Source organism: Nelumbo lutea, chromosome 1 (assembly GCF_056320005.1).
Source record: "Nelumbo lutea isolate HS-2025 chromosome 1, American lotus-T2T, whole genome shotgun sequence".
Lineage (NCBI taxonomy): Eukaryota > Viridiplantae > Streptophyta > Magnoliopsida > Proteales > Nelumbonaceae > Nelumbo > Nelumbo lutea.
In genome coordinates this window covers 41,465,229-41,597,782 of record NC_142684.1, presented here as the reverse complement: position 1 = coordinate 41,597,782, position 132,554 = coordinate 41,465,229, and the positions used below count along the sequence as shown (strand labels likewise).

Sequence of the window (132,554 nt, the reverse complement as noted above, 5' to 3'; positions counted from 1 at the left end):
GAACCAAAGTAGCACTAGGCCCAAAGTATAGGGTACTAATCGAGAATTTTCCATTAGGCACATCTATAATAAATAAAAATATTTTAATTAATGATGGAAATGGAATATAAAATTTAAAACCAACTAGAAAAGAAATCATTTTTTAATTCTCTCTCATTAAGTGCCATATATAAGTATTAACTCATTCCCTCACTAAATTCTACATTTAAAGTATACTTGTTTCTATTCATTAAATTCTATATATTAATTAAATTTACAACATTATTTTAATAGTACAAAATTTAATATTTTGAAAAATAACCTAAAAAGCCCTTTTTTCCTTTTTGTGGTGGATAAGTAATTCAATCAATTGGGTCAAATGGGTTACCGATGGTACCATAATTAAATAATAAAAATTTTAAAATATATGTAGATGAAATATAAAAATGCAAAAAAAAATTGGCATATCTCTAAAATTACATATTCATCATTCCAAACAAAAATAAGTATGATATGTTAAAAAGTATATTTACTAATAATAGAAATAGAATACAAAATTTAAAATTAACCTAGAAATGAAATGATGTCATAGTAAAATAAGAAAATTTTTGAAAATAAAAAATACAAAGAATCATAGAGATATAGAAAAATTATATAAAATTTTGGACACATATCTGATGTTATATATTTATAAAAAATAAAAAATTGGTTATGTTTCCAAAACTATATATTCATTATGTTAAAAAAATAAGTATTATACATAAAAAAAAATATTAATGAGGGAAATGAAATACAAAATTTAAAAATAACATAGAAATAAAACAATATTCCTATTTGGGTGATGAGTTTGTGGTTTTGGGCTAAATGGATCATTGTGATAATTAAATAATAAAATTTTTACTAATAAAAAAATATAAAGAATCGTAAAATATACAAAAAATTATATAAATTTTTGGATATATCTCTAATGTGATATATTAATTATATCAAACAAAATTGTGTGATAAGCAAGAATCATCTTTATTAATGATGTAAATGAAATATATAATTTAAATTTAAAACAATTTAAAAATGGTATTTCCATTAGGTGGTAGCTGAGCAATTTAGTCAAATCAAATGGGTGAGCCTATAATGTCAAAATTCAGTAATAAAATTTTAAAAGAATAAATAGAAGAAATAAATTATAAAAATAGAAAATTTGCAGAAAATGTGGTTGCATTTCTGTTGATGTATAATTTTCATATTAAAATGTAATTATAATAAATAATTATTATTTCTATCAATAAAATAAATTGAATAAAAAAATAGGAGAAAAGAGAATTAATGTCTAACCCTTGAACCCTTTTTTTAGAAAATGCGTGTAGGCATCATTTCATGAAATTTGCATAACAAAATTGTCAAACACAATAATAGATAAAAGAAATTCATGCACCTAAGACCAATAAACCCATTGACCAAGTTAAATTGTTAAATGGATAAATTTACTTTAATAACATAGTGATTAAGTATGAGTATTTTTGTTAGCAAGTAGCTTGGTGGTAAGTAGACACCAAATTTTGTTCAAGTGAAAAATTGACTAGTCTAACTAATTGATTTAAGCATAGAATAAAAAAATAGTAATTAAAAACTAATGTTCTAAAAATCAATTGGGATTATATTTTAATCTTATAGATTTATAAATTAAATAATAACAATAAAATATAATATTTTTATAATTTTTATTAAATTGGGCATATCTTTAATAATATATATTTATCATATTAAACAAAAATGTGTGAAAGATGAGATAGGTTGTTATTAAAGACGAAAATGGCTAAAAGTACAAAAAATAAATAACTAATGTCTTACCCATGTCCTATTGACTCAGTAAAATATGCCAATAGTTTAATCAATATGGCCATCTAATTCTTAACAAAAAGCAATGGTTTTTTTTTTTTAATTGATTAGATTGAAACAAACTCTTGATTAAATTTGTATCGGTGATAGGTTAATCGATTCGACTATTTATTTTAATCACAAGTTAAAAAATTGACATAAAATACAAACAAGAGTATTTAAAGCTAAGTTTTTAAGTTGAAAAACAACAAATCCATTAGTACACCATGTGTCAATTATTTGCTTTATTGCCATAGGATCTACTATAAACGCAAATGTGCATACTTGGTTATGTGCCAATTACAAGTCAATATGTTGGTAATCCATACAACTGGCCCACATCCTACATGGATCCAATGCATAAGGAACACCGGTGTCTTCACTCATTATTTGTTATACAACCATGTTTGCACACTGTATCACACCAAATCCAAACATGTCTTTGTTATGCAGGTTCTAATAAGAATACTCAAACAATCATCATTATTTTTAATTCATTCAATACCCTTTCATTAAGACTTATAATTTCCTAACCATGTTTGCACACTGTATCACACCAAATCCAAACACGTCTTTGTCATGCAGGTTCTAATAAGAATACTGAAACAATCATCATCATTTTTAATTCATTCAATACCCTTTCATTAAGACTTATAATTTCCTATTTTCTCTCATTAAATCACATATTTAAGGCATTTTTGTTTTTCGTCATTTGGATTCCACCAACTTTGTATAAAATATTTGCTAATTAAATCTATTTGACTATATATACCACATAATTTTAATAGTACAAAAAACTATATTTTTTAAACCCATCCAAAAAATGAAACCATTCTTTCATTTTGGTAGTAGAATGGGGGTTCAACCATCTGAATCAAATCACAAATGAGTCAATCCATAAGGTCATAAATAACTAAAAATATAAAGAAATTAAAGAAATGAAATAACTAATATTATATATTCATCATATTAAACAAAAAGTAAAGATATAATGAATATGAAGTACATTTATTAATGATGGAAATGGAAAATTTTAAAATTGACCTAGTAGCAAAACTGTTTTCCCATTCAAGAGGTGGGTTAGTGGTTCAATATATTGTTTAGGTTAAATGGATTAGACAATCCATGATGGCATAATAAAGTAATAATGTTTTTAAAATAAATAGAAATATAAAAATTATAAAAATTTGGCCATGTCTCTAATTTTATATTCATCGTAATAAACAAAATTTATTTTTATTAATGTTGAAAATGGAATAAAAAAATTAAAATTAACTAGAAACGAAACAAGTTTTATGTTGGGGTGGTGGGTAATTGGTTTAACATCCAAGCCAAATGAATCAACCAAGGTTCAAAATATCAATACAGGCGATGCACCAATAGGGGCATATCGACTTGTATTGAAGCTCATTTCTCTTTTCTTTTTTAGTTTTTTAAACCTAGTTCAGAGGGTTCAATTTAAGGTCCGTCTACCCCTTGAACCGAGTTAAACCTCGAAACCCCCTATAGGGCGTATCAAGAAGCCCCCGATACAGTCTGATATGTATTGAAATTTCCAACCTTGGAGTCAACCCATGAAATTATAATTAAATAATAAAAAAATTAGAATACATAAAATACAAAATAAAAAAAAAAACATGTATAGAAAATTTTGGAAAAATCTCCATTTTCTCATGTTTCTACGTGCAACACGTAGGCCCATTTATTAATGACCCTTAAAAGTGCGAATAACAATGTGGAGCTTTTTGAATTTGGTCTCTCTATAATTGTAAGGGTAAAAAATGTAACATGAACTACTACTTCTCACCTTATTTAATTCCCTCTCATTAACTCTTATATTTAAGGTATGAACTCCAATCATCTTTTATTGAATCCTATTCTTAACTAAAATGCCCTTAACTTTTGATTTGGCCCTTCTTTAATTGTAAGGCTAGAAAATGTAATTTGAACTACTTATTTTGACCTCATTCAGTTCCGTCTCTTTAAGTCTTAAGATATTAATTCTATTAATTCTCATTCTCTCTTATTAAATCCTATATTTAAGCATTTTTCCCACTAATAAATTCTACCTTTTTGCTTCAAATAAATTCTATTAGTTAGATCTATTTCCCAAAACTTTTCAGCATATAAAACCCTTGTTTAAAATCAACCCCAAAATGACCCATTGGGAATATCTCCCTTATCATTCATGGGGAGATGTTCCCAATACATGCAATATTGTCTTGTGGGTACGGATGTGGGAAAGTTTGTAGGTAGGAGATTGGGACTGTCCAAAATATTGTATTTGTTCATTCATGGGAGATGTTCCAAATACATAGACTAGTGTCTTGTGGGTAGGGATGTGAGAGAAGTTTGTGGATAGGAGGTCTAGAGTGCCCCAAATATTGCTTATGCTAGGATTTCTTAAGACCTAGATTTGCTAGAACATTTGTACATATATTGCCTTATTTGTAGCAATTTTATAGTTGGAGTTATCGTTTGGTCCACAAGCTTGAAGGATTGGTAGAAAATATGGGTGCATTTCTAGTTGGGACAAGATCAACTTTGAATAGCCTAGATGGTAGATAATGAATCAAATTGTAAAATATTTTGTTGGCATCCAAGTTGCCAAGTGAAGTGGAGTCTCTAGTAGAGTGCATAGAATTCTACCAATTCATTTATAGCATATCCCACTTTATAAGCAAATCCTCCTCATCAGTTACTAAAAAAGAGGTTACAATGATGTCCTAGATTGGATGTTTCCAAATAGGCAAGAATAAGAGGAGATAGAAGAAACTTAATGATTTTTTATACAAAAGGGCTATTTTGGAAGAGCATTGGCACAATCTATAGTACTTAAACTGAGTCATGGTAAATTAAATTCTATAATTTATATTTCTAATATTATTCAAGATTATATGATTTCTTGTATTAGTTGTTTAGTGTGGTTTTATATTTGGTCTTTGTAATAGTAGAATGGTGGCTAATGTATGGTGAAGATATTCCATACTTGATGAAATTTGTAGTAAGAATATTAAGTCTTACTTGTAGTGTTTTTACTTGTGAACAAAATTGGAGTTCATTCAATCAAGTAAAATTCTTCAAAAAATGTAATGTTCAAACTTCAAAGTTTAAGATAATAATAAATTTCTAAATTTGAACAATTGTGATAATTTTTAAATTCATACCAAGAGGAGGAATCTTTTAGTGCAAAAACTATTGAGTTAATTGGTGTATGTCATGTACAATTTGAAGCTATCAGAGAAACAAGTAAGGAACAAACTACAAAGGATCCAATTAATAAAGAGCTTGATGATATAGGAATTGATGATGAATGAATTGCACATAAACGCTCAAATGATCTAACCCTAGAAGAATTTCCTCCATTTTAATTAAGGTTTGAAATATCAACATGGATAATACATCAGTATGGGCATATCGACTAGTTATGAAGCTCATTTTTCTTTTTTTTTTAACATGGTCTAGAGGGGTTAGTTTACAGCCTATCTACTCACTGAACTGGGTTAAACCTTGAAACACCCCTTGTAGGGGCGTATCGGGAAGCCCCAAATACAATACATATCAGCCAATATAGCCTGATACATATCAAAATTTAGAACCTTGATTTGAATCATTACTTGTCGATGCTAGTGTTAATGATGAGATGATGTTGGAGATAATGGAAAATAGTCAAGAAAGAACAATTCAACCAAAAGGAAAAAAGATTTCAAAAAAAAAATCAAAAGGTGAGTTTCTTATTTTGTTTTCTAAAGCCTAAACTTTAAAAGTAAGACTTATTTAAAATATTCTAATTTTTATTTACTTGCATTTGAACAGATGTGGATATTTCATATCACGCAAGTCATAAATTATGTTGGAGATTCTCTAGGAGACTGAAAGAAAAAAATGACAAGATGGGTGGTGTAAGTACATGTAGATCAATACTGCGGGGATTGCAATGAGGATCACGATGATACAAAGATGATCACCATAATGCCTGCGATGAGCATTGTACTTGTCAACAAAGTTTCCAAGCAAAAACAATCGTAGACATTTGCAATGCTGACAAATGTGATCATTTACGCATGCGATGTCCTATATACCTCGCTCATGGCCACTTGAAGATTTAGCAAGTAGAGTTCATCTCATGCTTAGCTGCTCAACTGTGATGTTATGATTGGCCATGTCACCAAGACATGTCATCACTCCAAGAGCCTTATTCCTGATACTTAACCGTGAGTTAGCGTGAAAGGGCTATAGTGGGATACAAACCATATGAGAGTTCTAACGAAAGGGGGATCCTAATCCCAAAAGATCATCATTGGACACATGGAGAAACCATGATAAAGCTTACCTGATACGTAACCGTGAGTTAGCATGAAAGGGCTATAGTGGGATACAAACCATATGAGAGTTCTAACGAAAGGGGAATCCTAATCCCAAAAGATCATCATTGGACATGTGGAGAAACCATGATAAAGCTTACCTGCTAGGTACCCAAAGAATTCTGATCTGCTTCACAAATAAGAAAAATCCTTATTTGTACATTTCCCATTATAGCCTTAGCGATCTCTCTATAAAAGGAGGAGACTCAAAGACCTCTACATGAGATCCGTCTTGAAAGCATTAAGGGTGCCCTTGCCATCTAGTTGTCTTGCTCCCTTCCTATGCCATATCCTATCGCCCTCTTTACTAAGACTCTCCTCTCTCACATAGACCTCTGATCATGTTTTGTCTTGTTGAAAGGGTTAGAAATCAGGTTTGACATGGCCGAACCAGGCTTGGCAGATAGTGAATTTACAAAAATTTTTTAACCGAACCGGGAACTGATTTCCTAGTAATTTTCAAATTTGAAATTTTTTTTATTTATCTTGCATTGAACAAGACCAAATTTGAAACTCAAATTAAAACTGATCACACCTGATAAGGATACGACAAAATGTAGCTCTTAGTGTGGTAGTTCATGCTCAATATCAATCACAAGATCAGCCTTGAACTAAAGATGGCATTGTGTGTATGTGAAGTCGATTCAACAACACAACTTCAGCAATCTCCAAGTTGCTTGGATCAAATTGGTTTTGTGAACCTAATATGCCCTAATGTTTTTATTGCAAAAACGTAGTGGAGGACAGATTTTATTAGTCCCTAACAATAATAAGTCGAATTAGGATTTCTAGGAGGCAAGGGAGAAGAGGAGAGGAAAAGAGAGTGGAGAGAATGAGCTAAATTGGACTCTCCCTTCTTTATCCTTTATATAAAACACTCTCCAAACCTAATTAGGATTTGATACAAATCAAATTTGGATCAAGACTATCTTTAATTGATAAGCATTTTATCCTCTTAAAAGAATAGGTTCACCATACCCAGATCTACGCCCATTTTTAACCGAAGTTATAAGACAAATTAAATTGTCATGTGATCACTTAACTAATCATATTAGTAATGGACCTTGTGCCCATTTCTCTAATGGTTCACGTCCTACGGTGTTGCAAGAGGACATTGCACCATTATATTATAAGGCCTGAGGCCCACAAAGGATTAGCACAAGTCCAAAAGGGTTTGTCCCTACCTTTGGAAAAGGTTAAGACGAATTCACTACTCAGGGCAGTGAACCCCTAAACTAATCAACTTGGGCTCAATTGACACCCAACATTTACACATAAATGGTCATTGGATTCAACCACACTATGAAGACCCAAGGATAATGGACTTATGTAAGATAAAGTCCATCAGTAATCATCCCTATAATAGTCTCTTACACCTAACCACTTAGTCCATAATCATCGGAACATAGTCCACAATGAAGGATTTCTTCCCAAACTACAACATATAGTGTCACACTCTTTGCTCGAATGGATCTTGGGATTAAAATCCTTTGCAAACCATTTTTATAAAATAGTAATATAACATATAGTTACATTTTGCAAATTAGATTTCAAATATAGTTGAAATCCAGTGTCGTTAGTTTATGTTTCCATCAGAGTGAGTGTAAACTTGATGTTCACTTTATCTAACAAAGGGATCGATTTTATCAGTTTAATCATGTACTCAAAAAATTTCCCAAACTGCCCCAACATACCTAGGCATTTGACCCTTGATGGATTTCACTGGTTTGCACATCACAAGCAGCTTAGTCCAATACCTAGTGCAGTATCATAATGAAGTCTAGGGTCAAATGCAACTTTTCAGTTTTGCCCATCTATCTTCAAGCTCTAGGGCATAACTAGAAATTGGTTTGGGTTTAGTATTTATTCTAAACACTCATTGGATGTGTTTGTGGATTAACCCTACCAGTTGAAAAAAGATACAACACCAATTCAGCAATACACTAGTGTTATCCTTGTCAAGTTAAACTCCCCAAGTTTATCCAATGACTGGGAACATTCTAAACTAACATAAATCTCATAAGTGTCTAGTTTAAGGAGTAATTCACAGAAAACATACATATTACAACATGAAATAATAATGTACTTTATTCATTCACTACTAAGGTTTTATGTACATCAATTTGATTGGAGGTAAGGGCATAGACTGTCTAATATATCATTTAGGGAAACCATCTTCTACTTCCTTACCACCTTACTTACATTAGAATCTTTAGTTACTTCCTTGATCACAGAGATGGCCGCTAGAAAAATCTACCTCTCTGAAATCCATGAAGAGCCTGTCGAAAATGAAGAGTTCACCTAGAATGAAGAGGTTGGGATTCTTGTTCCCCCAGAGCTGAGAGATCATGCAAACATAGAGTTTCCATCTTACAAAGTTTATGACATTCAGGGATGATTTGGCCACATAGATCTGACACAAACCAAGATGAGATTGATGTTGCAACTACTCCTAAAACATATAACCATGCCTAAAAACCCTCTCCCCTCATCCCAACCGGCCCATCTGTCTAGCCCTTTGTTCATCCAAGGACAACCATACTGTAGCCTCACAATCTTCAACAGAAAGACACCCATGGTTCAGCCCTTCTAATGGGATATACCACCCAAACACCTCATCTTTTTTGTTCCTCCATTCCTGCCCCACTAGTCATAACTAAAGAACAGAGCATCGCTCCCCCTAAGGCACCAATAAGTCAAGTAGAGCTCGAGAATGTGTCCAAAGTCTTATCCAATTAGATTAAAACCTAAGCCTATACCCAACCACCAACAGGAAGGAAACATCAATGTAGTTAGGGTGGTGAACTATGGAAGTGCAATAACAGACACACTCCTCACACGATTTGAACAAAGTGAGGAGTTGCAACAATTCTTTAGAAAACAAGGGGCCAACAATTTAAAGCAAAGAGACACCATTAGGGCCCTTGTAAACACATTTAGACATCGTCAATATTGGTGAGGACAAAGCTGCTTCAATATTGAGTTATGTGAGGATGACATGCTTTCCACAAATCCCTATTACAACAAGCCATTGTACATTGTAGTGAAAATTTGTGGCCATGAGCTGTAACATGCACTAATATACCAGGGGAGCTCTGTTAACATAATCTCAGTGCACAATCTCTACCTCAAGAAAATTGCAGAAGATGACGTCCACGGATTGCCAATGGAGGTCATAGACTTCAACGTTAATATCTTAGCGAATCAAGGCTCTATTACGCTCTTGGTGGTTATAGGACCTTTCTTCACATTGCAAGAGTTCTAGGTGACATCTAGTCACACAACATATCATGTCCTCCTCGACCAGCCATTGATTCACTTCCTGACCCTTGTGCCTTCCATTTATCATCAATGCATCAAGGCGAGGCACATGGGTTAGGTAGTCAGGATACTGGCTACTAGAGTACCACTTAATTGATTGGAGGCACACTTACAAGATGCAATTTACCATTCAAAGTTGGCAAATGATGGTGAAGCACAAGTCGCAAAAGTCAAAGGGATCGAGCTACAAAAAGAGGATATGGCTGAGACTACCACAACAATCTAGGAGTAAAAGAAGTAGCACAATTGTGTAAAGGTAAAAGACTCAGATGGCCATACCTACTACACAATTATGAAAAAAGACAAGGATGAAAGCAGCCCTGTTACAAAGAAAGCAACCAATGAGGTATAATATTTCTATTATATGTGGTCGATTGTATGACATAATATATTACATTAATAATATCACACTTTTCTTCATGGCACATAGTTCTCTGTAGAAATTTCATCATCTCTCGAATTATTACTCTCAAAACAACAAACAGAACACTGTGATATAGACATTATATCGAGACACTACGGTACAAACACCGTAACAAATTCAATTTATAGAAAAATAGTACAAATGAAAACGAGAAAATTATAATCTGACAAACATAACAAAAGGAACTATAACAATAAAACCTTTCTCATAGGTTGAGAACAATGATGTCGTAGAGTACTATGATGAAATCCAATCCCCTCCCAAGAACATGCAAGATTCCAACAATGCAGTTGAGGAACCACTGGAGGAAATCAACATCTCAGAATGACAATGTAATAAACGTCCCTTGTTCATATCCACTAGGCTACAAGGAGACGATAGGATGGTCTCCCTATTCATATCCACTATAGGTTGTGTGTGAAGGCAATGGAGGATGGTCTCCTAAAAAGACAGAGGATAATTGGGAGTGTGTAGGAACGAGAAAGATCTTGGCTAGAGGGATGCAAGGATGATGATAAAGGAGGTAGAGAGCAAGAACTCTCTTAGTACTGTTGAGGTGATTTCGTATGAAGGCCTTCAGGCCACCCCTTTTTATAGATAGAGGCGCATGACTATAAAGGGAGATAGAAAAACAACAAGAAGGAAATTTTCCTATCTCATAGAGGTGGTTCTAATTCACTAAATACATAATGGGTAGGTTCTTTAGGGTTTAGCCATGTGTCTAGTGAGAATCTCTTGGGATTAGGATTTTTTGTTTCTTAAGACACTCATATGGACACACTTATAGCTACAATGCCTTTTAACTTACATGTAGCCACGTGTTAAAGGTAATGTTCTATTGATGATCGTACTACCCAGAGGTAACAGAATGCCATCATAGTTTCCCGTATGGCATGCTCTACTATTAGGGACTGGTAATTAACATTAAAGTTGGAAATAAAAGTGACTGGTAATTTAATTTATTTACTATTAATCTATACTATAATTAACATTATTTTTATTTTTTATAATTAAATTCACTAAATTGAAATTAAAATTATTATTAAATTGCAATAGTTACGATTACATTAAAATCATTATTCCTGATAGTAAAAAAACATTAATTCAGTAAATTTATGTTGAACTAACATTAGTTAAATTAATGATGACCAGAATCAAATAATCAAATATTGGGGATATGAACCCCATAACCCAACCCGTCGACCCAACATTATCAATGCAATTGAAAATCAACCAGCACACATTAGTTAACATTAATTGCATTTACTAATAGAGTCACGACCCAACCTACTGACCTGCCCCACAAACCAAAAAGTTGTCATCTTCTTGACCCGATGTGTTGCTATAGTTCGCTTGCCAATAGGAGAGGGTTGTAATTGATATCCAAATGATTCATTCAACTAATAGAATCTGATGATACGCGATCTGGTTGCTCCCTGCTAAAGGAGAGCTCAGACGTCGAGCTAGTGATGTCACCTGGTCAAGCTACAAAAAAGACAGTCAGAGTGTTTCTAGGTGCTTTACCCGGTGTGGGCACTCTGATCCTTAAGTCAGTGATGTTGAGATTTGAGAGATGAGAGCTTGAATATAAGAGAATACAAGAGCAAAATTGTGTGAACCTTGTGAGGCTAGAGGCAAAGCCTTTATATAGGCAAACTACCATGGCCTCACGATATATGTCTGAGATCTTCGGCCCATCTAGTCTAGAGTCGGTTTCGCACTTGAAAATTGACTCCGAGTAAGGTAATAAGGCTTATCCAGGTCCGTCCGATTTAGGCGGCAAGAAGATAAAATCTGTTGGCATATGTTGGGAGACTGAAGAGATCAGAGACAGTTGACTTGCTTCTAGGAGGCTACGTGGCACCTCGGCAGGTTAGTGGACGAGATGACCAAGATCATTGAGATGTTTGAGGTTATTGAGGTGTCACCATTTTATTCCATCATTCCACATGTTGTCACATCATTAGACGAGCCAAATTATCCCTTATCAATTGCCCCCACTCCCAAGCCCAACGTGGTCAACTCAGGGCGGGAGTATCATCGAGCTGAATGGGTTTGGCCCATTCTTCTGTTCAATCATGGTTCAACCAATGGTTCAGACCTAATTATCTCAATTTGCTCGACCTTAGGGGTGAGGCCACGTTTTGCGCACGCATGGACGTCATGTGAACATTAAGCACCACAGACGTCAAAAATGCGTTCAACTAACTTTGCCTCAGAATACGAATAATCGCACCCCTAGGAGCCAAAAACGTGCTAGGCTAAGGCGTTTATTAATAGGGCCCTTGGGGACCCATTTCCTTCATCCCTTTTTGAGCTTTGGTGCATATTGAGGTCGTGGAGTGTGGTGTCATCGGTGTTTTCAATTAAGTCAGTAAGCTCAGTCATTTTCTTCCCTTAGGTGACCGTCTTCCTTTGCTTTATTTCCTAGTTATTTTCCATTATGTCGAGTGGTGAGTCAGGTGAGGAAAGAGTCTAGCCCGGTTAGGTCGAGGAAGGGTCCTTGGTCCAATACTGTCGAGGTTACCGTAATGGGGCTTCATTTTTCTGTTCGCCACCTAGGGCCAGAGTGCCAGACCACTTCAATCCTACTGAACTATCTATCGAGGTGATTTATGGTCTTGCAGCTCGGTATAGGTTCCCTAACCACTTAGGTTTCTCCCTTCCTAATGGGTCTTTCCCTTGGGAGAATGATGATGATGAGGTCACCATCTTTGAGGAGGCTCTAAAAGCGGTGCTAGACAGTGTATTCCCTTAGCTCCAATCATAATGATGTACATATACATTTATTGTAAAGGAATGAAAGTACATTATTGTTTCATACTGATTTTGGTATGTTTCTGTGAAATTAAGCATTAAACTGGATAGTAATAAGACTCATGTTAGTTTAGAATGTTCTCAGCCATTGGATAGACTTGGGGAGTTTACCTTGCCAAGGCTTACATTAATGTGTAGCCAAAGAAGTTGGGGCAGCTTGTCTCAGCTTCAAAGGTTAGACCCAAACCACATGTGGTGTTTGTTTGGTTGAAACACTGAAACTGGACCATTTTTATGCCCTGGACCTTGGAGATTGATGGGCAAAATTGGAAAATTACACATAACTCTTAAGCTTGATTATGGTACTGCACTAGGTATTGGATTGGGTTGTCTTTAATATGTCAATCAGTGAGATCCATTGAGGGTCAAAACCTAGGTATGTTGGGGAAGTCTGAGAATTCATTTGAGTGGATAATCATAGTGATAGGATCAGCCCCTTTGTCGAACAAATAAATGAGAAGGCTTACACTCTCTCTGATGGAAATCTAAACTGTCGGCAGTGGATTTCAACTATGTTTGAGATTTGGTTTTGCAAAATATATTTATATGATATATAAATATTAATGTTTTATAAAAATGTTTGAAAAAGGTTTTAATTCCCAGGATCCATCCAAAGAGTGTGACACTGTACCTAGCAGCCAAGGGAGAGGTCCTTCTTTGTCGGGCAGTGTTGTCATCATTATGGGCCAAAAAGTTAAGTGTAAGAGACCATTAAGGGCTGATAGCCTTATGGGATTTATTTTACTTAAGTTCAATATCCTCGGGTTAAGTGTAAATGTTGGGCCCATATTGATTCCATAGTGATGTGCTCAGGGGTTTACTGTGTTTACCAGTGAATTCGGCGAAGCCTTTTCATAGAGGTTGGGCCAAACCCATGTGGACTTATGTGAGGTCATTGCAGGGTCCCACGCCAAACAAATCAGGCCTAAATTGGCCATGCAACACCCTTGGATCTTGAGCCTTATAGCTAATGGGCCTAAGTCCCATAATTAATATGATTAATTAAACTATCACATGACAGCTTAATTTGTTATGTGACATGGGGCAAATCAGGGTATGAAGCACTTAATCTTATAAAAAGATAAGGTATATCTCTAATTAGAATCCAGATCTGATTTAGGTCTAGATTATCTCATAATTTGATTAGAAGATAGCTCAATAAGAGATAATAAAAGAGGGGGCGGATCAATTCAAGATAGCTTCATATTTTTGCAATTTCTTGTTCTTTCTGCACCATTTTGTATCCCAATTTTTTTCCAGTCTGACATCCACTTTCTAGGACTAATTTAGATCAGTTTTCTTCTTATTTTTACAAGTAAATTCAGAGAAATTTCAAGCTCATCTTCCCAAATTTGATCCAAGCAGTTGGTTGCAGTTTTGCTAAAAACTGTGTTGTTGAATCAACTTCACCTATACACTACATGATCTTCAATGGAGGCTGGTTCTAGGATTGATATGGGTGTGAACTTCCACCTTGGGATATGCATTTATGGTATCCATATCAGGTATAAATCTCCCTCTTTAATTGGCTTCAAATCTGGTCCAATTCAGTATAAGACTGATCCTAAAAATTATAATTTTTCAAAACATAGTTAATTCGATTCCCATAAGGATTAGAAAATTTTTGAAAATTTTCCCAGCCAGCTAGCACAGTTTTTCCATCCATATGATGGATCCTAACCTCCTCCAATGGTAGTATCAGAGCACCAGGTTCAGCCCTTGGACTGAACCAAAACTCAAATCGACAAGAACTAGTCTAGCCAATTTGAGCAGTTAGTAGAAATCTCTGAGAATTCGGTTCTCGGAGTTGGCAAATGGTTTGAATTTTATATCTACCTATCTATCTACCTACCTATCTATCTATCTATCTATCTATCTATCTATCTATCTATATATATATATTATAGAATTGTTCTATTATGGATTTGGAAATCTTGGGCTGAATGTGTGATGGAGGTCGAATCCTTGATGGTGGCAAGATTGATGCCTACCAAATTTATTAATTTGATTATTTGGTTTGTAATTAATTAATTTTCTTTTCTAGATAGAATGTATTAGGTTTTTCTAATGTAAGTGATAGAAATTAGGGTTTTTTAATCTTTTTTTACATCGGAAAAATCATTGGAGCTTGCAAAAGAAGATAGATTGCAGATGGAGATCGATTTGTAGATTGTAGTTTTGTAGGGATGCAGTTTTTGTCTGTCTTGGATTTGGACCATTACACTATCTACCCTATCCGTTTATTTTTTATTATTTACTATTTCTTTGCTGATATAATTGTGAACCGTAATTGAGAATTTCAAATCATTACCTATATGAATTGATGCATGTTGGATCATTGTTTAAGTGACACAAAATTATATTAAGGCCAGGGATTTGATGGCCCATTGCATGGACTAATTCGGCTCATACTTGAAAAACCCTTTTATGTTAAATTAAAGCAAGACTTGCCCATTCCCCCACCCCTCCAAATGAAACTTTTATCTTGGAAGTTTGAACTACCAAGGGGGGGTATCACATGGCATGGCAGTTCATCAATTGAAATTGCTAATCAAAAGTGTTTCTCCAGGTATTTTATACTTCTTGGAGACAAAATGTTCTGAAAATAAATTTTCAAGCATCCTATCTAATTTCTCTGAGTATGATATTCATATTCTGAGCTCAAATGGGTTCTCAGGCGGTCGCTGGTATGGATGGTTAAAATCATTATCTCTTTCTATTCATTTCTCATCTTCTAACTTAAGTGGAAATGTGTTGTGACAAACCTCCTATTGGTGAATGGTGGCTCTACAACCGATATACCAAGACAAAATTATTAGATAATTTGGCCCATTGATGGGATGATCATGTGTTAATCTAAATGGATATGGGTTTTTCAAGTTTTAAAATTGATATGGATCAATTATGCATGTGTATGTGATATGCTAAATGGATGTGATTCGTTCATGGGCCATAATTGCTTGGCCCATATTGACTTATGTGGCTCTCTACGAACATCATGGCTGAATGTACATCATTGCTATGATGCCCATGGATCATTAAATGATCTCATTTACTAATGCCCCCCACTATAGCTTCTTTTCCAAGAGGAACCTCGCGAGAACCCTAGCCCATTAAGTGCCCATCTAAATTTGACTTTATATGAAAGTTAGTGGGAGCCACTATGGTATGACCTAAATATGACCTAGAGACTGATATACATGTTCCCTCATGATTAATATAAGTGCAATGAGATTGGGAATATCATAAGATGATTTCTCTAAAGGCATTTTGTCACTATTATGAAAACAGGCTGAATTGGTGGGTGGAAATGCATCATAAAATTGGGATATCCATTTCATTGAGGCAGCTAGCGAGATTGCTTCATGATATGATCCTGTCGATGAACTAGGAGTCATTGTCAGTGATGAGGACCCGAGGAATACTGAAATGGATGATAGTGCTCAGCCATAAGAAGTTTCAAGCATTCTACGTGGTGATGCGTGTCGAGGGCTCGAACTGATAATGGGTGTTAGGGGAAGGCCCCAAGGATGTCCATCCCCCATTAGGCGAAGGGCCATGGACTGGTGATGGGTGTTAGGGGAGTTGCTGGCTATTGTGACATCGGTCGCACTTCCTGATGAGTTAAGCTGCATCTTGCTTCATGGTGGACTAGAAGCACCCCTACCAAAGTGCTTTATGATCCAAGGTTTGAGTGTCGGGGTGATCATTGTAGATACCCTCATTTATCTCCTTGAGGACAAAGTCGGCCCCGGTTGGGGGGAGACACCTCAAGTAGGGGAGAGTGTGTGACCGGCAGTAGAGTTGTCCTTCGATAAGGCAGTACCAAGCTGACCTATATGCGAGCCTCTTTGCTTCAGTCCACTTAGTTGGTAGAGTGTTGTCCAATAGGTACTATATTACGGGGTCCACCCACGATGGCTCCCATTGAACAGGGAGGATCACCAAGGCTATCTCAGAGAAGTTGGGTTGTACTAGGTTGTCCCTCCCGACAATCGTGCTGAGGTTTGTGTGTGGTGAGCAGTCGACCTTTGAGAGTGCATTGGCTCATATGTTTTGTAGGTAGTTCGCCATAGTTAGCACCCTTGCTTCGAATTGGCCAAGGACCTGGTTGACCATAAGCTAAGAATCATGAAAGGCTTCAACTCGCCTAGCTACGAGGATCAGGGCAAGCCAAAGCTAGAAATAAGAGCTTCATACTCAGCCTCGTTGCTGGATGCTTTGAACTCAAATCTCAGTGCATGCTTTAAGATGGTGTTTTCCAGTATGAGGAGGATGAATTTGGCCCCGCTGCGTTGTTGGTTGGACAAGCCGTCCACATGAAGAGTTCCTATGTTGAGAATGTGCACTCACCTAGGGCTTGGGCATTGATGGCAGGTCATGGCGCATAGTCGATGTCGAACTCACTTAGCTCCACACTCCATTTGACTAGGCAATCAGATGCCTATGGCCTCTATGAGACTTGCTTGTGAGGCTATCAATGAGCACTTGGACATTATAGGCTTGGAAGTATGGTCTGAGCTTTCTTGCCAAGGTGACCAGGGCTAAGGCGACCTTTTCTTGACTAGAGTACTGAGTCTCTGCACATGTGAGGACCTTGTTGGTGTAGTAGATCGGCCTGTACATCTAATCTTCCACCTTTACTAATATCGAGCTGACCACTTCATTTCCAACCAATATGTAGAGCAGGAGTTAATCTCTTGGGCTCGACTTTGTGAGAAGAGGTGGCGAACTTAGGTGTTTTTTCAGCTCCTAAATCTTTTATGGGTTAGCCTCGATCCTTCTCTACGTGACCATGAACCTCAAGAATTTGTTAGAGCCAACACCGAAAGCACACTTTGTCGGGTTCAGCTTCATCTGATACTTCCTGAATGTGCTAAAAACTTCCTTGAGGTCGCCAGGTGCTACTCGACTTTCTTAGTCTTCACAAACATGTCATCCACATAGGCTTCCACATTTCGTTTGATTTGATCATTGAATACTTGGTTCACCAATCACTGATAGGTAGCATTGGCGTTCTTTAGATCAAAGGGAATTACTTTGTAGTAGTACAATCCTTGGTCGGTTATGAATTTTTTTCTCTTGGCCGTCTGGGTGCATCTAAATTTGGTTATGGCCCGAGAATGCATCCATGAAGCCCAAGAGTTAGTGCCCTATCGCTGCATCGACGAGATGATCAATCCTTGGTAACGCAAGCTATCATTGGGATAGGCCATGTTCAAGTCGGCGAAGTCAATACAAATCTTCCACCTTTTGCTGGTGATCTTCACCATCACTATGTTCGCTAACCAATTCATTTAGATCACTTCTCGGATAAACCCAGTGTCGAGTAGTTTTTGGACTTCTTCATTGATCACCCGTCACCGTTTTGACGCGAAGCTCCTCTTCTTCTGTCTAATAGGTCGATAGCGCGGGTCAGCATTTAGGTGTCAGACTTCAAAGTAAGCGACTTCGGTGGTTATCACGAGGATGTCATCATGTGGGGTTTGGACCCCACTGAGGTCGTCTTCGGTGAAGGTGATTGGATCGTCTTTCCATCGACTTCGGTGGTTATCATGGTGTAGCCATGCATATGCTTTGTAGGCCGAGCTGCTCTCCCCTCGAGGTCATTCCCCTTGAGATTACCACAATAACTCCTGTTGGGGAAGCTCGAGCTGGAGGTGCGTTAGGACGACATGCTTCCTCCTTTGGCTTATGCTCTTTAATGTCCGCAAACCCACTAAGGTATCCGCAACTAACGAGGTCTTCGAGATGATGGCACAAATCGTAGTACCACTCCGTCACGTGGCCGTGGTCTTGATGGAAGTCATAGTATTTGTCTTAACATCTTTTGTTACTCTGTGACTTCTTCTTCTTGGGACATGTAACAAAGCTGCAATTATGGATTTGCATTAGTATCTTGAACCAAGGTGCATAAACAGCAATGAAGTTCTTGTACATTGGGAACGGGGTCCTCTGTCTTCGGTTAGATCGTCGTTCTTGTCTTTTGCTCTGTCGGTCTGACCTGCGCTCATTGTGGTCTCTCCTCTTCCGATCTTTCTACTCTTCCTCGCTCCTCTGCAATTCATGGGCTTCTTCGGTGTTTGTGTACTTTTGTTCATGCTTTATGAGTGTCATTAGGTTGGGAGGAGGGTTCTTCTATAAGGAGAAGCTGAAGGTGGAAGATTGCAAGCTGCTCATAATGGTTCTCACTACTATATACTAGTCTAGAGCTTGGGCTTATAGAGCATCGACTTTGAACCTCGCTAAGTACTCTCTTAGGGTTTTCCCTTCCTTTACTGCACCTGCATGAGACTAGTCGAGGTCTTCCAATGTCTTTGGCTCATCATGAACTACGCCAAGAATTTGGTGTCTAGTTGTTCCCAAGAAGATATGGACTACAGAGGATGGGAGGAATACCATGTCCTGGCGACTCCGTAGATGGTAGGTTTGGCAACGAACTGAGCTTTTCATGAGCAACTCGAGCTTGGCTCGACTTAGTTTCAACCGAGCTCAAGCCCAATTCAGTGGCTCGATTATTAAATAAGCCAAGCCCGAGCCTACTAGAGCTCCTAATGAGGCTCACGAGCCAGCTCGAATATATATATATATATATATATATATATATATATATATATAAATTATAGAAAATAACATATATAACAAAAAAATATTATAATCATTAATTATTATAATTCTTAATTTTTTTATAAAATATTTTTTCTAAGTATTTTTATAATAAAATATTTTATAAAATATAAAATGAGTCGATCTGAGCTCGAGCTTATGAACTCTTGACTCGAGCCGAGCTTGTGCTCAAGGATCTAGCTCGAACTGAGTTCGAGCCTAGTACTATTCAGCTCGGCTCGGCTCGAATCCACCCCTAGTGGAGGGTGACAATGAAGGCCTTGCACATCAATCCTTCGGACGAGTTGTGCAGCATCATCACGACTTTGAACCCTTCAACGTTGTCATCGGGGTCTAAGGTTCCATCATACTTCTCAAACTATGGAGGTCGCCAACCAGTCAGTGGGAGTTCATCTACGACCTCTTGGATGATGACCGATTCCTTCACAAGTTGGTTATGGTTTCTTGTGGGCTAGGCTGTTGGAGGAGTTGCTTCTCTTTCTGCTTGGCTACATTCCAGTTTGGTCAGGTGTTCTCTAAATTCCTTGATTTCGGTGTCCATATCGACTGGGACAGCGCTTACGTACCTTTCTTCCTTTGGTAGTGCAGGCTGGTCTTGAATTGAGCTAGATTCAATGATTGAGATCGGCAGCTATGGTGGACATTGATTGAACCATTCTTTTGACGGAACCCGGGTAGAACGATGTGACTTGCTGTGAACATCATGTGCGAGGAACTGGGCTGGAGAGTCTAGTCTTTCTTGGTCGGGCTGAACCCTATACCTATTGATGTGACTCTTTTTGGAGTCCTCAGTTCAAGGATCAGTCGTAGTAAGCGTCTATGCTGCAGGAGGAACAGTTTGGGGGGCATGGGTTGGTTGTCCCAATGTCTCCATCATTGCAAGAATCTAGTTGATCTTCTGTTGCATCACCTAGAATGGTGCAAGATCGACCATGGTGTGCTGTTAAGTCTCCCGAGGTGGAGGGTTGTGGTGAGAACAAGATCCCCGAGATGGGGATCAAGCTCCATAGCGTTTGGATGCATTTCTTGGCATCATTTTCTTGATTATGCGCAAAGAGATTTGGGAAATGGCTTTTTGTGTGTATCCCACAGACAACACCAATATGATGTTGTCTGATCCAAGGTATCTCGAATCAAGATTGCAGTGAGATAGTCCTCCCAACTAGTGAAGGCGAGGTGAATGGATGAAGTCGCGCACCAAGATCTGAAATCAAGAAAAAGGTTAAAGGCCAAAGGGGTAGTTTCCCAAGTAGACACTCTGATGCTCAAGTCAGTGGAAAGTAAGGTAAATGGTCAGGCCAAGCAAATGAGAAGGATGCCGGTCCAAGCAGAGGAGGCAAAGTAATTGTCTGAGGAGTCAAAAGTCCCTTACCCTAAGTGATGGTTACCTATTTATTGCTGAAAACCTGTGTCCGATTCGGATGAGGCTTTCGGGGTTGTTAGGATGAGGTTACCCACTGAGGTCTTCAGGATAAGTCCTCTTCCCTGATAGAATTGTCTTTTGTATTCATACAGGGTTCTCCTTCTTGGTCACGCTTATCCGTCCTGCGTGGTGCTGGCGTGGCTGGAGAGGTAAGAGAGCCATGTGGCGCCCGTAGGCAACCCAACCATAACCCAAACAATCACTTTGTACCATTCCTATTTGAATGCTTGCCTTGGGTCCAAAGTGATGGTGCTGGTTGACTCCATTGTAGTAGGGAATGGGAGGTAGAGAAAAATGAGAGAAGAGAGGGCTTGTCTAACTTTGAGTTCACAACCCTCATAGTCAATCCTAACTTTAAGCTCCACCGTCCATAATTGCTTATTTTTCTTTGGTTTATGAGCACTACTCAATAAACCAGAGAAATATTCTAATGTACCTCCAACTTCCATGTTTGCTCTTTATTTTCTTATTCTTTTTTTAAGAGGAGGATGAGAACATTTTCTGAAAGCAGGTCAAAATTAAGAACTAATACCAACTTAAATAAAGAAATAGAAGCTCTGGGATAAGCTTAAGAAGTTAAGATTCTATGGGTTTTGATTAACAAAAGCAAAAACCAACCAAGTTGCTCAAACTGCAAGGTAGGACCACAACCAACTCTTTTTGTTTCAAACGATTGTGAAGGAAATGCAAAAGAATAAGTACATAATTAATCAGAACAGAAGAGATAGTACATATTGATAGCCTAGTTTAACTAGGCAATATGTGAAGGAGAAAATGAGAAGGGATAACAATACCACTACAACAATAACAGATGGGGTTCTGCCGTTGTAGATCGATACAATGAAGTGGTTTTCAGCTGAATCTGAAGCATTGTAGCAACGGAGTGGTTGTTGGATGAAATGGGAGGTTGGCATCGAGAAAATTCTAATGGATATTAATAGAAGCCAGTGCCCTTCCACTCCTAAAGCAGTAGTCCAATTTTTCTTCCTCTTTACAATCTAATAGTCCCAAATCCCCATGATGAGAGAGTCCTCTTTACAATCTAATGTCTCAATGTCGACATCGAATTCTGTAGGGTCCATATCAGACAAAAGAAATGCAGGTTATGAGGGGTAATTTGGTCCTTTGAATGACATCATGACACGTGGCTTTCAAGTAACACCTCGGAGCTGAGTAAGCATATCACCTCAACAGGTCAGTTGGTAGCTCCTCACAGGGCCGACCTAAAGTACTTCGGCTTGGCCGACTTGAAGGACCTCCGAAAGAGAGGCAACCTACCTTAAAGACCAGTCGAGCTAAGAAAAGTACTATTGGCAATCTACAAGGCATGCTCACTAACTTGTCACATAGATTCGTTGTTAGACTGAATTCTAGGGAATATTAATGAGTCAATCGTTAGGTCAGCCTACCTGCATCACATGCATCAAAGTCAATTAGATGGACCTTAGCCCTCTATACAGATTACGTGACTGACTTCATTACTCTCCCAACTTAACGGAAAGAGCTCTACGAGAGCCTGGGACCTGTTACAAGAGGTCTCGTATCACTCACATCTATATAAATGTTTAATTTCTACCTGAAGAGGTACGCACAATTAATCTCTTGCATTCTCTAATCTCTTAAAAACTTCTAAGAACTCTTCGTTGACTTAAGCATAGGATTTTGCACACCGGGTAAAAGCAACCTGAGCACTCTAACTCTCTCTCTTTCTCTCTCTTGTAGAAGTCACTGACAGTGAACATCCGATTCGGTGTCCGAGTCATTTGCCATGTGAGAGCCTTCAGATTGTGCTACATCAATTGGTGTTATCTATGGGAACACACTACAAAAAGCTAAGTTCTCATCTTTAAGCATCTTATACTAATATGCATGGCCTCATCAAGCAACTAACCCTCCAACAACAATAATAATCAAGTCACTAGGGGACATGAAAAGCTCGGGATGATCCCAAAAGTACCTTTAGTGACTACTGGACAAATCAATGTACCGTTTACTCCACCAGGCATCCCACCCACTGTGAATCCAACATTGGCACCATCTCATGTGAATGCACCTCGTCCTGCGGTCGAGCCCTCCTGTTGCTCCCGCTAGAGTTGATGCGCTCTAGTTCTATGACTTGGTGCAATGCATCCGTGGAATGAACAATTAGATGAGAGAGGCTAGGATGATAAGTTTGCCACCCTAATTAGGGGGCAACAACAGCCACAAAAGCAGTAGACTCAGCCGCAACAACACTAGAATCTACGAGCATAGCAGCCTTGACCATAATAGCGATAGAATGCTGGGTTGAATCATAACTCAACCCTTGCTCGGGTTTCTAGTTGGATTCCCAATCAAGTCTCCAACTAGGTTCCCAACCAAAACCTTAACCATCTCCCGGTCGAAAAGGAGGTGCCACAGATGTACTCACCATGCCTCAAAGAAAAGCCAGCTCGCTCCGTCTGTGAGTGTGATGGACAAGAAAGACGAAAGCAAAGCAACCGGCTAGGCAGGCACCTCCTCTCAGCAGCCTATATCTCACACCTTGCCACAGGCCCCTGAGATACTTACGACCCTATGGCCAAAGAACTTCAAGGCACCCAACCTTGAATCTTACAATGGGCAACAGACCTCGTAAACCATGCCAATAGCTTCCAAGCCCTAATCCAACTACACGGGGCCAATGATGCAAGCTTAAGCATCACTTTCCCAACAACTCTTAGAGACAAGGCTCGAATATGATATTTAGAATTGGCCCCCGGCTCCATAAAAAGTTGGGATCAGCTTACCAATATATTTATCACTCACTTTGCCACCAGTAAAAGGCACCCCAAGTCTATAACCTGCCTACTAAATATCATTTAGCGACCCAATGAGGCACTTTGCGAATACATCAGAAGGTTCAACTTGGAGCGTCTCCAAATCCCCAACCTTGACTCAATCGTACAACTCACCACAGCAACAAACGGTTTCCGCACCCCGACCTGCATTGGGAAATCAAGTTGAACACTCCAACTTCTATGGAAAAGTTCCTTGTCAAAACTGACAAGTTCATAAAGGCGGAAGAGGCACTTGGGTCTCAGTCAGAGTTGTTCGGGAAAAGGAAGCAAGTAGAAGAGGAAGCAGCAAGCAGCAAGTCACAGGGAAGGAGTAAGTCACCCAAAAGGAGCCTTTCACCCGTAGTCGGCGAAGCAAGTCGCCAAGAAGGAAGAGCAAATCCCCTACTGGAGTTCAGGATAAGGCCGACGGACCAAAACACCACATGTGTATAATAAAACCTCTATCGCCTTAAATGCAAAAAGGGGTGAGATTTTAATGCAAGTAAAAAAAATAGAATATGTAAGATGGCCACCCAGGATGAAGGGTGACCCAACAAATAGAAACCCAAATAAATATTGTCATTTCCACCGTGACATTGGCCATGACAAAGAAAAATGCTAGAACCTCAAGGATGAGATCGAAGAACTAATTCACCGCGGGTACCTAGGGAAGTTCATCATAGAAATAGGCCAACCTACTGAGCAACACAGGGAGGCACCACAGTCCAATAGGAAGCAACAAAGAGACCAGCCTCCTCGAGAGCAATAGCTAGCAGAGCAGCTCGTCCGTGGAGTCATTAACATGATCACAGGAGGGTCAACCGAAGTAGGGTGTACGACTTCAGCAAGAATAACTTATGTCCAAGACCTAGTAGTGAAGCGCCCCCGTAGAGAAAAGATAATCTATTTCGCTGAAGATGACACATGCGTCATACAGTATTCGTACAATGATGCTCTAGTAGTGAAATTGACAATGATTTTAAAATCAAAAGAATTATGGTCGACTTAGGGAGCTTGGTCAACATAATCTTTTAGGAGGCATTCGAGAGGATAGAGCTCGGTAAGAAAGATCTACAGCGAGCCAACGTACCCTTGGTTGGCTTCAACGGAAAGGTGGTCTGGCCCCTTGGCCAAGTGAGGGTACCGGTTGTAGCAGGCTCGACCCCGAACTTAGTTTGGTTTGATTATGACTCCATTGTGGTCGCCATGCCCTCCCCTTATAATTCCATCCTGGGACGACCCATTTTACATGCCCTCCAATCAGTAGTGTCAACCTACCACCTAGTGGTAAAGTTCCCTACGACTAGAGGCATTGGAGTTCTGTGAGGCAACCAACTTAAGTCTCACAATTGCTACATAGTAGTGTTGAAGGCCAAAGACAAAATACCCATCGACATTGACTTGGAGCCACCCCAAGAGAGCATCGATGAGTGAGCTTGTCCAATGGAAGATATTGTCTCGGTGCCGGTCTCAGAGGCCAGGCCAAAGAAGACAGTACAAATAGGAGCTCGCCTAACCGAACCAATGAACGCTAATCTAGTAAATTTTGTACTCAATAATTTAGATGTTTTCGCTTGGTCAGCAGTCTAAATGCCTAGCATAGACCCTAAAATAATAAGTCATAAGTTAAATCTTGACCCTTCAATTAGACCAGTCTAGTAGAGGACAAGGAACCTCACCTCGAAAAGATGGAAGATAGTAGACGAAAAAGTAGGGAAGCTACTTATATCAGATTTCATTAGAGAGGTCCAATATCCAAACTGGATCGCAAACCCAGTACTCGTGAAGAATGCCAATGGCAAGTGGTGCATGTGCATCGACTACACAAACCTTAACAAAGCCTGCCAAAAGGATAGCTTCCCACTTCCGAGAATCGACCGCGTAGTAGATGCAACCTCAGGTTTCAAGCTGTTGAGTTTCATGGATGCATACTCTGACTATTACTAGATTTTGATAGACCCAACTAATGAAGAAAAAAACCACTTTTGCAACCGAAATGGGCTTGTACTATTACAAAGTCATGCCCTTTGACCTAAAAAACACTGGATCGACATTTTGGTGCCCTGTAAACAATGTTTTCTCAAATTTAATTAGAAATAAAGTGGAATATTGTGTAGATGATATGATTATAAAAACTAACTTTTCAAACTCTCTAATTGCCGACGTAGATTATGTTTTTAATGACTTGAGAAAATACTACATGAAACTCAACCTAAACAAATGTGTCTTTAGTGTCATGCCAAACAAGTTCCTTGGATATATACTTAACCGACATGGCATTGAGGTCAACCCAAAATAAAATCCAGGCAATCTTAGACATGCGACCTCCTAAGTTAGTTAAAGAAGTGCAAAAATTAACTAGTCGAATAGCCACCGTGAACCAATTTATGTGTAACTCAACTGGGTAGTGTCTACCATTTTTTAAGGTTGTTAAAAAGCACCAAGACTTTGAATGGATCGAAGAGTGCCAGCTCGCCTTTGACGAGCTAAAGAAGTATTTAAGTTCGCCACCTTTGTTGACCAAAGTCGAGCTCAGGGATGAGCTTAAACTTTACCTCTCTACGAGTGATGTGGTGGTCAGCTCAATGTTAGACAACGTATGCCCTTATCTCCAATTAGATTGATGTACTTGTTGTCATTTATTGTAAACAAATAAAGTGCATAATTAATTCATGTTATTATGGTGTATTTCTGTGTAATACCCTTAAACTATACACTTATGAGACTCGTGTTAGTTTAGAATCTTCACAGTCGTTGGATAGATTTAGGGAGATTTATCCTGCCAAGGCTGACATTGATGTGCCGCCAAGTTAGTTGGGTGGTTTGTCTCAGCTGCCAGGGTGAGACCTGAGGTACATGCAGTGTGGGTTATCTTAAAACCCTGAACAAGACCAAATTCAATTGTTGCCCTAGACCTTGGAGATAGACAAAATTGGAATGTTACACCTGACCCCTAGACTCGATTATGGTACTGCACTAGGTGTTGGATTGGACTATCTTTGATATGCCAATCAGTGAGATCCTTGACCAGGTCAAAACCTGCGTATGTTGGGACAGTCCGAGAATTCACCTGAGTGGGTGATCATAGTTAAAGAATCAACCCCTTTGTCGGACAAAGTGAATGATTGGGGAATGCACTCTTTGATGGAAACATAAACTGCTGGCAGTTGATTTCAAACTTGTTGAAATTTGTTTTGCAAAAACTGCCGGTAGTTGATGGAAACATAAACAACATTTAGTGTAAATGTTCAGCCCATTAAGAGCCCATGGTGATGGATTCAGGGGTTTACTGTGACCTAAAGTGAATTCGGGTAGGCTTGTAACAAAGGTTGGGTTGAACCCATGTAGATGATGTGTGGATCAATACTAGGGTCCCATGCCATACAAAAAAAACCAAACTACCCAGCATATAATGGGTTAAGTGAGCAATATGGCTTAATGAGCCTAAAGCCCATTTCGAATTGGACTTAAGTGATTTAATTAAAATAGGCCATTTTGGGTTTATAATGTGACTGGGATTAGCAGTTGGATAAGATAGGCCTTATCAACTTGAGAATCTAGATCTAAATACAAGATTTAGATTAGGAAATCTCGTTCCTAATCAGATTATGAAGTTGGAGCCACCCAATTCGATCTCCACCTCATGGAGTAATCAAAAACCATTCTTGACATTCCTTCTTGGTGAAGTAACAATCAGAAACCATGCTCATACCACCCTACTCGATTCTTGGTGAAAAATCCCAGGTTCTTGCTGAAGAACCATTCTTGTTGATCCTGCCTCAACATACGCTGTGTCATCTTCAGTGGAGGTGGATTTGGTATTATCTTTGGGTGTGAACACCTATGTTGGGTGTTCCTTTTGATTTTATATCAGGTATAGCCCTCTCCCTCCTTTTGTTTTTAAATCCGGTCCGATTTTGTTTCAAGAGCGAATCTTGAAAATGTAGTTTTCTAAATCAGGGAATACAATTCCCAGATGGGAGAGAAAGAAAATTTTTGAAATTTCTCCCAACCTCCCTACAAGGTTTGGCCATCCATATGATGGATCTCTCATCCCTTCACTTGATCCTTATTAGGGAAATAGAAAAAGTATGACAACTAGTATACTATGTAAGTATAGTGTTGCATACTGCTGAGACTAAATACCCGGACATTGAAAAACTAGCCTTCGCTTTAGTGTTAACAGCCCGAAAGATAGGACCTTACTTTCAGGACCACACTATCATGGTCTTGACTGAACAACCTTTGAGGCAAATCCTCCAAAAGCCCGAGGTCTCAGGGAGACTCAAAAAATGGACAATCAAACTCAATGAATACAACATCTGATTTGAGCTGTGACCAGCAATCAAGGCGCATGTCCTAGTTGATTTCATTGTTGAGTGTACCTTAAGCTCACCGACCCCTGAAGTTGTTGAGCTAGTGACCACTTCGGATGCATCAACTAGTACGGCACCTACCCCATCCTGGGAAACCCTAGCCTAGGATGAAGAGCCATGAATCCTGCATGTGGATGACTCATTCAACCAATGCGGAAGTAGAGCTGGACTAATTCTCTATGGACCAAGCGAGGTAAAGTTGGAAAATGCCCTCCAGTATGCATTCCAAGCTTTGGACAATGAAGTCGAATATGAGGCACTTATAGTCGGGTTATCACTAGAAAAGGAAGTCGGGGCTAAGCATCTCGTGGTGTGCAACAACTCACAGTTAGTAGTTAACCAAGTGAATAGATAGTATGAGGCTCAGTAGCCAGCCATGCCGACCTATTTGACCAAGGTAAGGGAGATCCTACCCAACTTCCACTATTGGCATATCCAGTAGATCCCAACATCAAAGAACACAGAAGCCGATGTACTTTCAAAGTTGGTTAGCGCAATCGACTAGACTAAAAGGATGGTTTACATAGAAGACCTGCCATGTCCAACAATGGAAAGTGTGGTAGAGGAGGTTGTCCCTGTGTTAACAACGAAGCTGAGCTGGATTGATCCACTCGTTGACTATCTATGCCATGGGACCCTGCCAAAAGAGTGTAACACGACCTGGAGGGTAGAGCGGCAGGCAGCTCGCTATGTGATCATAGGCGAGCAGCTATGCAAGAGATTGTTCACGCCATGGGACCCTACCTATGTTGCTTACATTGAGATGAAGTGGATCAAGTACTACGGGAAATTCACGAAGGTCTCTATGGATGACATTTGGGGGTTAAAGCACTTACCCAAAAAGCATTACGACAAGGCAACTATAGGCCTACACTAAAAGTAAACTCAATTGAATTAGTGCAGAAATGTGGCAAATGCGAGTGACACACCAATATCCTACATCAACCTGTAGCCGACCTGAAGTATCTCGCTAGCCCATGGCCTTTCGCATAATAGAGAATCCACATACTTGGCCACTTTCCACTAGCGATCGGGCAAAGGAAGTTCCTGGTTGTGGCAGTTGATTGTTTCACAAAATGGGTAGAGGTCGAGCCACTGGTAACCAGTACAACTCGGAACATGCATAATTTTTTTCAGAGAAACATCATATGCAGATTTGGGTTACTAAAAGTACTAATCTCAGACAACGATGAACAATTTGAAGACATCAAATTTCAAAACTGGTACATGGAGATGGACATACATCAAAACTTCACCTCAGTCGCTCATCCTCAAGCTAACGGCCAGGCCGAGGTAACAAACAAGGTGATACTCCATTGGCTTAAAGCTCGACTTTCCCGAGCTAAAGGTTTGTGGGTGGACAAACTGCCTAGCGTGTTATGGGCCTATAGAACAACTATCAAGATGGCAACTGGTGAAATGCATTTCAACCTAACATACAGAACTGAAGATGTGATCCCAACGGAAATCAAAGTGCCGATCTTACGATCAGAGACTTACGATGAAGAAACCAATGAGGATGATCTATATGAAGGGGTAGGAAATCCATCATATGGATGCCCAAAAATTGCGGAATAAGGGGGGAATTTCAAAAATTTTTCTCTCCCTTCAACTGGGAATCGAATTCCCTATTTATAAAATCATATTTTCAAAGATCATTCTTGAACCATAAACTGAACCAGATCTGAACCAAAAAGGAGTAGGGAGATATAATACCTGATACAGAGAAATAGTATCTCTCAATGGAGGTGTTCACGCCCAAGGTAGGATCCAAAATCTGCTCCCACTGAAGATGACGCAGTACAAGGTGGAGCAGAATCAGCAGTGTTCTTCCAAAAGAACCTGATCCTTCTCAAGAATCACCTGGACGACTTGTGAATACAACTCCCACCAATCTTTTCTCCAAAAGATTGGAATCAAGATCCAATCTTGATTTCTCCCAAGCAATGTAGATCGAACTGCTATAGGCGGCGGCTGCAGGAAGGATCTTGGGAATTAAAACCTGAACAGTGTTGCACTCTCTCAAGTATGGATCTCGGGAAATAAAACCTATTTGCAAACATTTCGAAACCATAATACATATACTTTTATATCTCATATAAAATATATTTTGCAAAACAAATCTCAACAATTGAAATCGGCTGCCGACAGTCTTGGTTTCCATTAGTGAGAGTGCATCCCCGATCATTACCTTTGTTCGGCAAAGAGGTTGATCCTGTTATTATGATCACCCACTCAGATGAATTCTCAGACTGTCCCAACATACCCAGGTTTTGACCCCTGCTAAGGATCTCACTAATTGGTACATCAAAGACAGTCCAATCCGACACCTAGTGCAGTATCATAATCGAGTGTAGGGGTTGGGTGTAACTTTACAGTTTTGCCCATCAAACTCCAAGGTCCAAGGCAATACTAAAAATCTGGTCTAGTTCAAAAACTCAAATAATCATACACTGTATGTGCCTAGGGTCTCACCCCGGTAGCTGAGAGAAGCCACAGTGTCAGCCTTGTTAGGATAGGTATCCCCAGACCGACCCAATGGCTGTGAACATTCTAAACTAACATGAGTCTCATTAAGTGTCCAGTTTAAGGGTATTACATAGAAACATACCAAGGGAACATGAATCAAATATGCACTTTTATTCATTTACAATAAACTCATAAAGTACATCATTTTGATTGAAGCTAAGGGCATACAAAACTATTTAACACAATAGACCAGCCTTGACTTGATAAAACAATTTTGTGATCTTGCCTATATTCGGACCACAGCATACCAACAGCGAGTGGCTCTATATTATAATGCCTGAGTCAAGAGACACCAATTTAAAGTTGGTGACCTAGTACTCAGGAAGGTTATGGTGCCAAAGCCCAGTGTAGGAAAGCTAGGCCTGAATTGGGAAGGCCCTTATAGAGTCTTCAGAGTAATTGGTGAAAATGCATACGAGCTTGAAACATTGGAGGGGAAGCTAGTACCCCGTGCATGGAATATAGATAACTTAAGGAGATATTATCTGTGAAAAGAAGTGTTCTGAGCAATGTCCCGAATTTGTGAAATTTCATTGAGTATGAAAAAGAAGCCTAAGGGATGCCAAGATGCTTTTCTAGACTACGGCACCTTGGCCAACTTCCCAGCAACTCGGCCAAAAGAAGCTTAAGGGATGCCAAATCACTTTTTAGCACTAAGGCACCCTGGCCAATCTCCCAACAGCTTGGCCACAAGAAGCCTAAGGGATGCCACATCACTTTTTAGCACTAAGGGACCCATGCCGACCTCCTAGCAACTCAACCAAAAGAAGCATAAGGGAAGTCACATTGATTTTAAACACTAAGGCACCTAGGCGGCTGGGCCGACCTCCCAACAACTCAACCAAAAGAATCCTAAGGGATGCCAAATCGCTTTTCAGCAATAAGGCACCTAGGCTGACCTCCCAGTAGCTCAGCCAAATAATATTTGAGGGGAATCCCTAATCGCCTTTCTAGCCCAAGGACCCCTGAGCCGAACCACTCCTACAGACAAGTTGGTCAAAGATAGCTTGTGCGGCATAATACCTTAGCAAGACGGAAATTTCAAGGCATCGTGTATTAAAGCAAATTTCATTAAGACTGCAAAATAGGTACATCAAAAAAAGAGAACCCTCAAATAGTAAAGTCTGTAAATGGAGCACACAAGCCCCAAGAAACAACTTACAGTAGTATGCAGGCTCCTGGAAGCATCATAAAAGAAAGAGACACCAAACATCATGACTGACTGAGTTGTCACATCGCCCTACAACTTGTCATCGACATCATCATCCCCCTCCACCCTCTTCTCCGTTGACTTCCTCCTCATCTTCATTAGGAGTTAAAGGGTTGTGGTCAACCTACATAGCCAGCTCATCCGACACATCATTGACAGCCAAAGTGCCGAAGTCGAAGTCGGGGTGCAAAGTCTTCAAGTAGCAACGACAAAGCTCAAATCCATTTCTCATTGTGGGAATTGCTTTATCGACCTTCTCCTGGGCATACTCAGGGGAATGGCGAAAACGTTTGACAATTGCAATCTCAGCCCAATGGATATCTTCAGCATCCACCTCTCTTCCAAGTGGCATTCTTGGGTAGCAATGGTCTCCTTGGACTTGTTCAGCTCGCACTACATCTCACCACTCAGCTTGATGAATCGTTGGCGATCTTCTTCATCGACAAGTTGAATCCACTGCATCTGAGACTGTAGAGCATCAATGTTCGCCTGCAGCTCATGCCTCTCTCTCCAGACTGAGGTGACCTAATTCAACAGAAACTGGCGCATAGCATTCGCCTACCAAAAGAAGAAAAAATATAGTTAGTACAAGGGCCATAGAACAAGAGAATAGAAGCTTCAAAAAGAAAGAGACGAACCTGGAGGATGCACCGATTCTTCTTGGCGCCAACCTTAGCTAGGCCTAAGCCGCGATAGTACTGCACATCCTCGGGTAGGAGCATACCTCTCCCCATCCAAATAGCCACCTGGGGATCATTAAGGTGGTCGAGCATAGAAACATTGATGTTCAGGACGAAGCGGGGTATGTCAGAAGGGTAAGGACCAGCAAGACGTTCCTCTTGGCTGACTTGAAATTAAGAGGCGGTAGGATCCAAGGGACCTGATTAGTGCTCATAGAGTCACTGTCTCCCTCAAGGTCGACAACATTAAGTGCAAATGCCGTTGACCTCACCTCGGCACTAGCCGAGATACCCTCCATTGACGAGTGTTCAACCCTCCTCCTTTTTCCTAGGCACCTTCTTTGATGCCACCAGAAGTGATTCCATGCTTGCCATATCTGAAAAAAGACAATGGAGACGTTAGCCTAGTTAAAATTAAATTCCAAAGCAAAATATAGAGGACGTGCTTGCCAACCTACCTACATGGCTCGGGTCGACCCCAATAAGCATATACTCAGACAAAAAGTTTTCTACTTGAAACTTTTAGTGTGCGAGGAGTTGAACCTCAAGTCATAACTCTTCGTCGAACTCTACGCTGAATTTCCAACAATCCCTTCGCCATATAGTGTCCATGTTCCAGCCGGTACTATGAGAAAGGAAGAAGTATTTGTTCTTCCTATATTTAACCTTTAAGGGAAAGCCATCTAACAGCTTGTAACCACAGAGGAAAGGAAGGTAAAAATAGTAGGGTACACGGGGGACTTTCTTCATGACACAACCCGATAAAAACATCTAAGTCTAAAGGAAAATTGTGAAGATGGCATAAGGAAATCAACCCTACCAGTGTTTGGACTACACTAGGGTGGAGCTGACCTAAAGAAACACCATAATACGAAAGAACAGTAGGGATTAAAATGATGCAAGGTAAAGTGGAGGTCGGCGACCAAAGCCTCCTCAAAGAAACAAACCTCATTTCGGTTGTGACTCCACGGGAAGTGATCAAGGTCATGTTGGATGTAGTCGAACTCACTAGGTGTCTGATTTACGGTGTACAATTTAACTATACGCTCGCTGATTAACTCGGAATGACCGAACGGGGATTCCTCCTCATAGGCCTCCACCTCCGCCTCTGGTTGAGATTTGAGGTCTTGGCCTGAGAACCCTCTTGGTCTCGTGACAACTTCTCCCCTCTCACCCACCTAAAGTTCAGTGATCTACCCTCAGAAGGATCAAAAGACATAACTATAAAGGAAGTGACTCACCAGTTGATGGGAAACAGAAAACCAACACCAGCGACGAATAGACTCCGACAGCACGAACGAGCAGCAACACCTTGATTGAGCTCTCCTCCGATCGGTCACTCTCTCCTTCAGTGAAAGCTCCAAAAATAGTGCGAGTGGGACCTTGGTGGGGACCCCCTATTTATAGCTTATTGGGAAGAAAAATCAACAACCGAGGCATGCTGCCAGCAAATTGGCGATTGAGAAGGCATCGCCACATGCGGGCTATTTGAATTTTGAACTTTGAACTTTGCGCGCCCCTTTCAAAATTTTAAAAATTGAATTTGCCACAGTCCTGCCTATTCTTGAACTGATCAGGTGAGCGAGCCGAGCAACCTATGAACCAGCCGGACCAATTACCATATTGAGAGCTACTCCCTCCACCGAGCTAAAACTAACTCGGGAGTGGGGGAATTGATGAGGGGTAATTTGATCCTCTGAATGACATCATCACACGTGGTTTTCAAGTGACACTTTGGCGTTGAGTAAGTAGATCACCTCGACAGGTTGACTGGTAGCTCCTCATAGGGTCGACCTAAAGTACTTCGGCTTGGCCAATCTGAAGGACCTCCGAATAAGGGGTGACCTACCTTAAAGACCGACTGAGCTAAGAAAAGTACTATTGGCAACCTACAAGGTATGCTCACTGACTTGTTACATAGATCTCTTGATAGATCGAATTCTCTGGAATATTAATGAGTCGACTGTTAGGTTGGCCTTCCTGTATCATGCGCATTAGATCAATCGGATGGACCTCAACCCTTTGCCTAGATTACATAATCAACATCATTACTCTCCTGACTTAATGGAAATGGCTCTGCGAGGGCCTAGGACCCATTACAAGAGGTCTCTAATCACTCACAACTATATAAAGGTCTCATTTCCACCTGAAGAGGTACGCGCGATTAATCTTCCGCATTCTCTAATCTCTTAAGAACTTGTAAAAACTCTTTGCTAAGTTAAGCATCGGAGTGCCCAGCCCAGGTAAAAGCAACTCGGGTACTCTATTTCTCTCTCTTGCAAAATTACATAGCTCAACCAGCCTTAGTTTGGCCGTCGACAGTGAACATCCGATTCAACATCTAAGTCATTTGCCACATGAGAGCTGCCAAATCACGCTACATCACCAGGTAAGTTATCCATATCCCCTGTTACATCACAATCATCATGAAGGAGTGCCTTTGTTTCAGTACCCACAACTGTAGTATGCGAATCATTATTTGTAGTCATCAATGCTTCGTTTGACGTGGTGGGTGTGCACAATTCAGTGATAAAGGGATGAATGGGTTCTTATGGTGAGGCCTCTTCACTGCCCACTTCATAGGAAGCCTATAAGAAGGGGACCCACTATTTTAGGGTTAGTTATGCTTTGTTTGGATCCGGTGTAAAGTACACTAATGACATTTTACATTGAAATATAATAGGTGACTGTTACATTTTGAAAATTGTGATAAAAAGTGTAAAGTTTTACCTTGATATAATCAATGTAGTGTTTACATCGATAATTGATATAAAACCTTATCTTGATGAGTAAAACTCCACTAACGCTAATAAATCTAAATCGGAATGGAGTTTACACCGATCTTCATTTACACTTTTCTAAACGTCAACAAAACCGAACCAGTGTAAACTTCTACATTGGTCTTGATTTACGCTAATTCCAAACAAAACTTTAGGTTTCAAGAGAGAATGACAAGAAAAATAAAAGTTGAAAAGTTTAGTGGAATACTTTGATAATTTAGTATCTTTAGTTAACTGATTTAACGGCCAGGAGTCATTTGTCACAACATAAAAGTTGAGGGGGCCTTTATCACAAAAAAAGGGGTCTGACCATTAATACAGGGGTCATTGTAATTTACACTTTTTTTCATACAAATTTTCTCGTCAAATAAACCTATTATAAGTAGCTGAGAAAATATTTTTTCCTTATAATCCAACCCTTCTCAGCCCACTAAAACAAATTCTTCCGGTAATATACTCCTCTCATCGATCATCATAGGTATTGCTGTGTTTTTAACAAAAAATTTCCAACCTTTTTGACGAAAAAAAGGGTTTCGGCGTTTTGTGGCGTGGCTGGGAACTGACTGTCACACAAAACAGCAAAAGAGCAAACAACCAGTCGAACGCGCCCCAAAATGTTGGGAGTCTTAGGACTGGTCCGATCTGAACGTTTGATCGTTCGACGGATCGTTTTTTGAAACATCGACGGCATAAACACAGCTAGACAGATCATTTTATTGAAGCAGTGGGTAACCTTTTGGATCCTTCCGTATAGGCGAGGTGAAGGAAAGAATCAGAAGAGGAAAATCTTCCTGATCGATGCCGGATTCGGTTATGGAGGAGCTGCAGATATCTCCTGCTAATCCGGCCGGGAGTCATGGGAAGGAGCAGCAGGCGGCAGGAGTGGGCATCTTACTCCAGATCATGATGCTCGTTCTCTCCTTTGTCCTCGGTCATGTCCTGAGGCGCCACAAGTTCTATTATCTACCCGAAGCCAGTGCTTCTCTCTTGATCGGTAGTATTCCTTCCCATCCCCTTCTTAAATGTTTCCGTTTTCTATCATCGTTCAGCTTCTCCTCTTCAGCAGTCAGTTGATTGCTACTTTAGGACTTTCCTGTTATCCTACCTTTCTTTCTCCCTTTGTTGTTTTTCTTTTTTCTAATTGACAGTTTCTGCCGAAAATCCATTGGGTCTACTGTCTCATTGATAAATTGGTCCTAAAGTACTAAATTCCATGCTCAAAATCCGTTCGGATAACTACCAAAATCGGCTGACGATTGCTAAATGCGTTTGTTTGCAGGTTTGACTGTTGGTGGGCTTGCTAACATTTCAAATACAGAAACAAGCATCAGGTTCTGCTTTATTTGTTGGCTATTTCACCAATTTTTTCCCTATGTGGTTATTTTATTATATTATAAAGTTAATTGACTATTGAGACTGGCGGGTGGTATTTCGTATTTGTTTTGCAGGGCATGGTTCAATTTCCACGAGGAATTCTTCTTCCTATTTTTGTTACCTCCAATCATTTTATATCCATACCAAAAAGTTTTTAACTATTCCTTTTTTTTTTTAACAAAACTGATATTCCTTTATCAAAGAAATTTAGGTTTAAAGTTGCTTCGAATGCTTTTTACTTTTGGTAGGGCAGAATTTTTTGTTTCTCTTGACCTTTTCTGCTTACTCAATCGGGTTTCAGTTTATCACCTGTAAGTTCCTAATTTCTTCCTGAAGTTGATATTCTATAATCCTTATTGAGATTCTGAAATATGAATACAATACAGACTTTGCTTTCTCAAAAGAAACCTGGTACTTTAATTCCAAGTTTGCATCTGATATGTTATCAACCTGTGTTTGTACTTGCAGAAACCGTTCTTTTCAAACTTTGGAGCAATTGTGACATTTGCTATTCTGGGGACATTTATTGCTTCAATTGTTACAGGGGTTTTAGTGTTAGTATTATCTTTCTCACAGTAACCTTTATCTTTGTCATCGAACATGTGACACTTTGTGTTTCACCAAGTTTCTACATGTTTCAGTTATCTTGGTGGAGTGATGTTCCTCATGTACGGACTGCCCTTCGTTGAATGTCTAATGTTTGGAGCTCTCATTTCAGCAACTGATCCTGTCACAGTGTTATCCATATTTCAAGTAGGTTATTCTTTGTTTTTTTTTTAATTATTGTTTTGTTTGGTAACATTTAATATTTTATTAATGTTAAAAGGAATGGATTACAATCAGTTGTGCAAAGCACCTCACCACATATAGGCTAGTTCTGCTACATAACTCTGCATTTACACTGTTTCGCCTACAGTTGCTGATTATGTTCCTGGAAAGTCATCCCCCCAAACAGTTCAGTTCTAGACTTCTATTAACTCCATGTTTGGCCAATGAGTCAGCCAAACTAATTTGTTGGTCCAAATAAATGTAGTTTTGATCTCCCCACCAAACATCTTTCCTTCTCTCATATGTGCCTGCATTTCCAAGAGTCCATTCTGCTGTCTCTCAGCCATCCCACTACAACCTTGGTCACCTTGTACCACCACTTTTCTGCAGTTTGAATTTTTGCCCAACTTTGATCCCTATGTAGTACTAATAAATTGACCCTAGTCGAGTCTCCAAACCTAATTGAACGGGAGTAAATAGCCAGGATAACATCACTACCCTGAACATTTCCCCCATTTATGAACTTCTTGGGTTGCTGAGGCTAGGGAAGGCTGAAGCTCAACCTTGATGGGTGCAGTTTAGGAAATCTGGGAGTATCAGGAATTGGAGGAGCATTTAGGGACTGAAGTAGCAACATGCTTTTGAGGAGGGTGGGTTGGGACTGGGGAATTTAGTTTTGAAGAATAAAGCACTCTTAGGAAAATGGTTGTGGAGATGGCCCTTAGAACAGGAGAGACTATGGCATGAGGTGATAGGTAGTATACATGGCAGTTCAGGAAATGGATGGGATGCTGGTGTATCGCATCGAGCCACGTTGGCAACTCCTTGGAAAGCAATTCATAGTATTCTCCCTTTTTTCCTCAACTGTATCAGGTATGATGTCAATTCTGGTACTTCTGTTTTGTTCTGGGAAGACATTTGGGTGGTCCATTCTGCCCTTAAGGACAATTTCCCTTCTCTCTATTCCCTTTCTCGTTACAAGGGTAAAGCAATCTCTCACTTTTTTCCAACATTTGTTTCTCCATCTTCTTTGAATTGGGACTTTGGGTTTCGTAGGGGCTTGAGGGGTCATGAGCACTCTTGTGTTTTAGACCTTTTGTCACTACTCGAAAGTGTTTTTTTGGACCCTTTAAGATCTGATGTGAGACTTTGGTCCCCTAATCCAAAAGGTTACTTCACGTGTGCCTCGTGATTTAAAAGGCATGCCTCAGGCGTGCCTAGGCGCTCAGGCGAGGCGCATTTTAGGGTAGGCGCCTCGTCCAAGTCCTAGGCACAGGCCATTCAAAAGGCGCACGCCTGGTGCGCCTTGCGCCTTTTGAAAATTTGCTGCCTTTTCCCTTTTTTTGAGTTTGGCCACTGAAATCTGAGAGTTTAAGACCCTAACATGGACTTGTTTGGGCTTGCTTCGAGGGGTGTGGCACAAAGGCGGCTTGTAGAATTAGGAATGTAATATATCACATTAGCTACTTGATGCAATTGAGAAATAAAAGAGATTGTGGGTTTTATATGCTCGAAAATGTTTTATATGTTTGATTTCATTTTTAAATTCTCATTTGAATATGCTTTACATATTATATTTATGTATTTTAATTTTAGATAATAGGTTTTTTGAAACATTTATTTTAAAACTTAAGTTAATATTTTTATTAATATTATGTTTTATAATTTTTTGATTTCTTTTGAATTTTTTGCATTTTTTTTTAAATTGTGCGCCTTGCCTCAAAAAGGCACGCGCCTTGTGCCTTGCGCTTTTAAAACATTGCGTGTGCCTCCTTCTTTAAGTCCCTTTGCTCTCCCTCGGGACAAGTGGGTTTCCCAGCTAAGGAGATTTGGTCTAAACCTATACCTCCTAAAATTATTATCTTCTGCTGGGAGGTGTTCTATAGGAAAATCAACACTTTAGACTTATTGCAGAAGAGAAGGCCTTCTATGTGTCTGTCTCCTAATTGGTGTGTACTTTGCAGGGCTAATGGCGAGGATTGCTCTCACTTACTTTTAACCTATTCTTTTTTTGATGCTATTTGGGGTTGGATCTTTCTTTGTTTGGCTGCAGATGGAATTTGATCACAGCCATAGATCAGATTTTTGACCCTTCTTTGTGTGGCCCACAAAAATTGGTAAAACAATGTGGAGGTGCATTAGAGCTGTTGCTTTGTGAACAATTTGGGAAGAAAGAAATGCAAGGATTTTCCAAGAGGAGAGAAATATTCAGAACGTAAAGGATTGCATTTTGAGTAGGGCAATCCATTGGCTGAGATCATTGGATTCCTTTAAAATATATTCCTTTGATGACTTTTGGAGGAACTGGATTGTTGTGGCTAGTAGCAGTAACAGGAAGAACAGGGTACCAACTGTGTGGGTGCTTCCTTCAGGAGGCTGGACAAAGCTGAATTTTGATGGTAGCAGCCAAGGAAATCCAGGTCCATCAGGGATAGGTGGGGTGTTGAGAGATAAAGATAGTAATATATTAACTTTATTCTCAGGCTCCGTGGGTATGGGAGACTCTATTAGAGCTGAGCTTCTAGCGGCAGTACAAGGTATTCAGATTGTAGACTGATTAGGAGTTCAGAATTTGCTTATTGAAGGAGACTCCAAAGTCGTTGTGGGTTGGTTAAAAAATCCAGCTTCAGTTATTTGGTGCTATAGGGATATTATGAGCAAAACTAATTGGTTTTCAAGGAACATGACTGTTAATTATCAGTGGGTGGGTAGAACAGCTAATACCATAGCAGATGGGTTAGCTAAGCAAGGGGTATCAAGGTAACATTTATTCTGGGCAGCTCTGTAAACCTTCATTTCCTAGTCTGATGTAGTACTTTGATGTTGTTGTGGAGAGGTACCAGCTCGTGCCTCTCCTTTGGGCAGGCTGTATTGTAATTTCATTCTGATTACCATGAATAAATTATCAATCATTTATCAAAAAAAAAAGTTCCTCCTCTCCTTGGAAATCAACTTTTGAGGTGGGGAGAAGCCTCTCTTAAAATGTAGTTCCCTTTGCTTTATACCCTCTCTAACTTGAAAGGTGAAACTGTGTCCAGATTGGGAATTCCATCTCCCCAAGGAATAAATTTGGACCTTGGCTTCAGGAAAGTCCTAAGGGAGAATGAATGTGTTTTTCTTATTCAGCTACATGGCATGCTGGAGTTAGTTTTTTTTGGATCAAAATGTAGAGGGTTCTAGGATTTGGTCAGTCTCTCCTAATGGTTTTCACTCTACCTAACTACCTAGGGGTAGACTTCCTTGTGAAAGAAATTTGAGGTAAGCCTGTTCCACCTAAGATTCAAGCTTTCTACTAGGAAGTTTTTCTTTGTAAGATAAATACTTGTGATATGCTGAGGAGAAGAAGGCCTAATGTTTGTCTTTATGTGCTTGATGTGTAGGGCTAGTAGTGAATCCTTATCCCATTTATTAATATCCTGCCCTTTTGTGCATTGCATTTCGGAGTTTTTTGTTCTCTCTTTGGTTGTAGGCGGGATCCCTTTCAAGATGTAGTTACATCTTTAATCCTAACTCCTGGCTCGGCCTGCATGGCTGCATCCCAAGCCTAAATTACAAGCCTAGGCTTGACCCTACATGGTCCCAGCCTAGGCTTATTGGCTATCTGGGCTTAAAAAAATTAATTATTTGAAAAAATTTTAAATTAAACAATATGTAATACATGAAGAAAACATTGCACAAGCCTAAACTAGGCTTGTATTAGCTAGATCTTGGGCCTATTGCATAAAAAATAAATGAATGGGCCTCATTTAATTCTAAAACTTGGTTTAGATTGGATTACCTATCCTTTTATAGATGAAGGCAAGGCCTTCATTTCCATTCTTGAGCAATGTGGGACATGGAACAACTAGTGATTTAAAAGGTGCACTTAAGCGCACAGGCGAGGCGCATTTTAAGGTAGGCGCCTCGCCTAGGTCTTAGGCGCAGCACTTTCAAAAGGTGCACACCTAGGACCCAGGCATGTGCCTTTTGAAAATTGTACGTTTTTTTTTGCTTTTTTTGAAACTAGTGGCTGGGCCAAGACGCTATTTGCCAATGTTATTCATTCATTCATCTTAGTAAAATATCTTCTTAAAAGACAATTGAAATTATAAAATCATTATTTTTTGTGTGAGAATTAAGAATTTAAGCCCCTAACATGGACTTATTTGGGCTTGCCTCGAGGGGCTTGGCACAAAGGCGACTTGTAGAATTAGGAATATAATATGTTTTACATCACATTAACTACTTTAATTTTTGCAATTGAGGAAAAAAAAATAGATTGTGGGCTTTACATGCTTGGAAATGTTTTATATGTTTGATTTTATTTTTAAATTTTCATTTGAATATGCTTTACATGTTAAGTTTATTTACTTTAATTTTAGATAATAGGTTTTTTAAACCATTAACTTTAAAATTTAAGTTTATATTTCTTATTAATATTATGTTTAATATTTTTGATTTTTTTTTTAAATTTTTTGGCACATTTTTGAAAATTTCTGAATTTTTAGCAATTTTTTTTTTGTATTTTTGCGCCTTGCTTAAAAAAGGTGCGCACCTTGCCTTGCGCCTCTCACCTTGGGCGCAAATTGGCCCTTGTGCTTTTAAAACATTGGGAACACTTAATGATGAGTCTTACCGTTTAGTTTTGTCCCAAGTCCCACATTGCTCAAGAATGGGAATGAAGGTCTTGCCCAGGAGGACAACTCTGATATGTCCCGGGGATCTCACACACAATTCTCAGACACTACAAAATTACACAGCTCAAATGAAAAGAAACTTGTATTCATTCAATGGAAAGTAATAATAGTTGGTCGGTTCTTCGAGAGACCGCCGGCTCTCCCAAACACTCAAAATATTCCTCACACATAGAATGATCTCTCCCTATCCCGAAACTACCTTCTTATTCCCTCCTGACATCATAACTAACTCCCTCTAGAAATGCCCAGCTGGCATAGCTACAATAAGCCCCAGCTAGCATAGCTACAATAAGCACACCAATATCTAAACATTTCCCTCTTTAACCGATTGCTGACCTGGCTTGCGCTGCCCTTTCCCTCTCCTAGCATATGTAAGGATAATTGGGGGCCTATCATTACCCGCCGCCCAAAGTCTAACCTTGTCCTTAAGGTTAAAATGAGGAAATTGGTCTCGAAGCAAGTCAAAAGGCTCCTAAGAATCTTTAAAATCAGGCAGGTTCTGCCAATGAATAAGCACTTCCAAACCAGTAACTCTAGGCATAGTGGATGGACGTACACCGCGCACGGCAGCTGGTTCCACAAGCATCTCCATATCAGCAGATAGAGTGGAAGGAATCACAGGAGAAGAGATATGGTTACCAACCGCCTTTTTGAGTTGCGAGACTTGAAAAACTGGGTGAATCCGTACCTCTGGAGGAGGTTGAAGTTTATAAGCGACAATACCAATTCTTTCCACAATAGCAAATAGTCCATAAAAACGAGGGGCAAGCTTTTCATGGACTCGACGAGCTAAAGACTGTTGGCGATAAGGTCGCACTCTCACATACACCAAATCCCCAACATCAAAATTCACATCACGCCGGCTCGCATCAGCCGAGTCCATCTTTTGTTGTGCACGGTGTAGATGAGCACACAACTCAGTAAGTATAGCGTCACGTTGAAGAAGAACAGCTTCAACATCAGCATTAGTCGTAGAACCAAGCTCATAGCGGATTAATGGAGGAGGATCGTGCCCATAAACCACCTTAAAAGGTGTAATACCAACAGCAGTGTGAAAGGAGGTATTATAGCTGTATTCCGCCCAAGATAACCAAGAAGACCAGCAAGAGGGAGAATCAGCCACAAAACAACGCAAATAAGTCTCTAAACAGCGATTAACCACCTCTGATTGGCCATCCGTCTGAGGATGGTAAGCTGAACTACGACGCAATTCTGAACCTTGCAAAGTGAAAAGCTTGCGCCAAAAGAAACTCATAAAGACTTTATCACGATTAGACAATTGATGGGGGAATGCAATGTAAACGAACTATGTTGTGTAAGAAAGCCTGAGCAACCGTGAGAGCTGAGAAAGGATGACTGAGAGGGATGAAATGGGCGTACTTGGAGAAATGATGGACCGCCACCATAATTGTATCAAATCCCTTAGACTTAGGAAGAGCCTCAATAAAGTCCATAGCAATATCCTCCCAGATCTGATCAGGAATGGGTAAAGGTTGTAAAAGGCCAGTAGGAAACATGGCTTCATATTTACTGCGTTGACACACATCACAAGCCTGCACAAACTCCTGAATAGAACGTTTTATCCCCCGCCAATAAAATTCAGCTGCTATACGTTGATATGTCCGGCGGATACCAGCGTGACCCCCCACAACACCAGAATGAAACTCTTTAAGTAAGAGGGGAATAAATGGAGAAGCAGGCAGAACCAATTTACCATGATAACGAAGGTGATCCCCAACTAAAGAGTAGGCAGGATAGGCAGCAGGATCCTGTTGTATAACATTTTTAATGTTGGCCAAAAAAGAATCAGCATCAACTTGCTCCTTATAATGTTGGCCAAAAAAGAATCAGCATCAACTTGCTCCTTAAGGTCATCAAAATCAAGAAAAATAGGGACTGTAAGAGAATTTAAGTGCATTTCAACAAGAACTCTGGAAAGAGCGTCAACCACGACATGTTCAGTACCAGGTTTGTACTAAATCTCAAAATCATACTTCATAATCTTAAGGAGCCACTTATGATGCTCTCCTTCGACAACCTGTTGCTCCAACGGATACTTAAGACTATGCTGGTCTGTACGTACGATAAAGCGCCTACCAAGAAGATAGGTGCGCCACTTTTTAATAGCAAAGACAATGGCCATTAACTCACGCTCGTAAACAGATTTAGACTGTGCAGACGGACGAAGCTTGTGGTTGTAAAAAGCTATAGGGCGATTATTCTGCATCAATACCGCACCGAGACCCACACCGGATGCATTTGTCTCAATCAAGAAGGGCTGGGAAAAATCCGGAAGGGCCAACAGAGGTACTGTCGTTATAGCCCGTTTCAACTCCTGAAAAGCATTCTCAGCTTCTGCATTCCATGAGAAGGCATCCTTTTTAAGCTGTTGTGTCAATGGCCATGCTATTTTACTGTAGTTATGCACAAAACGACGATAGTAGCCCGTAAGTCCCAGAAAACCGCGAAGAGCTTTAAGTGAAGATGGTTGGGGCCAATCAACCATGGCCTTGATTTTAGAAGGATCGACAGAAACACCAGTTGCACTGATATAATGATCCAGGTATTCAATGCTAAATTGAGCAAAGATACATTTCTTTGAGTTAGCAAAAAGACAGTGGGCACGCAACACAGAAAAGACCTGTTGAAGGTGATCCAAATGGGCAGCTTTGGAAGCACTATAAACCAGAATATCATCGAAAAACACCATAACAAAGCGACAGAGGAAATCATGGAAAACAGTATTCATTAACGACTGAAAAGTCGATGGCGCATTAGTAAGACCGAAGGGCATGACAAGGAACTCATAATGGCCCTCGTGTGTGCGAAGTGCGTTCTTGGGATTATCCTCACTGCGGACACGAATCTGATGGTAGCCCGATTTAAGATCAATTTTCCTGAAAATAGAAGCACCATGAAGCTCATCGAGAAGTTCTTCGATAACCGGAATGGGAAACTTATCCGGAACCGTGGCACGGTTAAGGGTTCGGTAATCCACACAGAAACGCCAGCTTCCGTCCTTTTTCTTGACTAAAAGGACCAGGCTCGAGTAGGGGCTTGTACTTGGCTGAATAATATCCGCAACCAACATCTCAGAGACAAGGCGTTCAATTTCATCTTTCTGGAACCGAGGGTATCTGTAAGGACGAACAAAGATAGGGGAAGTGCCTTCACGTAGGAAAATAGCACGCTTCGTAGCCCGAGTAGGGTGTAAACCCGTAGGCATATCAAAAACATCTTTGGACTCATCCAGTAAAGAAGAAATTGGCAGAGACAAGGGTGTAGACAAAGCAGAGTCCAAAGAAGAATCCACCACCTGCAATTGTCTTAGTTCCAACAAAACCCCTTGTCCCTCATGTTGCAAGTTACGCATCATAGCGTGCAAAGACACCTGATAAGAACAGAGAGAAGGGTCGCCTTGTAGTTTCACACGGATACCACCCAAATTGAGTTTCATAGACATGTTACTCCAATTCATCACTGAATCACCGAGAGATGCTAACCAATGAAAACCAAGAATGACATCCGTAGAGCCCAGTTTCAAAGGGAAGAGATCTGCAATGACATCCAATTCAGGTAAGTTGAGGCAAACTTGACGACAGACTCCAAAAGTTCTCACCTCATCGCCATTACCCATCTGAACTCCAAACTCGTGTGTAGGAGTACGGGGCAATTTCAACTCCTCAATTAAATCTTCAGAGATAAAATTGTGGGATGCACCCGAGTCTATCAATACGACTACCTCACGTGACAAAATGCGTCCATGCACTTTAAGGGAATTAACAGCACACAAGCCCACAAGAAATGAAACACAAAGCACGACCGAATTTGGAGTCAGAGCAATTTTAGTGTCAGCGGAAGTGCTGTCCAAATTAGACACATCATAAGCAATTTCCTCCACATCATCCTGAACCCATAAAACCTGAAGTGATTTTTGAGCACAACGATGACTAGGATTGTATTTCTCGTCGCAACGGAAACATAAACCCTTTGCACGCTTATGCTGCATCTCTTTATCGGTCATTTTTTTGAAGGCAGGTGGCAAGGACTTAATAATAGGGACCGATGAAGAAGAAGAAGGAATCGCAACACGTGTAGGTCGAGTGACAGCAGAAGTAGTCACATGCGATACGCGTGAATTAAAATGAGCTCCAGAGGGACATCATAACTAACTCCCTCTAGAAATACCTAGCTGGCATAGCTACAATAAGCCCCAGCTGGCATAGCTACAATAAGCACACCAATATCTAAACATTTCCCTCCTTAACCGACTGCTGACCTGGCTTACACTGCCCTTTCCCTCTCCTAGCATATGTAAGGATAATTGGGGGCCTATCAAACTCTCATACTTGAGTTGACTCATATGTTGGCATATGTGTTGACACGTGTCAACTCATGAATATTTATTTGCTAAAAGGTTTTGTATTTTATAAAAATTCTAAATATTTAATATAAAATAAAACTAGTGTTTTAAAAGGTGTAGGAGGCGTACACTTGGAGGCGCTCCCAAAACACCTTGAGGCGTATGCCAGAGGCGCTGACAGCTCTAAGGCGTACGCCTCAGGTGCAAGAGACGTATGCCTCTTGTGCTTTTTTTATGAGGTGTGCTAGAGGCGTATCCCTCATGTGCCTCATGCACATCTGATATAAAAAGACAAAAAAAAAGAAAAAAGAAAAAAAAGGAAAGGAAAAGAAAGGAAAGGGAAAGAAAAAGAAGGAGAAGAAAAAAAGAGAAAAGAAAAGGAAAGGAAAGGGAAGGGAAGAAAAGATAAGGGGAAAGAAAGTGGTTTGCCCCCTGCCCCATCGGCTGGGGGCTTCGCCCCCCAGACCCCCCCTCGCTTGCCTCCGCTTCGACAAGACCCCCCCTTTCAACTAATGTTATGCATCTTTATTCTTCTTAATATAAAGATTTATATTAAAAATAAAGAAAAAAATGAGATCCCCCCTTCCTCTTCATCCTCCTCCTAACTCCCCTCCTCTTAAGGAGGCTTATGCTTCCTTGTGTTCAGAAGGCTTACGCCTCTTGCATTCTGAACTATGCTTCACGCCTCTAGGTAGTAGAATGCCTTGCGTCACGCCTCCGCGTTTTAAAACATTGAATAAAACATATGTGCATATATAACATATAAGATATATAATATTAAGCATATATATACTTTATTATATGATGCATAATATTATATTATATAAAACTTTAAGTGTAAGGCCCAAGCTTGGCCTAGAATTTTTTGGGTTTAATGCGGGCCTGGCCCAGGCTGGGCTTGCACACAAAAACCTGGGCCTAGGCTCAGAAATTTGGGGTGAGGGCCGAGTCGGGCTAAGAATGATCACCCCTACCAACACCCATGGTCATGTTCAGATTAATGATAAAAAAGAGAAAGAGATGGAGAAAATTGAAGAAATCTAGGTGCAAGATGCAAATGTGTTGTAAAATATCTTGGTAAAGAGGTAAGTTATGACTTTACCTTACAAGTTTAATTGGAATTAATTCAAGAATTACAAAGCTCACACAATACAAATTCCACCAATATCATAGAGATGGAGATTTCTCAACTAGATATTGAAGGAAAAGTTCCAAATGCTGCAATTGAGATATTGCATATGATAATTCGTAGTGTTTTAAAAGTGCAAGGGGCAATTTGCACCTGAGGCACAAGGCGCAAGAATACAAAAATACAAAAAATGCCAAAAAAAGTCACAAAATTGAAAAAATGCCAAAAAAATTCAAAAAAAAAGCAAAAAATAAACATAATATTAATAAAAAATATAAACTTAAATTTTAAAATAAATGTTTTAAAACCTATTATTTTAAATTAAACTACATAAACATGAAATGTAAAATGTATTCAAATGAAAATTTAAAAATAAAATCAAACATATAAAACATTCTCAAGCATGTAAGACCCACAATCTCTTTTTTTTTTTCCTCAATTACATTACTTCAAGTAGCTAATGTATCCACATTTGCAAATAGGCACAAGGCACATCAGGTGCACCAGGCGCATGCCTTTTGAAAGTGCTGCGCCTAGGACTTAGGCGAGGTGCATACCCTAAAATGCGCCTCGCCTGTGCGCTTCAGGTGCGCCTTTTAAATCACTAAGCTAGGGAAAGATTCACCACAAGATAGGCTGATTGATGATGTAAGTGTTTAAGAACCTAATCTTATTGATGATTTAACAAAGAAGGTTATGGAAGGCAGTATTTTGGACATACATTGCTCTCAACTTTTTACCCTCACGTTCTTTAAAACTCGAGGATGAGTTTTTGTTTTTGAACTAGGGGAGAATAATGCAAGAGATGAAGAATCAAATTTGGAATTTTCTGAAATTTTATGTATTTCTGTATGTTTGGACAGTGTGGGTATTTTTGTCATTTTGACCAGTCTAATGTGGGCCTGGGCTATAGTGTTGCATCTTGTTCCTCTAGTTCAGTAGGGCTTCTCTTTCAATTTTTATTTTATTTGGATTATCGGTAAAATGTCATTGTATTTCTTGATGCACAAGACAAGAAGTGGCATTTTTGTGAATAGTATTCCAGGCCATACAAGTCACTCTTTAAATAGATGTGTTCTCTTCCTTTTGAAGCTAATGAATGAGTGAGGATTTTTCCAGAGTTCTCATGCAGGTTTTCTGTATGGAGTGACTCCTACAAACCCTAGAGTGATTCTAGGGCCCTTGGAGTGATTCCTTAGGATTTCTCTCCGTTTTCTCTTTCTCTACCCTTTCTCTTCTCTCCTCCTTCTCTCTCTCTCTCTCTATCTCTCTATCTCTCTCTATTTTACTCTTTCCAATTTGTGTCAACTTATTCTAGCCCTGCTACATCACCCATATCCGAATTCGACCAGTTAAAGAAATGAATCATGTAGTACATTTGAATTGAATTTGTTTATAACTGGTGAATATTCTAAACTGTTCTAATCGAATTGGATTAGATCAAAATACAATTCATTTACATTCCTAGTCTGTGGCTTATAGTGAGATTGTTTAGGTATGGGGTTTTCTTCCAAGAATTGATATCCCCATCTCCCAATCTATGCCTTCTTATGCAAACAACCCAAGTGTCATACATATTGCTCCTAATCCAATTTTTGCAAGTACATCAAACAATTGAGGTTTATTGCCACTATTATTAGGGACCAAGTTCTTGCAGGCATCATATCACTTCCTCATGTATCATCTCTGCATCAACTTGTTGACATCTTCACAAAGCCACCACTAGAGCTTCTCGCAATTAGTTTCTTGTTGGAAAATTGATGTTATCCCTACTCCAATTTGAGGGGTAGTATAGAAATGTATGCATCTTATTATTCCCTCTTGCATCTCCTTGTATCTTATTATAGTAAAATAGTGCCTATTGTATCATATCACTAGTATGTATCCCAGGTGCATTTTTGTATTTTATAAGTTGCCCTCATATTAATTTGAATTCATTTCTTAAGCTTTCTTGTTTACTCATGATGGACATGGGAAAACATTTGGAGTCTTGATCTCCTATGATGACAATTGGCACCCAATTTTTTCCAGGACCGAAGCAGTAAACACCTGGCTGGTCTCATAAATTTGACTAAAACACATGTAGAAATCAAGAAAATGGTTTTTGCCAAAGAATTTTGCAAAATTACTTTATTTCCTCACTTTCTTTGACCATCTTGCACTACTTTCAACATAACTTTAGATGGAAAATGGTTTTTTTTTTTAAATCATGTGTATTTTAAAAAGCTGCTTTTGAGACCATCAAAATTAGTATGCCCATATCTGATTCCAAATGATAAACTAAAATGGGGTTTTCAGATTTTTTTTCTCATGTTTTTCTTCAACTTCAAGCACCTTTTTGTCCCCTTTTCATAATATGGCACATTGTCATTTAAAAGTTCTTCAAATGAACTTTTAGATGAACCCAAGATCATCCAAATCTGATATTTTTATTTAATCCCTGCAACGGTCTAAACCCAACAGTTTGGAAACTAGATTAGGAAGAGAGGATTGAGTATTATTACTCCGATACACATCTTTTAATTAAGAAAAAAAATTAACATAGAAGAACTGATAACCAGGATCCTTTTCAGCTACTTCGGTTATGACCCTATGTTTGAACTGTAGGGATTGCATTGTTTAAGTAAAACCGTGTTAACTTTGTTTCTATTTGCAGGAACTGGGAACAGATATGAACCTTTATGCATTGGTCTTTGGAGAGTCTGTATTAAACGATGCAGTATGTATTTTTGGTTTGCCTCTATGCATTTATTTTTTTCTGCTAATGTTGTTCACCAACTAACATTAATGCATTATGGAATATTTCTTTCTTGTATGTTGGAAAATTCGAAGATGGCAATTTCCTTGTACAGGTTTGTCATGAATTGCATTGGTGTTAGCAATTGGGATATGAGTGGATTCTTCTGAAGTTCCTGATATAATTTAAGCACTACGTATCCATGCAGGACAATGTCATCAGTCAAAAGTCACGTGTCATCTAGGCAAAACTTTTTTCTGGTTATACTGAGGTTTCTCGAGACCTTTGTTGGCTCTATGTCTTCAGGTTAATAATCCTTTTTCTTGTCTCAACTGTCCTTCTCATTGTGTACATATAAATATATTTGATTGCCTGTTATGTGCATTACTGAGCACCATAGAATAGGGTTGAATTTGTAATGATACAAACTTCAAATGCTACTAAAAATTCTTATATTTGTTTGAACTGGAATTAGATTCTCATGTAAGAAAGCCATACTTTTTATGATAAATTCAGGAAAACAGTGTTTCCTATCGTGCTCACAAAAATTTAATTGGGTAGAGGACTGGGAGTGGAGGGTAGAGGTAAGTTCGTGAGTGCAGCCAAGTGGAGACAAGAGTTCAGGGTAGAAGCAAAAACCTTTCTCTTTGAAGAATACAGAAATGAGGGTCAAGCTTTGTTGAAGATCAGGGAGGACAGGAGGGTGACTATTTTCTTGGTCAGTGAAGCTATACAGTGGGTGAAAGGCTTTATAGATGGGGCAACTTATTCTGTGGGAATGCAAGGGTGGAGACGTTCATTGTGTAGTTCAAATAGGAAATACGAGGTGGAGCTTTGGTGGAACAAAAAAGGGTGGTTTATTACAGTGGCAGCATATTTTAGTGGTGGTAAAAAACAACTGGTTTGCATACTGAAAGGGAAGGATTGCAGTGGGTGGAAAATGGTCTTAGAAAGTATGCAACACTACCTGATTGAGAAAGGAATGTTGGAGGAGAAGCCCAACGAAGTGGTAGCTGCTGGTTTTTGCTCTCAGGGATTGGAGAAGATTCCAGTCTCTGTTGATGATGTGTCCGGCTTCAGCAAAGGAGAGAGGGAGGAGCAGGAAGCGCTAACCATTGTTAGCTCCTAAAAAATTATAAAATTCTCGATGGAGGTGGAAAAAGATTTTTGGGAGAGAAGGCACATGGTGACTGCAAAACAAAAAGTGAAGGACTGGAATGGTCTGTTGGAATCAGTAAGGGGTGAGCTTTGGATCCAAAACACAGTTGTTTCATTACCATTCAGTGAAAATATAGCAATTGTTGACATCGCTGAAGAGGTGATTGGGGTCTCATTGGTTAAAACAGGGGAAGAAATGGTGTTGATTGAGAAATGGACGATGTTCTGCAATGAAACTGAGTTAAATGAGCCGTGCACTGTTGTGAAAATGGTGGGTTTGCCATTTAACCTTTGGAAAGATGAAATATTAATTCAAAACGTAACAGCTCTGGGCGGAACCTTAGATGATTACAGCTTTGAAAACTTGTTCACAGTGAGGGTTAAGGTGCTAGGTTTGAAGCCAGAAAGTGTACCTCGCTCCTGTGACATGTTTTAGAGGGCCAATGGAGGAAGATATGGTTAGTGATGGGAACCGAAGCGTCGCTCTGGAGAGGGTGTTGAAAGCTTGAAGAAGAAGCTGAGGTGGAAAGGTGGTTCCCAAGTAGTGGCAAAAGAATGGGTGTGGAGGAGAAAGGGAAGAAAAAAATTTCAATGGAAGATGAACAGTCTAATGTGGTTGACCAAAATGCGGAATTAACAAAAAAGGACAATTTTTCAAATGATTTTAAAAGAAAAGAAAAAAGGCAGTCCTTAACTCCTACATGGAGGTAGTGGAACCTGGTGCACAATCTGAATTGGGGGGGGGGGATTAAAGGGCCCATCGAAAATCCACCGGATGGCTCTATTTGAACGGGGCCGAGATCAGGCTGCGAAGGGGGCAGTGTTTGTATGTCAATTTGTGGCCCATGTGACTATCTAAAAAGTCAGGTGAGCTGCTGGGGTAAAGGTGAGTTTAGGGATAGTTTATGTCTATCATTGTCCTCCTTGCAAGCTGTTTAGCCATTTGAAGGAAAATCTGGTTCAAGTGAGCCGCTGCAGTGGTCTGCAAGGGAATTAGAAGAAGTAAAGGGTCTCGGTAGAACTCTAGAGGATCGCCCTAATTCAAGATACACTAGGACAAAGTTGGAGGAGAACGAGCTAGAGGATGGAGGGTGAGAAGACTATATCAGATGATGAAAATTCTAGGTCAGTCAGATTCTTCAATTGGCAGTCTAGAAACAAAGAAGGGAAGAGGATTTGGAAGAAACCTACAATCTTGCTGACTTGTTTGGTGGTGGAATAATCGAAAAGATAACAATCATTGCTCGAAGTTCAGTGATAGGTGGGAATGGGTTGATGGAGGTGGAGGATGGCATGGTTCAGGGGGGGGGGAAGAACATCTTATGCCAGATTGAGAAGAATCCTTACCTGATAGGTGGAAGTAGAAGGTCATTTGAGGCTTGATGAAAGTCGCCAGAAAGGGCAGAGCTACAACACATTTGAAGGAGCTCGAAAGGTGTATTCTCTAATGGGAACTGCTTACAACAAACCCACCCTAGGAAAGACCTAAACCCATTGATGCAGGACCTTTGTGGTTGAGCACTATTTTGAGTGTATGGAAGAACTGATAGGAAACTTTTCAGTCTCAATCAAACTAAAAAGAAAGACAGATGGCTTTGCTTGGGTTCTAACCAATGTCTATGGGCCGAATTCTTACAGGGAGAGAGAAGAGTTTTGGGAGGAATTGGCAGCAATAAGGGGTCTATGGGAGGGCCCTTGGTGTTTGGGGGGTGATTTCAATGTGATTAGGTTCCTTGAGGAATCAAATAACCCTAGCCATAGGATTACTTCCAGTATGAGAAAATTCAACCTTTTTGTAGATACAAATGATTTGAGAGAGCTGCCCCTTCTTCAGGCAAAGTTCACCTGGTCCAATTTTCAAGAGACACCTATTTGTTGCAAGCTAGACATATTTCTCTTTACTTTAGACTGGGAGGAAGGGTGGTGGAGCCTAGCGGTTAGGGCCTTGCCTAGAACTACATTGGATCATTGTCCTATCAGTATCTCTGAAGAAAGAGTGGGAGGAGGGCCTTGCCCTTTTATGTTTGAGAACATGTGGCTACTACATCTGGATTTCAAATCAAAAGTGAAAGAATGGTGGGAAGAAGACCAAGTGGAGTTTAGATGGAAGGGCTTCAGATTTTACAAAAAACTGCCAAGGCTGAAAGGCATGATTAAAGAGTGGAATAAGGAAGTATTTGGGTCACTGGAGGAAAGAAAAGCGCACATCTCACGTAGAATGGAGGAAATAGATGAGTTGGAAGGGGAAAGGACAATTAGAGAGGAAGAGAAATTTGAGAGATGGAGTTTAACAGATGAGTTGGAAGAGATTATGAGGAAAGAGGAGATTTGTTGGAGACAAAAATCTAGATGTTGGTGGTTAAAGGAAGGTGATGGCAATACAAGTTTTTTCCACGTACTAGCAAATGGGAGAAAAAGAAGAAATTCTATTGTTTACCTAGTGTGGAATGGGCAAACTCTAACTTGGGAGGAGGATATAGCACAAGCTTTTGTGGACCACTTTAAAGGTATTTTTGCTAGTTAGGGAGGTTTCAGTGAGCCACTCGAAAATTTTGACTGGAGAAGAGGTCCTAGGGTGTTGATGGAATCACTGGAGAAAGTTTTTGAAGTCCAAGAAATAAAGGAAGCAATATTCTCTTTGGAAAGAGATCCAAATCCCCAGGCCCAGATGGATTTACGATGGCTTTCTTTCAAGATTGCTGGGAAATTGTGGGTGCTGATTTAGTGGAAGTTTTGCTGAATTCTTTGAAAGGGGAAAATTTAACTCAGGGGCAACTGCCACATTTATCACTTTGATCCCTAAGACCTTAGATGCTTCCCACCCAAAAGATTTTAGACTCATAAGCCTTGTGGGCAGCATGTATAAAGTTGTCTCCAAGGTGCTAGCTGAGAGGATTAAAAAAGTTCTTCTTTCTTTAACCTCTCCAAATCAAGGGGCTTTTGTGTTTGAAAGACAAATAATAGACCAAATCCTTATTGCAAATGAGTGTGGAGTTTAAAAAACAGAGAAAGGAAAAAGGGATAGGGTGCAAGTTGGACCTGGAGAAAGCTTATGACTTGGTGGCTTGGGATTTCCTTCTAGAAGTGTTAAGATGGAGAGGTTTTGGAGTGAGATGGTGCAAATGGATAAAGGGCTGTATTTCTTTCTGTCACCATTCCATTTTGGTTAATGGAGTTGCCAGAGATTTCTTTCCAGCTAAGAGGGGCCTTTGACAATGAAATCCCCTTTCCCCTTTCCTCTTTACTCTAATAGCAGATGTGTTTAGCAAGTGATTTCAAGGGCTGATGCCAACAATTTGATAGGAGGTTGGAGAATTGGGGGGAATAATGTGGTGGTTACCCATTTACAATTTGTAGATGATATTCTAATCTTTTGCGAAGGGGAAAGGGAGGAAGTGACAAATCTACAAAGGATGGTAACCCATTTTGGAAAGATCTCCAACCTTAAAGTAAACTGGAGTAAAAGTTGTGTAGCAGGGTTAAATAAGGAGAGAGGAGAGGTTGGAATCCTAGCTAGTTTGTTAGGTTGTGAGGTAGGTGATTGGCCTTTACAGTATCTTGGCCTACCCTTGGGAGGGAACCCATTTTCTATGAGCTTTTGAGATATGATAGTGGAAAGATTCACAAAAAGGCTTGCTGGCTGGAAGAGAAACTACATCTCTCTAGGGGGTAGAATTACTCTAATAAAGTCAACCTTGACTACTTTGCCAGTCTTTTATCTCTCAACCTTTAAGATCCCCTTAAAGGTGGCCAATAAACTAGAGGAACTGATGAGAGATTTTTTGTGGGAGCCGGGGGATACAAAAAAGGATCATTTGGTAAAGTGGGATGTGGTATCAAGAAGTAGGGGTAGTGGAGGCCTAGGGATAGGAAACATCAAACTTAAGAACTTGGCACTGTTGGGTAAAATGGCTGTGTAGGTTTGCTTTGGAACAAGATAACTTATGGCATAAAGTGATTACAAGCATTCATGGCATGGCAGACAACGGATGGGACACTGGTCTTGATCCTAGGGCAACAAAGGCTTCTTCTTGGAAAGAAATTCACAGATTGCTACCTTCTTTCCTTCTGCTAGTCAGGTATGATGCTTGTATGGGTACCAAAGTACGTTTCTGGGAGGATATCTGGCTTGGGGATATTCCTCTCAAAGACAAATTTCCACCTATCTATTCTTTGTCCCTCAACAAAGGGAGAGTGATTTCTTCAGTGCCTGTTAATGAAAAGTCTTCGGATCTAGGATTAAGGGATTTTGAAATGGGCTTAGTAGATGAACTTATCTCCCTTCTTAATACTGCATTCCTGGACCCCTCTTATCAGGACAATAGGATCTGGTCAGGGTCCCCTTTAGGCTCCTTTGCCTGTGCATCTTTCTTCTCCGCTCTCCTTCAATCTTCGCACCCAAGAGTTTCCTTTCCTGCAAAGGAAGTCTGGTGTAACCCTGTACCCCAAAAAATAAAAGCCTTTTGCTGGGAGGTGGTGCTCCAGAAAATTAATACTTTGGACAATTTACAAAAAAGGAGGCCGATTCATTGCCTCTCCCCTCATGTTTGTTGCCTCTGTCTGGGAAATGGTGAGACAGTAACACATTTTTTACTTTCTTGTCCCTTTGCTTCTTGTGTGTGGAGTTGGTTTTCTTCCTTATTTGGCTGCAGGTGGACCCCTCTCTTGGATGTGATAAGTCTTTTCAACCCAAGTTTCTTCCTACTATCAAAGAAAAGGGGAAGAGTGATGTGGAGGGCAACAAGAGCAGCCATTCTTTGGTCTCTATGGGAAGAAAGGAATAACAGAATATTCCAAGGGGCACAAAGATCAATAGAACAAGTCATTGATCTTGTAGCCATTAATGTCATACACTGGCTGAAAGTAAGTGACATTTAAAGATTTTTCAGTGGATGATATACGAAGGGGTTGGTCAGTAGTTGCAAACTCTTCAACTAGACAGCCTATTCCTCAGCCTTCTTGGACACTGGCGACACAACAAAGGGTAAAGTTAAATTTTGATGGAAGTTCCATGGGTAATCCAGGACCCTCGGGAGCTGGGGGAGTCTTTAGGGATGGGGAGGGCAGAATGGTGGCGCTATACTCTGTTCCCATAGGAGTGGGAGACTCTATGAGAGCTGAAATTTTGGCTCTCCTACATGGCCTAAGATTTGCCAAGCAATGGGAATTTCAGAACTTGGAGGTGGAAGGGGATTCTAAATTGTTGATAGGGTGGCTGAAAACAAAGAGTTTGGGTGTATGGAAGTATAGACAGCAAATAAGGGAAATAATTTGCTTGGCAAGGGAAGTTGGAGTAACATTCAAATGGGTAAGGAGATCAGCAAACTTTGTGGCAGATAGCTTGGCAAAACAGGGACAGTCAGGGCAAACTTTTTTTGGGTTGTTCTGTAACTCTTGATGTTATGTTGGGGTCAACACTCTGTCTGGGTGGTTGACAGTGTAAGATGTTTATTTGATATCCTTAATGAAAGTTACCGTTTCCAATAAAAAAAAAAAAAGAGATGGAAATAAAATGAAAACCCCTAGGCAATTGCACCTAAGAGTGAGGGCAATCACACCCCCAACTTGGCAACCACACGAAATTCTGTAGAGAAACTTTCTTATTCATTAGAAAAAACTGTTTTCCAAATTAGCCTTACAAGCTTAATAAGAAGCGGCTTCTAAAGGAAGAAACTTGCCCCCCTAAGTTAGCTTGTCCAACAAGCCACTTACAAAAAGAAGCTAAATTCGACTAAACCTGCTCCAAACAATTGCAAACATAAAGCCAAACAAAGGGATATTACTAGACTAAGACCTGTTTCCAAACATCCCCCCCAAAACATGCAAAATTACAAAAATACCCTTGTTGTCTAGAAACGTAAGAAAACCATATAAGTCCTGTCCTGCAGCAAGCTTAACCACACAAAGAGCATCTTAAGGTGGATTGCAGACTCTAGGGTCTTCCCAAGTTGATCCACTACTAACCCAGCTCCCTTGTGGGCCCCCACGTCTTTGTAATGATGCCAAATGAGTATAGGAGCAGCTTTGGTTCTCTTTCGATATGCCTTAAGTTGATGCCAAATGAGCTTTGGTTCTCTTTTGGATAAATTAAAGAGGAAGGAGATGGGGAAAGAGACATTTACTGACCCTAGAAGCAGTACGGAGGACCTGGTTCCTATTGTGAGAAAAGAGGCAGAAGATGGGTGTAGAAAAGATGAGGAAGACTCAATTGAGGAATTTGTGGGAAATTTGGGTGCAAACTGAAGGATCCAAATTAATTGAAAGCATTTATTAGGAAACAGAGTACTGGCAAGAAAACTAGGAAAAAGAAATTGAGTGAAACTGAGAGACTAAAATTAGATGTGGAGTGTGATAAGCAGTTCAGTGAGAGGATGGGTAGGAAAAGAGGGGGCAAGTAAAGGGTTATAGAACCTATAGGTGTGAAATGTAGTTAATCATGTTGAATGTTTGAAGGTAAGGGAGTGCAAGAAAGAGAGCTTTAATAAAAGAGTTGTTGAGGAAAGAGAATCAAGACATAGTTCTTATCGAAGAATCTAGGTTGTTAGAGTTTGATGCTCGATGGGCTAGGGGGGTATTAGTTGGACCATGACTCCATCTTGGGGGTCCTTGGGAGGAATTGTGATCCTATGGAAGAAGGATATAGGGGGGTATTAGTTGGACCATGAATTGGTGGGGAAGTTCACAGTCTCAGTCAAGTTTTGTCAAGTAAATTATGGGTTTCAATGGGTTTTGACAAACATTGACAGTCCCAGTGGTTATAGGGAAAGAGATGATTTGTGTGATGCATAGTTTTCAAGGAGCCAAGGTGAGGCTAGGTGACTGGGGGGCGCCTTGTCGCCCAGTCACCTAGGTGATGGATTTTTTTTTCATGTAAAAACCACATATCCTAGGTTTCATAACCATCTTTCTTTAATAACTATCTATAATTTATGAAAATTATAAAGAAGTAGAAATGTTTTAAGTTCAGATTTTGAAGTCATTGAGTGTTCAATACAGCAGTTAGCAATGCTTGTGTTGATTAATCCCTAACAAATAAGAAAATAATAAAAGAAATTAGTTTATAAGCACAAAATGAAAATTTTTGTTTAGCAATGTTTCTTTTATAATTATAATCTCAAAAAAAAAAAACAATATAAAAGTAATCTATTACACATTATACAAAACTGCTTGGCGATTGGGCGAGGCGAGCCTCCAAGGGTGCCTTGTTGCCTAGGCGTCACCTTCACAACTATGGTGGGATGGATCGGTAGGCATGTGGGGTTTGTGGGAAGGACCTTGTTGTATTGATGGGGACTTTAATATGATAAGATTTGTTGTGGAAACAAATAAGATGAGGCAAAGAGTTACCACCAGTATAAGGAATTTCAATGCATTAATAAATTCTTTTGAGCTGAATGATTTACCACTCTAGGGTAACAGTTTCACGTAGTCCAATTTGCAATCTGAACTGATCTGCTCCAAGATTGATAGATTCTTATTTACTGTGCTGGGGGAGTTAAGAGAGTTTATCTTCCCCCGCCTTTGTAATTATAATTATTTTTATTATTTAATGAAATGCTTCTGTTATTGATAAAAGAATTTGTTTCCTATCAAAAAAGTTGAGGAAAATATTGTTGATAAGCAAAACTTATAGAAACAAAGATGGTGAGAGAAAACCCACAACAAAAACAAAAGAGGCTCCTAATTTGAGAATGTTACAAAATATACCCAAAATTTCATTTTCCAATATACCTGTCCAGATCACCAAACTCAGTATGTTAACCAATTCAGAATCAAATGACTAATATCAATACAGTGGTTTTTGAAATTCCTGCTCTCATTCAAAGATTTATTTATTTTGTCCTATACAAATCCCTCAATAAACTGCAAAAGATATGATGCTCCCAATGATCTTTGCGTTGCAACCGCCACCAATTGCCAGCCAAGAGAGATCTGATAGAGAATAGATGGATCATGTGAAACTGCAGATAAGCACTGAAAAACAGGTGGTCAACATTGTCATTGTTGTCAATGCACATTCCACAACTGCTAATCATGTGGAAATGTCTACCGCTGAACACGACATACATTTGTAGCCTAAAGATTTAATTCTTAGTTTTGTTAAGTATTTTTTGGTAATAAATAAAAAATAAAATTTATTAATAGAAAAGAAGATACAACCGAGGGTGTGATGAGAGATCATCAGAAATACAACACAGTACAAAAAGTAGGCAATCAAAGAAAAAAAAGACAAAACTAAAGCGCCATTAAGAGGACAAAGCTTTTTTAAGCCAACTCAGGAATGCTCCAAAATCCAGCACCAAGATCTTCTTTTGTGACCCTTTCAAACTCTGGAAGAATGAGAACCCAATACATGATCCTTTTACCACAAAGAAGACTGATATGATCCCTTGATCGAATTTCTTCTTAGAGGATTCTCCTATTTTCTTTCTTTCCAAACTTCCCAACAAACAGCAAAGGGAATGTGAGCTCCAAGCGATCTTTGCTTTGATGTTTCCCCTAACTCCTGGCCACCTAGAGAATAGCTCTTCTTCTTAACAAGGGTCCATCCAACTAGCCTTTAAGAGTCCAAAGGAAAAGCCCCAGATTATTTATCAACTTTTGTTAAGTATGCATAATACATTTTGTCAACTTTTGTCATTGTAAACTTCTCTTGATGGATTCATCTGCCACATTTAAAAAAATGTCCTTTTATTTCTGGAGATGTTTTTTATATTTTATTTTCTTCTTTCTTTGGTCTTTCAATGGAGAATATGCCTGCAGGGGTTGGAGTTGGATTTACTTCTGCTTTGATATCCTTTTTGATTTTATACTGCTCATTGGCATATCCAGCCCATAAATTTTGGTGGCCAGAATATCTTGCAGACCTTAACCAGATAAAACCTTTTCAAGTATGCAGGCCTGGATATTGATAAGTAAGTATTGCAAATTATTATATATGGCCAGTTTGTTGGTTTCAAAACTGCTCTTCCTGAAGATGTTTTATATTTTCCTTCTGTGTCCAGTTTGCAGAACTTGGAGTGTTGTTTGTTTGTTCTCTTTCCTTATTTCTCGTAAGCACTCTCTCTCTCTCTCTCGTTTTTTGAAGCTCTGTTTTGTTAAACTTGTAGAACCATGAGTCTAATTATAATACCATGTTATGTCTAGGTACATGCTAGCTGAAGGTCTTGGCCTTTCTGGCATCGTGTCAATATTGTTCACAGGAATTGTGAGTGGAATTTTTTAGTGTTCTGACAGTAATCAAGTTAGCTTTGGTTGAAGCAGTAATAAAGCATCACCTCTGGTGCTCATTTTCAGGTTATGAAGCATTACACATTCTCAAATTTATCGGAAAATTCTCAACAATTTGTTGCTGCCTTTTTCCATTTGATATCTTCATTAGCAGAAACTTTTGTGTAAGGAAGCATGGCAGTTTGATGGTTGCTCAATTTCTGTCAGGTATTGGGAATTATTTCTTGACATGATCATTTCTATTTTGGTGTTGACATTCTGCAGATTTATATACATGGGCTTTGATATAGCCATGGAACAGCATAGCTGGTCACATGTTGGATTCATTTTTTTCTCAATTGTATCCTTTCAACTATGGTATTGGATTGTCCATTGGTTAAGCTGCTTATAGTTTTCCTTAACTTTGCACCTTCATAATTGCCCCAGTTATTTATCGGAGTTGCAAGGTATGCATTAAAAACTTTCATGCTTGAAAGCACCTTTTTATTATCTATCACTAATCTGATATACCTTTTATTCACACGCCATTTGAGTTGAGTTTCATATGTAACCTGAGTGTCTACAAGTTTATTTCAAGTAATATGTTCTTTTAATGCATTTAGAAAACTTATGATTATTTTTATCTGAAACGGAACCAATTTTATTAAAATGGAACAAAATGTATACACATCATACACTGTCCTTGGTAGGAGAACCAAAAACCAAGCCTCAAATCAGGCACAATACACAGCATTTGGCCTGGAACTGATAGTCAATTATGGCAGAAAGTAGGGGTGCAAGTCAGGTACACATTGTGAAGAATTTACACAGCGTTTGGCCTGGAGCCATCCAAATTTTATAAGTCCTCAACCCAAGCCCACTTAAGTTGCGCTCTAGCAGAAAGGCTTATCCCCATAGAAAAAAGAATCAGATCTGTAATTGCCACTTCTTGCAAGGTTATCAGCCAATGACTTAGCTGATCTTGGATTGCTTTTGAACTAGATGTTCACTCCAGACACAATGGATCCATCCTCAGGAATATAGTGATGCAACTAAGGTCCTTCATGTTAGATCTTAGGGTGGTACCATTTCTGTTCGAGTGATGGACTTAAGCTTATCCCCAGGTTAGTGGGGGTTTAGTGTGGGGAAGGGCTGGTTTGGAAATAGATGATTTGCATTCTTGTGATGGCATGCTGTCATCAGAAATGGTGACCTTTGGCTGGAGTGAGAAGAGAGACAATGGGAATCTTTGTTTGGCCTGGCAGTCAACATATGGTAAATTGGTAACAGAGATGCCAGATCAAATAAGGGGTAGGGAGGTACATAAGGGAGAAAGAGAGTCTAAGCGCTTAGTGCTAACAAATATGGAAACTAATTTGAGTAAGTGAAGTGATCTACTTTCCCTTCTTTGTGACGTAACAACTGTGAGGCAAGATGTCAGGAGGCTGTTAAGAAAAGTATGAATATGGAAGGTATGGCAACTGGGATTTTTTGATGGGAGTCATGAGGAAGTGTGGCTTTGGGGAGATGCATTCAAACTTACTATTGTTCAGTACTTGTGAATGGGAAAGTTAAAAACTTTTTTGAGGTTGACAGGGGATTGAGACAAGGAGATCCATTCTCTCCCTTTCTTTTCACTCATTGTTAATGTCTTGAGTAGACCAATCTCAAGAGCAGATAGATTGCAGGTAGTTAAAGGGTGGAGGATAGGGAGAGTCTTGGTGATAGTGGCTTACTTGTAGTTTGCAGATGACATCATAATCTTCTATGATGGGTAGATTGATGAATGGATAAGGAACTTGAAGCTAGTGATTAGATTCTGAGACAATGCCCAATTTAAGGGTAAATACGAACAAAAGTGTGGTACTAGTAATAAATTTGGAGGTGGAGGAGCTAGGATTTGTTGTAGATATTGTGGGGTGTGAAGGTAGTGAGTGGCCAATGAAGTATTGAATCGAGAGTATTTGGAACCCTGTTGTGGGAAAAAATTGAAAAGAAGTTGGCAGCGTGGAAGAGGAATTACAGATCTTTAGGTGAATTCCTCTTCATCATGAGATAGTTTCACATTGAGTTTCATTGGAGTATCAACCTGCTTCGAGTCAGTGAGGTGAGCTAGCTGAATTAGGTCTGTAGTATATTTTCTTTGATTCAAAAAATGATCTCTTATAGATGACTGCACCTCTAGGTCTAGAAAATAAGTCATAGTACTAAGATCTTTCAACTTGATGGAACGCTGTAGAAATAATTTGAATTGTTGGATCCCTTCAAGGTCATCACTTGTGATAAGGATCAGCAAAATGATGAGACAACGATCGCCATAAGAAATGAGGAGAGATGAATTATAGTTATTTTGGTGATAACCAACTTCCATATGAGCATGAGGGAAGTGCTTAAACCAGTCAGAAGGAGCTTGCTTCAAACCATTGAGGGACTTCTTGAGGCAACACACTAAGTGTTGATTGGTATAGTACCTAGGTGGGGGTTTTGTGTAAATAGTTTCCTTTAGATTACCATGAAGAAATGCATTGGTAAATCCATTTGAGAAGCAGAACAGCCACGAAAAGCAAATAATGCAAGAATCAGACAAATAGTTGTCATTTCGACAATTGGAGCAAAGGTTTCCTCGTAATCAATTCTATACTCTTGTGCATAAACTTGGTCAATAATATGAGCTTGTTTCTATAAATGCTACCATCAGATTTTAATTTTAACAGAGAATGCCCGTTTACTACTAACATTTGTAGCATCCAAAGGAAGAGTCACCATATTCCACTGAGGGTTGCTGCTTTTTGTTTGGAAATTTGCACATAGAAAGATTAATACCTTCGACTTAAAAGAAAGAGGCCAAGTTGATGTTCATCCCCTCAATGGTGTGTGCTTTACAAGGGTGATGGTGAAAGTTGCTTCCACCTTTTTGTTTCTTGCTCTTTCATTACTTCTATACGGGATTGGTGATTTTCTTTGTTTTGGGTGCAGGTGGAATCTCCTAGTGGATGTACAAAGCATTTTGGCTACAAATAACTTTGGTTGGCCAAAGAAGAGAGGGAGGCTGATGTGGAAATGCATAAGGGCTTCCATTCTATGGACAGTATGGAAGAAGAAGAATACAGGGATATTCTCAGAAAAAGAAAGAACACAATTAAAATAAGAGTGGTACATTGGCTGGAGTCTTTAGAAAGTTTCTCTAGTATCTCAACAACCTACTGGGGAACTGGAAGGAAGTGGCAGACTCTTATGTTTATAAAACAACTGTTAATCATCAATATCTCCACCAGATAGGGGGTTTGTAAAATTAAATTTTGATGGTAGCAGTTTGAGTTACCCTAGACGTTCATGTATTGGAGGTGTATTTGGAGACGAGGAGGGTAAATTCAAATGCATTACTCAAATGGTTGTGGAGGTGGCCTAGAGAAAGGGAGAGGTTGTGGCATGAAGCGATTAGCTAGTATACATGGCAGATTGGAAAATGGATGGGATGCGGATGTATCATGTCAAGCTACATTGGCATCTCCTTGGAAAGCAATCTAGAGTATCCTCCCTCAATTTCTCAACTTTGTCAGGTATGATGTCAATTCTGGTAACTCAGTTTTATTTTGGGAAGACACTTGGGTGGGTATTGTTGCCCTTAAGGATCGATTCCCGTCTCTCTATTCTCTTTCCCTTTACAAGGAAAAAGCTATCTCTCATTTTCTCCCATCTCTTACATCACCCTCATCCTTAAGTTGGGACTTTGGCTTTCAGAGAGGTTTGAGGGATTATGAACTTAGTAGTGTTTCAGATCTGTAGTCTCTTCTTGGCAGTGTATTTCTGGACCCTCTTAGTTTGGATGTGAGATTATGGTCCTGTCATCCAAAAGGTTACTTGTGCTTCCTTTTTTAAGTCCCTTTGCTTTTCCCTGGGACAATTGGGTTTTCCGACCAAGGAGATATGGTCTAGACCTGTTCCACCTAAAATTATTATTTTCTTCTGGGAGGTGTTTTATAGAAAGATTAATAGCTTGGACTGCTTGCAGAAGAAAAGGCCTTTCATGTGTTTGTCCCCTAACTGGTGTGCACTTTGCAGGGCTAGTGGTGAGGATTGCTCCCACTTACTTGTATCTTGTTCCTTTTCTAGTGCTATTTGGAGTTGGATTTTTTCTTTGTTTGGGTGCAGGTGGAATCTGTCCCCAAACTTAAGTTAGCTGTTCGATCCTTCCTTTTCTAGTGCTATGTGGAGATGTATTAGAGCAGCCGCCTTGTGGACAATCTGGGAAGAAGGGAATGCAACGGTATTCAAGGAAAAGGAAAGAAGCATTCAGGTTGTTGAGGATTGTATCTTGACTAGGGCCATTCATTGGTTAAGAACTATGGACTTCTTTCATACATTTTCATTTGATGATATTTGGAGAAACTAGATAGCGGTAGCTAATAGCCATATGAGGAAGGACAGGGAATCTGCAGTACGGATGCCTTTACTTGAAGGATGGGCTTTGATGGAAGCAGCCAAGGAAACCCAGGCCCATTGGGGATAGGATGGGTGCTGAGAGATAAGGAGAGCAACATCTTAGCCTTGCTTTCATGCCCCGTGGGAATAGGAGACACAAATGGAGCTGAGATTTTAGCGGCTGTGCAAGGTATTCAGATTGCAGAACAATTAGGAGTTCAGAATTTGGTAGTTGAAGGAGACTCCAAAATTGTTGTGAGATGGCTGCCAGATCCAGCTTCAGCTATGTGGCAACACAGAGACTTATTGAGGAAAGTCAACTGGCTCACAATAAACATGACTGTTACCTCTCTTTGGGTGGGAAGATCAGTAAATACCTTAGCGGATGGGTTAGCTAAGCAAGGGGCATCAAGGGAACATTTTTTTTGGGCTGCTTTGTAATTTTATTTCTGGTTATTTCTGTTTTTAACTTGATGTAATACTCTGTTAGAAGAGGTAACAGCTCGTGCCTCTTCATGGGTTTCCTGTAGTGCTTTAATTTTCTGGATTAATAAATTATCTTCATTCATAAAAAAAAAGACAACGTAGAAATACTCTGCGTTCTTTTAAAATACAATTCTTTTTCCGAGGTGCTAATCTCTTTAGAAAGCTTTCAACAATAATCTCCCAAAAACTCACATGTCTAATATTACCCTCCAAAGGAATCCCAAGGTATTTAACTGGTCAGTCTTTAATCTCACACCCTAAAACTCTTGCTGCCTCCTTTAGGATCACCCTCTCTAAACCAATCATCAACAATCTACATTTCCCTAAATTAACTTTCAACCTTGTAACTTTCTCCACTATCTCCAAAATCTGCCCCAGAGCCCTCACATCTTGTAAAATCAAAGTGTCATCTACAAACTGCAAGTGGAATAGCACTTGGTTTCCTCTCCTCACTCTAAAACCTCAAAAAATATTTCTCCTCAGCCCTTTTCAAAAGCTTACTAAAATTTTCAGCCACTTGTGTAAACAACATGGCTGACAAGGGGTCCCTCTGTCAAATACCCCTTGAAGGCTCAAAAAAATCTCGTGGGGAGCCCATTAATAAGAATTGAGAAATGGGCGGTCTTCAAACACCCCATAATCCATTTTATCCATCTTTGACCAAAAACCCATTTTTCTTGTGGCCCACTCAAGAAGACCCCAATGAACATGGTCTTATGCTTTTTCCAAATCCAATTAATTCACAAAACCTTTCTTCCTTGACTTGCTAAAATTCTCCATTGCCTCATTAGCAATCAAAGTTTGGTCTAAAGTCTGTCTATTCTTGACAGAGGTCCCCTGTTCCTTTGAAACCACCAAATGTAACACTTTCTTGTGTCTAGTAGACAGCTCTTTGGCCACAATTTTGTACACACTTGTAGTGAGGCTGATAGGTCTAAACTCGTTTATAGAGGCAGCTCAACACATTTTGGGGATTAGAGGCACAAAAGTTGCATTCATCCCTTTTCCCACCTCCCCCCTTCTATAAAACTCACCAAAGACTTACTTTAAATCCTCGGTGCTGCTTTCAATTTTCCAAGATCACTTACAACCCTAACATAATGTTTGATTTATGATAAACCTAAAAAACTGAAATTACAATCAAGCCCCTATTAATTATGAAGATAACCAATAAACCCTACTAAAAAAGAAATATTACAAATGAACCCAACAAAAAAAACTTTATAAATGAACCCAAATCCTACATTAAGTAAAACAAGTCTGAAGCTAATGTCATCTAAAGAAAAGGTTCAATGAAAGAAAACGAGGAGATTCCATGTCTTCACCAGAGATTAAACACCCTATCAATAGGGTCCAAACCTCAACTTTGAAGATAACCGATAATGAGTTTTCAGAGAAAAAATACAAAATGGCCAAAAAATGTGAAACGGAGATGGAGATGGTGAACGGAGGTCATAGATTTATTAGAGGTGAAGAAAACAGTGGTTGGAGATTTGATCGTTGGGACATGTGAATGGAGATGTCGCCTTCGACATTTTTTTCTCACCAACTTCTCATTGTTTTCGTTCTCACCAGGGCCGCACCTATTTGGTGAGACCCTGCGTCTCTACTTTTGGGGTGTAAGTTCTCATCCCATCCTATTGCTTCGACCAAAACAAATGAGAGAAAATAGGAATCTTATGCGAATATTCCTATTTTCTCATCTTGGTCGCGACAACCAAACATACCATTAATTACATCCCCACAAGAAAGTAGAGAACATCTTTTGATTCTGACTTGGAGAAATGAACGCATAGAACAAAAGAAAAGAATAATAGGATACTTGAAAAAGAACTTTTCATTTGCTTTTCTTTTACATCAGGTGTACAAGAATGAGAAGAAAGAAAAAGAAAATACAATTGAGAACTATACAACAATACATTTCCCTTTTCTTTAATAAAAAGAAAATTTCCTTCTCACTCCTTTCTTCATGATAAGTTGTAGTCAATCAGATGAAATTCTGATTGTAGACAGCCTTACTCCTTGGAATTTTGCATACAAAAAGGGAACCGTAGTCAATCAAATTGAATATTTGATTGTAGACTATTTTCATCCCTCCGCTCTTCATTTTCATTTGAAGGGAACCATAATCAGCCTTTGAGATTTAGATTGTAGATGGTTTACCCCCCAACTTTGTCTTGAAAGAGGGACCATAATCAACTAAGTAGAGGCACCTGGTTGTAGATGGTTCATTACCCCTACTCTTCATTTTCATTTGAAGGGAGCCATAATCAGTCTTCGAGAATTAGACTGTAGATGGTTTAATCCCTAAGTTTGTCTTGAAAGAGGGACCATGATCAACCAAGTAAAGGCACCTTGTTGTAGATGGTTTATTTCCTTCTTTTTCCTTTCTCAAAAGTAATAACCAAAGGGAGAGAAAGAAGGATACATAGCAGAAGACATAAATAGGAAGTATTCATAGAGAGGACTTTCCTTTTCTCTACCTATATTAGTGAGACTTTTCCTTCCTTGCCTTCCCTTGAGCACTTCTCTTTTCTTTTCTCCTTATCTTTGCTTTTCTTAAGAATCTCTTGTGAAAATTTTCTCCGAAGAGTCCTTGTGTGTGTTTGTCTAGCTTCCCCTTAAGGAGCTTAAATAGGGAGTGGGGTGGTTATGTAACTACCCCCTCCTCCTAGGTGAAGGACACCTGCCCCTCCCACTTAAAGAGAGATACTCCCCACTTAAAGAGAGAGAACTCCCCACTTAAGAGGGGGAACTCCAATACGGGATACTTTTTTATAATTTTAATGATTTGGCTAGTAAACTAGCTAGCCCACTTATTACAGATTATTTGAATAAAAAAATGATTTCAGTAGCGACAAACAAGAGATGGATCACTTCAGTACCTAGGAAAGGATTTCATGTAAACAGTTTCCTTTAAATGTCCATGTAGAAAGGCATTTTTCACATCTAATTAACAAACAAAACAAAAGTGCACAACAGAGAGGACTAAAAGGACACAAATTGTAGTGATCTTGTCTATTACCCTAAGCCACAAGACGGGCTTTGTATCGATCTAAGGAGCCATTAGAGTTCAACTTGATAGAATAAACCCACTTGCTCCCAATAATAGAGCCCTCAGAAGGAGTTGGAACAAGGTTCCAAGGGTCATTCTCATGCAAGGCTTGAATCTCTCCATCCATGGCATCTCTCTAGTGGGGACTGCTAATGGCTTGTTGGTAAGAACAAGGAATATTTGTGGAAGACAAGGCAACAGAAAAGAAACTATGGTTTGAAGGGAAATTATAGTGATCAGGGGGTCTAGAAATAGAAGTAAAATGTAACAAAGGAACAGATGAAACAATAGAATAATCTGGAATAGATGTATCACTTATGAGATTATTAGTGGCGAGCTAAGTATATGGACCAGGAGGAAGGAGGGTTGTAGGTGTAGGTGCTAGATCACAAACTCACTTGCGAGAGAAGACGAGAAGATCCTTCACAGCCGTTGAGGATGGAGCATCCTGTTAATCAAAGTCGTACAAAACAGAGATGGAAGGTGCAGACAATTTGTGATCTCCATTAAGTAAAACATATGGGGTGCATCGGTCTCAATGTGAGGTAAGGAAATGGTACTGCTCCAATAGATCCAGATCTAGGAGCAAAGTTCCTGTTCTGAAATCCAAGTAGAATCAATGTTGGGATGACCTTTCCATTTGACATGATAATGCTGATAAACACCTAGTTTGGAAGTGACAATCTCATCTTGGAGAATACTCTTGATTTGCTTGGCTTGTGAAGACTGAAGTTAGGGTAGAATGGGTACTGGAATTGAAGGTGAAGAAAGGATTAAAATATCGACACGATACGCCCGATACTGGGCGTATTGTATCAATATCGAACCTGACTGGCATGGGATACGTCACCACTGGGGGTGTATCCTACTAGTCGTGCGTATCGGTCCGAGACGCTATTGTATCAGTGAGTATTGAACCCTAGTTTGACGACGCTATTCACACTATAAAAAGAGCTTCCAGTGTGATTCGAACCCAGGTACACAAGTCGCCTAGTGCTAAACCGCATATGCACTTTTAACCATCGAGCCAAGCTTTACTTGACGATGATAAATGAAATAAAAATAGTTTTATTAACTTTACTATCTACATGAAAACAATCATGTTCAATAGCTTCGGTTACAAATTAAAAAGAACAATATTTAAAATTAATATTTTATAAACCAATTGAATAAATAATTTATCAAATACACATTTATATCAAAAAATGATTTTTAATTTTAAGAAATTTAAAAATATTAATTATAAAATATTTACTTTAATACTTAAAATTTATAAATTTGCACATGATATGTATCTTAAAATTTTTATAAATTATTAATTAATATTTTAATTTGTATTAAACAATAATTTATTTCTTATTTACAAAAATAAAATTATTATTTACAAATTATTTGAAAATATAACATAAATTGAATCTATCAAATCCACTAATCTATGTTTATATAAAAATATTATTATTCTTTATTTAAAAATTTGTAAAAATAAAATATAAATAATGGAATAATTATCTTAGTAATTAAACTTTATAAATTTTCATATGGTATGTATCTTTGAAATTTTAATAGATTTGATATATTTTAAGTTAGGATTATATTTTTATAAATTATTTATTAACATTTTAATTTATATTTTGTAATAACATATTTATTGTTTACAAAAATGAAAATATTGTGTACCAAACATTTGAGAATTAACTTTTTAGTTGACATTATTGGCAATGTTAAAAATTATAAATAGTAAAATAGAAAAAATTGATATAATAATTTGAATAGATTAGTTGCATATGTTTTGTGCTATAGACTTTAATAAAAAATATGATAATAATGGCTTTGTGCATGTATTAATTTGTAAAAATTTATATAATGTGTCTTGGACTCTTGACTGATGCATTATCAAATATGAATAAAATTGTATTATACATATGCATCTTGCTATATTAATTGTAATATATTTCTTCATATATACCATTAAAATATACAATTCCTATGTATTTATACATTATTTGTAGGTATTTTGACATTAAACTTAATGTCAATAATATATTTATGGAATTTGTATTTATTTTCCTAATGTAATCCAAGTGTTTCCACATTTTTTGTTCGTATCCATGCGTTTCCAAAGCGTATCTGAGCAATCCGATACGATACTCGATACTGATACTTTGATCCTTGAGGTGAAGTAATTCTGGTTATGGACACACCTGCAGGTAAAGTAGGTGGCTTGAAGGTGCCTTAATAAGGAAACAAAATCCTCCATATTGAAAGTTGAACTAATTCCCATGTCTGAACGTAAGTCAAGTTAATATGGGAAAAGTGAAAAAAGAAACATTGAACAACAAAGGAGAACAATTAGATGCTTCTAAGAGTGGATCTTCTTCTGCTTCTCACTGAATGGGGAGCTTTGTGGCTTGAATGAAGACAAAACAGAATGGAGAAAGGATTAGCAGCTATCAGTTCAAAAACCTTCAAAGTAGAATGGGGGCTGAACATCCAACAACAAGTGGTTGTGGTGACAAAAAGAGGTAGGGGAGCTTGGACAAGGATTTTCTTGCAAAAGGAGGATGTAAAATGGATGAGTGAATTTCTTCAGGAGGTGCTAAAGAATCAGAGAAAATTCCCCGAGGGCGGATTGTAAGCGAGTGGAAAAGGGAAGAATCTTTCTGATATAGTTGAAGGAAAATAAGCGGGGAAGGTTCGTTCAATTGAGCAGTTAAAAAATTTTTGACCAAATGCTGAGCTTATGTTTTCCTCCTAAAGAAATTCCTTGCTACGAAGGACTTTTGCCGGATTTCTTTCCTAAGCTGGAAAGAAAAAGCAAAATCATCAAAGCAGGAGGGTCAGCCTACATCTCAGTTGTTTGCCATCAATGTTTTAAAATGCGGAGGCATGACACGAGGCATTCCACTACCTAGGGGCATGAGGCATAGTTCAGAATTTAAGAGGCGTAAGCCTCCCGAACACAAGGAGGTGTAAGCCTCCTTAAGAGGAGGGGGGTTAGGAGGAGGATGAAGAGGAAGGGGGGATCTCATTTTTTCTTTATTTTTAATAAAAATCTTTTGTATTAAGAAGAACAAAGGTGCATAACATTAGTTGAAAGGGGGGGGGGGGTCTTGTCGAAGCGGAGGCGAGCGAGCAAAGCCCGCTCTCTCAGAGGTGTCAGCGCCTCTGGCATATGCCTTAGGGCGTTTTGGGAGCGCCTCACCTGGAGGCGCGCCTCCAGCTCCAGGTGTACGCCTCCCACGCCTTTTAAAACACTGTTCGCCATGATAAACCTTTTGGCATCTAGAAACTTGCCTTCATCTGTTCTAAACCTCACACAATAAATGTAGAGCAGTTGTGTTAAAGTTTGTTTGCCAACCTCCATTCTCAAGAACTTCTGTGGTTGCTTCTCTTTGAAGAAAACAAGATCGCAGATTTCACTCCTATGGAGGCATCGATGCTAGCTTGGGTCAAACAGGAAAAAGTCCATTTGTATGGTGATCGGGTCATTGGGCCTAGTTAGAACAGTGATGGCTGATGGTTAATGCACTTCCTAGGTCTTGAGCTTCAATGGATGGTTAAAGATTTGACAGTTATTGTTCTACCTATTGATGCATGAGGTTTTCTGAGCTCAATTTTTCTATAGGACAAGGTGTTGAACCGTGGAGTGCATGCTATTCCTTGTTCAATCCCTATGTTAGATAGGAACATTTAGTTTTACCTTTCAGTGGAGGTGGAGAACACGATCAAGTCTGTTGCAAAACTCAGTGTGTCAACTCACCACAACGGTACCGAAACATGTGGCAGCGCTTTAGATGTTAACCAACCAAAAGCCACCTTCGGAAGTTTTTGTAAAACACAAGGAAACTTGGTGGCAGGACTTAATTCCTTGGGCCAGACACAGAATTTCCCTAAAAGACCCAGTTCATGCCTTCGGTCAAAAACAGAGCCCAAAACCAAAACAACTCATGTTGCTTTTAAACAGAAAGTTCAAATTTCAAAAAGTATTTGAAAGGAAACCTCTTGACCTAAAGGGTTTGAACTATCTTGGACTCAAAGGCTTTTGTCTCTAAATCCTACCCAAGACCCAACTACTTAAAGGATTTGAACTATCTCAAGACCAAGGCTCATTCTTCTTTGGCGGAGATTAACGCAGGTTTCTTGAGCCTACCCGAAACTCCCTTCTTTAAAGGTGAGTTGATACTGGGAACCCTTCCTCGCTTAGGGGGTCAAAAGAGAGATATTCACATGTCCCCAACATCCTCATTGAGGTGTAGCTCCTCCTCTCTCTACGAAGAAGATGATTCCAATGAAGACTTAAGCTCATATACTGAGGCTGGACCCGATCCTTAGGAGATTGCTTTTGAGAGTGCGAAAACTCTGTTCACATGGGAGGAAACTTAGGGGAGTGTAGAGTTGCTTGAACAGACACAGGTAGTTGTCTCTACCTTGCAAAATGATAAGGATGGGACTTGTGAGCAAATCATCCTAAGACCCTACACAACCTTCAGCTTCCTTCAAGAGTTTCATCTACCCCTTCTTTGTGTGTTAGTTCTCCTATTTCTTTTCTCTTATCCGTCAGTCACTGCAACCACCCTTCCAAATCTTTTTTCAAAGCTCTGATTGCAGGTGATCAGAATCCCACATTCCCTTTCAAGAAGATCTGGTGCAGCCATATCCCTTTAAGAATCTGCTTCTTTGTGTGGAAAGCCTGCTTGTGAAGAATAAATACTTGAGATTTCCTTTAAAAGAAGAACTTGGGTAGATTATACATCTCTGTGTTTTTCTGTAATTTTTGATTTTTTGCTGAAATATATATTTTTTGAATTTGTTTCATCTTTTTTTATGTGTTTTCTGCAATTTTTCTTTTTTAGTTGAAATGCATCATTTTTAATTTTATTTTATCATTTTATGTATTTCTCTGTAATTTCTATTTTTTCTGAAACATGTATTTTTTTTTAAATTATCAATTTTAGAAATTTCTGCAAACTTTGGTTTTTTAGAAAATCTAAAATATAATTTTTTTGTTATTTTTATCATTTTCTGTTTTTTTTTGCAATTATTGTTTTTAATTGAAATATATAATTTTCTTTTAGTTTTTTTATCAATTTTAATTGAATTATAAGTTTTTTAGAAAACATTTATAGTTTGGGTTAGAGGATTATATGGGTGGGTCAGGATCAGGATGGGTTGTTACCCACTAAGATAAAAAAAATACGGGTGGAAAATGGGGTCAATATGGGTGGGTTGGCACTCAACCCAAACCCAACCTACTCATTTGCCACCCCTATTCCTGCTTTTGTTTTCTATGTTTTTCTGTACAAAACAGAGAATATCATCCCTGGTTTCTTTCAGATTCTTCATACACTAGAGATTTTGATTCTGCTCGAATGAGCTCCTTTGTCCCTAAACAAGTAGTTTAGGGACTGTTTGGTGGACTGCACATCAGGGCTACTCATTGACCCTGCTTGGTACACCTGAAACATTAGCTGCATCTTGATAGATGCATCAAGGAGCTACACTCCAATACAAGTCTTTGGGATGGCCCATGGACTTTGAGTGGTGATTTCAATGCAATAAGCTTTCTGGTGGATTGTACTAATAGGAAACAATAGGAAACGAACTATCATAACCAGAATAAGGAAGTTATACTCTTTTCATAAAATGACAAGTTAAAAGATCCACTCCTCCAACCAAATTTACATGGACAATCTTTCAAACTGGATCGGCATGTTGTAGACTGCATAGGTTTTTCATTACCAGTGATTGGGGTGACCGTTTTCTTAGGCTCATTATATCTTCACTCTCTAGCCCTATTTCAGACCATTGCCCAATTCTGTTGGCAGTAAACAGTAGGCAAGAAGGATTAACTCTTTTTCTGTCTGAAAACATGTACCCTTCTTTTTTCTCGGAAACTTGAGATTGGTGGGGTAACACACATATTGGTGTTTATGACCATGCATCACGTAATGCATGGTTGACTGCCTTTGCATGTTAGTTTTTTCTTAAAATGTTTTAGTTATCGAGTGCAACAACTAATAAGTACTTGTTAATCGTTTTCAATTTTTATATTTTTGCTCATTTCATGTATACTGAGAGATGGTAATTGTGTATTGTACAAACCAGTGCATGATGTTTGTTTTATAAGAAGCTAATAACCAGTTTTCTCACTTTCTTGAAGGGCGGCTAATGTTTTTTCGTGTGCATATTTGGTCAACTTGTTTCGACCTGCAAATCGACAAATACCTTTGAGACACCAAAAAGCACTTTGGTATAGTGGTGAGGATAGACAATATCTAAATGATCATCAGGAGAATCAGGAGTGCTAACTATTAGCACTTTTTTTTTCTTTATTGATAAAAAAAAATATTGCTTTTTCTCATATGCAGGGCTTCGAGGGGCTATGGCATTTGCTCTTGCTCTACAATCAGTTCATGATCTCCCAGAAGGACATGGCCAGACGATATTTACTGCAACCACTGCTATAGTTGTATTGACGGTAAGCTCTGGTGGTATAATTCTTAGTTATTCTAGATTTTTCATAATTGGTAGTTCAATTTAGTAGTTTAAAGACATGTAGCAGATTCTAGTGTCATAAGATTGTTCATTCCTTAGCCTTGCATCACCACAAAGATATTTGCATTGAACACCCTGTTTACAACTTTCCTCTCTTGGTTTGATGAGGTTCTAGATGTTAGCATTGCTCAATGCATGTTTATCCTTGTGACCAAGGTTTAAAATTTCGTAACGTATGATTCCGTATCGGCTGATATGTATCGTTTCTGTAGGAGTCCAATACATGGAAAGCAATGAAATCAAGGGTTTTGTTTCTTTTCATCTGTATTGGTTCGATACATGTCCGTATCAGGTCATTTCGGATCTGTATTGGACAATACAGACCTGATACAAGCCGATACTATGTATGTATCGACCGATACATTATGATTTACTATTCCTCTTCTCTTTTTCTAATAACTCTTATAATTACCATCTATAACTCCTGTGATTAGTCCCCCTTTCTCTAATTACTCATTTTTAATGCTATATTAAACATGCCTTTAAACTAACTACTTTATTTAATGCTACATTAATCAATATTCAAATTCAAATTTGAATTTATCATATGCATTAAACACATTTTAAACTGGCTATAAAAATTAAAGTCTACAAATAAGAGGATTCGTACCTTAGTCATTAATTTGTAATGATCATAAGTCTACCATTGTGCCATATTATAGTTGCTTGTTTCATAAACATATGCACTTAAATTCTTAAGTCAATTTGGTCTTCTTAAGGAATGTTTGGTAATAATTGCTAAAATTGATTATTAAAGTTTTTATACTAATAAAAAAATAATACAAACTATATTGATTTTGTGAAAATTAATACATTAAAATTTTAATTCTTCCATCCTTTTTCAATTGTTATTAAATGTGTTTTGATGTGTCACAATGTTTATAAACCATTAAAGTGTGGGTTTTTTTTTTGTTTAAATGTGTTGAGAACTATATTAAATGTTTTGTTCAAATTTTGGGACCTCATCATTCTAAGTTCAACCGTAAGGCTGCAAAACGTATATTCCTCGGTTATGCAAAAAATTAAAAGGGATATTGTTGTTATGATCCTTGTTTTGGCTCTTGGTTTGTGTCCATGGATGTTATTTTCTTTGAGGATTTTCCTTATTACCCAGGAGTTTTTTCTCAGGGAAGAGTAGTGAGAGGGATGTTCCTAGTCTTGAAGTTCCTTTGTCTATTCCTATTCTTAAAGGAGATTTGCATAATGTGGGTGCTTGTCAGAGGTGTAGGGAGTTGAGGGTTTTTCCTAGGAGGTGGAGGTAGGTTGATTTTGGTGCTCATGATCGATCTATACCAATTCCTCTCACTTTTGTAGTTCCAGATTTAGGTATGATCACTTCCTTGCCTGTTGATACTTCATCTCACCTTCCGATACTTTACGCCCTCCTCCTCCATATGACCTTGATTTTCCCATTGCTGTCCGTAAAGGGAAGCACTGGTGCACTTCATCTACTGCCCATTGCGTCTCTTGGTTCATCACCTATGGTCATCTCTGACCATCCTATAAATTCTATTTGGCTTCTAAATCTGTGTATCTATTCCTAGAACTGTCGAGGAAGTTCTTGTGGTGCCTAAGTGGAAGAATGCAATGAAGGAAGAGATGGATGCCCTCCTTAAGAATAAGACTTTGGAGCTAATAGACAAGCCAGAAGGGAAGAAGCCATAGGAGTGCAAATGGGTGTTTACTATGAAGCATAATGCAGATGGTTCAGTTGAAAGGTATAAAGCCCATCTGGTTGCAAAGGGGTATACTCAAACTGATGGCATTGGTTACTTAGAATAATGACCATATGAAGATAGAGGTGTACACTGATGCTGATTGGGTCAGGTGTTTTGATGATAGGAGATCAACTTTAGGGTACTATGCAATTGTTGGCAGTCATTTAGTGTGATGGCGTATCAAGAAATAAAATGTTGTTGCTCGCTCAAGTGCTGAGGCAGAATATAGGTCCATGGCTCATGGTGAGGCTGAAGTGTTGGCTGAGATCTCTTCTTTGGGAACTTGGAATTGAGTGTGAGAAGCCATTGAGGTTGTATTGTGATAATCAGATTGCCATTAATATTGCTCACAACGCAATCTAGTGGTGACAAAACTAAACATATTGAGGTCGACTGTCACTTCATCTGAGAGAACTAAACAATTTAGTGGTGTCTCTCTAGATGTATGTTTTCCATATGGTGCCTCCGATATGCAGCTTGCTGATCTCTTTACCAAAGCAGTCACCAAAGTCAAATTGGAATCAGATTTGTGCAAATTGGGAATGATCAACATCTATTCCCAACTTGAGGGGGAATGTAGTGATACAGTGGACCAGACCTGTTGTTTCTTCTTGTGGTCCCATTCATTGAATTACTTTGTTACTTATTTTGTTATTTTCTTGTACTGTCATAGGCGGCAGGCTATTTCTGTCATTTTACTTCATGTTATGTTAACACATATAAATAATACTGTTTAGGGTGGCAGCAACATAACATTCCACCCCCTTTCTCTTCTTCTTCCTTTCTTCTCTCTTTCCTTTTTTTTTTTCTCCTCTCTTCTTTTCTGGGTTATTTTTCATCCTAAATCAGTTCTGCTAACAGCAGTAAATTCAAGTAAGGTCTATAGTTTCAAACTAGGATCCATTATTCATGAGTAAGTTTTGGACTGAATTTTTCAGGCTTCAAGGAGCCCATGTTCAGCATTCAAGTTACCTCCCATAATCAAATGACCAAACTGAGGTTATCAATTATTGTGTGGAAACTTATCTCCGTTGCTTCATTTGATATTGCCCTCACCAATGGATGAAGTGGTTGCCATTGGCTTATGGTGGTACGGTACCACGTATCAGGAAGCAGTGGGAATGATTCCCTTTCAAGCTTTGTATGGCCGTTAGCCTACTCAAGTCCTTCCATATTAGAAGGGATCTACTTCTGTGGCCATTCCTGAAGAACATTTGTTGCAGCATGATGCTATCTTTCAAGAGCTCAAAAGTAATCTCCTGTGAGCTCAGTAGACAATGAAGAAATATTATGACTGTAATCTTTGCCCAATGGAGTACCTGGTTGATGGGTTCGGTTTCCTTAAGCTCCAGCCCAATGGACAGTATACAGTAGCAAAACAGGCCTGCAACAAATTGGTTGCATGTTACTCTGACCCATTTAAAATTCTCAAGATGATTGGCTCAATCGCCTACAAATTAAAGTTCCCTGCATGGCTGCCACTTCCAAAATCCAGCCTATATTTCACGTTTCTCATCAAAAAGTGCCATAAAGAGGGAGAGATCAGTAGTCCCACCTTGCCTCAGTTCACTGAAGAAGGCATCCTCGTAACTGAACCATTGCAAACTGTGGGCTTCCTCTGGGCTAGGAAGCGTGGCTGGGTGATACCAGGCTTCCAGGAGTATTTGTGGCATGGTCTCATTTACCTGTTCAAGATGCCACATGCGAACCATATCTTCAACTCCAACAGGATTATTCCCATCTGGACCTTGAGGGCAAGGTCAATCTTAAGGGGACGGGACCTGTTAGGTCAGCCCACAAGCCCATGGAGTCTAGGCCCAGATCGAGGAAAGGACCTCATCGGCCTTTCATGTGTGGCATTTCTTCCACCAAAGAAGTATATAAGAGAAGGCCATGCGAGCTATTTATTAGAGATCCTTGAATAGTTGAGTTCTCCCAATCCTCCTTTCACTTTCTATCTACTTTCATCTCTCTCTCTCTCTCTCATTTCTGGAGGAAGGTTTTGAAGGGATGAGAGATCCATCATATGGATAGCCGAACCCTGTAGGTAGGTTGGGCAAAATTTCAAAAATTTCTCTCCCATGTGAGAATCACATTCCCTATTTTAGAAAACTGCATTTTCAAGGATCAATCTTGAACCCTAAACCAGACCAGATTTGAAACCAAAAGGTAGGAGAGGGAAATACCTGATACAGAGTAGTAGTAACTCCCAATGAAGGTATTCACGCCCAAGGAGATCACCAAAGACTACTCCCACTAAAGATGACACAGCATAGGGTGGAGCAGAATCAGTAGGGTGGTTCTTTAGCAAGAACCTGATTCTTCACCAAGAATTTGATGGAGGGCGAGTGAGCACGACTTCATATCTGTTTTTCTCCAAAAATTGATATTAAGAACCTTTCTTGATCACTCCTACAGGTGGAGATCGAACTGGCAATGGTGGCAACAATAGAAGGCAAGAGCAGAAGGTGGCGTCAGTCCAACTGCAGCTGTCTTCTCTCTTGTATCAGTAATCTGATGGGGTGAACTGGGGTTCACCCTTCTCCTCTATTTATAGCCTTAAAGAGAGGTTCTCCTAATCCCATTAGAAGTTTCCTAATCCAAATCTTGTATTTGGATCTAGACTCTCTTTAAGAGACAAGGATAATCCCTTATCTTATCTACAGATAAAGATCAACCCTCCTAATCTAATTAGGAGTTTCCTAATCCAAATCTCTATTTGGATCTGGACTCTCTGAGTGGATAGGGGTAACTCCCTATCCTATCTGCTGATCTAAATCCCATAACCACCCCTCTTTATTTAATCATATTAAACTAGTTCGAATTGGGCTTTAGGCCCATTAAGCCCATGTGCTCTCTTATCCTCCAAACTGCTGCCCAGTTGGGTAACCGTGTATGGCGTGGGACCCAAACTTTGATCTACACATCAGCCACATGGGTTCAGCCCAACCTCTGTCACAAGGCCTGACCGAATTCACTGTAGGAAACAGTGAACCCCTGAGTCCATCACCATGGGCTCTTAATGGGCCCAACATTTACACTAAATGGTCTATGGGTCAAGCCACCTTATAAAAACCCAAGGACTGTGGGCAGATGCAAGATTATCCCATCAGGTATTACCCTCAATGGTCTTACACTTAACCTCTCAGCCCATAATGATCAAACACTGCCCAACAAGAGAGGACATCTCCCTCGACTGCAAGGTACAATGCTGCACTCTCTACTCACATGGATTCCGGGAATTAAAACCTTTTGCAAACATTTTGAAACCATAATATATATGTATATCTCTATATAAATATATTTTTCAAAACAAATTTCAATGGTTGAAATCGACTGTCGACAGTTTTGGTTTCCATTAGAGAGTGCATCCCCGATCATTCACTTTGTTCGACAAAGCGGCTGATCCTATCACTATGATCACCCACTCATATGAATTCTCGGACTGTCCCAACATACCCAGGTTTAGACCCCCTCTAAGGATCTCACTGATTGGCATATCAAAGAAAGTCTAATCCGACACCTAGTGCAGTATCATAATCGGGTCTAGGGGTCAGGTGTAACATTCAGTTTTGCCCATCAATCTTCAAGGTCTGGGGCAATATTGGAATTCTGGTCCGATTCAGGGTTTCAAGAAAATCCACACTACATGTACCTCAGGTCTCACCCTGGCAGTTGAGACAAGCCACCCCAATCAACTTGGTGGCACATCAGTGTCAGCCTTGGCAGGATAAATCTCCCCAGATCTAACGGCTGTGAAGATTCTAAATTAATACGTGTCTCATATGTGTCCAGTTTACGGGTATTACACAGAAACACACCACAATAACATCAATCAAATATGTACTTTATTCATTTACATTAAATGTCATAAGCTACATCATTCTGTTTGGGGCTAAGGGCATACACAGTCTAACAGGTTTTCCCTTGAAGAAGACCCTGAAATAAGCAATAACCCATCAGTGATGCTCAAATTTTGAACTTAGTAGTCATGGAGTGGTTTGGGTTGAGTTTAGAGTTGCCTCAAGAAGTTTGTCTCCATTCTAAGTGTGCAAGTGAGGTCTGGTTGTGTCTTACCATATTGGGAGATGGTTAGTGGTTGAGACAAAGAACAATGGCAATGATTCCTGGGGTCCTAGGCCTAGGGTTTACAATTGGATCAACCCAGGTTGCGAATTACAACTGTGAAATTGAACATGAGCAATTATTTGGAATGATCCTACTAATGAAGGATTAAATAAAAAATTAAGCTTCTGGACAAATGCCTTAGAAACAAGAGGTTTTAAAATAAGGACTAAAATAGAATGTGTGATGTGTAAATTTAATAATAATAGTTCATATGAGGGTTTACTTGCAATTGGAGACCAAGAGATAACTCAACATGGCTTTTTCTGATACCTTGGTCCAATAATTCATAACAAGGGAGAGATTTTCACCCATAGAATTAGAGCACGATGGGCAAAACGATGGGGGCACATTCAGAGTATCATGTGATAGGAAAATACTACTTAGATTAAAAGGAAAATTCTATTAACAGTTGTAAGTCCAGCTATGTTATATGGAGCAAAGTGTTGGGCAGTTAGGAAACATCTCCAGAACATGAGTGCCACAGAAGTGTATGTGCTGACATGGATGAGTGGAAAAACTAGAAAGGATAGGTTAAAAAATGAAGCCATTCAAAGGAACCTAGGAGTAGATCCGATAGGTGATAAAATGAGAAAAAGTAGACTAAGATGGTTTTGTCACATGCATATAAGACCATCAACAACATCTGTATGAAGTGATTTATTGCAAATTGCAAGTTGAAGGGGCTATAAGGGCTAAAGGTAGACCAAAAAGGACATGGGTACAATTGGTAAGAAATGATTTAAGTGCCAACAATTTAGTGATGGATATACAATAGAGAATGGCAAAACAGAATACATGTAGCTGATCCAATATGGTTTGGATAAGGCTTGGATGATGTTGATCCTACTCTGCTAAACTATACATCTCGGGCAGAAGTAGGCAAGGGTGCACCACTTGGAGAATCAAGGACCCAATGAAGTTGAAGCCAAATATGAGAAGTGGGAATCAAAGCCAATTACTATCTTATTGATTAGTTCTTTCTTGTTATTTGTTCTTAATGGGCCTTTAATTCTTTTTATGTTTTCTAAGTATACTGATGAGGTGGGCGACCACCTAAGGGCAGACTTGTAATTTATGTAATGTAAGTAAGATTAATAAAAGATTAGAGTGGAGAAAGAGGAGATTATCGAACTCTTTGTTCCTCCCTTCTTCTCCATTCTTGCTTCTTCTTCTCTTCTTCTGCTATAATCTGAAATATTTTTATTATTTTTATTGGTCTGAATTACATCTTGGTATTAGAGCATGTCTTCCTTCTCTTTTATTTTTTTGTTCTTTTCCCATACACTCTTCTAATCGAAAGGTGTATGGAGAGATAAGTTGCTAATTATTCAGAGAACTTGTACGCCTAGTTGGTAGGGGGTTTGGAGAGTCAGAATCTAGCTGTAGATTGTCAAGAAAGTGGGGTTGCTGATTTTTGCCTAAAACCCTAGCCGACTAGAGAGTTTCCAATTACAATTTAATGAGACTCTTGGTATCAAAGCAATAAAAGATTAGTTTCTCCTTTCCATATTGTGGACTTTGATGTGTGGGAGCCATATCATTTATCTGCTATGGGGGGTTACAAGTATTTCATCATTTTCATTGATGATTTCCTTTGTTACACCTGGATTTACCTTATGGGATTCTGGGATAAAGTGCCAAATATTGTACAAAAATTTCATTAACTTATTCTTACCCAATTTAATACTCGGATCAAAATATTCTGATCTGATAATGCAAAGGAATATTTTGAGAAGAGCCTTTCGTCCTACTTTGATACCTTTGGAGTTAATTCATCGGAGATCTTATTCCTATACTCCACAATAAAATGGAGCGGCGGAAAGGAAGAACCCACATGTGGTTGAGGTTGCGAGGAGCCTCATTTTTGCTTCTCATGTTCTTGTTAAGTTTTGGGGGGATGATGTCCTTATGGCTACATACTTGATAAATCGGATGCCTTCTCGAGTTTTGGCTTTTAAAACCCCCTTTAGCCTCCTATTTCTAAATGAGGATCTCTTTTCTCTTCCTCTCCGAGTGTTTGGGTGCACTTGTTATGTTCATGTTCATAGTCGTCAGAGACATAAGTTTGAGCCTTAAGCACACAAGTGTGTCTTCTTGGGATATGCCTCCACACAAAAGGGGTATTGTTGTCTTGATCCGGTTTGTGGCACTTGCTTTGTTTTTAGAAACGTCACATTTGCTGAGTCTGTTCCTTTCTTTGGTACTTCTCCTGAGGGGGAGCATTCAGAGGAGTTGTTTGCGTTGTCACCATCTGTCCCTCTTCCAATCCCCATTGAGTCTTCTATTGAGTCTCCTCGCATCAAGTCTTCTATTGTGTCTTCTTCTCATGTTCCTGTTCCTCCACTTGTGCATCCTCTGACATTTTTTTCCCATCCTATTGTCCAAAGGTGGTACTAGAGACAAAGACTCAGGGATGTGCAAGTTGTTTCCACACCTTCATATGAGCCTCTTGCTCCCATCACTACTAAGGTAACAGGATAGCTCTCTTCTACCACTTCTGAAACCTTCCCTGACCTTGATTTCCCTATTGCTCATTGCAAAGGCAAACGAAAATGTACAACTAATTGCATTTTTAAACACTTGTCCTACAACCTTCTTTCCCCTTCCTACTATTCCTTTCTTGCCTTTGTTTCCACACATGTGACTCCTAAATCTGTCCCAGAAGCCTTATCCGAACCAGAATGGAGGGATGCTATGATAACTGAATTAGATGCTTTGCATAAGAACAATACTTGGGAAATTGTGGATTTTCTAAACAAAAGGAACCGGTTGGCTGTAAGTGGGCGTTCACTATCAAGTATCATTTAGATGGTACTATTGAAAAATTTAAGGTCCGTTTGGTTGCTAATGGATACACTTAGATGTATGGCATTGATTACCTTGAGACTTTTGCCCCAGTGGCCAAAATGACTTCAGTTCAAGTTTTTCTATCTTTAGTTACTACTTTTGATTGGCCACTTCATCAATTTGATGTTAAAAATGCTTCTTGAATGGGGACCTACATGAAGAGGTCTATATGCCTTTACCTCTAGGGGTGTATGGGAAGGAGATGCAAGGAAGGTTTGAAAACTGAAGAAGTCTCTTTATGGTTAAGCAATCTCCTAGAGCCTGGTTTGATAGATTTTGGGCTGCCCTTGTTACTTTTGGGTACACACATACTCAGTCACTATATAAGCAAGCTGGGCATGATTGATATCTATGCTCAGCTTGAGGGGAGTGTAGAGAGACTGGGTCGAATGGGCCCTAGCCAATTACTATCTTGTTGATTAGTTATTTCTTGTTATTTGTTCTTAATGGTTCTTTAATTTTTTTTATGTTTTCTAAGTATATTAATGAGGTGGACGCCCACTTAAGGGCAGGCTTGTAATTTATGTAATCTTAGTAAGATTAATAAAAGATTAGAGTGGAGAAAGAGGAGATTATCGAACTCCTTCTTCCTCCCTTCTCTATTCTTCCTTCTTCTTGTTGTCTTCTTCTTATTCTCTTCCTCTTCTGCTATAATCTGAAATAATTTTACTATTTTTTATTGGTCTGAATAACATCTAAGGAGAAGTCAAGAGAAAATCAATCCATCTCTCTTGAAAGTCGATCCTTTATATACTACTATTTATTACTGCTAAAATTACAACTATGTCCACGGTTTACTGTTAATAGCACTAGTCGACTAGCAATAGTAGAATCAAGTTGGGGCATGTATATCATATCTCTCCAAGTTGTTACAAATATAGTCCATCCTTGACCGACCCAGACTTTTGGTGAAGATATCGGCTACTTGGTCTTTTGATTTGATATACGTCTCACAAAATGGCAATCAATTTCAGTATGATTGGTTCTTTCATGAAATATTGGATTTGAGACAACTTGTGTAGTAGCTTGATTGTCACAAAACAGTTGATGGGTTGGCTAATTGGAGTGTTTACTTCTTGAAGAAAATGCTTTAACCATATCAATTCACAAGTAGCATGAGCCATTGCCTTGTGCTCAACTTCGAGACTACTCCTTGCAACCACACTTTGCTTTTTAATTTTCCATGTGATGAGGTTCCTACATAAGAAAGTACAATAGCCTATAGTATATTTTCTATACATTAGGGAGCAACACTGAACGAGATGGAAAGTCTAGTGAAATGGAGTTAGATTAGCTTACCTACAAGTCGACTATACCTTGTTGGATGTTCTAACGATTCCCCCTAACTGTCAATCATCTTCACATTGGGATCCATAGGAGTTTCCACTGGTTTGGATCCCAACAACCCAATTTCTTCTAACACATCTAAAACATACTTTTTCTAAGAGTGGAAGATTCCTCACATTGATTGTGCAACCTCTATGCCCAAGTAATACTTCAATGTTTCTAGGTCTTTGGTTTGAAAATGTTGTTGTAGGAATTGCTTTACTTCATTGATACCATGTGCATCATTGCCAGTGAGAACAATGTCATCAACGTAAATTGCCAAGATGATATTCCTAGAGGAGGTATCCTTGCTAAACACAAAGCGATCAACACTACTATGTTTCAAACCAAAGTCTTGCACCACACTATTGAATCTGCAAAACCAAGGAATTAGGGACTGTTTTAGACTATAAATAGCCTTTCTAGTGGTGAGAAAACGGTTTGTTGGTTTAAAACCAAACCAAATAGACCAAACTTTCCAAAACCAAACTAATATAATTGGAAACCGATCTGAAACCGAAGTTTGGTTCAACCGAACCAATTTTTTTTTTCGGTTAATTTGGTTGTTTTGATTAAACTGAACTTCAAATAGGTGGGTCATTTACAAAGACCTGTTATAACTTCACAAAATTGAACATAAATATCTATTTGCATAGAATTGTTATCAGTATTCATTGCTTCATAATTTCTATGACATGAGGAAACAATTAGGAGTTTAGGAAATTACTAATATCAAATTTTCGGTTAATTCCCAGTTCGGCAGCCGAATTGGGAAGAGAGGAAGACGAACTAACAAAGGGGAAGGGAATTTAACCGAACTGCTAAGTACAATAACCAAATCGAATACCTGAACTAACCGACCTGAAAGCACCGAACCCGAAATTTTGGTTAAGTTATTGGTTTCAACGAAGTATGCTCACCTCTACTCAACATACATACCTTACTTGTCTCCCCCCTTGAGCAGCATATCCAGGAGGTTGCTCCATGTACACTTCCTTCAGAAGATCACCATAGAGAAGGCATTCTTGACATCAAGTGTTGAAACAAGGCCCAATCAAAATGAGCAACTACATAAATGAGATCCAATACAGAGCAATTTTAGCCATAGATGATAAGGTTTCAAAAGAATCCACCCCATATGTGTATATCCTTTTAGCAATAGTATGAGGTTTGCACCATTCAGTGCTTCCATCCTAACTGTGTTTAATGGTATAAACCCACCTAACAACCAATGGCCTGCTTCCCAGGAGGCAAGTACGTGTGAGTTTCCAAGTTTGGTTGGATTGAAGAGCATGAAATTCTTCGTCCATTGCCTCTTCTAGTTAGGAGAGCTTGAGAAGAGAGACCTTCCTGGACAGAACACAACAAGGACATTGAGGACAACAGGGAAACATACCAAGATGGGAATGATTTGTGCAAGCATGCTTACCCATACAAGAGTAATGGGAGATCATGATATGATGGTGATGGGGCTATGGACGGTGAAGACTCAAGTGGAAGGGTCAAAAGCTATAGCCGATGTTATTGTTGATGGAAGCTCTAACTGGTGATCACTGGAAATTGTTGGTTGAAGAGGCTCCTCAACAGTGTGCAAAGCAATAAAAATATCACCAGAGTCAGATGGAGAAGAAGAGAAGGAGATGGTTCATGCCTAGAGAAATAAGGTAGATTTTCAAAATAGGTAATGTTTGGTACAACAAAGGCCTTGCAAGGATAGGATATTAGTATTTGTGTCCTTTGTGAGTGCAAGAGTAAGCAAGAAAAACACATCTAATGGAACAAGGGTCAAGTTTGTCATGGTTGGAACCTAGTTTATGAACAAAGCACACAACCAAACACCTGAGAAGGAAGGGAGAAAGGAGAAATAGAAGGAAACAAAACAAAGAAAGGAGATACACCATTGAGAATTGAGGAAGGCATTCGATTTATGAGGAAACAGGATGTGAAAATTGTGTTACTCCAATAAGTTTTAGGAATGAGCATTTGAATCAACAAAGCATGAGTAATTTCTATTATATGATGATTCTTCCACTCTGCTACCCCATAAGAACCTTGGTGCATACACCAATTGATTTCTTATCTCAAGATGAAAAGATAGAAATGTAGAGAATAATTTTGAGTTTTCCTTCAGTAAGTAAATCCATGCCATTTTGGAATAATCATCAATAAATGTTAATTATAGAAAAAAACCATCAATAAATGTTACAAAATATTTGAACCCATTATAAGAAGACAAGACCTGGACCCCAAACAACTAAATGAACGAAAACAAAAGGACTTGGTTTCTTGTCACATTCCAACTGTGTGACGGACTCTAATGTCGAAGTCATCTACTTAACATACAAAGGATGGCCAAGATGACAGTGCCATTGATGTGGGGTAAGGGAAGTATGGAGAGCCTTTTGTGGACCATGATCTTCTAGATAGTACAATCCTCCCACTTCATGACTGCCATCAATTGCCTTCTTCATCTTGAGATCTTGAAATACACAATAATAGGGTAGAAAGTTACTAAGCAATGAACAATGATTTAAAAGGTGTGCCTAGGCGCTTAGGTGAGGCATATTTTAAGGTATGCACTTCGCTTATGTCCTAGGTGCAACACTTTCAAAAGGCGTGCACTTAGGTGTGTGCCTGGTGCGCCTTGCGCTTCCTAAGCTTGCACCTTTTTAATTTTTTGCATATTTTATTCTTTTTTGAACCTAATGGCTGGGCCAGGGTGTTGAGGGGCCGGGAATAGGATCTCGTCATGGGTCAGTCCACGGGGAAAACCTCTTGTTTTCCCTTGTTCCTTCCTGCTCGTGATGAACCTATCTTGGCGCCTTTGGTGATTTGTCCAAGAGATCACCAACTCTCCTAACTCACTCTTGACTGAATAATTTGATATCTCATTCAATAATGGGGTCTCCTTAAATAGGAGATTACAAGAGTCCTAATCAAGGGGAGTCTTCTTGCTGAATAGGGGGGCTTCCAGTTCTATCTTGCTAAGGATAAGATAAGCTAATCCTAATCTGATAAGCTACTAACAAGATAAGGTAAGCTAAGCTAATCCTAATCTGATAAGCTATTAACAAAATAAGATAAGAGATAGGAACAATAAGATAAGAACAAGCAAAATGAGCTAATCTAATCTAGATAAGGCTGTTGTTGTCGAACTAGGTAGGATGAGAATCATTGAATCCTTGCTGCTGCTGGCGGTGGGCCCGGGGCCTGTTGCTGCCGGTGGCGACGGTATGTCTTCCCGAGGAAGGCGTCCATAACATTACTCCCCTCCTGGACTACGAGCTTGTCCTCAAGCTCGAAAGCTGGATATGTGGCTTGGAACTCTGCCAATGGGATCCATGTGGCTTCTGTTGGTGGTAGATCACACCATTCCACCAAGACTTCAAGGATTCCACGATTAAAACGAGAGCGGGTGACAGTTTTAGGCTGGGGGACCAGTTTGCCATCTTTCAAGGGTGGCAGGGAGGGAACTTGGTCCGGGGGAACACCCGTAAATGGTTTCAGCAAGGAGATGTGGAAGACATCATGAATTCGGCTAGTCTCTGGCAATTCCAGCTGGTAGGCCACACTGCCAATCCGTCGCAGAACCTTGTAGGGCCCATAGAACTTAGGGGCCAGCTTCGAGGCGGCCTTGTGGCACAAGGAGCGCTGCCGGTAGGGCTGGAGCTTCAACCAAACAAATTGTCTTGGACCGAACGATAGTTCCCGGTGGTGCTTATCATAGTGGAGCTTCATGCAGAGCTGGGCCTGCTGTAAGCGAATGCGGACGTCGGCGAGGAGGGCGTCGCGGTCCTGTAAGGAGTGATCGACTGCGTCCAAGCGAGTAGATCCAGGCTCGTAGGACATCAAGCGGGGAGGATCCTTGTCGTAAACGACGGAAAGGGAGTCATGCTGAGGGAGGAATGGTAGGCTATGTTGTAGCAGTACTTGGCCCAAGGAAGCCATTCCAACCACCATCGGGGTTCATCGCCTACGAAACAACGGAGATACATCTCGATAGTGCGGTTAACCACTTCCGTCTGACCGTCGGTTTGTGGTCGGTAAGCTGATGAGTAGGCCAGGGTGGTGCCGTGTAGTCGAAATAATTCTTTCCAGAAGGCACTAGTGAAGACCGGGTCTCTATTGCTGACGATGGATTCCGACAACTCATGTAAGCGAAAGATATGTGTAAAGAAGGCGAGGGCAACCAAAGTGGCACTGTACGGATGTGATAGAGGAATGAAGTGCGCGTATTTAGAGAAGCGGTCGACTACCACAAAGAGAACTGATTTGCCCCCTACCTTGGGAAGTCCCTCAATGAAGTCCATGGAGATGTCGGCTCAGATCTGCGATGGGATGGAAAGGGGCTGAAGGAGGCCTGCCGGGTGTAGGTTTTCCCATTTGTGCTGTTGGCATGTGGAGCAATTCTGGACAAAATCTCGAATAGAAGTCTTCATACCTCGCCAATGGAAATCAGTCCGGATGTGTAGTGTTTTTTGAATGCCCTCATGGGTGGAGTTATGGATGCTGGTGATGATGGTGGGAATCAACGGGCAGTTTGCTAGAATATGGACTTGTCCCTTATACAGTACCAACCCGTCGTGAAGTGACCAATCGGGGTCGGTCGAGCCGGTCTGGATCTTCTGCTGTAAGAGCGACCATTTCGGGGACTGTGGTGCTGCCTTCTTAATGTCGTCAAACAGAGAGATCCGAGGTTGGGAAATGCTACATAAAACCATCGCGTCTTCTTCTAGCCTAGACAAGGCATCAACTGCACGATTAGAGGATCTTGCCTTATATTCCACTCGGAAGTCAAACCCGAGCAGTTTGCTAACCCAATGCTATTGAGGGGAAGTGGTGAGACGCTGCTCTAATAGATATTTGAGGCTGTAATGATTAGTTTTGACGATGAACGATTGTCCCCACAAATACGACCTCCAGTGCTGGATGGCTCGGGAAAGGCCGATTAGTTCGCGCTCATAGGCTGGAAGCTTAAGATTTCGGTTGGCCAATCTGCGGCTGAAGAAAGCGATCGGGTGTCCTTGCTACTGTAGTACAGCCCCGATACCCACTCCGGAAGCATCACACTCGAATGTAAATTTGAGGGCGAAATTAGGTAATTGCAGGATAGGGGTTGAAGACAGTGCATTTCGTAGTGACAGAAAAGCTTCATCAGCTGCGTCGTCCCACCGGAAGGAGTTTCTCTTCAACAGGTTGGTTAACGGGGCTGCCAACACTCCATAGTTCTGTACAAATTTGCAGTAGTAACCCATTAAACCAAGCAATTGTGGCACTGTACAAATTTGGGCCATTTTGTTATAGCCTGAATCTTGGAACTATCAATTGTGACACCCTGCCCATGGATGATGTGGTCAAGGTAAAGAACCTGTTGTTCCCCGAAGGAGCACTTGGACCGTTTCAGGAATAAGCTGTGTTGGCGTAGGAGTACGAAAACGGTCCTCAGATGGTGGACATGCTCTACCCATGATTTGTTGTAAACGAGGATATCATCAAAGAAAACTAAAACAAATTTGCGCAGATGGAGCTAGAATACATCGTTCATTAGTGCCCGAAATGTAGATGGTGCATTGGAGAGTCCGAATGGCATGACTAAAAATTCGAAGTGGCCATGGTGGGTGCGAAAAGCAGTCTTCTTCATGTCACCAGGAGCCATGCGAACTTGGAAATATCCGGACCTAAGGTCCAACTTAGAGAAATATTGGGCACCATGCAACTCGTCCAGCAGTTCATCCACAACGGGAATAGGGAACTTATCTTTGATCGTCTGATCATTGAGTTCTCTATAGTCAACACAGAACCTCCATGTTCCATCCCACTTCGCCACCAACAGAACCGGCGAAGAGAAGGGGGAGTGACTTTTGCGTATGATCCCTTGGTTCAGCATCGCTGTACATTGTTCTTCTATCTCATCCTTCTGCAAGTGAGGGTAGCGATAAGGCCTAACAACGACTGGTGCTGAACCCGCCACCAAAGGAATACGATGGTAGCAAGCTCGGGAAGGGGGAAGGCCCTTCGGTTCCTGGAACAGATCTGAAAACTCGGCAAGAAGTTTTTCCATGGTTGCCGGTTCTGTCTGGAGTGCATGAACCTGCGGTGTCTTTTCTTTAACTCTGCAATCGTGCCATGAAACTTGCTTGCCATTCTGGTGGAAGGTCATGGTGAGTGCGCTGAAGTCCCACAAAATCGGGCCTAGGGTAATTAACCATTTGACCCCGAGAACAATATCGAACCCATCCAATGAGAGTACAAATAAATCAACAAGAATTAGTTCAGAATTGACCTGTACTGGGATGTCCTTACAAATCCTTGGATTGTTAACTTTTTCACCATTTGCGACGGCTACCTGTAGTCGCGGCCGGAGTTCCATTAGTAGTTTTAACAGCAGGGCTGCATGTTCACTTATGAAGTTGTGTGTGCTCCTGAATCGACGAGAATGCGCACCGGTTGACCTGCGATTTGTGCCTGTAACTGCATGGTCTGAGAGGTTTTAATACCGGTGATCGCATGGAGAGAGATCTCTGGTTCGAATATGACGTGTTCCTCTTCCTCCTCTTGCTCATCTATGAGAAGGCAAAAAAGCCTCTTGCATCTATGTCCTGCCGAGTAGAGGTCATCACAGTTGAAACATTGACCTCTCGCTCGGCGCTCGGTCATTTCTGCCCTGGTCAAGCGCTTGATGGGAGGAATGACCATGTTACTGCCTGTACTTGTCACTGCTCTAGAGGTGGTGGTCGTGGGAGGCTTCATTTCCCGGCTGGTAGCAGAAGAGGGGGTCGTTGCTGCTGGTCTTGGGGGCACCCACGAGTTCGGTGGACAACCCACATTAAAAATTCCGCGGCTGAGCTACAGCTTGCGCTCAAATGCATGGGCTAAGTTCATGGCTGTGACCAAATTTGGGGGATTCTGCATCTCGACATCCACTCGCAGGGGTTCTGCTAACTCTGCTGTGAACATATCTACTTGCTGGTCTGGTCGCACAGAGGATGCCCTCGCGAGGAGGGTTTGGAACTGTCACTGGTATTCAGCAACTGTTCCGGTCTGTTTAAGGTTAATTAGCTCGCCCAGTGGGTTGCTGGTCAATGGGGGTCCGAACCGAAGAAGGCAATAGGATTTAAACTGGGGCCAACTGAGCCCGGGTTCTTCTTGCTCTAACCGATAAAACCAAAGCTGTGCTTCTTCTGTTAAATGAAAGGCGGCTAGGCTTACCTTGTCCTGGTCATGTGTTCGTTGATTACAGAAGAACTGCTCACAAGGATACAGCCAGCCTAGGGGGTCTCCGTTGCAGTTGTACGATGGGAACTCCAGCCTGCTATACTTGGGGATGATGGCTGCTCCATGGCCGGCGGACTGCTGTTCGCCGGAAGACTCCGACAGATCTGGCTAGCGGTTGTTAGCTGCTGTCCCTCCATCAGAGTTCCTTTCCCTGCTGGAAAGAAACATCTCCAATAGTCACTGCTGTTCTCGCACTTCACCTTTGATCTCATGAACTTCGGAGTTGGTCTCCACGAGTTGGTGCTCGAGGTCGTGGACCCTAGAAGGTAGCTGCTCCAGATCTCCCATGACGCCTTGCTCTGATACCAAGTTGTTGAGGGCCCGGGAATAGGATCTCGTCACGGGTCGGTCCACGGGGAAAACCTCCTGTTTTCCCTTGTTCCTTCCTGCTCGTGATGAACCTATCTTGGTGCCTTTGGTGATTTGTGAAAGAATGGTAGGATCCATCTAATGGACGCCAAGAAGGGTGCGGAATGGGGGGTGAATTTCAAAAAAATTTCCTACCTTCTTCCAACTGGGAGTCATATTCCCTAAATTTAGAATACATTATTCAAGGATCCTACTTGAACCATAAACAAATCAGATCTGAACCAAAAAGAAACAGGAAGGATTATACCTGATCCGGAGAAATAATATCTCCCAAAGTTGGTGTTCACGCCCAAAGAACAAACCAAGATCCGCTCCTGCTGAAGATGACACAGCTACGGATGGAACGGAACCAGCAGGTTGCGTCCTACACACTGGATTCTTCACAAGAACCCTCTGGAAACCTTGATTACCGAATCCTTTTGTCTTTCTTGCAAGACTGTTGTCAAGAACAGTTTTCTTGACTTCCTGTTGCTGCAAAGATCCTCTCTTCCAACAGGGAGTGGCGGCGGCTGAAGGAGGAGAAGTCCAGGGACGAAGAGGGCAGAACTGTCTCTTCTCTTTGGAGTCTGTGAGAGATCAAATCTCAGATTGCAGGATGTGTTTCTTGCTTACTCAAAACCCCTAGTTCGAAATCTGATATTTCTCCTAGGGTTTTCTCCTCTTTCTTCTTGATTAAGAAACCTCCCAATATTTTGGGAGTTATCCCAATCCAAATCAGTATTTGGATAGAGGTTAATCTTAATCCTATCTGCAGATGAAGTTAGTTAACTCCTGATCTTATCAGGAGGTTACCGGATTAAAATGTAATTTGAATTTGGTCTCTTAGAGTGGATAAGGTTAAAGGCCCAATCCTTTTACTAACATTAATCTCAGATTCGCCCCATGAACTGGTGATCATATCTGCCCAGTTCAAAATGGGCTTTTGGCCCATTAAGTGTTCAGTGTTTAATCAGTTTCCAACCTGCTGCCCAGTTGGGCTTCTTTATATGGCGTGGGACCCAAGCATTGATCTACACACCATCTACATGGGTTCGGCCCAACCTTTATTACACGGCCCAGCCGAATTCACTGAAAGACTCAGTGACCCCCTTGAGCCCATCACATGGACCGTATGGGCCCAACACTTACATTAAGTGGTCCCTGGGCCAAGCCATCTTATAAAAACCCAGGGACTGTGGGCAGGTGCAAGATTAGCCCATCAGGTATTATCCTAAATGGTCTTACACTTAACCTCTCAGCCCTTAATGATCAAGCACTGCCCGACATGAGAAGACCTCTCTCTCGGCTGCAAGGAATAGTGCCACACTCTCTACCCACATGGATCTCGGGAATTAAAACCTTTTGCAAATCTTTTGAAACCGTACATATATATATATCTTATTTTTGCAAAACAAAATTCCAACGATTGAAATCAACTGCCGGCAGTTTGGTTTCCATCAGAGAGAGTGCATTCCCGATCATTACCATTGTCTGACAAAGGGGCTGATCCTGTCACTATGACCACTCACTCAGATGAATTCTCAGACTGCCCCAACATGTCCAGGTTTCGACCCCCACCAAGGATCTCACTGATTGACACATCAAAGACAACCCGATCCGACACCTAGTGATGTGTCATAATCGAGTCTAGGGGTCAGGTGTAACTTTCCAGTTTTGCCCATCTGTCTCTAAGGTATAGGGCAATACTGGAAATCTGGTCCGGTTCAAGGGTTGAAGCAATCTCATACTGCATGTGCCTTGGGTCTTACCCTGATCGCCGAAACAAGCTATCCCAACACTTGGTGGCACATCAGTATTAGCCTTGGCAGGATAAATCTCCCCAGACTTATCCAATGACTTTGAACATTTAAAACTAACACAAGTTTCTATAAGTGTCCAGTTTTAGGGTCTTACACAGAATTACACCAAACAACATGAATCAAACATGCACTTTAATTTATTTCCACTAAATAACAAAAGCACATCAAATCCGATTGAAGCTAAGGGCATACAAGACTGTCTAACAATTTGTCCAAGAGATCACCAACTCTCCTAACTCACTCTTGACTGAATAATTTGATATCTCATTCAATAATGGAGTCTCCTTAAATAGGAGATTACAAGAGTCCTAATCAAGGGGAGTCTTCTTGCTGAATAGGGAGACTTCCAGTTCTATCTTGCTAAGGATAAGATAAGCTAATCCTAATTTGATAAGCTACTAACAAGATAAGATAAGCTAAGTTAATCCTAATCTGATAAGCTATTAACAAAATAAGATAAGAGATAAGAACAATAAGATAAGAATAAGCAAAATGAGCTAATCTAATTTACCACAATGTAGGCATTCACAAACTGATTCACATCCACCATCACCTCTAGCCCCAACCCTTGTACCTCCTACTTTCCCCACCACAGCCACCTCTAGGTTCATGACCAAAGCCTCTTGTAGCATCTCCACCTCGGCACTTAACTCCTTGACCTGCAAAACCTCTTCTAGAAATTACTAAGGCTGATCTATCTGAGGTTCGAAGCATGGTTACTATGAGGAGTTGAAGCTCTCCTTATATGGGAGAAAACTTCAGATAGGAGGGGAGATCACTGTTGCCCAAAATTTGAGCCATCACCAGTTCATACTCAGACTTCTAACCTAATAGAAATCTTGCAACATCAAGATGGTCCCCCTGTTCCTGTTGCACCTTCAAGTCAGTGGATAGGGGCTGATTGACTGTAAGCTTATTTGTCAAGTTCTTCAATGAAGCTTAATACTCTTCAACACTTACATCCCTTTGTTGGTGAGAAAAATAATCTTGGTACAGTTGATATATTCTTGTTACATTATCTTGTCCAGAATATAATTGCTTAGCATGGTTTGAAATCTCCTAGCTGTATCATGAAACATAAGATTCGCACTGATGTGTGGTTCTCCATTCTATTCCATAAGTCATGATTTGGGCATTCTGTTGTAGCCAATCATTATATCCTTCTGATCCATTCTTCAACGGACCCTCCTTAATGTACTCAAACTTACCTCTTCCAATAAGAGACACCTTAACTGACTTAGTCAATGGTAGATAGTCGGTACCATTGAATTTTACTGTGGTCAAGTGTGGATTCATTAAGTCTGATTGCACCACCACTGCAGGTTTAGGGTTACCACTTGTTGAGGTCATCGGAAAGTGAAAAAAAGGATTAGTACACACTTTTCTTGAAGACTAAACACAGTTGCACCTACGACATCTACAAATCTGTTTCTCTTCAAATTACCAAGTAGAGGATGCTTAGAAAACCATCACTAACTCACAAACAGCCCTAACTTGAGGCATAAAAGCCTCTTTTTAAAAGTGTCAATCAGTCCTTTTTGGTCCCCTTTTGCCTCCTACAAAGAGTAGAGAATATTCTCTACTTTCTAGGGCACAAAAGAAAGTTGTTAACAGTAGCAGTCGAGTGTTAACTGTAACAGTCAACTGTTAACTGTAGCATTCAAGTGTTTAATGAGCAGTCATCTCTGGTACCATGTGCCAACCTGAAAGGAAAAGAGGAAAAAAAGAGAAGAAAAAGAAGAGAAAGAAGACGGAAGAAGGGAGGAGATATCAAGAGAAAATCAGTTCATCTCTCTTGACAGAAAATCCTTTATATACTTCTATTCGTTACTGTCAAAATTACAACTTTGCCCAGAGTTACTGTTAACAGTACCAGTCAACTAGCAATAGTAGAAACAATAGGAAAAAAGAAAAAAATTACCCCTGCTGACTATCTTTAATGGAATGCAATCTCATAAATAAGTTAATAATGACTACAAATATGCAAGAAAGCATTATAAAAAAGTTAGGCCAATTCTAGGATTGGGAATTACAAATGTTTGTTTTCCAAAGAAAGAGTGCAAGCTTGACTATTTGATGTCCCTTTTTTTTTGTGGTAACCCATACCGGCATACCACAAGTTGGAAGAAAACTTGTAAAAAAATTTACCCCACTTCCATCTTTTATTTTATGCCTTTTTTTTACCCATAGTTAATCATGTTCTATGACAAATATTTTAAGCAACAACACAACTACAACAAAATACAAATCTATTTAGAACAACACAATGACTTTTTGGTTCTTTTATTAGGTGTGATGCTCAATAACGTTTCTTCTTTGGTGTGGTTACATTAATGGCCTTGTATTAAATAGTCACTCCATACTTGGTTTGGAAAGAGAGGTTTGACTCCTAACCATCATCTTTTATTAATTCATTTCCCTATATTATTCTATTCCTGAGTCCTCCATCAGTGAATGGCTAAATCTTGATCAGAATTTTGGTCCACAATGCATGCTATTTTGGATTTTTTCCAACCATGATCTTCCCCATTTGAGCTGGTAAATTGATAATTTTTGGTTGAGAACTAGGTTTCTTCAGGCTATGGGCTGACTGCTATACTCAGAATTTTGGTTGGGCAACCTATAAATGTCACGTTACCTGCACTGCCATAACCTCTAGTCTCTGCTACTCCTTATGCTGGGACGGGTTCGGCTGAACCTGAACCAGTCAAGCTGAGCAAATTTTAATCACTTTAATTCAGGATAGTTTGTACTACTCTCTAACTATTGGGCATGGTGAAACTTTAATTACTATTGTTATAGTAATTAAGGGCTGGTATCCTTCTCGAGATCTTAGGGAAATGAAGAATCTCTAGGGATGAATGAGGTTTCAATGCTATGTGCTTTCTTTTTATTTTTTTTGGTAAATAATGATATGCACTTTTTGCTCAGAGATTTATGATTGTGCTTTGGTCTGCATTGATTTTATTTTATCCTTTTCTGTTTTTGTCGTATCATAATTGCAAAGTCATCTGAAATTCACTTTGCTGACGTTATGCAGGTCCTATTGATTGGAGGGTCAACAGGTACCATGCTGGAAGCTCTACAAGTTGTTGGTGATTGTCATGATGGCCATTTAAGTGAAGTAAGTTCTTGGAAAGATACTTGTTCACATTTATTTAAGTTCAACTAAAAAGATTTTCAGATGGTATTGCCTACAAAGTGGTGTTGCCGAACTCATATTGGATGTAAAAGTCAAAGTTTCACTGGGTTACTGATTAACTGGTTTAACTGGCGATTTTATTGTTTGACCTGTAATAAGTTAATTCATAAAAAGAACTAGGGAAACAAGGTAAATATAACCAATTTTCTTATATAAAGTACACCTAGCCAACAGCTAAGTAGGAACCCAGTCACCAAGGTAATAAGGTAAACGCCTATCCCCTACATGTAAGTGCCTTGACAACCATGTTTCCCATCTTTATCCAAGCATTAAGATGCCAAAACTAGTTTTCCCATTTTACTTTTATTTTTCTTTTTATTTCATGATATGTTTCACTTGCTTCACTTCATTGCTTTGCTTTTTATATTTAGACATCTTCCAAGTGTTTATAAATGAGATAGCATGGATAAACAAAGACATGATAGCCCTAGGTTTTTTACAATGAAAAATAAATAGCAAAGTCATAAGATAGCTCACCTAAAACATATAACGCATCCTCAAAAGAGGGGGAAGAATGACAAATATTTATATGAGTATACTAACATAACAAAAGAAAGCAGCCAATAAAGAAACATTTAAACCTGAGTTGGTGTAGAGCAAAATGAGTGCCCTTTCTGACATTCACTGCTCATATGGATATCCCTATTAGTTCAGAATACTATCATATCTAACATGAACAAATCAAATTGTAAGAATGAATAAAAAAGCATTTCATAGTCTATGAGAAAAAACTCAGGGTCTGTTTTTTTCTGTTGATGTAAAAGAAAAAGAGATAAAAAGAATATCTATGTGTTTGTGTAGAAAATGGAAATGGAAAAGAATATCTAAATCAAAATGGAAATGAAAAAGGATAAACCCCCACTATAGTGGATGCAGAAAAGATATAGATGAGAGAGAGAGAGAGGTTGAAGCTTAATGAAAGAAATGACACCCTTGAAGGATAATCAAGAAATAAAAAGCTACGCAACTTGTTCCATCAATTGGGTATATTGATGGTCCCAATATACAAATCATACAGTGAGATAGGATATGAATTTGTTTTTAAAACTGTATATTGGTGACTAAGGGAAGTTGAGTTACCTTGGAAAGAAAAACTATTGAAGATCAAGGACTTTGAACAACCTAAATGGGAGCAAGAGAACCTCAGTGTTTTAGATATCCTCTCCCAAATCTCTAAACACCAACCAAACATAAACCAATCCCCCTTAACCACTCAATGATTGTGAACAGAATGAAACCTCTGATGGGTTTTATAAGGGGTGGAAGATTCAGAGGGAGAGAAGACTTGAGGAAAGGACTGGTAGATGGGGTAGGCAGTTTTGGGATGGACGGTTGGTTGGAAAGAAGAGAAGAATGACATTTTGACAGAGTTGGAAAGACTCGATACAGAAAACAAAAAGGAGAAAGGAAAAGCTCATTTGCAGAAAAAGCTCAACTGTTGTCATGGTAGTCTGAGGGGAAAGTCAGTTTAAAAGATGGCTCTGAATGTTTTTACTTAATACTGGAGGGAAGAGAGATGAAAAGATTGCAGTTCCTGGAGGCCTGCATTGTTGGGATGATGGAGACAAAGTATTCAGTGGAAGACTTGCAACAATGAGCCTCAAAATGTTGGGGGTGTCACGATAGGTGTGACCAACAGTACCACTGGTACTGTAGTTCTGAAAACTGGAATACAATGTGTTTGCTTTCTAGAAGAATATATTACTACTACTTTACTCAATCATGGCTGTAGTTCTGAAAACTGGGATTATATCACTGTCAAAGGGTGTTGATGAAGTGTCCTTCAATTATCATGCAGTTCCACTGCCTTTGCATTGATTGAAGAGTTCAATAGTGTTACTTCTGTATAGTTTCATTTTTAACATATCTTACCACTAGATAAGCTTTCACTGGAAAGCTATCTATCCCTTAGCATGGCATAATCATATATTAACATATATGTACAGCACTATGCATGAACCCGGTATGAGTATGCCGATAGTTACTACATTATGCATGTTTTTGGTTTATACTGCATTTCTAAAGTGTCCGGCCTGCATGCTTTATTAGACCTCATACATTGTCACATGGAATTTATGTAGGTTCATAACTTGGTGTGATTGATCAAAACTCGTTGTGCATCAAACCTCCAATAAATTTTTCTCTCATTTTGTTTTTGTTCCAGAGCTTTGAAGGGAACAATGGTTACATAGCTCCTTCTTATGAAGAGGGTGCTTCATCAGGGAACGGGTTAAAGATGAAACTTAAAGAATTTCACAAGAGGTATATCATTTTGGGATTCTGTGATTTTGGAACCGTCTACTCTGTTTCCATAATTTCTAAATGCATTGAATTCTGGAATCTTTGTGCAGCACTGCATCTTTCACTGCACTGGATAGGAATTACCTTACACCATTCTTTACTACTCAAAATTGGGATGAAGAAGAAGATAATGGTATGTTTAGAATCATCCTTCCAGATCAATCTTACCTTCAGAATTGTTCTAACAGCATATAGTTTGAGTTAGTTGAATGACATTTTGGAGAACCTTAGATATATATTCTGATGTGCTCAGTAATTGTACCTTTTCTAACTCATCTACCCATATTACTTGACAACTTGATTTTGATAACCTGGAAGCTATATTTTGTTTCAAATTACAAGTCAGTCGTGGAAGCTTTCTGGTCTTCTTTTACTCTGGCTGTCATTTTCTGGAAAAATTGGTCCTAGATACCATTCCAGGTAAGTAAGCTATAAATATGGTTCAATATACCTTGAGTGTTTTTTTTTAACACAGAATTTCCTTGTGTCCCATGGAAGATCCAATAATTTAAATCCTAATTACAATCTATGTCAGGAGGGTGTCTGGTCTTCCCTCATAAAATCCTTACTTACAATATTCAACTCTGCTACCGAATTAGCCATTGTGGAGGACATTGGGCCTTACCCTAATGGCATACAACTCTTTACTACAAAATGTTATTAACCCAGGGCAGGAATTTCAGCCCTGTCTAAAGTAATTCCGAATAAGACATAAATCTCATGTTTTCTTGGTGAAAATTCACCGACATGTTTATATTTTCAATTAATGCCATATCCTCCACGTGATCCATTGTTGGTGAGAATTCTGACCAATTATTACACCGAAACCAAACAGAACTTTTGCATACTTCTCATCATGTAAGTCATAGCAGATTGTTAATGGCAGTTACCAATTCTATCTATCTTTCCAGCCCTTGTGTATTCCCTGTAAAAAGTTCCATATATATTCCCCAAGTAGACTTGTTACATTTGACTTGAACTTCCAACCTAGTTAACAGTTGGGCAAAGTAATTTTCCACACCAATATATTTAGGGGTCATTGCTTGGTGAGTTGGTAAAATTCTATATTAGGGTTGATAAAGAAAAACCTCTATATTGGGCTGGCAAGCATGTGAATGCAAGTTCCAAGTCTGAAAATGGCCACCATGCAAAAAATTCCTGAGGTTAGGTGCAATTCCAATAGACCTCCCAAGACCCCAGAAAGGTAGCATAAAAAATCTGCCATTAGAATACATTCTAAGGATTATATTACAAAATACAAGCACTAGGATCCTGTAGTCACCTTGGAAATCATGGCTACTGTTACTTATGAAGCTGCCTTTATTACAATAAATTTGAAATAAATGTATTATGTTTTGTTGAATAACTGAAATTACTATATGAAAACGAGAGTTCTGAGAAAATATGGAAGAAGGATTTGTGGAGGCAACTCAGTGGAGGAAGCTCTTGAAGATAGAGGCAAAAATGTTCCTGTTTGAGGGGTTGATCATGGGGCTTTAAAATCTGAAAATTAGAGAGGCAAAGAAGGCAACAGTTCCTCTGGTTGGATTAGAGGCAAAGAAGGCAACAATTTCAAATTTATTACAATAAATTTGAAAGGAAAGTAAGAAGTTTCGAAAGAGCTATTGACAAACAATGTTAGGAGGTATGTGGTAGAATGTAAGAGAAATGCAAAAGGCTCATTTATGGCACTCTTCGAGTTCTATTCAAAACAGGAAAAACAGTTGGTATGCCTTCCTGGTGGGAAAGGAAATTGAGGCTGGAAAGACATTGCTGGTTCTCTAAAGGAGGGGTTGTTGAGGATGAAAATAGAAGAAAAAAAGCATTCTGGAGAGAGCCTTTAAGGGACGATTCGAGAAGATGCACTGATGTAGTTCCTGAAACAACATACTCTCTCTCTCATAGATTCGTACTTGATGCAAGCAATTCCAACCTGATAGTACACACTGAGTCAGACGAATGGGAAACAAGTGTGAGGTTGAAATCAAGAAACAGGTAAGCAACTGGAGAATAGTGGCTGCTTTTTTGGTTCTAATGCTGAGGCTGAAGTCTACCTTCATCTTAACCCTTTATGAAAGTTGCAAGGCCTTACTAGAGCCTCTTGAAAGTGAGTTAGATTATGGAACCTTACACTTCCAAGCTGATTATGGTTATGTGACTGTTCAAATGCAACTCTTTGTGGAGCTCGTTTGCAAGCTCTATTGCAACTCTTTGTGGAGCTCTATTGCAACTCTTCCTTTTCACCTATGGAGGCAGGAAGTAGCAAGCTCTATTGCAACTCTTTGTGGAGCTCTATTGCAGCTCTTCCTTTTCACCTATGGAGGCAGGAAGTAGCAAGCTCTATTGCAACTCTTCGTGGAGCTCGTTTGGATGGAATCTTTTCGGGAGATCTTCGACTGTCAGCCATTATGCTACGAGGAGTCAAACCTGAGGATATCCCAGGAAGGTGGAAGTGTGGGTGATCAGTCTATCCGTGCTGGTTTAGTTAGCAAACTCTATGGAAGGAGGCTTGAGAGGAAAGGGATGAGTAGATAGAAGGCTGAGTCTTATGTGGCAACTTGGGTGTGGTTGGTGCACAAAAGAATGGAAGTTTCACAAAATTGATTAGGCAATCTCTAAGTAGACCAAAAGTTTTGGAGAGTTTGGAAAAGTCAAAATGTGTTGAACAAAGTTTTAGCCTGGTGGCTGACAAATCCTACGCTCAGGTGGTGGCAGATGGCACCAAAACTTCTATTTCAAATTCCCTTAATTGACACTATAGAAGAAAAAAGGTCTCCATGCTTTGTCCGCCCATGTTCGATGATTGTTGACATATTATACCAGGACAAATATGACACCCCACACCAGCCGGGTTTTTACAACCATTGCCCATTCGAGCCCATGTGTGGGATGACATCAGTTTGGACTTTGTTACTTGTTTGCCGGTCTCAGCAGGGAAGTCCATTATCTGAGTGGTTATGGACAGGCTTTCTAAATACAGCCACTTCATTGCATTATCCCAACCCTTTACAGTGGCTCAGGTGGCTTGGATTTTTGTGCAAGAAGTGGCCTGCCTCCATGGGACCCCATAGTCCATTGTTTCAGATTGAGATGCAACTCTCATGAGTAAATTCTGGGTAGAATTCTTCAAGTTCCAAGGTACATATCTTAAGCATTTGATTAGATGCCACCCGCAGACCGATGAGAAAACCGAGGTGGTTAACCATTGGCTATAGATTTATTTGTAGCGTTTTGTTGAGAAAAGGCCACATCAATGGGTCAAATGGCTACCTTGGGCCAAGTATTGGTATAATACCACATTTCACATCTCTATGGGTATGATCCCTTTAAGGAATTGTATGGAGGGGATCCCCCCTCATTTCTGCCTTACGAATGGAGATCTACACCTGTAGCTGAAGTGGAAGAACAACTTATTAATCGGGTTGAGATCATTCAGTTCTTCAAGGCCCATCTGCATCGGTCCCAGAAAATGATAAGGCAAGATGTGATAAGAAGCGCTGGATGCTTGAATTCAAAGTTGGAGATTCTATCTACCATAAACTTCAACCCTATAGGAAAACATCTTTGGCCAGGAGAGCCTAGCAAAAGTTCGCCCCTCGATGCTATAGGCCTTATACTATCCTTAAGCGCATTGGCGCTGTTGCATACAAACTAGACCTACCAGCCACTACCTGGTTGCACCTAGCGTTTCATGTTATTTGCTGAATCAGAACCTAAACCTAACAATTGCCACTAGCCCACTCTTGACCATGGTTTAAAATGTCCTTAATTTCCCTAATATTTCCATGACATATTTCCATTTCCATGGGTAGCGACACAAAATTTTACCGGGACCAACATATTCTTCAATGAACACTACCGACGCTATGTGGAGTACAAGAGATAGTTTCCACAACATATTTCCATTTCCACTTCCATGTGTAGTAGTATGAAAGTTTACTAGAATCACTCCCTAGTAAACACTACCAACACTATGTAGACTATAAGAGATAGTATTATAACATGAGTTGGTGATCATATTGTAAATATGTAGAGTAACAATTATATTGCCTACCTAACTTATACGATTACCACTTTCAGCTAGTTCAATATTCATTTCAAACATGAAGTTAAATATTAGCTTTTATTTGTGTAATAGATTATTTGGTTGATCTATTACAACCTTTTACATTTTCTAGGAGTTTAAATTTTGCTTTAATTCATTGTATCATGAAGCTTTGAATCTTAAGGTTTACAAGGCAACTTTAGAATGTGTTCTTTTATCTATAACCTAAATTTCTTAGATTTGTTTAATGATTTGGAACAAGATAATAATTTTAAAAGTCATGCCTACGCTTCTTTTATCATTTCATAAAATATAATTCTATGTTTTGCATTGTTCACAATGTTTCCACCATGTCTAATAATTTTTACAATATTTCCATACAATATTTCGACATGTTTCATATATTTGGATGACGAACATTTCCACCAACATCAACATCTTAAACCTTTTTCTTGTCTGATTTCAATGAAGGAGAGCTTCGAGCTAAACCAAAGGTGGTAATTGACTAGCAATGGATCAATGTGGGTAAACACTTTGCTAAATAGGCTAAGGTGATCTGGACCAATTTACCCAGAGAAGAAGCTACTTGGGAGGACTATTCCACTCTGATGCAGCAATTTCTTGATCTCAACCTTGAGGACAAGGTTGGTTCCAAGGAGGGGTGAGCTGATAGGATCCCAAGCCCATCAGCCCAAGAAGCACATCAAGGAGAGGGATCACACCCCACATCGTGAAGCCTAGTGATAGGAATCAATCAGCACCCTCGAAGACTTATTTTAGAAAGAAGAAGGCCTTACAACATGCCCTGATATGGCATAGTGATGGTGCTTGGGGTTTGGACCAAATTGAACACCAAGGGGTATTTTTTCCATTTTACAATTTTCTATAGGGTCCAATAATAGGGTTTGATTGTCTATTTATAGTTTGTTCATGTTTAAAATTTCAGTCATTGCATAAGTAGGATTAGAGTTATTGAGTCTTCTTTGAATTGAAATAGGATATGACAACTTGGTTTAAATCCTACTGGGACTATTGAGTCTAAAAGTTTGACTCTTAAGACTATTATGAGTCTAATAGTTTGACTCCTAACACTATAATGAGACTAACAGTTTGACTCCTAGGATTATTACGAGTTTAGAGTCTATAGATATGTATGATAGTTTTACACAAAAGGTAATGAAGTTTATTGAGTTTTCTTCAGCTTATGCTTACTATGGTGGGTGGTTCCCATGCCCTAGAGTGATTCTAGGCACCCTGTGAGTGATTCCAAACATTTTCTCTCCTATTTCTCTCCCTATTTTCTCTCTTATTCCTTCAGGAAGCCATTACAGCCATCAACAACCATAAAATTCTGATAAAAGGACCAGTCAACATTCTCTAAGGACTAAAACTAAGCTGGTCTTACATCAATTTGGTATCAGATTTAATGGTTTATTCACTATGTTCTCACAAATTGACCAATTCTATAGGCCTAGGTATCTTCTAAACAATCTTATAGGTCTGGAATCAATGATGATTGGGTTTCTGAACCATATGAAGGGTCTTTGGTTGACTCATTTGAGAAGATGGTGGAAGAAAACAGATCTAATAATGTTGACCATGGGAGTAAGGTTTTCAAACATTTTAGAAGAGAAAGGGAAATACCAGATTTCAAAGGAGGTAATGATCTGCAAGCATTCTTTGATTGGGTTGTTGAACTACAAGAATATTTTGATTGGCATGATATGTTTGACAAACAAAGGATTATATTTGCGCGCATGAGGCTGACAAGTTATGCTGAAGTATGGTGGAGAACTCTTGAGCAATGACTAGAAAATAGATGCAATGATCCAATTAGTACATGGGTAGAAATGAAGAGGTTTTTGCAAGAAAAATACATCCAATTGGACTTCCATGATGATCTATATATGAGTTGACTTATTTCAAGCAAAAGAAGAAGCAACAGTTTACAACGAAGGACTTGAAGCCACTGGGAAGAAGGTAAAATGTTGAAAAGAAAGTAGATGATTCCTTGCATGTTGATGCCTATCCAAGAGTTGGAGTTGAGGATGAAGCTAAAGAAGTTGTAGATATTAAAAATCAAGCGGGTGCAATCCAAGAAAAAAACAGAAATTCTTGGAGTTTCCAACACCCATGATGAGCTTGAGGTTAATGATTAAGAAGAAATGGAAGTGGAGAAAGTTAAAGATATTCAGGTGCAAGATACAAATGTCTGATTGTAGTAGATCCTAGTACAGAAGTGACTTTACGTTAACAATGGAAGGAGTCCTAGAATTTGTTGAAGAACCAAGGATAGAAAAACACATAGAGATGGTGATTCCTAAGCTAGAAGTTGAAGGAAGAGTTCCAAATGTTGCAGCTGAGAATTTGGATAAGCAAGGGCAAGATTCATCACAAAGGTTGGTTGATGAATTAAGTGTTCAAGAAACTAATGTTATTGATGATTTAACAAAGATGGTTATGGTATGTATACGATCAGAGCGTTTTCCTAAAGGTGTGAATAAGAAGCTCCACTCAAAGAGTGCAGGGCCTTACAAAATCATCAAGACGATAAGTTCTAATACCTATGTTCTATGGTTGCCAGATGACATGGGAATTACTCCTATCTTCAACGTTGAGGACTTAATTCCTTATCATGGACATGTGGATTCTTTAAAGACTCCTAGACCTAAGTTGCCAACTATTGCAGCTCCAAATGATCCAAAGGATGTTTTAGATGAGGAAATAATATCTATTGCTATGGGAGGGTATCAAAACTTCCATCGTCTCAACCTAGATCTTTATGAAAGGTACCATGCTTGTAACTCGTCAGAGTTGAGTTCTTTCAAGTTGGGGAGAGATGATAGGAATCGATCAACACCCTTTAAGACTTACTTTAGAAAGGACGCCTTACAACAGGTTCCGATATGGCATTGTGAAGATATATCTTGATGTACATTATTAGAGTAGTCCTTGTTGTCCAATATCGTATTCTTATTATTTTATTTGTTCTTTTTATCTTTCAGCCCTGTAAGGGCATTCTTGTAACTGTACATATCATTCCTGTAAAGATGAATGGACAGAACTATGGGATGTCGGAGTTCCACTTCGACTTTTATGTTGAAGGAAAGGGCTTAGAAGGATATCTAAATGGAACGGTCACCAAACCAACTGAGACCGAGGCCAAAGCTTTACAACAATGGAAGTTGGATAATGGTAAACTTGTTTCTTGGATTCTAAGTTCTATTGATTACCGTAAATCTGTACCCATGAGGAGAATGAAAATAGCAATTGAGATGTACATGTATCTAGAAAAAGTCTATGAACAATCCAACGTTTCTAAACAATATCAGATAGAATCAGAAATATTTTCTTACAGCCAAGGAGATAAGAGGATACAGGAGTATTAGTCTGGCTTTCTTGATTTATGGTCTAAAAATGAGATTGTTCACATTGAACCCTTGGATCCAGTAGAGTGTGGGGAATATCTTCAGAAGCACTTTGAGAAGAGAAAGGTGACTCAGTTCTTGATGAGACTTAGACTTGAATATGAGATAATCAGGTCCAACATTCTGAGTAGGGGAACACTTTCAGATATGGATTCTATTTTAGGGGAACTTCTGAGGGAAGAGACTAGACTTCTCACTGTAGTCGGGTTTGATGGGAAGATGGCTGAAGTTGAGGCTGAAACAACCTTTGTTGCTCATGGGGGTAAAAGCCAACCTCCAAGGACTTCTCCAAAACCCAATTCTATGAGTGTAAAGGTTTTGGACATATTGCATCTTACTGTAAGAAGAAGAATGTGTGTACCTATTGCAAACAGCATGGTCACATCATTCCAAACTATCCGGTTTGACCAACTAAGGGCTCTCAAAAAAAGACTCAGCCCCGGGCCTATCAGGCAATAGATGGACCAACAACAGACACTGTATCTACCAAGGGTGAGTCTTCAGTGAAAGGTGAATCAACAGGTGTAATGGATGAAGAAAGGGCTCGACAACTGGTATCTTCTGCTATTTCCTCTGCTTTCTCTGCTATTGGCTTGTCTGGTAAGTTCTCTGCATATTGTTCTTTCCCTTCACATGCTTGGATTATAGATTCAGGTGCCACCAACCATATGACAGGAGTCTGCCTCAATCACCCAATCCCTTTCACTAAAAATCACCATAAACATATTATTACTGCTAGTGGTTAAAAGTTAGACATCATTGGTAGTAATGATATGTCCCTTCAACTGTCACCAACCAGATCCTTCTCTCTCCAAAACCCTCTTAGTACCCAACCTTACTACTAATCTGATTTCTGTTGGCCAACTTGTTGATGAAGGAAATGTTGTCACATTTTCTCATGATGGTTGCTTGATACAGGACCGGTACACTGGGAAGGTGAAAGGGAAGGGGCATAGGCTGGGCCATCTGTTTGTGTTGGAGTTCGAGAAATCTCAATCAGGGGCATCCTCATCTTTACTTAGTTCTTCTTTGTCTGATTCTCTATTGAGTTATAGAAATAATGTTTGGCATTTATGGCATAAACGATTGGGTCATCCATATTCCCCAAAATTAAAATTTTTGTTTGACTTTGGTTTGATTAAGAATAAAATTCCCCCTGTTGATACTTTTGATGTTTCTTGCATTACGTGTTGTTTGAGTAAAAGTCATGTTTTACCATTTCTTCATAGATCTGAACATGCCACTAAACCTTTTGAGATAATACATAGTGATGTTTGGTCTGCTTCTATTACTTCACGATTGGGGTACAAATATTTCGTATTATTTATAGATGATTGTACCAGATATACTTGGATTTATTTTTTGCAACACAAATCAGAAATCTTTGGTGCATTTAAATTGTTTCATACTATGGTGCAAAATCAGTTCAAGTGCAATGTGACTATCCTCCGCTTCGATTCAGGGGGAGAATATAGAGATGGAGACTTCCTAGCATACTCGAGGAGTTATGGAATTCAGTCTCAACGCAACTGCCCAGACACTCCACAATAGAATGGTGTGGCTGAATGGAAGAATGGACATATTCTTAGTGTTGTGCGGACATTACTACGGGAGTTTCATACTCCAACTTCGTTTTGGGTAGAAGCAGCTAGTACAACCGTGTATTTGATCAATTTTTTCTCATCCTTTGTTCTAGGCAACACTTTTCCCTTCGAAAAACTTTTTGGTTATCCTCCAGATTTCTCTACCCTTCATGTTTTTGATTGTCTTTGTTTTGTTCATCTTCCTGTTCGTGAATGATATAAATTAACTACTCAGTCTGCTATGTATGCCTTTGTGGGATATAGTCCTGACCACAAAGGATTTTTGTATTATGATCATGCTATTTGTCGTATTCGGATTTCTCGGAATGTTGTGTTTCTTGAACATATCTCCTTTGTTGGGGCTACTAGATTGTCCGCTCCTTCAATCTCTGTTTTGCAGGACTTTGACTCAAATGACATTACTATTTCCTCAACTGAGAGAGAACTTCTTGTCTTCACCCGCAAGCGGCTATATGTCCCGGCTATTGCGCCTACAACCCAACCCCCCTTCCACCCGGTCCAGAGCATTCATCTCAGATATCCTTTGTAAGTGATACCTTGACCCAAGATCCTCCTATTTTAGATGGTAGTTCGGTTATTCCACTTCGTCATTCTACCCGTATCTCTCGACCTCCTGAATGCTATGGTTTTTCTTCAAACCATAGTTCCTTTTCTGTTGTACTTTCTTCCACAGATATCCCTAGATCTTATCAGCAAGCCATTAGAAGTTCTTAGTGGAAAGAAGCTATGGATGCCGAAATTCAAGCCCTCCATGAGAATGATACTTGGGATCTTGTGCTAGCTCCTTCTGATGCTTCTATTGTTGGAAGCCGTTGGGTCTATACGACCAAACTGAAGTCAGATGGTTCTCTTGATTGATATAAGGCCCGATTAGTTGCCCAAGGATACAATCTGAAATATGGGATTGATTACGAAGAAACATTTGCCCTGGTTGCTAAGATCACCACAGTTCGGACTCTTATGGCCATATCTGTTGTTTATTCTTGGACTATTTACCAATTAGATGTGAAGAATGCTTTTCTACATGAAACCTCCGCTTGGATATTGTTGTGATCCTTCACGTGTCTATCACCTGAAGAAGTCTTTAATGGCCTGAAGCAAGCACCCAGGGCTTGGTTTGAGCGCTTCCGGGATGTTGTTATTGCAGTTAGGTATAATAAGAGTTCCTCTGACTACTCCCTCTTTGTTAAGAGAAGACCCTAGGGTATCACTATTCTCCTATTGTATGTTGATGACATGCTTCAAACAAGGGATCATCATGACAACATTTGTGAGCTGAAGTCCTTACTTCATAACTCATTTCACATGGACCTGGGTCCTCTCACTTCATGGGTTTGAAGGTTCATTGTAGCAGTCGAGGGTATTTTATTTGTCAACAAAAATACGCCTCTGATCTCATCAAACTAGCTGGAATCACTGATGAGAAACATGTTGATACCCCTTGGAGCTGAACGTCAAGCTATCTAAATCCGAAGGCCTCATCCTTCTTGATACTACCTTGTACCATCAGTTTGTTGGCTCTTTGATCTATCTTACTATGACCAAGCCTGATATTTCACATGTTGTTTAGGTCGTCAATCAATTTGTCTCTGCCCTACGACAACCTCATATGGTTGTTGTTCGCTGCGTCATCCGTTATGTTAGAGACACAACCTCTCAGTGACTGTTTTTCTCTTCCTCATCATCCATACAGTTGAGGGTTTATGCTGATGCTGATTGGGCTGGTTGCCTTGACACTCGTCGATTCACTACTGGGTGGCGCATCTTCATGGGTGACTATCTCATCTCCGGGAAGTGCAAGAAACAACAAACTGCCTCTAAGTCTTCTCCTGAAGCCGAGTATAGAGCTATGTCTTCTGCATGTAGCGGGATTGTTTGGCTGAAGTCCCTTTTCATAGATCTTTGTATTTCTCTTCTTATTCCTATCCCTCTGTATGCCGACAACACCAGCGCTATCAAGATCACATCTAATCCAGTCTTTCATGAGAGGACTAAACATATCGAGGTGGATTGCCACTTTATTAGAGACCTTGTTGCAGGCTCTATATCTCTTCCTCATGTAGCCTCTCACATGCAGATGACATCTTCACCAAGGCCATGACTAAAAGTCAATATCTCATTCTTGTGGGCAAATTGATGCTGATGTCTCCACATCAGTTTGAGGGGCAGTGTGAAGATATATCTTGATGTACATTATTAGAGTAGTCTTTATTGTACAGTATCGTATTCTTATTATTTTATTTGTTCTTTTTATCTTTCAGCCCTGTCAGGGCATTCTTGTAACTGTACATACCTTTTATCTCTTTAGTATAAAAGACTCTTTGGGGTGGGGGTCGACTATTCATGACACCCCTAAATCTGTTTTCTTCTCGCTCTCAATTCAGTTCACAGGCATAGTGATGGTACTTGGGATTTAGACTGAATTGAACATCAAGGGTATTTTTGCCATTTTATAATTTTTCTATAGGGTCCAATAATAGGGTTTGATTGTATATTTATAGTTTGTTTATGTTTAAAATTTCAGAGTTGCATAAGTAGGATTAGAGTTATTGAGTCTTCTTTGAATTGAAATAGGATATAATAGCTTAGTTTGAGAACTACAAGAATTATTGAGTCTAATAGTTTGATTCCTTGGATTATTATGAGTTTAGAGTCTATAAATATGTATGGATGTTTAACACAAAAGGCTATGAAGTTTATTAAGTTTTCTTCAGCTTATGCTATCTATGGTGAATGATTCCCATGCCCTAGAGTGATTCTAGGCACCCCGTAAGTGATTCCATGCATTTTCTTTCTTTTTTCTCTCCTCATTTTCTCTATTATCCTTCAAGAAGCCATTACAGTCATTAACAACCATAAAATTCTGATCAAGGAAGACCAGTCAACATTCTCTAAGAACTAGAACTGAGCTGGTCCTACATCACCCATGCCCACCCATCAAATTTCTATACGTGAGGAAGACATGTGACCTGCACCAGCATTTGGCTCATGCTCCCTTTGTGAATAAGAGGACAAAGGGAGATCATGCTCCCTTCATGGTGGGGATATTTTCCCTTTCTTATTTCTTGTTCAGGAGGTAGGGACCCTTGAATGTTGTGGGTAAGTTAGGTAAATACTTTTATGCCTTGGTCAATGGAAGGAGGACGAACTTTGTGGGTAAGGTAAATAGCTAGAATCTTTGTGGAGCATTTTAAGCCTTTTTTTAGGAGACCCTTGAACTCTAGGCAGATTATGGAAGATCTAGAGTGGCCAAGATTGATTAAGTATTCGATGGCTTGAGGGAAATTTTGGGGAAGAAGAGATAAAGAAAGTGGTTTTGTTTATGGACAGATTTAAAGCCCCAGGTACGAATGGTTTCACTATAGCTTTTTTACCAAGATTGGTTGGATGTGATTAAAGATGATCTCTTTGAAGTTTTCCTAGAGTTTGTAGACAGGCATGGATTTAGGCCAGGAGTCCATGCCACTTTCTTAGCTCTCATCCATAAGAAATCAGGAGCTAGGCACCCTAAGGACTTAAGGCCTATTAGTCTAGTGACTAGCATCTACAAAATCTTGGATAATGTGCTTTCTTCGAGGGTTAGAGAAGTGCATCTATAAATTTATGATCAAATCCTTATTTATAATGTGTGGAAGATATGAGGAGATTTGGCTGTTAAGGCTTTGTGTGCAAGTTGGACCTAGACTAGGCCTATGACTTGGTGGATTCATCCTTTCTCCTAGAGATACTTAGGTTTTGTAGATTTGGAGATAAATGGTGTGATTGGATTTAAGGGTGCTTAAATTCTTGCCATTGCTCAGTTTTGGTCGAAGGTGTAGTTAAGGATTTCTTTCATACATGTAGAGGATTAATACAAGATGACTCTCTGACCCCTTTTCCTTTTTACCCCTGTAGTTGATGTATTTCACCCCTATTGAAAAGGGTATAAAAAAAAAAGGAGAAATAGTAGACTAAGATGGTTTTGTCACGTGCATAGAAGGCCACCGACAGCTCCAGTTAGAAGAAATGATTTGTTACAAGTGGAAGGGGCTAGAAGAGCTAGGGATAGACCAAAAAGGACATGGGTAGTAGTAAAAAATGATTTTAAGCACTAATAATTTAACAGTGGATATTGGCTTTTAGATTGGTGAAAATAGGATTCATGTGGAAGACCCTATATAGTTGGGATAAGGCATGGATGATGATGATGATGATTCTTTTCCCATTCGTGAAAGTCATTTCGGCATATCCTGCTACAAATTTCTAATACATAGCACAGACAGAACAATTAGTTATGGGTATAAAAAAGGGTGTGATTTAATTGCTACCTGTTTTTTGTATCATTCCTTTTTCTTATTTGTGGACTTTAGGGTCAGATATGTCTGTTTTCCCAAAAAATCTTGTGCATCTAATAGCTAACAACCTATTATTGTTTCTTTCCTTTTTGTCAAACAGATGAGCCGGAAGACGGGAGAGGAGAGGTTTCCCATAGACATCGCTGAATCTGCTTTACTGATCAAATCGCTGATGGTACAGGAAAATTAACACTACAGTGTACTATAAGAACCCTATGCATGTATGTCGCTATAAGATAGACGCATGGATCAGTTGTGACAAGAGCGATGCTCTAATTGCAACTACTTCCCTACATGGCATGTTCATGTAATATCATCATGAATGTTATAAAAAGGAAAATGCAGAGTTGATCGGTTATTAAAAGTATAACTATTCATTGTACATATACTTGAGAAAATTATGTTAGTGTGCTCAAAAAACAGAATACTTGTCATGCTACATGTTGTAATCAGGGTTTTAAGCCATCTAATACCAGATAGTCCACCCAACATTGAATTTCATCATCTTTAACATTTCCTGTGTTTCTGGCAACTCATACGTAGCTTAAACTATTAAAATATATGTTTATTATGCATCTATCTATATATTTATAGTCATTTGGGCCCCCTAGTGTGTGCTTGCATATTTGTTGGCATGCATCTAGCTGTTGAAAGGGTTTTGCCCATTCCAGTTCTAGTGGTTGGACAGAATTTGAATTCGATTTCTACTCCTGGTCCAATTTCCGATTGAACCAAACAAGCGGGGGATAGACCACTTTGATTCTAATTCCCCAGAGATTTTTTTTATTCTGAAACGTACCTGCTTAAACAGTGATCTCTTGCACTCTTATTTTCGTATTGGTCTACTTGGTGATCTCTGCATTCTTATTTTTGTATTAGACTACCCTATTGATTTTAAATAAGAGGTTAAGGCCACGTTTGGGAGTGCTTAAGTTAAAACAAAGTGTTTATTGAAAAAGTGCTTAAAAAGTGCTTATTCGAATAAGCACTTATTTGCATTTGGCACCCAATTTTTTAAGTGCTTATTTTTTAAAATAATCACTTATTTTATATTGCGTGTTTGGTAGTCTTTTTTTTCTAATAAGCACTTAAATAAGCATTTGTGACTATTTTGTCGTTCATTTTCTTTCAAATTTTCAAATATACCCGTAGAAAGCATTTTTATTAAACTACTTTTATAAACACTTTTATGAAGGTACTTTTATAAAAGCAATTTTATGAAAGTACTTTCAAAAAAGTACTTTTTTGAAAGCACTTTTATTAGATTACTTTTACAAAAGCACTTTAAAAAGTACCCTTACGAAAGCACTTTTGTGAAAGTAATTTTATGAAAGCACTTTTACAAAAGCATTTTTATAAAAGTACTTTTATAAAAGCACTTTATAAAAGTATTTTTACAAAAGTACTTCTATAGAATTACTTTTATAAAGTGCTTTTATAAAAGTACCTTCGTAAAAGTGCTTTTGTAAAAGTACTTTCATAAAAAGTTGCTTTTATAAAAGAACTTTAAGAGTGCTTTTGTAAAAGTACTTTTATAAAAGTGATTTTGTAAAAATGCTTTCATAAAAATACTTTTATAAAAGTTCTTTTGTAAAAGTGCTTTCATAAAAGTATTTTTATAAAATTCAACTAGAGATAAATATTATAGGTGGTATTTTAATGCTACCCTTACTGTTTGACTATTGTCTGATGCTACCCCTACTATTTCAGAAAACTACCATTATCGTTAAAATGTTAATGAAGAGTTGAAATGCTCGTTTAGTCCTTAGGTCAAATTGAAAGCTTCTTTGGTTTTTCTTCTTCCTCTGTTTCTCTTCCCTGCCCAGGTCCAGATTTGGGTTTCTTCATCTAAGATGAGGTGGGCAGGTATGGAGGAAATTCGAACAGATGCAAATCTGAGCAAAGAGATTTGAACAGATGCAAAATAGCATCGGACTCTCTCTCTCTCTCTCCATCCCCTTCGTTCTCTTTCCCTCACGTGTGATGGAATATTAGCAGATGCTAATGGTAAGGGTAGAGCTAGCCAATTGTTAGAAATAAAGTGTAGCATTAGACAATAGTCAAGCAATAGGGGTATACTTAGTCAATTAGCTAAACTATAAGCGTAGTTTAAGAATTTTTCCCTTTTAAATTCAACTAGGTATAGTTTCGGAAGATAAAAATTGAATAAGTGCTTATAGTATAAGCACTTAAAAAAAGTTGAAAATTTGGGTTTAAAAAATAAGCCCTTATTTTTAAAGTAGGCACTTATTTCAGGTTTATTTCCCAAATACCAATAAGTGTTTAATGGCCTAAATAAGCACTCCCAAACATGGCCTAATATACTTTGGATACTTTTAAGGCAAAGTTTGGTTTTTCAATGATGACAGGACAAAAGTTAACATGTAAGTCATTATAATGCCACTTTACATAATCGTACGTTAATTTTTATAGGGATTATAATAGTTAAGGTCAACTTTTGGGCTCTAATATCAATAAAAGTAATACTTTTATTTAAATTTCAAAAATATGTTAACTTTTTAAAAATAATAGTAATTAAGAACAAAAAAACTGTTCATCTTCTTCCTCTTGCAATTAAGTCATCAGCACCGCCGCCCATCACTACCTCTAGCAAACTCCGACAATGCCTCTACCTATCTCCAACAATGTTGTCGGAGGTGGGCGGAGGCAGAGGCAACGGCAGTGGCAACGCTGGTGGTCATTCCTCTACCCAACGCTGCCACCTCTGCCCACCAACGTCGCCGCCTCTGCCTCCTCCTATCTCCGGCAGCGTTGTTGGAGGCAGAGGCGGAGGCGGAGGTAGTGGCGTTGGGCAGAGGAATGGCCACCAGCATTGCCACCGCCCGCCTCTGGCAACGTTGCCTGATATAGGCAGAGGCATTGCCGGCGTATTGATATTCTAAACCTTGGACGAAACAAGGTTCAAAGTATTAACACGTATCGGGTGGTATCAATCGATACATATTGTATTGGGGGCTTCCTGATACCCCCCTACAGATGGTGTATTGGGGTTTCGACCAGTTCAAGGGGTGGACGGACCTTAAACCGGACCCTTTGAACCAAATTTGATAAAAAAAAACTAAAAATAAAAAAAAATATCGATACTACTCGATATGCCTCTATTAGCATATTGAGCGTATCGATATTTTGAACCTTGGACGAAAGTTGTTACTATGCCCAAAAGGCTGCAGAATCTTCTATCCTTAGAAGGTTCTTTGTTCAGTAGTCATGTTTGACAATTGTTCCTGAAAGTTTGGAATTATATTGATTTTCTACTAGTTATATCTATCGTGATAATTTGCTATTGGTTATGTTAGTGGGGTTTCAGAACATCCTCTCAAAGGACTTATTAGACAGTGTATGCCCTTAGCTTCAATTAGATTGATGTACAAATACATTTATTGTAAATGAATAAAAGTACATTATTGTTTCAAGTTAATATTGGTATGTTTCTGTGAAATTACCCCATAAACCAAACACTTATGTGACTCGTATTAGTTTAAAATGTCCTTAGCGGTTGGATAGACTTGGGGAGTTTATCTTGTCAAGGTTGACAATGATGTGCTATCAAAGAAATTGGAGCAACTTGTCTCAGCTACTAAGGTTAGACCTGAAGCACATGTAGTGTGTGTTTAAATGAAACACTAAATCCGGACTATTTTCTAGTTATGCCTTGGACCTTGGAGATTGATGAGCAAAATTGAAAAGTTACACATAACCCCTAGACTAAATTATGGTACTACACTAGGTGTTAGATTGGGTTGCCTTTAATATACCAATCAGTGAGATCCATTAAGGGTCAAAACCTGGGTATATTAGGGAAGTCTGAGAATACATATGAGTGGGCGATCATATTGATAGGATTGACCCCTTTGTCAGACAAAGTGAATGATAGGGCTTACATTCTCTCTGATGGAAACCTAAATTACCAGCATTGAATTTCAACTATGTTTGATATTTGGTTTTGCAAAATATATTTATATGATATATATTATGTTTTATGAAAAACATTTGAAAAAATGTTTTAATTCCCGGGATCCATTTGAGTAGAGAGTGTGACACTGTACCTTGCAGCCTGGGGAGAGGTCATTCCCTGTTGGATAGTGTTTGATAATTATGGGCTAAGAGATTAAGTATAAGAGACCATTACATGGTTGATTACCTAGTGGACTTTATCTTACTTTAGTCTATTATCTTTGGATCTTCATAGGATGGCTGATTTCAATGATCATATAGGTATAAATGTTGGACCCATATTGAACCCATAGTGATGTGCTTAGGGGTTCACTGTGTTTAGTAGTAAATTTGGCTAAGCATTTTCATAGAAGCTGAGCTGAACCTATATGAACTTATTTGAGGTCATTGTGAGGTCCCACGCCATACAAATCAGGCCTAAGTTGGCCATTCAACATCTTGGGTCATGAGCCTTTGAAGGAAATGGGCATAATGCCCATAGTTAATAAGATTAAGTAAGTTTCACATGATAACTTAAGTTTTCATGTGCTCTAGGTCAAATCTGGGTATGAAAATAGGTATAGATCACCCATGATCTTAAGAAATTAAGGCTCATATCTTAATAGAGTCCAGATCCAAATTAGATTTGGATGATCTTCTAATTTGATTAGGAGGGTGCTCCATAAGGAGATAAAAGAAGAAGAGGGTGAACCTGACTAGAACATCACTCTCTCTTGTTCTCTTTTGTTTTCCAAGAAACCCTATAACAACCTAGGCTTTCAAGGACTGATAGAGATAAGTTTTTTTATGACTATTGCAAGAAAAAATTAGAGGAATTTCAGGCTCACCTTCCCCATTTCAATTCAAGCATTTGGGTTAAAATTTTGCTAAAAATCGTATTGCTGAATCAGCTTCACCTATACATTGCGCCATCTTCAATGGATGCTAGTTTTAGGACTGATTTGGGCGTGAACTTCCACCTTGGGATATGTGTTTGTGATATCTGTATTAGGTAGAAATTTCTCTCTTTGTTTGGTTTCAAATCTTGTCCAATTCAATGCAAGACTGATATTAAAAATGCATTTTTTCAAAACATAAGGAATTCGGTTCCTAACAGATTATAGCACCTTTTAACGATTTACTTGCATGGACCGTTATCATGCCAAATTACTAGTGTGTATCTGAACCCACTGAAACAAAACATGCTGTGGATGGAATAAAGCTAAATGGAATCAACCCATTGAAGCATTGAACACTTACCAAAGTCAACCAATCCTATACAAAGCCAGATTACCATTGTATAAATACAACCACTGAAGCTGAAGCACCCCATGGCACAGTGTCACACCATTATCAGGCACCACAAGGTTTCAATTTTCAAGATGAACCCCCAACGAAAGCTGGACAATGGCGTGTCACTGTATCATGTTGCTGTATAGTATATACCACAGGGTTTTGATTTTCAACAGTTACTCATTCCAAAATCAAAATATTCCTTTAACTCACACCAGCTTAAATTACCAATAATCTCCACATGTACAACTCTCCTAGAAGAACCTATGATATCAGTTGACATCCCTCACGACAATCTCCCTATCTATCACCTTACGAATATACTTGAAAGCTTTGTGGCAGTCCCTGCAAATCCTGAGATTTTTCACCACCCTCAAGGTAATGAAATATAGAGTATCGCACATTGATTAAACTAAAACCAGAAGGAGATAACTAGTCTGGCATCTCATGGCACCAAAATCTGTCATCCAATGTGCAACTGATGAGCTGTCACAGTAAAGTTAGCTTTCTAAGCTATCTAATTTAACTAAACCATTGATTAAACTATACAAATTAGCTTTCTGAGATAACTGATGAGCTTCCATAGTAAATTTAGCTAACTAAAACATTGATTAAACTAAACAATTTAGCTTTCTGAGCTAACCGATGAGCTGCCATAATTTTGACTGTTTCCAATAATTAAAAGCCATAATTTAGAACCAGAAAGTGAACCTTCTAGATTAGTAAGTTTCTATAATTTTGTATAGAGAAACTATCTGATCCAACACAAAGTGTGCAAACCTACAACTTTACATCAGCCTCTTGAGTAATGTATGGTATGGGCCAGCCAATGGGCCTCAAATACACCTTGCTCTGTCCCCATTCACCCTAGAACCCCCTGTAATTCCGAGGAAGAATAATTTAGCCAAAAGTCTTCTATTATATCACTATTTCCCTGAAACTCATAGCCATTACAATGTGGAAGGCTGACATGTAAAATTTAGATTGTCTACAAATCAAGGTCCCACTAGAATCATACACAGTCCACATCAACCCCATCATGCACTGCTCTATTCTAGTCGCCAATTAGGCTGGAATTTGCCACATGAGCAGAGAACAGAAAAGAAAGTTAAGGTCCTATACTGCCACATCATCATCCATGTGTGACACAACAAGGGCCATTTGATAACAGCTGAAGTGGCTGAACTGAATTAGTTAGGTAGACTACTATACCCTTGAGTGCTTTATTATTTAATTATTCTATTCACTAAAACATATCTACTAGTAAAGAATTGAATGCATAACTGCATATTTATCTTGAAGCTAGCATGGATTCCGACCTGGTTTACAACCTCAGCAATGAAATCTCAGAAATCTTGGGGATGAAATTGAAAGGAGAGCTAGCCCTAGGAGATTTTGTAACTAATTAATTATCTACATCTATACTTGAGAAAAGAAAAAAATCTTTTTAAGTGATGATGGAACCCATGGACTTTTACCAACTAATTACCTGTATTCTTCAAAGACCAAGCTCAGCAATCCTGTTTTCTAGTTCTCAGTCTAGTAAATCCAATTTGGTTTAAATTGGATTACAGCTGCAAAAAGTTGTTTACTTATAGCTGCAAAAAGAGTAGTATCAATATGTATTTATCAAAAAGAGTAGTTTCAAATATGCAATCAAATCTATATACATATTTATCAAAACGTAAATCTATAGCTACAAAAAGTAAAACAGATCACGTAACCGCACCATGTTATTTGCAAATAAAAGTACACAACTAATTAGCTGTAATAGCTCACCTCCTTATTTATCAAAAAATAAAAAAGAGACTTGCAGCATATATAGAAAATCTGAGAGTAAGGTACCCAAATACTGCATTTCAATGTAGACAGTTTGAAACTCAGTTTGTCCAATGTAGACAATTTGATGTGTCAGTTTGACACATTTCAATGAAAAGGAAGGGATTGACTAGAAAATCTGAGAAATTCAGTTTGTCTAATTAGATAATTTGATGGACTCATAGGATATTCTCTCTAGCAATGAACATCCTAGCTTCCTTCTCATTTTCCACTAGGTACCCAAATACTACATTTAGGACTTGAATATCAAACCTCTTTGAGCGTAAGTCCATAACTTCTCGATACAGCATGTTAACCATATCTTTCTCAGTTTGAATTGTGACGGTGAGGGCAGTTGTCATGTCTTTGATGGTATGATTCAACCTATCAATTGCCTCGATGAAATGTTCATGTAGTTTCTTCTTCGTACTATGTGATCTCTTTTGAGTACCCGATGCGGAAGCAATAGGTCGAGGGATAGTACTATGGGATTGTGTTCCATAATCATCGCTGACAACAATGTCTCCTAGAGGTGTTGGTGCATCATCATCATCATCTTCTTTGACACTCTCAACATAGTCATCATCCCCTAGGTCCATGTCATCCTGTATCTCAGGACCTGTTGCTGCATAATCCCCAGCAGGTTCATCTTCACCTAGTACCACTTGCATTTCATCATGTATCTCCATGATTCATCCTTTCATAGTATGTGCAAGTGGATTTGCTTGCATTGAACAAACAAGGTTTTTATTGTGCTAACACAGCTGCTAGAGATCACAACATTTAAGTTATATCAAGTTTATGTTAGATAGTGCATGCCCTTAGCTCCAATCAAATTGATATACAGATACATTTATTGTAAATGAATAAAAGTACATAATTGTTTCATGTTATCATTGGTGTGTTTCATTGTAACTATCCCTTAAACTGGACATTTATGAGGCTCGTGTTAGTTTAGAATGTTCTCAGCTGTTGGATAGACTTGGGGAGTTTATCCTACCAAGGTTGACACTAATGTGCTACAAGTTGGGGCAGCCTGTCTCGACTGTTAAAGTTAGACTTGAGGCACATGGAGTGTGTTTGTTTGTTTGAAACATTGAACCCGGACCATTTTCCAGTTATGCCCTGTACCTTGGAGACTGTTGGGCAAAATTAGAAAGTTGCACATAACCCCTAGACTTGATTATGGTACTGCACTGTGTGTCAAATCGGGTTGTCATTGATGTGCAAATCAATGAGATCCTTTGAGGGTCAAAACCTGATTATGTTGGGGCAGCCTGAGAATTCACCTTAGTGGGTGATCATATTGATAGGATCAGCCCCTCTATCAGACAAAGTGAAAAATCGGGACTGCACTCCCTCTGATGGAAACCAAAACTATCAGCAATCAATTTCAACCGTGTTTGAGATTTGTTTTGCAAAATATATTTATATGATATATATTATGTTTCAAAAAAATTGTTTGCAAAATGGTTTTAATTCCCGTGACCCATCCGAGAAGAGAGTACAAAACTGCACCTTATAGCCAGGGGAGAGGTCCTTCCCTGTCGGGCAGTGTTTGATCATTGTGGGCTGAGAGGTTGAGTATAAGAGACCATTAAGGGTTGCTTACTTGATGGGCTATATCTTACTTAAGTCCATTATCCTTGGGCCTTCATAGGATGGCTGGACTCAAGGATCATTAAACTGTAAATGTTGGGCCCATATTGAACCCATACTGATGGACTCAGGGGTTCATTGCATCTAGTAGTGAATTCGGCTAGGCCTTTTCACAGAGGTTGGGTCGAACCCATATAGGCTTATGTGAGGTCATTGTTGAGGTCCCACGCCATACAAATTGAACCTAATTGGGCCAACAACTATCTTGGGACATGAGCCACTTCCTTAATGGGCCCAAAGCCCATGATTAATGAGATTAATCAAGCTATCACATGATTGCTTAAGCTGTCATGCGACTTGGACGAATATGGGTTTGGAGCACTCACTCTCATAAGAGGATAAGACTTATCCACTGATATAGTCCAAATCCAAATAAAGATTTGGATTACAAACCTCCTAATATGATTAGGAGTGGTGTTTCTTAAGGTTTAAGAAAAGAGAGATAGAACTGCTTCAGATCACTCTTTGCTTTCAGTTCTTTCACTCTCTGTTCTTGCCGCCCAAAAACCCTAGTTCAATCTCCAGTTTAATTGACTCATTTTGATCACTTATACCTCTGATTTTTGCAACAAAAATTCATAAAATTTTTGTGCTCACCTCCCTTTTTCGGTCCATACGGTTGGATTGTAGTTTTGTTGAAATTTGTGTTGCTGAATCGACTTCATTTAAAGTTGTGCCATCTTCAGTGAAAGCTGGTTTTGGGATTCAATTTGGGCTCTATATCTGTGGAATTCATATCAGGTATACATCTCTCTCCTTTTGTTTTTGAATCTGATCCGGTTTCGGTGCAAGAACGATCCTAGAAAATGCAATTTTTCTGAAACTAGGGAATGCGATTCTCGAAAGGCAGAAAGAAATGTTTGAAATTTTGCCCAACCAGCTAGCATGGTTCGACCATCCATATGATGGATCTTAACTTAATTCAATGCTATCAAAGCCAAAGATTCAATCTTGAACCGAAAAGATCATATCTGAACCAAGACTCAAATCGGTAGAACCAGTTTGACCGGTTTGAGCAGTCTGTAATTTTTTGAGAAAGCAGTTCTTTGTTTTTGGGTGAATTGATCTAAAATTTTTATGGTAATATTCTTTTATATTTTAGAATTGTTCTACTGTGTTTTCTTTGATTCTTGGGCTGATTGTGTGATGGAGATCTAATTCTTTTATGGCACCAAGATCTGCGCACCCGAGAAATTTATTATTTGATTTCTGGTCTGTAATAATTTTTTCTTTTTAGAAAAATTGTATTAGGTTTTTTTGATGTAAGTAATAGAAAATTAGGGTTTTTCTATTTTTTATTACATCGAAAGACTTTTTGGAGCGCACGGAGGAGAAAGTTTTGCAGAAAAACTATAATATGCGATTAACAGTTTTTTGTAGGGTTGCAATTCATCTAGATCAGATTCGGACCATCACACTTTCAGCCCTAGCTGATTTTGTTTATTATCTGTTGTCTTGATTGTGAAACTTGGCTATTAAATTCCAGATCTTATTCTTGTGAATTGTTGCATGTTTTGGACACCAAACCCTAGGCCGATTTGACCTAGTTTGGTCCAAACTATTTGGGCCAAACCTATGGTTCGATGGGTCTGTTTACAGCCACATGGGTCACGTTTTTGCTGGCTCAAAATCAATTATGGGCAAAGGGTTTGATGGCCCATTACAAAGACCAATTTGGCCTTCCCTTGAAAACCCTATTTATGTTAAGTTGAAGCAAAATCAGCCCATTTCAGCATAATTGCTATGTGGGCCGAACTGCTTTTTGCAATTTAGCCCATATACCAAGATGAAATTATTGGATAATTTTGGGCCTTTAATGGACTAATTGTGTGTTAACTTAAATTAATTAGGGTTTTACAAGCTTTGATTGATTTGGATCAATTTATGTGTGTATGCTTGTGATGTGTTGAACGAATGTGATTTGTTCATGGGCCGTAAGTGCTAGGCCCATGTTTCGACTTATGTGACTCTTTGCGAACCTCATGGCCGAATGCACATCATTGCCATGTGTAGAGAAGATGGGCCGAATGGCCCATAGGCTGTTTATTCTTTCTTGTTATTTATGTTTTTCTATAATGGGCCTTATTCTGGGTCATCCTGTCTATATTAAGTTCTTTGTAAGTTCTTGCCGAACTAGGGGCCTCCTTGTAATTATTCAAATCTATCTTAATAAAATAGTGTTAGGGTGCTGAGAGAGAGTGGGTTCGAAACTCTCATTCCCAAACACTCATTATCGAACTCTCAAGCTCTACTCTCTTCAATTTTCTTCATGGTATCAGAGCAAGGTTTGAGAGATTTAGAACAACACTTGTTAACTTTGGTTATGTGCAGACATAGTCCGATCATACTCTTTTTGTGAAGAGGAGTGGGCCTCTGGCAGTATACCTCATTGTGTATGTAGATGATATTGTAGTGACTGGTAATGATGTTTCAGGAATTCATGATCTAAAATCTTTTCTCCATACAGAGATTGAGATTAAAGATTTGGGGGAATTGAGATACTTTCTTGGCATAGAAGTGGCTCGATCCAAGGATGGGATTCTTATCTCCCAAAGGAAGTATGTTCTTGATTTGCTCTCTGAAACTAGAAAGATGGGTGCTAGACCAGTTGCTACTCCTATTGATACGAGTCATAAACTCTTAGCCTCAGAAGGGACATTGTTAGAAGACAAATGAATCTTTCAGAGACTTCTTGGAAAATTTTGTAGCTATGCATGACTTGGCCAGATATTGCATATGCAGTCAGTTGCATTAGCCAATCCATGCATGCTCCCCGAGACACTCATATGGCAGCAGCAAAGAGAATCCTATGTTATTTGAAGGGCTCCCCAGGAAAGGATATTCTGTTTGCCAATATGAATAAACTGAATGTCAGCATCCAGGAACTCAACAATATGTTGTAGAGGGCCGAGGATCTTCTAAAGAAGGATGAGTCTATGGTTATGCTTGTTGAAGCTAACAGATCGGGCAAGAAAAAGAGAAAGGCAAAGAAGCCCCAAAAGAAAGCTGCCAAACCCAAGAAGTAGAAGAAGAACAAGGCATCGGATGTTTGTCACTTCTACAAACAGACCGGCCACTGGAAGAGGAACTGTCCTGCCTACCTGGAATCTAAGAAAGGTAACATCAAAATTTGTGTCATAGAAACTATTATGTTAGTCACTTTTGTGTCCTGGTGTGTTGACTCTGGGGCTTCAACTCATGCGTGTAACTCACTATAGGGGTTCAAGGTAAGCAGAAGGCTGAGTGAAGGAGAAGTCACACTCTACTTGGGGACTACTACAACTGTTGCAGCCGCGGCCATAGGAACCGTGGAGTTACTTTTTAGAGAATGAACAATTGTACTGAAAGATTGTCTTTATGTACACAATTTAAAGAGAATTTTGTTTTTTGTCTCAAAACTGTGTGCATATGGTTATTCTGTCTTCTTTAGTAATACGATTACTATTAAAAGAAATAACAGATTCATCGCATATGGGGAACTGGAGAATGGTCTCTATGTTCTACATCCTTCTCTAGAAACTAACATAACCGAAACTACATCGACTGAAATCCCCAAGAAGAGAGCCCATGATACAGTTAATCCCATGTGTCTGTGGCATTACTGACATGGCCACATCGGTGTTGACCGAATCACTAGGTTGGTAAAGGATGGTCCTTAGGATTTTCTAACTATAGAAGATCTTCCCACTTGTGAGCCTTGCCTACAAGGCAATATGACAAAACAACCATTTAACGGTAAGCCTGAAAGATGTATAGGCACATTTGACCTAATACATACCGATGTATGTGGTCCCCTCAGTGTTACGGCACGGAATCAACACGTGTATTTCATCACCTTCACAGATGATTTTTCACGATATGGTTATGTGTACCTAATGAGACACAAGTCTGAATCCTTTGAAAAGTTCAAAGAATTTAGACAAGAGGTCAAGAAACAGTTAGGAAAAGAAATTAAAGCCCTTCGATCAGATTGAGGTGGCGAGTATCTCTCTGACGAATTCAATGACTACTTAAAGGACAATGGGATAGTATCTCATTTAGCTCCTCCTGCTACACCACAACTTAACGGTGTTTCAGGGAGGAGGAATAGGACCTTATTGAATATGGTATGGTCGCTTCTCATAACTCAGAGTTACCCACATCAATTTGGGGTTACGCATTAGAGACTGCGATTTACGTGCTAAATCAGGTTCCAACCAATTCGGTTCAGAATACTCCATATGAACTTTGAATTGGAAAAAAATCAAGTGTCAGACACTTGAAGATTTGGGGTTGTCCAGCACACATTAAAAGAACGAGTGCAGACAAGTTGGAATCCAAGACCAGCCGTTGCCTGTTTGTAGGCTACCCAAAAGGCTCTGTAGGTTACCTATTCTATGACCCAAGTGAGCAGAAAGTGTTCTGCATTCGAAATGCACAATTCTTGGAAACCGATTTTATCCTGGACACCCATCGTCAGGAAGTTGTTCTTGATGAGGAGAGCTCAGGAGTAGTGAGAGATGTCCCACAAGTTCCAGGTAGTGACCAACCTAGAAGATCCACTCGGGTATCTAGGCCACCAGTCCGTTATGGTTATGACTAGGATAGTTACCTAGTGGAAACCTTGACTAGTGAGGAGGATCCTGTGACTTACGCGGAAGCTATGTTGGACATAGATTCCCAGAAGTGGGTGGAGGCCATGAGAACAGAGATGAACTCAATGAAGACCAACGGTGTTTGGACTCTAGTAGATCCACCCTCCGGGGTAAAAACATTCGTTTGAAATGGATTTACAAGAGGAAGAAGGGCCCCGATAGTAGGGTTGAGACCTTCAAAGCTCGTCTGATGGTGAAAGGGTACACTCAGAAAGAGGCCATCGATTATGAGGAAACCTTTTCGCCTATGGCCATGCTTAAATCAATTAGGATCCTGTTAGCTATAATAGCAAACCATGATTATGAGATTTGGCAGATGGATGTCAAAACTGCATTCCTGAATGGAGATCTTAATGAAGTTATCTATATGTAGTAGCCGCAAGGCTTCATTGCTGTAGGTCAGGAAAACATGGTATGTAAACTTAATAGATCCATTTTGGACTTAAGCAAGCTTCTAGAAGTTGGAACATCCATTTTGACTCTGCTGTCAAATTGTTTGACTTTAAGCAGAATCCGGATGAACCCCGTGTCTACAGGAAGTACAGTAGAGATAAAGTTACCTTCTTGGTTCTGTATGAAGATGACATTCTACTCATTGGGAATGATGTAGGAATGTTAACCATGGTAAAAGTATGGATTTCACAGCAATTCTCCATGAAAGATCTTGGAGAAGCCTCCTATATACTAGGTCTTCGATTCTATAGAGATAGATCGAAGAGGATAATAGGATTATCCTAATCTACCTACATTAACAAAATAGTTAAAAGATACAGCATGGAAAACTCCAAGGAAATGTTCCTTTTAGGCACGGAGTCACTCTCTCCAAGAAGATGTCTCCCAAAACTCCTGAGGAGATTGATGGCATGAAAGATGTTCCCTATGCCTCTGTCGTAGGGAGCATCATGTATGCCATGCTTTGCACTCGTCTTGACATTGCTCAAATAGTGAGTGTAGTAAGCAAATTTCAAGCCAACCCAGGGCAGGAGCACTGGACTGCTATGAAAAACATACTTAAGTAGCTTCGAAGGTCAAAAGAGTTTTGTCTAGTATTCGGCGGTAGCTCACTACAGATCCAAGGGTATACAGATGCCGATTTTCAGTCAGATTTAGATGATAGAAACTCTACATCTGGATATATTTTCATGATAGAATCGTGTGTTGTTTTCTGAATGTTAGAAAACAGGGGTCCACTGCAGACTCTACGACCGAGGTCGAGTACATTGCCACAAGCGAGGCTACCAAAGAAGCCGTGTGGATGAAAAAGTTTGTTCACGAGTTGGGAGTAGTTCCGTTCAGCACATCACCAATTCCACTATTGTATGACAACGCTGGACCTATGGGAGGATGATGTTAAGAGGTAGCATCAATGGAGAATGTGGTAGACCCATTGACAAAGCCACTATCACAGAAAGTATTTGAGAAACATGTAGAAAGCATGGGGCTCTAGCTTGTACCTGATTGAACCTAAGTGCAAGTGGGGGCTGTTGGACAGTTTTGTATGCCCTTAGCTTCAATCAAAATGATGTACTTTTTGAGTTTATTATAAATGAATAAAAGTGCATATTTGATTCATGTTCCCTTGGTATGTTTCTGTGTAATACCCTTAAACTGGACACTTAATGAGACTCGTGTTAGTTTAGAATGTTCACAGCGAGTGGATCGGTCTCGGGAGACATATCCTGCCAAGGCTGACACTGTGTTGCCACCAAGTCGGTTGGGGTGGCCTGTCTCAGCTGCTAGGGTGAGACCCTAGGCACATATAGTGTAGGATTAATTGAATCTACGAACTGGACCAGATTTCTAGTATTGCCCTGGACCTTGGAGATGGGCAAAACTGGAAAGTTACACTCGACCCCTAGACTTGATTATGATACTGCACTAGGTGTCGGATTGGGCTGTCTTTGATATACCAATCAATGAGATCCTTAGCGGGGGTCAAAACCTGGGTATGTTGGGACAATCTGAGAATTCATCTGAGTGGGTGATCATAGTGATAGGATCAGCCCCTTTGTCGGACAAAGGTAATGATCGGGGATGCACTCTCACTGATGGAAACCAAGACTGCCGGCAGCCGATTTCAATTGTTGAGATTTGTTTTGCAAAGTATATTTTATATGAGATATGAACGTATATATATTATGGTTTTGAAATGATTTGCAAAAGGTTTTAATTCCCGAGATCCATATAAGCAGAGAGTGCAACACTGTTCCTTGCAGCCGAGGGAGAGGTCCTCTCTTGTCGGGCAGTGTATGATCATTATGGGTTGAGAGGTTAAGTGTAAGACCATTGAGGATAATACCTGATGGACTAGTCTTGCATCTGCCCATAGTCCCTAGGTGTTACAAGGTGGCTTGGCCTAGGTACCACTTAGGGTAAGTGCTGGGCCCATAGAGCCCATTTGATAGGTATCAGGGGGTGCACTGTCCATAACAGTGTATTCGGCCAGGCCTTGTAATAAAGGCTGGGCCGAACCCATGTGGTTGATGTGTAGATCAATGTTTTAGTCCCACGCCATACAAGGAAGCCCAACTAGGCAGCAGTTTGGAAGGCTAAGTGACTACATAACCTTAAATGGGCCTTAAGGCCATTTCGAATTGGGCTGATTTTATCAGTCAATTAAAAAGAGGTGAATTCTGAGATGGATCAGCTGATAGGATTGGGCCTAGACCCTATCCACTTAGAGAGTCCAAGATCTAAATAAGATTTAGATCTGGAAGCCTCCTAATTAGATTAGGAGATGGCTGATCTGATCTGCAGATAAGATAAGGGTTATCCCTTATCACTTAAAGGGACCTCTAATCCAAATATGATTTGGATTTGCAACTCCTAATGGGATTAGGAGCTGATCCTTTTAAGATTATAAAAGGAGGAGGGGTGGCAGTCTTTAGACATGCAACCCAAAACTCTTGTCTTCAGAGCTGAAATCACAAGAAGAGTGAATTTTGCACCCTGCGAATACTCTCTTGCTGCCTCCTTCCTGCAGCCGCCACCTCCAGTAGTTTGGTCTCCTACTCTCTACAGGAGTAATCAAGATTTGATCTTGATACCAGTCTTTTGGGGAAAAGATTGATTGGAGCTGTATTCACAAGCCATCCTGTTGATTCTTGCGAATGGTCAAGTTCTTTTGGAAGAATATTGCACCATATTCAGTGGGAGCAGATTTTGGATCCTTCCTTGGGCGTGAACACCTCCATTGGGAGATATGGTTTCTCTGTATCAGGTACATCCTCCCTCTTACTCATTTTGGTTCACATCTAGTTTGGTTAATGGTTCAAGATTGATCATTGAAAAATATGTTTTTCTAAAATAGGGAATTCGATTCCCTACAAAGATGGGAGAAATTTTTGAAATTCACCTAGTCCATTCCGCAAGATTTGGGCATCCATGTGATGGATATCCTATCCCTTCACTCACACCATACAAATTGAACCTGAATGGGCCAACAACTATCTTGGGATGTGAGCCACTTCCTTAATGGGCTTAAAGTCCATGATTAATGAGATTAATCAAGCTGTCACATGACTGCTTAAGCTGTCATGTGACTTGGGCGAATATGGGTTTGGAGCACCCATTCTCACAAGAGTCCAGATTCAAATAAAGATTTGGATTACAAATCTCCCAATTCGATTAGGAGTGGTGCTTCTTAAGGTTTAAGAAAAAAGAGATCGAACTGCTTCAAATCACTCTCTGCTTTCAGTTCTCTCTCTACTCTTGCCGCCCAGAAATCCTAGTTCGATCTCTAGTTTCTTGGACTGATTTTGATCAGTTCTACCTCTGATTTTTGCTAGAAAAATTCAGAGGATTTTCGTGCTCACCTCCCTTGTTTGATCCATATGGTTAGATTGCAGTTTTGTTGAAAACTACATTGCTGAATCAGCTTCATTCAATGTTGTGCCATTTTCAGTGGAAGCTAGTTTTGGGATTCAGTTTGAGTGTGAACTACCACTTTGGGAGCTGCATCTACAGAATCCGTATCTGGTATACATTTCCCTCCTTTTGGTTTCTAATCTGATCTGGTTTGGTGCAAGAATGATCCTAGAAAAATGCAGTTTTTCTGAAACGAGGGAATGCGATTCCCAGAAGGAAGAAAGAAATTTTTGAAATTTTGCCCAACCATCTAGCATGGTACGGCTATCCATATGATGGATCTTACTTCCTTCAGTTTACTTGTAGGTATTCCTCCCAAACTTGTTGGTCTACTTGTATCTGGTTTCTTGCATCATTCCATCCAATTTCAGAAGTACCAAGCAGTTTTTTTGCCTCTATATAAATTGGCTTCGACTTGTACATCCTATTCTTTATGTTTGGGGTTTTCATGTCAACACCATATTGTCTCATCATATCTTTACAAACATATGTGTTTGTAGATGTCTTAAACCCTTTGTCGATCTTGTTGCCTAAGGCAACTTGCTCTACCAACAACTCTATCAATGATCGGTCCATTGAATCAATCCATCTAATTTGCGTACTATGCTCAGACTTAGATGTAGTTGAATGTGACAAAGATAGGGACTTCCCCTTTTGTCGGTCTCCTGGGTGACCACCAGTCGACACTTGTGAATCTTTTCCCAACACCATTCCTAGTAACCAGTCTCATATTATGAATTAAATGGATGCATACACATATCTGAATAATGAAATTTAAAACACACTTAAATTTGAATAAAAAACACATGCCAACATTCAACATACAAGCATTAAATTCAGATTTAGTACTACTAATTAAAATGTATGCTTGTATAGCAATAATGAAACTGAACACGTTAATAACCACAACATTAAACAAAATCAAACTGTTTTCAATGTGATACAAATGGTTCATCAGTAATAAAAGTATATATGAAGTCAACACTATTGATATCACAACAATCCACCCCATGAAACTCCTCATTGGAGTCTCTCCCAATCCTGAAACATCTTCGAATCGAGCTGGTCTTTGAATGAGGTCCACCTTGCAAGTTCATTTCTTTGGAGTCATTATGTTAAGCTGTCCTCAATTGGTGCATCATCCATGGGCTCACTCCTCTTGGAATTGGAGTTGCATGCATTTGTATCCCGAATACCTTGTTGAGTTACTGCATCATTTGGATAAATGCCCATTATGTGATTATGAAGGACACAACATGCAATGACAATCTTAACCTGTGTAGGGAAATCAAAATGTTGGGTGGAGTTTAGGATGGCCCAATGTTTCTTTAATACACCAAATGTGCGCTCCAATGCATTTCTCAATGCGGAATGCCTATGGTTAAAGACTTCTTTTGGGGATTGAGGCAATCGTCCTTGGATCTCATTGAGGTGGTACTGTGTGCTTCGATAAAGATCTAAGAATCCTGACACATTTCTATAACCCGCATCTATGAGATAGTACTTTCCTATGTTCACATGGAAGTAAATAATAAAAAAGTTATTTCACACCAATGATCTCGTTGATGTAGATGTAGGATGAAGATAGAAAAAATTTTGTAGATTACCTTCAGGTATGCTAAGGCTATATTCCCTCCTAAGGGAATCATAAAGGGCAATTGCATCAGTAGTTGACCCTTCCCAACTAGCCAATACATATGTAAATTTCAAGTAAAATGTGATTGCAGCCATCGCATTTTGGGTGGTTTTCCCTTTCCTACCATGAAATCTAGCCTACTCTTCAACAAGCACCTTGCAAGGAATGTGAGTTCCATCAA

At 39.3% G+C, this 132,554-nt stretch overlaps 1 protein-coding gene across 2 annotated transcripts; it reads left to right on the top strand.

Annotated features, from left to right (window-relative positions):
• The first annotated feature begins 35,610 nt into the window (after positions 1-35,610).
• Positions 35,611-114,023, top strand: LOC148874388 (sodium/hydrogen exchanger 6-like). 2 transcript variants are annotated; one of them, XR_016104837.1, is made up of 23 exons: positions 35,611-36,197; positions 36,483-36,534; positions 36,652-36,711; positions 36,864-36,888; positions 37,046-37,131; positions 37,219-37,330; positions 50,170-50,232; positions 50,346-50,365; positions 50,459-50,556; positions 60,172-60,200; positions 60,292-60,323; positions 60,414-60,461; positions 60,556-60,616; positions 60,706-60,803; positions 60,904-60,979; positions 61,066-61,085; positions 74,742-74,839; positions 74,950-75,059; positions 96,889-96,978; positions 97,639-97,722; positions 99,965-100,062; positions 100,152-100,234; positions 113,613-114,023. XR_016104837.1 is itself a non-coding variant. In XM_088963904.1 (22 exons), the coding sequence occupies exons 1-22, from the start codon at positions 36,002-36,004 to the stop codon at positions 113,657-113,659; spliced, it is 1,596 nt and encodes a 531-aa protein (XP_088820030.1). In that variant the 5' UTR covers positions 35,611-36,001; the 3' UTR covers positions 113,660-114,023. The 2 variants fall into 2 exon arrangements, 1 of the variants encoding a protein (XP_088820030.1); XM_088963904.1 differs by lacking the exon at positions 96,889-96,978.
• Positions 114,024-132,554: the final 18,531 nt, after the last annotated feature.

Coding starts and splice junctions, on each gene's coding strand:
- LOC148874388 (XM_088963904.1), top strand. CDS start 36,002: ATGCCGGATTCGGTTATGGAGGAGCTGCAGATATCTCCTGCTAATCCG. Junction 60,462..60,555: donor GTTCTCTTTCCTTATTTCTC/GTAAGCACTCTC, acceptor TGTTATGTCTAG/GTACATGCTAGCTGAAGGTC. Junction 75,060..97,638: donor CTGCTATAGTTGTATTGACG/GTAAGCTCTGGT, acceptor GACGTTATGCAG/GTCCTATTGATTGGAGGGTC.